Source organism: Bos grunniens, chromosome 16, assembly GCF_055505025.1.
Source record: "Bos grunniens cultivar Pamir isolate PY7600 chromosome 16, Bosgru_T2T1.0, whole genome shotgun sequence".
NCBI classification, from domain to species: domain Eukaryota; kingdom Metazoa; phylum Chordata; class Mammalia; order Artiodactyla; family Bovidae; genus Bos; species Bos grunniens.
The window spans coordinates 73793165-73903604 of NC_141180.1; the positions used below are offsets into that span (position 1 = coordinate 73793165).

General features: G+C 39.2%; 1 protein-coding gene and 1 long non-coding RNA gene across 44 annotated transcripts; one reads left to right on the forward strand and one right to left on the reverse strand.

The window, feature by feature from the left end:
• Positions 1-25102: 25102 nt before the first annotated feature.
• LOC147357004 (uncharacterized) lies at positions 25103-42091 on the reverse strand. 2 transcript variants are annotated; one of them, XR_015143709.1, is made up of 4 exons: positions 41882-42091; positions 39030-39122; positions 28399-28603; positions 25103-25352 (listed from the first exon to the last, which is right to left on the reverse strand). It is a non-coding gene; the product is annotated as an uncharacterized LOC147357004 (long non-coding RNA). The 2 variants fall into 2 exon arrangements; XR_015143710.1 differs by lacking the exon at positions 28399-28603.
• On the forward strand, positions 42089-84128 carry LOC147357005 (uncharacterized). 42 transcript variants are annotated; one of them, XM_086345409.1, is made up of 16 exons: positions 42089-42456; positions 62701-62826; positions 65362-65432; positions 65885-65909; positions 67548-67618; positions 68069-68144; positions 69953-70023; positions 70405-70452; positions 72376-72446; positions 72904-73052; positions 75469-75536; positions 76000-76024; positions 79592-79639; positions 81601-81633; positions 82136-82212; positions 83849-84128. In XM_086345409.1, exons 2-9 carry the CDS (start codon positions 62739-62741, stop codon positions 72397-72399), a joined length of 474 nt encoding a protein of 157 aa, XP_086201535.1. In that variant the 5' UTR covers positions 42089-42456; positions 62701-62738; the 3' UTR covers positions 72400-72446; positions 72904-73052; positions 75469-75536; positions 76000-76024; positions 79592-79639; positions 81601-81633; positions 82136-82212; positions 83849-84128. The 42 variants fall into 42 exon arrangements, with proteins under 42 accessions (XP_086201535.1, XP_086201537.1, XP_086201529.1 ...); XM_086345411.1 differs by having other exon boundaries at positions 73028-73052; XM_086345403.1 differs by having other exon boundaries at positions 70428-70452.
• The last annotated feature ends 26312 nt before the right edge of the window (positions 84129-110440 follow it).

Consider the following 110440-nt stretch of genomic DNA (forward strand, 5'->3'; position numbering starts at 1 on the left):
AGGGAGGCTGGGGGCACTGTGGGGCCACTGTGTGCAGTCCAGTAGCTGCTATTCCAGCGTGTTCTTTTTGAAGATCCCCACTGGGGGCTTCCTCATTTCCCTCTGCAGGACCCAGCTCTGCCCTCCAACCCCCCAAAGGCAGCAGGGGGAATGCCTAGGTCATCACCAGCTGCAGAGAGAGGTTCGGGTGGCCCCACCCTCCCCAGTCCTGGGCTCCCGGGAACAGAGTGAAAGAGACACGGGCGCCCAGAGCTCGTGCAGTCAGGGAGTCACCTGGCAGCTCTGCCTCCCTGTGTGTGCTCCCTGGCCCTGAGGGTCCCAGCCAGTCTGGGGGGTGTCTGAGTCTGGAGTCCCTCAGGATCTGGAACCCTGGGGTCCTGGGTCAGCTCAGGTACCTTTTCTCAACCTGAAGTTAGAGGTTGTGTAGATTCTTCTGCGTATGTGTCCAATTCCAACTTAAGAATCACCAGAAAGCAATTCAGTGCCGTGTGCACTTGGGATGGTGGTGCTGGTGGTAAAGAACCCACCTGCCAACGCAGGAGACACAGGAGACTCGGGTTCAACTTCTGGGTAGGGAAGATAGACTGGAGAAGGTAATGGCAACCCACTCCAGTATTATTGCCTGGAGAATCCCAGTGACTGGGGAGCCTGGTGGGCTATCATCCATAAGGTTGCACAGACTCGAACATGACTAACTGACTGAGCAGCATACTTGGATGAGTGGCAGGATTTAACTTACTCATGTTCGTTTTATTTTTTTTTTCCAATTCTGTCCTTAATAACATATCTTGTCTTATTACTGTTTAAAAAGCAGTATCTTCTCTCAAATTTTAATGTTGTAATATGCTAAACAAATAAAATATACATTTATATTATAACAACATAATAACAGTTGAAAATCATTAAACCTCAGAAGAGTTTGGCTGGGGTTTAGAAATGATTATTTAGGAAAATAGAGACCCTATGTAAATGTCCATTTCCAATGCTCAGGTCTCAGGAGCAGTTGTATTGAGTGTAGGATGGGTGAGCAGATTCTCCTACCCACTGTGTCATCTGATCCCTGCTCCTCCCAGGGCCTAGAGGGAAGGGGGGGGGGGGGCAAGCTTTTAGTCCTGAATCCCAGTCCCCTGTTCCTCCACCTGAGTCTCACTGTCCAGGGGACCCATCAGTTGAACATTGCTGGCCAGATGCTCAGGTGTACTTGCTCCTGTGGGGCATTTCTAAACGCTTCCCACTCACAGACAACACCCTTAACAAAGAGCAGAAAACAGACCCAGCGCCCTGAAGATCTGAGCCCCAAAGCCAAGTCTAGATCCTGGGAAGTCTTCTGGGTCCTGCTCACCCTCCCCAGGGAGCCTTCCTCCGTCTGACTCTGCACATCCCAGGGACTCCATCACCTGTGTTGTCATTGCAGGCTCTCATCTGAATCCCTGAAGACCTGGACCTGGACCCCATCCTGGACCCCAGAGGTGGTGGAGCCCACACAGCACGAGGAGCCTCATTTGGATCAGATTAGGGGAGGCCTCACTGCTTCTTTCCTGAGGGCCCTCATTTAGTACAGCTTCAGTTGTTTTGTTGTATAGATTTAGTATTAGTTTTATCTAGTTTTATCTACAAGTTCTGTATGTATCTGTATGTTCAATGTTTATAGATAAGGTTTTTCATTAAATTTTTAAAATCTATTTGCTATTTTTACAATAACTTGTTTGTAAAACACACATGTATAGAATAGCACCCTCAGCAGAGGTAGAACTTAATGAATTGTCGTGAGCCAGTCACCCTAGCCTCTGCTACCAGGGTAACTCCCCCTTTCACTCAACTCAGTCTTTGTTGAGAAAGGAACTGCAGATTTAGTCCTTACATCTGTTCAGGGTCACCAGCTTCCTCTGCTTCCTTTAAATAGTCCCCCTGGTTTGATTTACTGAAGTGTGTCTGGACTGCTCTTTTCGTTAATCTGAACAAACTGTCGACAAGATAGCTGTACAATTTCCTGGCAGAGGTCTGACTGTCTGGATTCTGAAAGCATCAGAATCTAATTCAGGATGCACACTTGGGGTCTCCGTACCAGTGAATCCATAAAAAGTGTGTTTTGAAACAGACAGAAGAGCCACAGCATCAGGCCCTGGCTGCAATTCAAAGACTACAGGCTAGTCATCTGCTCTGGGGCCTCAAGAGAACCCTGCTCCTCTGATGTTGCAAAGGAGGCTGCAGAGACCCACGCTGAGCAGAGCCTGGGGCAGACTCAGGGGTCCTACAGCATCAGTCAGGGGCCTTTCAGACTTGATGTTGATCCCATGCAGCTGCTCTCTACTGCTCTCTCTATCCTTTATTTTGTATTTTTAAAATTAATTTTATTGCAAAACACTTTATAGAGCTGTGTTAGTTTCTACTGTACAGAAAAATGAATCAGCCATATATGTATGTGTGGGTATATATATGTGTGTGTGTATATATATGTGTGTGTGTTAGCAAAGCTCCGTGAGTTTAGCTCATAGTGTGACTGGGAGAGTGAATCTCATTAATCTCCATTCCTCACTATTCAACCTAATGCCATGTATGTGTGTGTGTGTGTATAAATGTGTGTATATATGTGTGCGTATATATATCTGTGTGTGTATATACATCTGTGTGTGTGTATATATATGTACATACATGCATATATGTGTATATACACACACAGACACACTCACATAGCCCCTCTCTTTTGGATTTCCTTTCCATTCAGGTTGCCACAGAGCATTAAGGAGAGTTCCCTGTGCTATTCAGTAGGTTATAATTAGTTATTTATTTTCTATGTACTTCTGTATATATGTCAATCACAACTCCCAACTTACCCTATTCCCCCTTTCCCCTTCAGTGTCCAAATGTTTGTTCTCTATGTCTGTGTCTCTATTCCTGCCATGAAAGTGGGTTCATCTCTACCATTTTTCTAGATTCCATGTATATGCATTAATATACAAAATTTGTTTTTCTCTTCCTGACTTACTTCACTCTGTTTGACAGTCTCCAGGTCCCATCCTTTAAAAGACACTTATGAACCACCTCTCAGGCACTGCTTTTTGCTAGATTTGCTACTGAAGTTACCAAGTGACTCTGAGACTGGAGATGCGACAACTACATATTTGTAAGGAAATCGTTTAAATAGGGAAGGGACATATTTTTTTGAATTCACTAATTTAATGATAAAGGCAATTAACTGCACTTCTTTAGCAATAGACAACACCTACAGATGCCTAAACACAAACTCCAAGCTTTTGCTTACCTGAAACACACGCCAGGATGTCAAGGGCATGTTGGTTAGCAGTGGAGTGAGAACGCTTGATATTTCGCTAAAGACTGGGCAGGGGCCACTGAAGAGTGTGACTCCCTGGGCTGCAGACACTGGGGGATTGTCTCTGTCTTGTGGGCTTTTCCTCCATGAACATCAGCAGGCATCTGAGGGGAAGCTTGTCAGGGGGTGGGGTGTTCCTGGGAAAGGTTTACCTGTATGGCCACCCAGGGGATGCAAATGGTGGGCATTGCTGGAACTCTCCACGAATCCATCTCCTCCTTCTCCTCCATGGGAAGCTTTTGTCTACATGGAAAAGGACCACATATATTTCCCCCCGAAGTCACAGTAGAAATCTATAGCACCTGGGGTATGAGAACAGGGAAATTCTACTGCTGGCAGAGGAGCAGGAAGGCATCTTAGGATCAAAGTTACACCTGCAGGAGGGACAGAAAACTCTGTGACACCTTCGTCCCAAAGCCTAGGTTGACGGGGCTGCCTATAATCCACAGCTAATCAGAACGTCAGACAAGACCCGGTGTGACTCCACCACACACTGACAAGCACAGAATGAAAATGGGTACCCTGGGCAGAGCTGCCCTAGGCAGGTTTTCTTGAGGGACAGCACAATGGGAGGCCCAGAGACAGGCAGAGAAAAGATGTTCAAAGATAGAAACACCGGCAATTATCTCACCACAAACACGAGGTGTGGCTAGAGTAGACTGACATCCATACAGTGAGAGTTGCCACAGCACAGAAAAACTATGAGCTCAGTCCAAACCCTGAAGCGATGAACACAAATCCCCACACTGAAGGCCTGTCCGAAGGAAAGGAGGACTTCCTTCAAGCAAAAATGGTATTTACCTTAGTACCAGCTTCTTTGGGCTTGCCAGGGGGCTCAGTGGTACAGAATCAGACTGGCAATGCAGGAGACACAGGTTCAATCCCTTGGTAGGAAGATCCCCAGGAGGAGGGCATGGCGACCCACTCCAGTATTCTTGCCTGGGAAATCCAAAGGACAGAGGAGCCTAGCGGGCTACAGTCCACAGGGTTGCAAAGAGTCAGACACAACTGAGCACACACACATCAGCTGTCTTATTCGACAAGTCATTATATATATACACAAACACACACATGTGTTAGCCTTTTCTCTGCTACACTTTTTCATACTTAATGCCATGTTTCCTATGAAATAGATTGTTACTTTTCTCTTATCAAGACCTTAGATGCTAGAACATCTTAAAGCTTAAGGATAAAAGAATTTCTTTGACTTTTTTCCTAGAATATTTAAATAATAAATTCATAAGTGGAAATAGTTCTGACTTTAAATGAATTTCTATATATAATGTATGGTAAACAGGCTTTTTCTTTGTTCAAATGTAACGTTGCTTTTTAAAAGTATTAAATACTTTTCTTTAGTATTAAATTAGCCTTAAATTGTACAATAAGATCTTTCTCAATAATTTACATGATGATACATGTTAAATTTTAGATAACATAAAACCAGTTCTTAAAATTACACTAAAGTAAATTTTTAAAAGACAGTGTTGGATGAGTTTAATATGGTAGAATATTCATAGGAGGGGCTTCCCAGGTGGTGCTAGTGGTAAAGAATCTGCTTGCCAATCCAGGAGACTCCAGAGACTCCAGTTTCTATCCTTGGGTCAGGAAAGTCCTCTGGAGTAGGAAATGGCAACCCGTTCCAGCATTCTTGCCTGGAAAATTCCATAGACAGAGGAGACTGGAGGGCTACAGTCCATGGGGCCTCAGAGAGTTGGACCCAATGGAATGACTAAGCCCACGTGTGCGTGCGCGCACACACACACACACGTTCATAGGACGCTGTATTGAAATAAACCCAGCACTTAGTTTGCAATGGAAAATTATTTTAAATTTGGCCACAAGATGGTGATATCACAAAACAAGTTCAAAGAAATAAAATTCTATTCCAAAGTTCTGTGTTTCTTTCCAACTTAAATCTTTAAATGTAACTATACTTGTCAATCAGTGACTTCTCTTAAGTTATGTTGTATTTCTTGATCTGTTTCATGTCTGTATTTGGGGTGGGGGGTTGCCTCTCATATCTACTACCTCAGAGAAAAACAATTAAGTCTATTGCATTGAAACCCATATGCAATAATAGCAAAATAAGATTTCAAAAATAGGAAACAATATACTGCTATTTGTATTCATTATTGTTGTTGACTTGTTTCTTGTTATTTAATAGTGAAGAGATTTCCTGCTCCTGGGTCAGTGTCAAACAATGACAGAGCAAGCACTTGGGAAAATAATAAACTCAGTAAGAAGCTGAAAGGATATTTTTGTTCATTGGGTCAGGTCCGTCTCTTTCCTCACCATCTGGATCTCCACGTGTTGAAAGGTTTGCCTAACCAGCTGAGGCAACAAAGGATTAAGGAACTTCTCCAAGATACACAGAAATTGAGAGAAATTCATAACAAAGCATCAATCCCAGATGATTTGATATTCTTCACACTGCGTTTGATGGTCATGTGCTCAAAACGGTGTGGTTACTGGTTAGTACTCTTTCATGAGCTTCAAACAACTCAAGACCCTCATGCTGCAGCTTGTCTAGAAGCTGAGTGTAACATTTGAAGGTTCTCAAGACCCTCAGTGTGTTATATGGACAGAGTGATTTGAGGGTTTAGAAGCCGAGAATAAATGGTACTAGAAATTGCAGACGCTAATCCTTATGGCAGAAAGTGAAGAGGAACTAAAAAGCCTCTTGATGAAAGTGAAAGTGGAGAGTGACAAATTTGGCTTAAAGCTCAACATTCAGAAAACAAAGATCATGACATCTGGTCCCATCACTTCATGGGAAATAGATTGGGAAACATTGGAAACAGTGTCAGACTTTATTTTGGGGGGCTCCAAAATCACTGCAGATGGTGACTGCAGCCATAAAATTAAAAGACGCTTACTCCTTGGAAGGAAAGTTATGACCAACCTAGATAGCATATTCAAAAGCAGAGACATTACTTTGCCAACAAAGGTCTGTCTAGTCAAGGCTGTGGTTTTTCCAGTGGTCATGTATGGATGTGAGAGTTGGACTGTGAAGAAAGCTGAGCACCGAAGAATTGATGCTTGTGAACTGTGGTGTTGGAGAAGACTCTTGAGAGTCCCTTGGACTGCAAGGAGATCCAACCAGTCCATTCTGAAGGAGATTAGCCCTGGGATTTCTTTGGAAGGAATGATGCTAAAGCTGAAACTCTAGTACTTTGGCCACCTCATTCAAAGAGTTGACTCATTGGAAAAGACTCTGATGCTGGGAGGGATTGGGGGCAGGAGGAGAAGGGGACGACAGAGGATGAGATGGCTGGATGGCATCACTGACTCGATGGACGTGAGTTTGAGTGAACTCTGGGAGTTGGTGATGGACAGGGAGGCCTGGCCGTGCTGCGATTCATGGGGTCGCAAAAAGTCAGACACGATTGAGCGACTGAACTGAACTGAATGGTCCAAAGGTAAAAATAAACAAACAAAAAAAACCAAACAAGACACTGTGCATTGTGGGTACACATTTTAGGAACTGTCTTGCACCACCTCAGAGTTAGCACCCATGGGCACTCTGTGAATGTACATGTCAGGAAAATCCCCTGGAGAAAGGGCATGGCCACCCACTCCAGTGTTCTTGCCTGGAGAATCCCATGGACAGAGGAACCTGGCGGGCTACAGATCATGGGGTCGCACAGAGACAGACAGGATTGAGCAACTACCTGCTACTTTCAAATCATTTGTTATATGGATTTTCTAGGTGCAAGGCATTTTACTGCTATCCGGAGAAAACTGCTCTCAGAAATCTAAAAATTTTCTATGTGAAATTGGGATGGATACCCCCTCTAGATTTATAACCATACATGTTAGTCCCATCTTGGTTTATTTATTCATCATAAGATTGATTTTCTTGGTCCCATGTAACCAGAACACCTCTTTCATGGAGGACGCTATCCCCTTCCTTCTATACAGCAAATAGTTTTTCTCTAACCCTGCATCTCATTCTTCATTGTTCTCTGCTTTTGCATATTTACAAAAAACCTCATAAAGAAAAAAAGAAAGGTGAATGGTAGATTATCTGAGCCTTTCCGTATCTCAGAAATGACCTTCTCTACCCTCAAAGGACACTGATAGTTTTATTTGGTATAAAATCAAAGTGGAAAATGATTTCCTTTAAACTTTAAAAGCATAGCTCCATTCTAGACAAAGCGTGTCAAAGAGCAAACTGTGGCTGATCTGAACTTCATTTATTTCTAGATGACTTGTTTTAGTTGTGTGTCTGTCCGTTTTTCTTTGTTTCTCTGGGAGCTTTAGGTTATTGTTTTTATGATTCAAGGCCTAAATCCCAGGGCATGTCTAGGTGTATGTGGCAGCAGCCATTGGTTACGCTCATTAAGTATCTCCAGCTCTCTCTTCTGAGCCCTTGAGGCAGGTTATACCACATGACCAGCTATGCACAGTGAGGGTGGGTGAAGGTGTTCATCTCCACAGACACGGAGACAATCTAAAGAGAGAAGCCTGGCTTGCTGCAATCCATATGGTCACAAAGAGTCAGACACAACTGAGCAACTGAACTGAACTGATAATAGGGAGAAAATTTGTTTTTAATTTTCAGAACATTTTGCTGAAAGAAGAAACCTCATCCCTTAAGGAAATCGAAGGAACAAACACCCCCACAATGAATGCATCTACCAGAAGTCTGTTTCTTATGAAAAACAAGTTTAATGGCAATAGATGAACAGTAAAAACCAATGGGGAAAACATGTATTCATAACCATATGCATTTTTTAATCAATGAAATACACAAATGTAAAGACTAAACATTTTTGGTATTTTCTTCCTCTCTTCCCAACCATGTAAAAAGTCAGATGGAAACAGTATCAGAAAAGTCCAGGGAAATGAAACTGTGGTACAGGGCTATACATTGTTTCACATATTCATTCCAAGTATTGAGAGAAACTATTTCACTGAAGATGTAATGAAAGAAAGAAAGTAGAAAAGGTCATGATATTTTTCAACAGGACTTTGGGGATACACAAAAAGCTTGATCCATGAAGTTTTAACGGGTATAAAATGGGTTACTATTTATGACTTTGATAAAAAAACTCTTAGCAACAATTTCACCTTCAGAACTTTAGTTCAGTGGCTTTCTATGAGGTTTTTGTCTATATGAAATTCTGTTAAAAGATGGTACAAGCCAATGGATATTTATCTGGAAGTACAACACCCAGATTTTTTTTTCATGGAACTGGATATGTACTTTCAGGATCTTTGACCTGAAACATCTACACTGCATCTTTCAGCATACAAACATTTAGAAGATCTGCATGTAGGGCTAGGTCTTCAGAGTTTATGATTCTCAATAAAATTACCACCCAGAATATCATTCCTAAATTTACATAAACTGAAATTTTCTTTCTGTCTTTTTTAATATGCTTGTTACCCCCATTATGTTTTTTTTCTACTGAGATGATAATATTCTGGAACCTTTGTTCAAGCTGGTAAGGACTCTTGTTCTGAATATAGAAGAATTGAGTATATCACAAAATTTCTGAGCTCTCATGATTTTCTGTGTTCCCTCTATGAAATTCAAACTATACCATAATTATGAGATTCAAATTTGACTCCATCCTAATTTTAATATCAAAAGAAAACATGCAAATAAAGATTTAAAGATGATTTGAATATTTGAAGTTATTGATTCCCTACTGATATTTTTTAAGTGGGTATAGTTTTGAGAATTGCTTGCATGGACTTCATGAAAGTAAATTCATATCAAGAAGTATTAAATGATTACAGAAAGCATAAGAGTTACTCTGTGGGAATGCAATAGTGAAAAATAAATGACTTGTTATGGGTTTGCATATGAACAATTTTCTCCTACCAAACTGATTTCCCAATTCCATCATGCAGGTACCAAGGCCAGTAGTTTCCAGCCCTCAAAGCCTTGGACAAAGCATATCAGTTGGTAAGAAACAGTCACAGAAACAATTGCCATGTTACAAGATTGAGGAGCTGGTGCTGGATGACAAATCACCTTTGCACCCAGCCAAAATTTCCCACCACTTAGCTTCATCTGCATGCCAAGCACAAAGTAGCTGCTTCTGTAAGTGGGTGCAGTCATCCATACCAGAGCATAAGATGTGGCAATTTCAACACAGGCAAATCTACAGAAGTGATCAATATTGTCTACACAAAGCAAATTACTTACTTACCCTTGATCATCATCTGTATTCCAAAGTTTATTCTGCAATGATATTGGGAGAGTATCATCAAAGAAACAATTGATTTTGGACTCAGATGAATATTGTCTTTTACCCATGACACAAAAAGACATTAAATTACTTCACTAAGTTCCTTCAAAGTTACATGACTTTGGTAATTGTTTTGGTAGCTATTTTATATCAAAAGATAAGCAAAAGGAGGGTGTTGAGAAATACTGAAAAAATGTCAGGGAAGTTTGATTTTTTTAATATGGAAAAATGTCTCTTAAGTCCAAATAATTATGAAGCAGACAGATCCTGTCATATTGGATAGTTTCTATTTAATAAAAAGTTTACAAATATTACAGGGACAATTCTGAAATGCTAAGCTTTTGTTCTTGCAGATTCTTAATAATATACATTTAATAGCATATTTACAAGACATGGCTTTGTTGACCAAAAAGAAAAGGGAAAAGGAAACAAACTCAAAATTGCCAAATGATAACTTTATGACAACGACAACCTAGAGGGGTGAGATGGGGTGGGAGGGAGGACCAAGAGGGATGGAACATATGTATGCGCTGTGCTGTGCTGTGTCACTCAGTCCTGTCTGACTCTTTGTGACCCCATGGACTGTAGTCTGCCAGCCTCCTCTGTCCATGGGGATTCTCCAGGCAAGAATACTGGAGTGGATAACCAATCCCTTCTCCAGGGGATCTTCCTGACCCAGGAATCAAACCTGGGTCTCCTGCATTGCAGGGGGATTCCTTACCTGCTGAGCTACAAGGGAAATGCAGAATATAGGTATAACTATAGCTGATTCATGCTGATGCATGGCGGAAAACAACACAATATTATAAAGCAATCATCCTTCCATTAAAAATAAATAATCTTTTGAAAAGGATGAGTTTATTCAGGAATAGCAGAGGAATTGCAACTTGGGACATGAAATCAATAGCAAATAACAAGCAAGCCTGTTTAGGGCTTGAGGTTAACTGCATTTATGGGCAGAAACATAAAGAAGGGAGAGTTCAGTTAGAATTTTTTAAAATGAAAAACCAGTGGAGACCAGCCTTGCTATTTCCCTACTCAGACAAAACCAGCCTCACCAGACAAACAAATTCAGTTCAGCTTATTTGTTGAGGCTAACCTTACCTGGAGCATTTTTTGTTTCCATAAAGGAAATTTCCTGAGGTTGGTATAAGGCAACACATGACCCACTCTCCCTCATTTAAGAAATACCAATATTACTGCTGCTGCTGCTAAGTTGCTTCAGTCATGTCCGACCCTGTGCGACACCATAGACAGCAGCCCACCAGGATCCCCTGTCCCTGGGATTCTCCAGGCAACAACACTGGAGTGGGTTGCCATTTCCTTCTCCAATGCAGGAAAGTGAAAAGTGAAAGTGAAGTCGCTCAGTCGTGTCTGACTCTTTGCGACCCCATGGACTGCAGCCCACCAGGCTCCTCCGTCCATGGGGTTTTCCAGGCAAGAGTACTGCAGTGAGGTGCCAAGTGGCACTAGTGGTAAAGAAAACCCCTGCCAACGTAGGAGACTCAAGAGACACAGGTTTGGTCCCTGGATCAGAAATATCCGCTGGAGGAGGGCATGGCAACCCACACCAGTATCCTTGCCTGGAGAAGCCCATGGACAGAGGAGCCTGGTGGGCTACAGTCCACGTGGTCACAAAGAATCAGACATGTCTGAGACTCTGAGCACAAGTGAAAAATGAGGATTTCTCACAATAACTTGGAAGAGGCTGAGTACCTCAAAATAAAAGATTTTTCTCCTTTAGTTAGAGATAGTAAATCAAACACAGCTACTTAATTATTTTTAGCAACACGTTTTTCAGTGAAAATTTTAGTCATTTTATAGCCATGTCATAGTGTGCTTTTTCCCTAAAACATTAAAAGTCAATTAATTTCATTAAAAAGTTATCATAAAATAGTCTCTTTTCAAAATCAAATCATTTGTGTCTTAGTTGGCCCCCAAACCTCTAAAATTGAAGCACTTTTCAAGTAGTGTTTCTCTCAATATTTTTTGTTTACGTTTGAATTCTTAGCTAAAATAATAAATATTTCCATTATATTTATACACTTGAAATAATACAAATCAATAATCGTATTTACAAATCTCAACTTGAGTGCTTACCTTAGGCTTAGTAATAAGAGCATCTCATAGGCCTAATCTTTTGTTAAGTTGAGAATATTCCAAGACATACTCAAGTTTTCTTATTCTATATAAGTATTAATAACATACAAATCAGGGAATGGCAGTCTGTAAATTCAGGAACTTTTCCTTTTGGAATTGTATTTAATTTTAAAGTGCAAAACTATCTAGTCTGTTAGCACATGAAATTAAACATATTTGTATAAAGAGAAAAAGGAAAGATATGTCTCTGAGTACAACTCTGAATTTCTTTGAACTGTGACTAAATTACAGTGTAATTTCTTAGATTTCTGCTATTACTTAGGAGGACAGTTGTAACTCTATTGCAACATTTTTATTAATAGATATAAACAGTAGAATGAAATTTTATTGACTCTTGAGAGTCCCTTGGACTGCAAGGAGATCCAACCAGTCCATTCTAAAGGAGATCAGCCCAAAGTGTTCTTTGGAAGGAATGATGCTAAAGCTGAAACTCCAGTACTTTGGCTACCTCATGAGAGGTAGCTGACTCACTGGAAAACACTGATGCTGGGAGGGATTGTGGGCAGGAGGAAAAGGGGATGCCAGAGGATGAGATGGCTGGATGGCATCACCTACTTGATAGATGTGAGTTTGAGTGAACTCTGGGAGATGGTGATGGACAGGCAGGCCTGGCTGCTGCGATTCATGGGGTCGCAAAGAGTCGGACACGACTGAGCGACTGAACTGAACTGAAGATAGTACATAATCTTTAATTATAAGCCAAATAACATTTTTTTCAGAACCATTTGGTATAATCTTGTATTGCTCTGCCACAGTTAAATCTGACCTGTTCCTTTAAATAATATAGATTGGAGAACAACCCTATAAAATGATCAGAAATCAAAATGAAATAATAGTTGTCTAATGCTCCACAGAGTAAGTGTTGTCTGTCTTAAAAATTTCCCAGCAGGTACTATTTAATTTGCTAAATTTTCCCAAAATTTGTCCTCAAATTCCAGGCCTTGGAATTTGATATCACCATTATCTCATGTTTATTCAGATGGAAAACTATTGGCTTATGTATTATTGTCAGCCAGGATCTAATCTGAAGAACTACACAGTGATTTTGACAAAGAAAGTTACAGATAATCATTAACTGCATCAGAAACTTGGAGTAATGACAGATTGGTTAGTGCTAGGTAAAGAGGACTTGAAAATAACACAGCAATAACAGATATAAGGAGCATACGTTATCTTAAGAGCTGAGACTGAGCATACAGGACAAGACCCCAGGACTGAAACCAGGCTGTTGGTATCGCTACAGTTCACAGAATTGCAGAAACTTCTGTGATACTCCTCTGCTGAACATCTCAGGACAGTCTTCACAGAGGAGTGTACCACTGGAGGCACTTGATTACACAACCATCCTGGGGGTGCTGAAGGAAGCTCCTGGCCACTGGATGTTTTGACCACCATATATTTTAGGAGATGTTCTGTGAACAAGCCACTCACACTGCAGTGTCATCAGGAGTCTGGTGCTGTGACAGTTGCATATGCTGCAAAGTTGGTCCCGTAGAAAGAGCAGGCTTTTCTTGGTTTTGCTGTTCTCACTAACATTTCCCAGGCTTCCCAGATGGAACAGTGATAAAGAATCCACCTGCCAATGCAGGAGATTTAGGAGATGCAGATTCAGTCCCTGGATTGGGAAGATTCCCTGGAGGAGGAAATGGAAACCCACTCTAATAGTCTTGCCTTGGAAATCCCATGGGTATAGAAGCCTGGCGGGCTCTAGTCTGTGGGGTCACAAAGAGTTACACACGACTGAGCATGCATGCACATTGGTATTTCCAAATAACCAAAGCAATTGTAGGAGGCAAAAAGAAAACCCAGAGAACTCATCACCATGCTGCTCCTCAAGCCCTACTTCCCTAGTCCATCTTCCTTCTTCTCTTCAGCCTTCTTATACTGGATTGATAACTTCTTTCAAGTTATCAATTGATAACTTAATAGACTGATTACTTCTTTCCTTAAGTAATTTAACAATTGTTTATTTATCACTAACTTTCCCAGTGATATAGCCTTCATGTTTATATTGGTTTTGAAATATTAAAGTGACAGATAAAAATACAATTGTGGCAAATCAAAATATAATTTGCCTATGCAACTCAAGTTTTGCCAAAATAAATGTTTTCATCATCAGAAATAATTTTGTCATTCAACCCAACTTAGGTCTGCTTGCTTGAGGCACAGCAAAGCCATCTATGGACACCAGGCAGTGGTGAAGGAAAGTACAGTGTTTATTTCCAGGCACCAAGTAAGGAGAACAGTCAGCTAGTGTTCAAAAAACTCAAACTTCTCAGTGGCTTTCAAGGAAGGGTTTTTAAAGACAAGGAGAAGGAGAGGGTTGTATGCAACTGGCTCATGTACATCCTTCTGGTTGGTTGGGGCTCAGGTAACAGAATGGTTATCCAGGAATCTCAAGTATCAATTTTCTGGTTCCCACTAGTCTGGGATCTATGTTCTGGTGGTCAGCATGTAGTCAACTTCTTCCCTTGTGGGGGTTTCAGTATCTGTGAAACAACTCCAAGGTATGGCTCAGAATATGACTAAGAGCTCTTGAGGAATGAAGTGTCCTTGACTCTGTTTTTTTGGCTAAGTTAATACTATTTTGTCTTGCTTGACTGTTTTCCTAGGACATGCAGGATGGTGTGTCTGTCCCTGGGAAGGCCCAGAGGGTGCTGCTCAGTTTCATATCTAGGGTTTTCAGCTGCACTTAGAAGTAATGGGGAGAAAAGTTTCTACTCCACTTCCCTGACCAAAAGTCTAGCTTTGCATTTAAAACTGGTTTTCTCTAAGCACTGTTTTTCTGGCTTTTAAACTACCTTTTGAATCATTATCCTCTAGGTTTTAAAAGCAAGAAACAAACAAACAAAAAACGCTTTTTTCTCTTCTGGCACCTACATTGGTGTTTCTTTTTTATTTTTTTCCTTTCCTTTTTCTTGGCCTTCTTTTTTTCCTCTCTTCATCTTTTTCCCTTTCTACTTTTCCCTCCCTTCCATTTGTTCACTTCCTCCTCTGTCTCTCTGGCTTTCCTGTCCTTCTTTCCTTAAGTAATCTAACAACTGTTTATTCATCACTAACTTTCCCAGTGATATAACCTTCATGTTTATATTGGTTTTGAAATATTAAAGTGACAGATAAAAATACAATTGTGGCAAATCAAAATATAATTTGCCTACACAACTCAAGTTTTGCCAAAATAAATGTTTTCATCATCAGAAATAATTTTATTATTTATTTTAAAGCAATGTAACTGGTAGCAAAATGGCACATAGACAACAGACAGAACCAAATCCCATAGGGTTACAAGAACTAATACTGACTTCATATTTTACTTGCATGTGCAAGTGTAAGTAATTTAAAAAGGCAACCATTTGTTAAAAGGCTTTTATAAGTGTGTTTTTATTTTTTAAATAACAGAAAGACTAATAAACTATCATCATTATAGCAAGCTGATCTGAATTCTGTTGAATTTTAAATTTGGACTCATGTTCATAGTCAAAAATAATTATTTTAAAATTTATGAAACAAATTTTTTCTTTTCATAGAAAATGTAGTCAGGTCCTACCTAGCATAAAATCCTAGTCTTGGCAACTGTCATAATGCAAAAATACTCAATTTGAGATATTGGAGGAAATAGAAGATTTCATAAAACCTTACATTTATTCCTAAACACAATTGTAACAGGTAAAGACATGGCAACTCAAAGAAAGATCATATTTAAATTTCAATGTGCAAATATGAAACAAGTTCATTAAATTTATTATTGTTCTCCATTACATATATGAATTCAATTCTGCCTTCAGTTTGAATAATTTATATGTGAATATGTCTATCAAATGTATTTCACCTGTGTTCATAACATATACACATGTATAGGCATACCATCTTTGTTTTAAGCTATGTTTCTATTTCCTTGTTTAGTTAAAGAGAATTAAATATAGGGTCTTCCTATTTTAGGGGAAATTCTTGGTGTTCATGTTATTCTAAAATGAAAGTAATATAAAACACTAAACAAAAACAACAAAAAGGCATTTCATATACTCAAAGCCAAATTATAAAATAGCTATAATCTATAATTTCACATTTTATACTTTAAATTTTATATTCACAGAATTATGGGGGAGTATTAGATTTATTTATTTATTACCTTTAATCTTATTTTCTTTTCAATTTATCTGATTCTTTGTGTAAAGAAATGATACCACGTCTCTTTCTACTTTTAAATGTTCTACTTTCTGTTGAATTAAAATTCAAAGTAAAATTCAGAAAAAAAAATTTGGAACAAAAATATCTTTTAAAATTTGTCAATATCTATTTCATGGGAATAACAACACATTCCAACTACGTTGCAAACTAAGCTGTGTTTTTCAACCCGTTTCTGAAGGGGACTAATGCAATACAGGTAAGAGCACAGGAGTCACAAAGGGTCAACTTTTCTTTTAAAACTGTCAAATTCTTTATGGTCTGCATTAAATTTAAATGGCAGAAACTACCTTTTCTTTTTGGCCACACCACACAGCTTGCAGGATCTTAGTTCTCTGACCAGAAATAGAACTCAGGCCCTTGGCAGTGAAAGTACAGAGGCCTAATCACCACACCACCAGGGAATTCCCCCAAGTTACCTATTTTTATTGTGTATGTTTTCCACACAGTGTTAAAGTACAGTTAAATTAGATAAAATTTTGATATAGCATTTTTGGGAATACGATTATTTTAATGCTAAAGGCATAAATGAGGACTTCTAATGTTTTGAAATTCTTTGTATTCTATAAAAAGCATAATTATACTTCTATTAAAGTATCTTTCTAATGAAACATACTATATAGATATATAAAAAATGTTAAAGCTCAAAGTTTTAATGAAAATCATTACTTAACACTTCAGTTTCAATTCTTGGATTAAATTTAAGTAGACAAATGTGTTTCAAGTATTTTCCCTATGTTAGGTATACTCTTAGGAGAACAATATGTTAGGAGAACAATAAATATTTGCTTTTATACTTTTCTTGGCATATAATGTGTGTCAAACATAAAGACAGGGAAATTTTCATGTAGTTAATATTTATTTTAGTTGGTTTTGATTTCTTCAGAGTAATAAAACATGCTATCAACATGGCAAATACTAAAATGGATATCATATCATACGAAAAGGCAACAAAAAGGTTAAAATGACTGAAGAATTCATATTCTAAAGAAAACTATGATCCTTACAGAGAAGTCAGCCACATAAATTTGTTTATCTGTGTAAAGAAGACTAGACACAGTATGATGAGCTGTTCTTATACAACAGCAATGTAATAGGACACATTTAATTTTAAGAGGAGCAACCATCTTTTATGTCCATTGGGATGCACCAAACATAGATTTCTAGTTTACTTTCATAACGCCTTAATACTTTTTAAAAAATTGGTTTATACAGCTTGCATCATTGTCAAACAAGGAAACATCAGGTTTAAATTTTTGTGTTCTGATTTAGGTTTTCAAAACCATTCCATTGATGTCTTTCAAATATTAATAGGAGAAGTACCAACAAGCAGTACTTAAAATTTCAAAATACTCTATACTTCCAGGAGATATATATTTTTTAATATGAGAGAACTGGATATATTACAATCTAGTTTATTTCATGCCAGCAATGCTCTTTCTTTCCTAAGATCTAAAGTTGTTTCAAGCAACATCCTTGGAGGGCAAAAAAACAACAACAAAAAAGCTTATTATTATTATTTTTTTAAATCAAAGCTGAGTTTCCTCTCAACAGTCCTGAACCATGGTGTTGCAGATGCTGTTTTTTTGACTGGGTTCACTGTTGGGTAGGTAAGCCAGTGGATCTGGTTGGATTAAGGATCTAACAAAAGAAAGCAAATGACTGCAATAGCAACTAAAGGCAAAGCTCATCCACCCTGACACTTTAGACTGTTACTTAAAGTTTATTTGTTTAGTGTTTATGGTTATCAAAACTTGTCTCTATATAATGTTGGTGGAAGGACTTGCTGATTATTTGGTCTGTAAAGTTTTGCAGGGCTTGTATTATTTCTATACCTAAAAATGTTGTGAAGATGAATATGGATGAATGATGAATCATTATCATTCAATTACAATCCATCACCATGTTCACCTTATCAAGCATTTATGTTTTATTCTAGTATTTTGTTGATCTATTATTCTTTTTTTTTTCTTTTCAACTGTTTATTTTGTATTGTGGTATAGTCGATTAACAACATTGTGATAGTTTCAAGTGAACAACAAAGGGACTCAGTCATACATATACTATTCTCTCCAAAACCCAGCTGCCACCCAGGCTGCCACATAACACTGAGCATGGTTCCATATGCTATACACTAGGTCTTTGTTGGTTATTCATTTTAAATACATTGATTTATTATTCTTTATTTTGGCTATTTTTCTATCAAGGAGATCTAAATTCTAGCCACGAATATATCACTTGATTGTTCTTAGTTTTATCATTCATAACTATTAATAATTTGATCAAATTATTTCTATAGTCTTTTAAATATTCTATTATTCTAAAAAAATTAATGATTTCAGAAATGCTATGAAGAACACTGTGCATAGATAACAGTTTAAATTAATTAACCTAAAATTCAGGTTGTGCTATATTAAGCAATTAGACAAAAATATTATCCTTAATTCACTCTATCAATAAATAGGTAAATGTTCATCTGCCAAGCTCACACATTTCAATGTTAGAAAGTGTTTCAAGAAGGATGGTTTACTTCAGACTGCCTAATGATATGAGTGTCTGTTTCTTGAGCTTCTCTAGACTACAAGCTGGATCTGGGAATATGAGAAGCCACACTCTCTGACCCCTGCAGAGGATTTAATTTATGAAGCAGATAAAAGCATGAAAAAGAAATTCCAAACACCACAGAAAGATGAAAAGAAAAGCAGACAATGAGGGAATGTTTTATTGAGGGGGTTAGGTTGATGTCTCTCCAGGTAGAAGTGGAGTGGAAATGGGACTGAAAAAAAAAATTCCATCCCAAGGATGGCCTTGGCATGTTCAGAAAATGAGTTTGACTTCAGAGGACTGGTCAGACCAGGAAACAACAGGAGATAAATTCATAAAAGAACCTAGAAAGATGCTAATGAAGGACTTTCAGCTTCAGGATAAGTTTCTATTCCTGTTCTAGAGGCAGTGGGAAGCCATGAGCACTTGAAAGTGAGGTGGAAAGTGAATACATGTAACACAGCTCCTAAAATGTCTTGTTCAGGTGCAAATGCAATGAGTATTTCATCACTTTGTAATAATGTTAGGAGTCACACAAATAAATGGAGAAACTGGGAACTGTAATGAAGATTTTTTTCTTCTCTTAAAAACGAAAAGGAAGATATTCATAAATATGTCCGAATTAAAGGACATATTTATGAATATTGGATTATAGATGTTCTCTGCTTTATTGACAAAGGCCAAAGCCTTTGACTGAGTGGATCACAACAAACTATGAAAATTCTTAAAGAGATGGAAATACCAGACCACCTGACCTGTATTCTGAGAAATCTGCATGCAGATCAAGAAGCAACAGTTAGAACCGGGCGTGGAACAATGCACTGGTTCCAAATAGGAAAAGGAGTACGTCAAGGCTGCATATTGTCACTCTGCTTACTTCACTTATATGCAGAGAACATCATGTGAAATGCCAGACTGGATGAAGCATAAGCTGGAATCAAGATTGCCAGGAGAAATGTCAACAACCTCAGATATGCAGATGACACCACCCTCATGGCAGAAAGCAAAGATGAATTAAAAAATCTCTTGATGAAGGTGAAAGAGGAGAGTGAAAAAGCTGGCTTAAAATTCAACATTCAAAAAACTAAGATTATGGCGTCCAGTCCCATCATTTCATGGCAAATAGATGGGGAAACAATTGAAACAGTGAGTAACTTTATTTTCTTGGGCTCCAAAATCACTGCAGATGGTGACTGCAGCCATGAAATTAAAAGACGTTTCTTCCTTGGAAGAAAAGCTATGACCAACTTAGACAGCATATTAAAAAGTAAAGACATTACTTTGCCACCAAAGGTCTGTATAGTCAAAGCTGTGGTTTTTCCAGTAGTCATGTATGAATGTGAAAGTTGGACCATAAAGAAGGCTGTGCATTGAAGAATTGATGCTTTTGAACTGTGGTGTTGGAGAAGACTCTTGAAAGTCCCTTGGACTGGAAGGGGATCAAATCAGTCAATCCTAGAGGAAATCAATCCTGAATATTCACTAGAAGGACTGATGCTGAAGCTGAAGCTCTAATGTTTTGGCCACCTGTTACGAAGAACTGACTCATTGGAAAAGACCCTGAAACTGAGAAAGAAAAGATTGAAGGCAGGAGGAGAATGGGCTTACAGAGCATGAGATGGTTGGATGGCATCACCAACTTGATGGACATGAGCTTGAGCAAGCTCCAGGAGTTGGTGATGGACAGAAAAGCCTGGCATGTTGCAGTCCATGAGGTCATAGAGAGGTGGGCAAGACTAAGCAACTGAACTGAACTGATGTGCTTTCATGAAAATGAGAAGAGCAATTTAAAGCACTGTAGTCTATGTTCTTCCATCAAATGAAAGGTGAAATTGGTGTCCTTGGATCTATCGACTGGATTTTGTTATCCATGCACCTGCTTTATAATTACTGTGAATATTGATAGCATGGTAGATCAATGAAGAAAACTAATAGTGCCCATTAAACTTTTTATCATCATATCATCTAGTGATTTATTGTTCTTCGAATCAAATTAATATTGTGCCTTCAAATAAAATGAACTTTTGCATGCAATTCTTTAGAAAACCATTTGGATTTTCTATTTAGAAACCATTTAGAAAAAGTTTGGGTATAATCCATTATCCCCTAAATTCATTGATTTTGCTGCAAAAGTCCCCTTCCATATTATAATCACTACTAAACTTATGAGTCTAATAGAAAAATAATTCTTGAATGTCTTTTTGTACATCTTGTCATGGTAGCTTTTTTTTTTTTTTTTTGCTCCAGTTACAGTAAAATTTAATTATCTCAATGCCCAAAATAGAGAGCATAGCAAAGGAGTCTTTTTTGTTTTTTTCAAAATAGTAGTCAATTTGATGTTTTAATTTAAAACTAATACACGTAATAGTATCTAAAAGGCATAAAATCCCATGCCTATTTTTCCTATATATATTGTAACATCCATATTTTATTTTTATGTTTGAGTTTTAAAAAGTTTCAGGAATTATTTTGAGTTACAAAATCTATTTGATGGAAGGCTAGGTACATGTACTCAAAAGGTTAACATGATCTTACCATTTCATGAAAAATAATCCTGGAAAAGAATCATATTAGTCTCAAAAAAAAAAAAACATGATTTTTTACGAAATAAGGTACAATCAGTTTAAAACTATATATAATTGAAACTTTGAAAAAGAGGCATACAGAAGTTGGGACTACAAGGGCAGACTGGATACCTAATAGAAATGGCCTGATTTTATGGGTCAAAGGAGGAAAGATATGTGTAAATATAGACACAAGAAAAACAGAGCAGTTTTATCATATTTTAATTATATATGAAGTGCAGTCTCCAGAATGGGCAGTTGAAAGCCAGGTGTATCACAAATAAGATATTTTAATCTAACTTAAAGTGTTCCATTTCATCATCACCACTGGATATAAATTTTGTCAGCTGCCTTAAGAACATTAGCAGCTGGAATTATCATCATCTGATTCCTCAAAGTTCTAATAGTTTAACTATCTGCTACTGCTGCTGCTAAGTTGCTTCAGTCGTGTCTGACTCTGTGCGACCCCATAGACGGCAGCCCACCAGGCTCTCCCGTCCCTGGGATTCTCCAGGCAAGAACACTGGAGTGGGTTCCCATTTCCATCTCCAATGCATGAAAGGGAAAAGTGAAAATGAAGTCACTCAGTCGTGTCCGACTCTTAGTGACCCCATGGATTGCAGCCTACCAGGTTCCTCCATCCATGGGATTTTCCTGACAAAAGTACTGGAGTTGGGTGCCATTGCCGTCTCCAATTTTAACTATCAGATGGCACAAAAAAAAAAAAAAGAAAAGCATATTATACTTGCTAGTTGTATCTTTGATGCCTTATATAAAATCTTTTCACACTGATTTTGGGTCAGAGTTACTCCTGCTCATGTTATTTTTCTAAGGAGTTTTTGAAGAACATTCATCTTTTGGCCCTAAAACTGAGTACTACTACTCAATAGGAGAACATTCATTCTTCTACTTTTTCTTCTTTAAGTATCTTTTCTTTTAAAAAATAATTCTTTTAAGTTTCATTCATTTAGAAGATGAAAAAATAACTAACTTCTACGTAGAACTAGCTTCTTTCCAAAGCTCAGCACTATATCCCCATAAGCTTTCTAGACATTTCCATTAGCGCATTGAACAATGTACTGAAACCCTAGCTCCTCACCTCTCTTTCCTCCCCACCCAAAGACTGCTCTTTGCTTGGAAAAGTGCCTCACCTTCATGACTTTTTTCAATTAAAGAGGTTTTTTTCTTTTTTCTTTTTTTCCTTTTGCAACCACATAGATTTTAACTCTTAAAGCCATGTAAGAGCCATTATTTTCCAATTCCCAGAACAAAGAAAAAGTCTTACACTTTGCCTCCATAAATTTATTCCATAGGCTTTTGTCTTTACAACCCTCATCTAGATATTATGACAGAATCTTATTTCCATCCTGCCAATCAATTCAATTCCTTAATAGACAGCTCTTTCAAAAAACTGAACCCTTTCAATCCCAGCTGAAATCTCCCAGAAAACTGGCAATATCTACAAGTCGGCTTCTAATTGCTGGCATATTACTAATACCAACTTTAGTTCTAAACAACTTGCATAGATCCACTGTATGCTCTGCATCATAGAATGTCCTCACACTTCCGAGTCACTGGCCTTATTGCTTATTTTTCTGGTTATAGACACACACACATCCTGTGGACCTAACACCCACCAATTCTTGTTAATCTTTGGCATTAGTTTTATGTCACTAATACAATCTGGAGTTAACTACCTTGTGTAATCAGGCCTTCGTCTAGAAAAAACTTAGAACCATGGATCTCGGTGGAAGCGTCTTATCAGGGTCCTGCCCTGGTTGGATCCAGGGATTCCCTCAGGATGACGGTGTCGGCGATTAGAATTGTGATAGCTTAGTTAAGTATTAATTAGAGATATAAAGAGTGGTTAAATAGGGATAGCTCAGTGAGAAAATTCAGTGGAGAAAAGAGGCTGAATAACTTGGTTTACGTGGAAAACCAATAAAACTCCAAGACAAGGAGTTTGTGTCACCTACGTAGGCCGCAGGCATCCTCCCGTTCTCCCGAAGGAGAGGAGACATTAAGGCCTCCCCAGTCAGATCTTAGAAGTCCCGTCAAAATTAGTAGGCTTAACGAGCCTCCACGCTCCAGATGGGAATTCAGCCAGAAGGTGAGAGAAAGAACGACATGGGGAGACCAAGTTTCGGTGAGCAAGGCCCCTAGCTTTATTTTCAACAGGGGCTTTTATACCCTAAGTTGCACATAGAGGATAATAGGGGGTGTGAAATCATGCAAAGTCTTTGATCCTTATCAAAACCAGGGTTTCTTTTCTGCAAACTTATGGTATACAAATGGTTTAGGTGATTTACATCATCTTTTGGCCAGAAGGCCTGTTAACATTTTATGATTCTGACCAAGGTTTGTCAACCATAAGACTTATTTTCTCTAAGAGTAATAATTTTAAAGTTTGGCACTATCCTCCAAAGGTGTTAGATAAAGTTGCATTCCTATAGGACAAAGGTGCAATGGGTTTACAACAAAGGAAAGCATTTATTACCTTAAGGGTCTAAAGTTGTTAACACCAAGGCCACTATTTATTTTTTATACATACCAACTATATTAATTAATACACTTCCAAGGGTACAATACAGGGGATGTGGAAACATGGCAGCAAGCATTGGCTCAACAATGAAATCTTCTACTAGTTCTATTCTGACAATTTCTAACTCTCCGAGAGGCTCTATACTATTTGAATATCTTAAGCTTCCCGTGCCTCTCGCTGTTGGGAGACTGTAAACAATTGTAGCTGTAGGAGTCCCGGTAAACCTGTCAGGCAAGTCAGAGAGCCATCTGAGGGGTTTGTAAACTAAAACACTCTTGTCATGCCCAGGAACTTTATTAACTGGAGCTGTAACTTAACTCTTTTTCAGAGGGAGAGATGGTGGTGGGGTACGGCCCCCTGTAAAGTCAGAGGTGTAGGTGAGAGCACAAAGCAGTAAAGTAGGCAGACTCCGGTTTTGGGGTAGATGCTCAGGCAGGCCCAGAGGGGTACCCCTCGAGTTCTGGCTTGCCTTGCCCACCAGAACTCTCCCACATAACCTTGTTATGGGTGGGGACTCCCGTGCTGGCTCCCGGCAGCTTCTCATAAGGAATTTCTCTCCTAGACTTACATCAACACCTGTCAAAACGACTTTTCTAAATTTTTGCTACATTCTTGCTCATATATCCAAGTGCTCTTATTACCTAGAAGATTGAGCATAAATTCTTTATTTTCTAATCTAAGATCCTTCCAAAGTCAGGTTTAATATGTTTCCAACACTGCAAAGAACTAACTCATTTGAAAAGACCCTGATGCTGAGAAAGGTAGAAGGCAGGAGAAGAAGGGGATGACAGAGGATGAGATGGTTGAATGGCATCACCGACTCAATAGACATGAGTTTGAGTTGGCTCTAGGAGTTGGTGATGAACAGGGAAGCCTGGCGTGCTGCAGTCCATGGGGTCGCAAAGAGTTGGACACAACTGAGCAACTGAACTGAACTGAATATCATGTTTAACTAGTTATTTGCAATGCAAATGCTAACAATACAAAGCTTTTACTCTGGTCACACTAGGCTCTGTAGTATTGCCAGCTGGCACACATTATGCGATGCCTAGGTACTGCATTTTCTCAAGCCATCTCCATGTTCTGGAACGATCTCTCCTCTCCTCCTGCACAAATCCTATCTACCCTAAGAGTCTAGTTCAAGTCCTCCATCTTTATAATCAGAGTAACTCACAATGATGCCTTCTTTCCTGAGTTTAGAAAAACACTATCTCATTTAATCCATGCTTAACTCATGTGACAGTTATGCTATATAGACCACACTTTTAAAGCAGCACTTTAACACTTTTATGAACATGAATAATACCAATTACTACCATAGACCCTTTCCTAATAAAGATTTTGACCCATTTACCTTGGCTTTGAAAAGTCTAAGGGATTTAGAATTAGCTAGTGTGGGATATTTTAGGTTTTCCTTTGAACTTCTTTCTTCTTTTTATTCCACAGATTTTCTATCATTTGTCCAAATGTATATTTGCTCAATATACTGAAAACAAAATTCAAGTTGTCTTCTATACCTCTACCATCCTATGATGCTTTTGTATAGTATGACACACAGCAATACACAATGCAATACACAAAATGCATTTGTTTATTGAACACCAAAATTAGACTTCAATTTTATAAGTGTTTACATCACAAAAACAATATGGGGCTTTATGGGGAAATAAAAATATAAAAATAAATAAATGTGTGGTTTTCTGAAAATACAGGCCTTATGTGAGCTACATCACCTTACACCACATCATTCAGCTCCAGTGTGGTGTCTGGAGATGGGTTTATCACCATGTAGGACAGGGTATTTTGATGATCATTCATTTCATCTAGAAGATAAATAAATGCCAAGTTAGTTATACCACTTACAGAAAATTATGGGAATTATTGCAGAGCATCTTACCTTCAAATCACATAGCTGTCAATAAAAACTTGCTATAGTTTTGCGCACAGTATGACTGTTTATATAACTTTGACTATTTTTAAATTACTGCTATTGGAAATATCTGACAAGTAGTCATTTTTTGTTCCAACAGATGTTAAAAAATAAAGTATCTAATTCTGTTCAAAACAACCACAGTTATAAGCTACCTTGTAAGCTATTATGCTAACACTTTTTGTAAGTCTAAAAAAGTATTTCTATTACAGAAATGGCTGGACAGGATGTTTACTTGATTTGCTATGCTTTAATAATGGCTTCAGCAATACGTGAACCGTGAACTTCCAGATGTTTAAGTTGGTTTTAGAAAAGGCAGAGGAACCAGAGATCAAATTGCCAACATCTGCTGGATCATGGAAAAAGCAAGAGAGTTCCAGAAAAACATCTATTTCTGCTTTCTTGACTATGACAAAGCCTTTGACTGTGTGGATCACAATAAACTGAAAAATTCTGAAAAAGATGGGTATACCAGACCACCTGACCTGCCTCTTGAGAAATGTGTATGCAGGTCAGGAAGCAACAGTTAGAACTGGACATGGAACAACAGACTGGTTCCAAATAGGAAAAGGAGTACGTCAAGGCTGTATATTGTCACTCTGCTTATTTAACTTCTATGCAGAGCACATCATGAGAAACGCTGGGCTGGAAGAAGCACAAGCTGGAATCAAGATTGCCGGGAGAAATATCAGTAACCTCAGATATGCAGATGACACCACTCTTACGGCAAAAAGTGAAGAGGAACTAAAAAGCCTCTTAATGAAAGTGAAAGAGGAGAGTAAAAAAGTTGGCTTAAAGCTCAACATTCAGAAAACTAAGATCATGGCGTGCATCCCATCACTTCATGGGGAATAGATGGGGAAACAGTGGAAACAGTGTCAGACTTTATTATTATTAACTTTACAATACTGTATTGATTTTGCCATACATCAACATGCATATATTTTTGGGCTCCAAAATCACTGCAGATGGTGATTGCAGCCATGAAATTAAAAGATGCTCACTCCTTGGAAAGAAAGTTTTGACCAACCTAGACAGCATATTCAAAAGCAGAGACATTACTTTGCCAACAAAGTTTTGTCTAGTCAAGGCTAGGGTTTTTCCAGTAGTCATGTATGAATGTGAGAGTTGGACTGTGAAAAAAACTGAGCACTGAAGAATTGATGCTTTTGAACTGTGGTGTTGGAGATGACTCTTGAGAGTCCCTTGGACTGCAAGGAGGTCCCACCAGTCCATCCTAAAGACCAGTCTTGGGTGTTCATTGGAAGGACTGATGCTAAAGCTGAAACTCCAAAACTTTGGCCACCTCATGCGAAGAACTGACTCACTGGAAAAGACCCTGATGCTGGGAGAGATTGGAGGCAAGAGAAGAAGGGGACAACAGAAGATGAGATGGCTCGATGGCATCACTGACTCGATGGACATGCATCTGGGTAAACTCCGGGAGTTGGTGATGGACAGGGAGGCCTGGCGTGCTGCGTTTCATGGGGTCACAAAGAGTCGGACACAACTGAGTGACTGAACTGAACTGAATAATTATAAGAAATTGTGGTTATAGATGGTCATCCAGACATTCATATGGAAATACTGTGAAAAAAAATCATCTAATGGCATTGTGTTTTAAAAAACACAACAGATATGCATCTAAATAGCATGAAAACCCTAAGTACATTTGACTTCCTTACATAATACATCTGATATAAAACATGGTAGTATTCTGGAAGAATGCAGAGTCCTGTGGATCAGATCTACCTGTAAGTTTCAAGGGAAGTGTGCCACTGAATCATTTGTTTTTTTATCAAAAACATACATATTCTAAAAATAAACAGCTGTGCCCTTTAAGTTTTGTCAATTCACTGTGAGGACATCATCAGACTTCAAGTTTGGAGAGTTGACGTGGCATTGGAAAGGAAAAGAAAACAGCTTTAGAATTGAGTTTTTTAGTTTCCAAGGCTATGAGAAGGTGTAAATACAGAGGCTTGCGGACACACAGTCAATAAATATTAATCCTCCCAAGGGTAAAGTTTTTAAGCTGGAAGGGCACTGTTTCAAAACCTGCTCTGGAGACATAGTCCTCTCTAGCTATTTCAGTTAAGATTAACTTGACTCCTAAAGTGGTACTAAATTTTCCAGTTTGACCCAAAAATCTAAAACTATGTTTCATACCAATAGAGATACATCAACATGAAAATAACTTAATAAAATTAAATATAATTTTAGGCCAATACAGATGATTCTAATAATTTTCTACACTGGAAAATATATTATTTTTGTAAAATAGTATCTACCACAATGTGCTTCTAACTAGAAACCTGTCACTGGACTGTGAAAGATAGTACTTTCAGTTACGGTCTTTCAAGTTGATATGCAGATGTGACATTTTTAAGTCTATAAATAAAAATCATTATCTTACAAAGCAATTAAACTGCAGTATAATTGAAGCTTCCAGTAAGTTTTCCAGTAAAATTATTATAAGATTATCAAGTTAATATTCAAATAAAGGCATATACTCAGTTGCATAACCCCAGGGCAGACACAAGGAATTGTATCCTGCCATGGGGATAAGGTTGCCAGGCAAAATAGAGAATGCCCTGTGAAATCTGAAATTCAGACTAAAAATGAACAAGTTTAAGCATATTTATATACCATATATTGAATGTAACATGCTTGTACTAAAAATCATTTGTTGTTTATTTGAAATTCAAATTTAACTAGGCATCCTATAATTCTTTTTGCTAAATCTGCCAATAGTACTAGGGGTGTGTAATTATGACTAATTCAGAAAACTGGAGCTTGGAATTCCAATGAGTATATAAAAAGCTTACTCCAAATAAGGTGCGATTTCACCTCAAGGCATATTGTACTGGCAGGAGATCACCAGAATCCTATTTTTATACAGAAAGCAATTTTGACGTATGTAGAAGGAAATGGCAACCCACTCCAGTATTCTTGCGTGGAGAATCCTAGGGACAGAGGAGCCTGGTGGGTTGCCATCTATGGGGTCGCACAGAGTCGGACATGACTGAAGTGACTTAGCAGCAGCAGCATTGTTCTTGAAAAATTTCTCCTTTGTATGAATTTCCACATAGGCTAAACAAAATCACAGCAGTTGATACTGCATCCTGGAGACTGAAGCATGATGCCCTGAAACGTAACAGGTCATTAGAAAATCTCCATCTCATTTGGCTCTCAAATACCATCTAGTTGATAACATGAAAAAGTAAAATAAATACATTTCTGTACAAATTCCAAAAGATTTTGAAAAGACTTTATGTATTTTCATTTTAATAGTTGAATTTACTACTTTAAGAGCTTCCCAGGTGGTTCAGTGGTAAGGAACCCGTCTGTCCACGCAGGAGACAGTCGGGAAATCCCGTAGAGGAGGGAATGGCAACCCACTCCAGTAGTCTTGTTTGGGAAATCCCATGGACAGAGGAGCCTGGCGGACTACAGTCCAGTCCATGGGGTCACAAAGAGTCAGACATGACTTAGCAACTGAGAACGCATACTACTTTAAGCTTAAAGGTATTTCACCTGAAGTAATATCTGAGATTGAAGAAAAATGTATTGAAAATATTATCTGATTTAAAAATAAGTATGGTTTTCAATTTTGTTGCCATCTTTTAGTACCCCCAAATGACTTACAGGAGGCATTTTTATCATTAGTTGATAATCATAATTTATGACATGATTTTTGTTATTTTTTTCTCCAGTTTGGTCATTTAATAATGTTAACTAGGCATTACTGTGCTTCCCTGGTGGCTCAGATGGTAAAGAATCTGCCTGCAATGTGGGAAACTTGGGTTCAGTCCCTGGGTTGGGAAGAAGCCCTGGAGAAGGGAATAGCTACCCACTCCACTATTCTTGCCTGGAGAATTCCATGGACAGAGGAGGTTGGCGGGCAACAGTCCATGAGGTCGCAAAGAGACATGACTGAGAGACTTTCACTTTCAGGTATGATTAGTCACAAATAATCCTAAATCTGGAGACAACAATGAACAGGACAGGCCAAGTCTACAGATTCACCTATAACAAGTTAGCTGTAAACATTCTATATGATTTTAGCATGTTATTTATCTTAGAATATTCATTAATATTCTGTTGAAATTCACTAATTCCAAATGCACATGCAATCAGTTTTGACACTACATAACATAGTGCAACCTCTACCATAATTATGACATACAATATTTCTATAATGACAAAAAGTACCCTCCTGGCCTTTTGCAGTTTATTCCTTCCTCTCATGCCCCATCCTTAGAATCACTGATTTCTAGAACCATTCACTCAGCTAGGATCTTACAGTGTGTGTGTGATTTTTTTTAAAACTTTTTATTTTGAAATGATTGCATGTTAACATGTAGGAAATAATACAAAATGATGATGTGATGATGTGTTACTCCATTGGTAAAACTTGTAATAGTATGATATCAAAACCAAGCTATTGATATTGATAAAACCCACCAGTCTTACTCAAATTTCCCAAGTTTTACTTACATTCATTTTATGTGTGTTTTATATCTATAGTTCTTTACAGTTTATTTTATTTTTTAACTTTACAATATTGTATTGGTTTTGCCATATATAAACTTAAATCTGCCACAGGTATACACGTGTTCCCCATCCTGAACCCTCCTCCCTCCTCCCTCCGCATACCATCCCTCTGGGTCGTCTCAGTGCACCAGCCCCAAGCATCCAGTATCGTGCATTGAACCTGGACTGGCGACTCGTTTCATATATGATGTTATACATGATTCAATGCCATTTTCCCAAAGCATCCCACCCTCTCCCTCTCCCACAGAGTCCAAAAGACTGTTCTATACATCTGTGTCTCTTTTGCTGTCTCGTATACAGGGTTATTGTTACCATCTTTCTAAATTCCATATGTATGTGTTATTATACTGTATTGGTGTTTTTCTTTCTGGCTTACTTCACTCTATATAATAGGCTCCAGTTTCATCCACCTCATTAGAACTGATTCAAATGTATTCTTTTAAATGGCTGAGTAATACTCCATTGTGTATACGTACCACAGCTTTCTTATCCATTCATCTGCTGATGGACATCTAGGTTGCTTCCATGTCCTGGCTATTATAAATAGTGCTGAAATGAACATTTGGGTACTCCCATTGCTGGGCATACACACCGAGGAAACCAGAATTGAAAGAGATACATGTACCCCAATGTTCATTACAGTGTGTTTTTTTTAAGGCTTTTATCCCCTTCGTGAAATCTTTTTGTTGAGTATCCAAGTTGTTGCCTGGATCTACTTTAATATTAATACAGTCATTCAAGTTTTCTTTAGAATTGTAATTACATACAATTTAATTATATCCTTTTGCTTTTAATCTATTTCTTTCTTTACATTTTAAGTGTTACTTTTAGACAAAATAAAGCTGGGTATTGCTTCTTTTAATCCCATCTGATGACTTCTGCCTCTTAATTGAAATGTTTAATTCATTTATATGTAATATAAATATTAATATTGTTGCTGTTGTGTCCAATTCTCTGATACTCCGTGGACTGCAGCACGACAGGCTCCCCTGGTATCAAGTACCAATACTGCTACTGCTAAGTCACTTCAGTAGTGTCCGACTCTGTGCGACCCCATAGACTGCAGCCCACCAGGCTCCCCCGTCCCTGGGGTTCTCCAGGCAAGAACACTGGAGTGGGTTGCCATTTCCTTCTCCAATGCATTAAAATGAAAAGTGAAAGTGAAGTTGCTCAGTCGTGTCCGACCCTCAGCGACCCCATGGACTGCAGCCTTCCAGGCTCCTCCATCCATGGGATTTTCCAGGTAAGAATACTGGAGTGGGGTGCCATTGCCTTCTCCGCAAGTATCAATACAATAGGATTTAAATCTACCATCTTGCAGTTATATTTCACTTGTTCCAGATGTTCTCTGCACCTCTCTTTTTTCTCTGCCTTCTTTGGATTAATTGAGGATTTATACAGTTATTCTTATAATCATTCCATTTTATTTGCAATATTGGTTATTAGTTATATGTCTTTGATTTTCTTTTTTTTTTTTTTATAGCTTCTCTAGGTCATTGGTTGGCAATTGTTTTTTGAAGAACTAAACAGTTAATATTTCAGACTTTTCAGGCCATATGAGCTCTGCTGCTCCTGCTACTAAGTCGCTTCAGTCATGTCTTACTCTGTGAGACCCCACAGATGGCAGCCCACCAGGCTCCCCGTCCCTGGGATTCTCCAGGCAAGAACACTGGAGTGGGTTGCCATTTCCTTCTCCAATGCATGAAAGGGAAAAGTGAAAGTGAACTTGCTCAGTCGTGTCCGACTCTTAGCCACCCCATGGACTGCAGCCTACCAGGCTCCTCCGTCCATGGGATTTTCCAGGCAAGAATACTGGAGTGGGTTGCCATTGCCTTTTCCCATATGAACTCTGCTGTACTTACTAAACTTTTTCAACTGGAAAGTGGAAGCAGCCATAGAAAATGCAAAAATCACTAAGAATGATTGCTTTTATTTTATCCCAAAACTGGCATGCTACCATTTGCTGTCCCTTACTCTAGGGTTTAAAATATACAGCTTTCATTTTTCAGTGTCTACTCTTAAATAGCACATCACTTTGCATGTAATTTAACAAACTTTCGTGTGTGCTAAGTCACTTCAGTCATATTTTATTCTTTGAAACCCTATAAACTGTGCCTTCGGGCTCCTCTGTCCACGTGATTCTCCAAGCAAGTATACTGGAGTGAGTTGCATGTGCTCCTCCAGGGGATCTTCCCCAACCAGGGATTGAACTCACATCTCATGTCTCCTGCATTGGCACACAGGTTCTTTACCAATAGTACCACTGGGAAGCCCTTAACAAACTTACTATATTCTATTGAGATAGAATTATGTATTATATATTATTATTAATATATAATATTATCAACAATACATCAATATAAATATTATATTAATATATAATATTATATATTATTATTCTTCCTTAATTATGTATTACTGCCATACTTTTCTGCTTCTATATATTATAAACCTTACAATGTTTGTCATAAATGGCAAATTATTTTTGAACAAAATTTTTAAATAGAAATGTAACTTTTACATTTGCCCATATGCTTACTTATTTTGTTTAGACCTAAAGTTCCACCTGGCATTATTTTTCTTCTATCTTAAGAATTTCCTTTAACAATTTCTTTCATACTGCAGAGCTGTTGTTGACAAATTTTCTCAGCTTTTGTTTTTTAAACCTCGTGCTTATTTGCTTTTAGTTCAGAAAGATAGTTTTACTATGTATAGTGTATTAGGTAGACTATTTTATTTGTTATATTTATATTCCTTGAGCTTCACTGAGCTTCTGAGATTCTGAATAGAGTTCCCACCAAATTTGGACAAAAAAATGTTGATCATTATTTCTTCAAATATCCATTCTCTTCCTCCTGTTTCTCCATTTATGAAATTACTCAATATTATCCCACAAGTAGCTTGCACCAAATTTTCAAGGCTTTTACTTTTTCTTTTCTTCTTTATTCTGCATATTGGATAGTCTATTTCTGGGACTTTATGTTCATTGATGTTTTGATTCTGCAGCAGCTATTTTTATGTAAATCCCATGCAACATATATATTTTTTCCCCAAGTAAAATATGGAATAGTAAAGTATTACAAATTCTAACCTATATGAGCTTCATGTCTTCAAATTTTCTCCTTATCATTCTATTTTCTTCTACCATCTTGAACATATGGATCATATTGTATTATATAACTACTGTAATATTATTTTTTTTAATCTGTTTCTGTTGATTGAATTGTTTCTACTGGTACTGGTCATATTTTCTTGTTTGGGGTCCACTTACATGACTTCCAGCCTGTAAAAGGCCTAAATCACTTGTTAAACTTTTCTTGGGTAACAAAGTTATGTGCTGATTTTTTCCAACACCTGTACACGATTGGTTTATGTTTTTTCTAGTTATTTAAATTGAGACTATAGACAATCATCATAATTGGTAACTTCTTGTTGTTGTTTCAGTGCATTTGGAAAGCTCATTTTTGCTTTCATTGACTATTTAAACAAATTCATAATAAAATGTTGAACTCATAAAATGTTCATTCAACTAATGAAATTTTTTCTCAATGACAAAAATATTTTATTTTACTCAAATGTCCACATTTTTCTTAGACATATGCCAAAACACAGTATTTGATTTCCAGGTGTAAAGATAAAATACATAGATTATTAAGTGCAATTAAGTTAATGGTAGAGTTAAATTATGTAAAAATTTGACATAATGGAGAAATTAATGAAACAAAGCTTTATAGTTTTACTTTAGGGAGACACAGAAAATTCATTGCAGAAATAATTGCATTTACCATAAATCATTAGCAGCTCAGCAAATATCTCTCTTAAAAGCTTCATTACTTTATCTATTAAGGAAACTGATGAATTGTTTCTATTAACATTCCATATACAGAATGAGGTTAACATAAAATCCATGGATTTATCCTCCTGTGTCTGCCTCCTTGTGAGAATGGGTTAGTTCTGGAAATGCAGAATAACATAAAATCACCTATTTTCTGAAATTCTATACTGGCAGTATACTGATTGTACATATCAATACTATTTTACTCATACTGGGAAATGGAAAATGATACATTTCAAAAAACAGTAAAAATTCAGTATCAGTTTCTTTTGAAATACTAAATTATTATTGAAGTCATTACAGTGATCTCAGATACTTATATTATTCCTCCCATGTGCTAAATGTTGTAAAATATTTCCGAAAAATATCTAACTTTGGTGCCTTTCCCTCTTTGGTAATATGTTTCAGGACAAATTTATAACCTTTTACTAGAAAATGTACTTGACCTATTGATTAGAATTTGGGGGAATTTTAAATTAAAACTTACATGAAAATAATCAATGATTTATAAAAGAGTCTGAAAATAGAAGTTGATGATATTACTATTGCTATTACTGCTACCACCACCACAATATATATCATAAGTTTGGGTGGGAGTAACAATCCTTTCTTATTAATTTTGGTTGTTTCTATCCCATAAAAAAGAGAATGACTAAGAATTAAGTCGCCATGTTAACTATAAAACCAGGTCTTGGTTAATCTGTTGATTATTTCAGGCAAATTACAAACTTATTTAACAAAGAAACTAAGACTTCCTGATAGATGTAATGAAAGCCATGTCTAATTAGTAAGTAGTTACCTCTGTCACTTAAAAGGATGTCTTTTTTTCCCCCATTGATGTTCCCTTTCTTACTAACACTATGAAACAAAGGGATCCATGTCAAAATCAGAACTTGCAGCACTGGTCATACCAGGAACGCTTACTTGCCAATTTATAATGGCAAATATATTTATATAATATATAAAATATATAATTATACATATGTAATATATAATTATATATATATGATGTATAATATAAATATCAAATATTTAAAATGTGTGTCATACTAATAGTTAAGAATACATATGTCAATAGTTATTAAGAATAATTTTAGTGAGTATGAGAGCCAAATAAATTGTTGAAGAATGATGCCAGGTATTAACACAAACTAATGATTGTATATGTATATCTACAGTACAGCTTATAGATTGAAGAATCTTTTGTCCCTTGTGTTCTATTATTTTATATCCGATCTCTTTGGGAAAACCTGATTACCTCATTTGTTGGTTAAAAAACATGATGCTCAGGGAGACAGTGACTTATCCAAGGACACATGGCCAGTTAGTATATAATGCCATGAAGTTTGAGGTAAGTTTTTAAAATTATATTGAAGATATTTTCCAAAAAAATTAAATAAAAGACAAGCAGAATTTGTAGGTCATCACATTAGTTAATTTCTCAAGACATGCAGGTTCTCATTCTGTCTCCCAAACCCTTGAGGCCAGATGTGCTCCACTAGTAAATTTTTTAGATTTAGAAAGTAATATAAGGCACATAATGTATTTGATGTAATATTCTCAGTTGGGTCTGAAGCAGCAATGTTCATATTTCTGCAGCAAACATATGAATATTTACAATAAATTTGATCAAATATCCAAATAGTTTCAAGCAATTTGGATCAACTTCTGTGTTTAAACAAGTTTTGGTGTCAAACCTACTTAAAAACTCAGTCTCCAGAAATTTTGGATTTTAAAAGTACAAGTGAAAGATTATATACCTGTAATCTCACTAATGTCCCTTGAAGGATAGGTATATGTTTATCTTAGACAACAACATGCACAAGCATTTACATTATTTCAACCTAACATGTAGAAACAGGCTGTATCAGGAAATATTAAAAATTTATCCTCTGGTTTTAAAGAATTATCTTTCTTTTGGAATTGAATATGATTTAAAAAAAATAAGTGAGAGGTAACCTTTAGGGAGTTACTTGTCAAAAATTAACAATTTAGTGACCTTTTAGATGTTAAGCATTTCTCAGTGTTTATGATTTTTTATTATTTGAGATATAATTAAGTTTTTCTTTAAACAGTACAAAAATAACTTTTCTAATATATCATTTATAATGCAGCATTGTTCTGCAGGTTTCGTAATTTTTCAGAAAGAGAAAGAAGATCTGGGAAAGGATACTGCTGAAGACAGATGAAGGAAAGTAAGAATCCTTTCTATCTGGTAGTGTCTCAGCAAAGGGGTAGAGAAGAAGTGAACTGAGAGCAAACATGAGGTGATGATGCAAAGACATGGAATGTAATTAGTAGATAAAAGAAAACACAGGAGACAAATTGAGGAGTAAGGAGTGTGTGTGCACATATGTGGACTTGTGTTTGTTTTAGGATTAAGGGAAGAGGCCTGATTTCCTTAGAAGAGGAACTAAGAAAAAAAAGGGAGAAATATGACATATTAGGAGAGGGGGGTTAGAAAATAGAATTTGGATTTGAAAGAACTAGGCAGAAGGACTAAAAGTAGAAGGAAATAATCCTTTCATCTGAAACAAACAAGTTAATTATAAAATTAATTCAGAAGAAGAAATATCTAAATATAGTTAGGCAAATACTGACAAAGAAGAGTGAAATGTCCCTAGCCTTATCAGATATTAAAATATAGAATAAAGACTGCAATTAAAACAGTGGGTGATTTTTGTCAGAACAGGCAGACAAAAATCTGCCTGTTGTCTCTATTGTAACACAAGAGAAAGTCTAGAAATAGACACCAATAACATGTATGAATTTAAAATCTGCTAAAAGCAGGATCTAAAAATCGATGGAATGGGGTGTGCATTTTAGTAAATGGTATCACATAACTAAGGGCGTCTCTGGTGGCTCAGGTGGTAAAGAATTCGCCAGCAATTTGGGAGACCTGGGTTTGATCCCTGAGTCAAGAAGATCTGCTGGAGGCGGGCATGGCAACCCACTCCAGTATTCTTGCCTGGAGAATCCCCATGGACAGAGGAGCCTGGTGTGCTACAGCCCATGAGGTCACAAAGAGTCAGACACAACTGAGCTACTAAGCACAGCACAGCACATTATATAACTCAACGTAGAAAACTATCTTCAGTTCAGTTCAGTCGCTCAATCGTGTCCGACTCTTTGCGACCCCATGAATCGCGGCACGCCAGGCCTCCCTGTGCATCACCAACTCCCAGAGTTCACTCAGACTCACGTCCATCGAGTCAGTGATGCCATTCAGCCATCTCATCTTCTGTTGTCCCCTTCTCCTCCTGCCCCCAATCCCTTCCAGCATCAGAGTCTTTTCCAATGAGTCAACTCTTCGCATGAAAATTATCTTAGAAAATACAAAAATGTGTTCCCTTGCCTACCAAATATACCAGGGTAATTTCCAAATAAATCATATATTTGAATACAAAAGGTGAAACCAAATAAGTAATGAAAAATGTGGAAGAATTCCCCTCTAAACTGGAAGAAAGACAGCCAAAGCCACCATGATATCTCATCTGGATTACCATAATAGTCTCCTAATTCACTGATGTGTGTCTGCCCATGCTCTCTTATTCTTAAATTCTACAACTAGACTGATTCTTTTGAAGTCTAAATTAAACTATACAACTCCTCTCCTCAAAATCCTGTAATATGTCTGTATTCAACAAAAGGTAAAGTCAAAAGAGTTGGACATCTTAGTGACTAAACAACAAGAAAAGGAGAAAACATCTGTATGATGGTCTACAAAGCCTCATATAATCTGATCACCTTGTTACTTCCCTAATTCCATTTCCTCTTTCTCAGTCATTGTTCACAAGTTCACAACTCAACAAGTTCACAAGTTCAACAAGCTCACAACTTGTTACACTAGCCTCTTGCCTGATTTTGAAATACGCTAGGGCTTTAGCATTAGTTATAAAGCCAAATCCAGTCTCTGTACCCTGACACTAAATTAAATCTCAGAGACAGAGTTTGGACTTGGGTTCTGTTTTGGGTTCTGAGGGTGGGGTGTCTAGGACTTTGTGGGCTTACTCTTTATTGGTGACTTTAAAGCTTAAGGCTGGGTAAGGAACAGGGTAACCCTTAAAGGGACATTACCCTTAATGAGGGTAAGGAACAGGAAAAGCTGCTGGTTATCTAGATTATCCAGGACTTTTTTTTTTTTTTTTTAATTGAAATACAGTATAGTTGACTTGCAATTCTGATTTATATATACATATATAGCCACTCTTTTTTAGATTCTTTTTCATGTAGGTCATTACAGAATAACGAGTTCCCTGTGCTATACAGTTGGTTCTTATAAGTAATGTATTTTATATATAGTAGAGTGTATATGTCAGTCCCAATCTCCCAACGTATCTTTTCCCTCCTCCGCTTGCTTCCCCCTTGGTAACTGTAAGTTGGTTTTTCGCATCTGTGACTCTTTCTGTTTTGTTAATAAGTTCATTTGTACCATATTTTTTAGATTCCACATATAAGTGATATTATATGGCATTTGTCTTCCTTTGTCCGATTTACTTCACTCATCATGGTTATCTCTAGGTCCAGGGCATTTTTTATTTTTATTTTTATTTTTTATTTATTTATTTTTTTTTTTGTGCTCTTCGGTGGCCCTTGTGTAGCGGAGGCCGCCGGCTGAGCCTGGGAGGCAACCCTACCCTACTTCTTGCGCCTGCCCCAGGGCATTTTTTAAAGGGACTTTCTTGGGTGGCACAGCCTGGATCCTTATCTAAGGGTTCTGCCAGTAGCTATGTCATGCAGTTGGCTATATGATTATTCAAAATAGATGCCATGAAAATGGATGCCTTGGCAATCAAAAACTTAACTGCAAGTTACAATTAAATGGTTAATGCTAGGCACTTATACCACGTTGCCAATAACATGATTCAATTTTTAAACAAAAATTAGCACTTTGGAAAACTTGTATCAGCATTCTAGTTTTACTGAAAAAACTGATGAAACTGATTGTGACTTTTTATACTGTAGAATGAAATAGGTCAGTATCAGACATAATCACCACCTTCTTAATGGTCAATACATGAAGGTGCAAAATGATGCATATGTGAGAGACCAATTCAAAGTGAATGGATCACCAGTGGGCTTTAACATAAGAGAAAATAATGAATCCACTGACATAGTTACAGCTTCTACTTTGTAAGCAAACTTTACAAAATTAATAGTTATTTAGTTTTTGTGTCATACCTGAGAAACATATCCATCATCATCTGAAAAGATGGTTAAAACATTCTTTTCTTCCAACTGGACTACAGAATGAAGTGAGCAAATCTTCATTTTCTTCAAGGAAAATAATATATTTCAATAGACTGAATAAAGAACCTCATAAATAAAGTGGCATTGTTTCATATTTTTGAAAATCTATTTTTTGCATATCTCACTGATGTGGAAAGTACAGGTCTTTATATAAAAAATATGCTAACCCATAATAGGTTACTTATTTGCACTTTTAACCAAATACATTCATTCTATCATTTTTAGAATAAATAAATATTTATTCTGTAAGTCAGTGTCAGACTTTATTTTTTGGGGCTCCAAAATCACTGCAGATGATGACTGCAGCCATGAAATTAAAAGACATTTGTTTCTTGGAAGAAAAGGTATGACCAACATAGACATCATATTAAAGAGCAGAGGCATTACTTTGCCAACAAAGGTCCATCTAGTCAAGGCTATGGTTTTTCCAGTGGTCATGTATGGATGTGAGAGTTGGACCATAAAGAAAGCTGAGCACCGAAGAATTGATGCTTTTGAATTGTGGTGTTGGAGAAGACTCTTGAGAGTCCCTTGGACTGCAAGGAGATCCAACCAGTCCATCCTAAAGGAAATCAGTCCTGAATATTCATTGGAAGGACTGATGCTGAAGCTGAAACTCCAATACTTTGGGCACCTGATGCAAAGAACTCACTCATTTGAAAAGACCCTGATGCTGGGAAAGAGCGAAGGCAGGAGAAGGAGATGACAGAGGATGAGATGTTTGGATGACATTACTGACTCAACGGACATGAGGTTGAGTAAACTCTGGGAGTTAGTGATACACAGGGAGACCTGGCGTGCTTGCAGTCCAAGAGGTTGCAAAGAGTCAGACACTACTGAGCGACTGACCTGAATGAGTATTGACTTTTGTAGCTATTCTTTGTTCAGTTTCTGAACAAAAATAATATTCCCAAGATAAATTTTTATCTTGACCTCAAAAAAATTATGCTTAATACATCCATATGTGGGAGGAAACATTTTGTCAAATTCTGAAAAGCTGCTAATGTGAGGCAATAATCATTTTTCTTATTGAAAATAAATAAGTTTTCTGGTTTCATATGGAGTTTATGTCTGTAACAGCTGCCTCTGGACTCATGAATCATGAAAGGTAAAAACAAGAGAACATATGGTGGCTTTTGTATATTTTCTCCAGAGAGTTCATTTTGAAGTTTTTCAGAATTTGTCTTAAAATCTGACAGTATTATTAATCTAATTTCCATGGAGAAAGAAAAACATCCTCTTTTATACTTCTTTTTAGAAATTAGAGAGGAAAATTGCAAGTAAATTTTGGTGTTGTATATATGTATACATCAGTTCACTTCAGTTCAGTCGCTCAGTTGCGTCTGACTCTTAGCGACCCCATGGACCACAGCCTACCAGGCTCCTCCGTCCATGGGATCCTCCAGGCAAGAGTACTTGAGTGGGGTGCCATTGCCTTCTTCTAAGAGGAAAGCAAGCATGGAGTAAGTGTGTAAGGGGCTTCCCAAGTGGCTCAGTGGTAAAGAATCTGCCTGCCGATGCAGGAGATGTGGGTTCCATCCGTCTGGAAGACCACTGGGTGAAGGAAATTCCAACCACTCTAGTATTCTTTCCTGGGGAATCCCATGGACAGAGGGCTACAAGAAGATATGACTTAGAGACTAAAAGTCAGATATGACTTAGAGACTAAATGAAACTAAATGACATCACAAGTGGATAAGAACACTATTTTCTGTTGGGTAGCCTACAAAGGCCTTTCTGCTCAGGTATCTTCTTTCACCTATTTATGGACTTATCACATACTTGTCACACAGTATTTATGGTTAATATTTCTTTATACAACCTACAGAGTTCCAGCTCTTCCGTGGATTGCCTGTACCTGTTCACACACATCTGCAATGTTTCCTTCCATAGAGAGGAAACAGCACTGCTGGGTTCTCTTTATTCCAGCTTAGGATAATTATCCTGCTTAAGGCATATATTCAGCTTAGGATAATTATCCTGCTTAAGCTTAGCTCAGGGCTTCCTGGCTCAGCTATTAAAGAATCTTCCTGCAATGCAGGAGACCCCAGTTTGATTCCTGAGTTAGGAAGATTCCCTGGAGAATCCATAGTATACTCACTCAAGTATTCATGAGCTTCCCTGGTGGCCCAGATGGTAACAAATCCTTCTGCAATGAATGCAGGAGACCTCAGTTAGATCCCTGGATTGGGAAGATCCCCTGGAGGAGGGCGTGGCACCCATTCCAGTATTCTTGCCTGGAAAATCCCCACAGCCAGAGGAGTTTAGCAGGCTACATTCCATGGGATCACAAAGAGTCAGACAGGATTGTGCCACTAAGCATACCACAACACAAGCTTAGCTCTGTTCTTTCCTCCCCTCTTTTTCTTGGGAGCCAGCTTCCAAAGGAGCCGGGGAGGTAGAAAGGCTCTAAACTGTTACTGAGTGACTCGGTCCATATCTAGGATCTGTTACTGGGAAGACCATCAGCCCACATATAGAAGCCACAGAAACGTTGACTTCCTCATTAAAAATGCAATATTTTATTCCCATTTGCTTAACTCACTTCTTTTATTTATTTATTTGAAATCCAATGAGGAAAAGGGAGGTTATTTGAAGCACCATATTTAAGAATTATGAAGAAAGGATAGGGGAAAAAAATTATCTAGAAGAAGACACAGAGATGAATGAGGAAACCATCAAGGAATTTAAACAGCAGTAGCTCATTTGACAAAAGGAGAATCAACCATTGAATTAAACATCTCTGAAATACCGAGTAAAGTGAGGAGATTAAAACTACATACCTGTGGAGCGGCCAACACAGAGTTCCTTTGTAACAGTGGAAGAAATGGTTTTAGTGGATGTGAGAAGCACAAGTGGCTGGTACGAGATGAGGAGTGAAAGGCTGTGAAGCCTGTGCTGATGGCACGTGAGGACAACTGCCCCGTAACCACGCAAACACGGAAAGCGTCTGTGAAAAGAAAGTGTAAGGGCGCAGGCGCGAGGCTGTTATCGCGAGACCATTGGCGTTGGGGTTAAAGGTCGGGAGACTGTTAGCCTGGTATTTAACGGTCTTCCTGCTCTGCTGATGATCAGCCTAACGGTGGTCCTCTTGGCAGAGTGCAGCAAGACGTGGACCTAGGTCTTATTCTGTGGCCCTCCAGGCCCTTTGGCCTCAGGACCATCGGGTGAGCTGGAGACCCAGAACAGGCTGAGAGGACTGTCTCACAGAACTCTGGAGCCCCCATAAATGCCAGAGCCCCCCTCACCACCACCCACCACCCAGGTCCAGACCTGGAAGCAGCCGGGAACCTCACCCCCATCCCTGCTCTGGTTCTGGGAGTCCTCAGCAGCTGGAGGATATCACAGGACCATTAAGGTAAGAGCTTCAACCAACTTCTGTGTCTCCATCCAAGTTTCCAAACTTGGTCCAGCTTTCATCAGTTGGCCACCCCCAGGAGATAGCCAGAGGTCAAGGTTCAGGTGCAAGGACCTTGTACATCATTACTTCAGACCCACCTCTATGGTTGGGACCTCTCTCAAAGAAGGGTGAGTGTTGTGAGATGGAGATTAACCTGATTGCTATTTGCTGCAAATGATACTCTCCAGTTTAAATGAAAAGCCGAAGGACCAGCCAGCTATGAAGCTCCTCTCTGTCTAATATCTTAAAAAAATGTGTGTAAGACCCTTTGCTGAAAACAGGGAAACAAACCTAAAAGAGCAAACCAGAAAAACAGAGTAGAATCACTGGGTGTGGATCAGGACCTATTTGAATTTCCTGTTATTTCGCTGTAATACTCCTCATCTCTGTAGTTTTTGCCAAGGATTCTTCTTAACTCAATGACCTGTCTTCCTGGACTCACATCCTCCATGAATTATCCTCCGCTTCTCGCTAGTTTTACATTTTGCCCTTCATTGTTGTTGTTCAGTTGCTAAGTTGTGTCCAACTGTTTGCAACCCAATGGACTGCAGCATGCCAGGTTCCCCTGTCCTTCACTGTTTCCCCAAGTTTGCTCAAATTCACATCCATGGAGTCAGTGATGCTATCTAACCATCATCCTCTGTCACCCCCTTCTTCTCCTGCCCTCAGTCTTTCCCAGCATCAAGGTTTTTTTTTTTTTTTTTTTTTTTAAATAAGTCGGCTCTTGGCATCAGGTGGCTAAAGTATTGGAGCTTCAGCTTTAGCATAGTTCTTCCAATGAATATTCAGGGTTGATTTACTTTAGGATGGACTGGTTTGATCTCCTTGCTGTCTGAGGGACTCTCAAGATTCTTTTCCAGCACCACAATTTAGGAAGCATCAATTCTTTGGTGCTCAGCCTCCTTTTTAACTTCTCCTTTATCCAGCCCTTCCTTAGAGAAACAGCCTTACTACCAATGACACCATTTAATTAGCTACTATATGTGAAAATATTTAGCAGTGTTCCTGACAATCAATTGCTTAATTCTAGTTAAATATTGGGTTGTTTTTCTTTTTTCCTAGAGACAGTTGAGTATACAGTTCATATGAAGGACAGCATCCTTCATACTAATGAAGGACAAATTCTTCAGTAAGTGCTGTGATGTTTTTTAGATATTATACAGAGAGACAGCTGCTAATGATTTATATAGAAATCTATTTAGACTGACATCTGCCATATTCCCAATAAAAGCAAAGCACTTACCTAAACCTATGCAATGTTTTAGTAAATGCTTTCTTTGAAATTCTAGAGTACTAAATCAGAAGCCTTTTGCTAAATTAATAACAAGTTGTTGAATCAAAGTAGGACTAACTCAATAATAAATAAGAGAAGAATTTTATTGATTACCACTTAAAAAAGTAAAATTACACTCCAGTTGGCATAAATTTTGTAGCTGCTCAGTGAGCACATTTCTTCTCCTGCACATGGCCACGCATTCTGGAGACTGGATGTGATGGAAATGATCCATGCCACTTCTGCATTCCATTAGTAATTCCTGAATTGCTCCTTCATGATCATTCCCCCCTCAACAAGCTGGAGGAAGACAAGCAGGACTAGCCTGGAATTCACATGTTGAAAATAATGATTTTCAACATAATTTAAGTATGTTAAAACAATTAACTTATATTTGAACATTATCTGTTAATCTAGAATAAGAAGCAAGCTAAAAAGGAAAGAAGTTACTTGATTTGTACTTGTATGTGTTCAGATTTATTCACTGATTACTCTTTCCTTTGCACAACAAAGTGAGCAAAATACTGTTTGCAAACATGGCAAATCAAAGTATCCAAATGAAAACATTTACTCCAAAGGGAATGGTTTTGCCTTACAGACAAATTAAAAACCAGCTGTTCCAGCCTTCATGGAAAACATTATACAGCAACCAGTTTGTCCACAAATGAGTCATTTCAACGAATGTAATACATAATACTGCTGGTGGCATTATTTTGATGGGCTAGGTTTATTAAGGTCATTGAGTTAAAAAAAATAAAACATTATGTGTACAATAATTGCAAATTGCTCTACAAAGTATCTTTTAAGTTCAAAAGGAAGGGTTCTTCCTACACTAAGTTGAGTTTCTTGCATTTGCTATTGTAACACAGACATAACACATAGACAATACAGAATAGTGCATATTAATTTAGGTAAGAGTTTTATAGTTCAAAGCAGAAAATCCAACAGGAGTGCTATTGGCAACAAGCTACCATTATATAAGATAAATTAATGGAAATAAAGCCATGTACTCAACAGTTCTGAGTGAACTCCAGAAATGAATAAAGCAGTGTCCAGACTGCTAAAACTTCAGTACTAAATAATTCATTGCTTCATAGAGCTAACCATCTAATAAAGAAGAACAGGTACTAAACAACAAATTATGTTACTGACACTCAGTCCTAATTTTAATAATTTAATTCTGTATTTCCTAAGGTGACTTAAATTACTTCATTTTAATTTGATTCAATTTAAAAGTATGCATTTTTAATTGTGTCATACATGACTATAGTAGTTGGGAATGTAACAGTAAACTGAAAAAAAAGTAAATCTCTGCTCTAATAAAGTTTCAGTTTTCATGAGAGGCTGAGAATCCTAAAATTTCAGGTTACATAGACTATTACTAGGTGACTCTCCATGGTTCACAGCTTTGTCATGGTGAGGGGTTTTGCATAGCTGAATGAAGCTATGAGCCAGGCCATGCAGGGTCACTGGTGATTAGTGCTATGAAAGAAAAGAAACGAACTTAGGAGAATGAGAGTGTTACGATATTCAAGAGCAGAATTAGGTAATTATTTACTGATATGAGTCAAATATTGAAGGAGCTGCAGGATGTAGAAAATGGGAAGATACTTGGAATGTATTTCCAGACAGACGAAACAAGAAGTATTAAAGTTCATGAGGCAGAAGTGTGTTCAGTGAAAAGCAAGTTCAGTAGGGTGAAGAAAGGTATCAGGGGAAGATGAATAGAAGATAGGGAGATAAAGTGTTATGGACTGAATGTGTCCCCACAAATTGATATATTAAACTCCTAACTCCCAATATGATGATACTTAGATATGGGACTTTGAGGAAGTAATTAGGGTTCAGTTCAGTTCAGTTGCTCAGTTGTGTCCTGTAGTCTCTGTGACCCCAAGCACATACCAGACTTCCCTGCCAGTCACCATCTGACACTATATAAGTAAGATGAAGGAAGCAGATGTGATGTAAATTACTGTAGAAAACCCTAACGATGACAAACTCTAAAAAACATGATTTTAAAAACAGAATCTGAAGATAATAAATTGGGACGTGTTGCTAATGCAGTCAAGAACAAGACCAAGAAGATGAATGAGAGGATTTCAAGAGCAAAGAAATGTTTACTTCCTTTTTTAAACCCAAAGTTGGGAACAGAAAGTCTATTTGCAAAATGTACAATGCCCATACATTTCAAAAGAACGATTTTTGACCCATTTTCTATACCTAGAAAAGCATCATTATGTTTTTTTTTTTCTTTTTAAAGGACACTCTTAGAAAAACTGGAAAAATCAAGGTATGGTGTTTTGTATTAAATTCTGCTTAAAGTCAGTTTTAAGCAGTTTGCTATTATATAGTAATTTATTTAATTTCTTTCCATTCAGTTCAGTCACTCAGTAATGTCTGACTCTGCAACCCCATGGACTGTAGCACTCCAAGGCTTCCCTGTTCATCACCAACTCCTGGAGCTTGCTCAAACCCATGTCCATTGAGTCAGTGATGCCCTCCAAGCATCTCATCCTCTGTCATCCTCTGCTCTCCTGCCTTTAGTCTTTCAGAATCAGGGTCTTTTCTAATGAGTCACTTCTTCACATCAGGTAGCCACAGTATTGGAGGTTCAGCTTCAGCATCAGTCCTTCCAATGAATATTCAGGAATGATTTCCTTTAGGATTGACTGGGTTGATCTCCTTACTGTCCAAGGGACTCTCAAGGGTCTTCTCCAACACCGTAGTTCAATAGCATCAATTCTTTGGTGCTCAGCTTTAAAGTCCAACTCTCGCATCCATACATGCCTACTGGAAGGACCATAGCTTTGACTATACAGTCCCTTGTCAGCAAAGTAATGTCTCAGCTTTTTAATTTGCTGTCTAGGTCTGTCTGACTAATTAGAGTTAGATGATGTCATTAGTCACTCAGTTGTGTCCAACTCTTTGTGACCCTGTGGCCTGTAACCTCTGTCCATGGAAATCTCCAGGCAAGGATATTGGAGTGGGTAGCCTCTCCCTTCAGGGGGTATTCCTGACCCAGGGATCGAACCCGGGTCTTCCGCATTGTAGACAGACACTTTACTGTCTGAGCCACAAGGGAAGTCCTATATAAGATTGCAGTACTCACCAAATTTGTCTAAAGATTGAACACAGTCTCTATCAGAGGCCCAACTGGTTCCACTGCAGAAATTGACAAACACAGTCTAAAATTCATGTAGAGTGGCAGGGGACTTAAAAAGCCAAAACAGCCTTAAAAAATAAAAGTTGTTAGACTCATAGCTCCCAGTTTCAGATCTTATTACAAACCATAGTATTCAAAACAGTGTGGTACTTGCATAAAGATAGACACATAGACCAGTGGAATAGGACTGAGAGTCTGGAAATAAAACTTTATATCTGTAGTCAATTGGTTTTTAGCAAAGGAATCAACACTGTTCAACTGGGAAAGAATAGTCTTTTCAACAACTGATGCTGGGACAACTGGATAGCCACATGCAATATAATAAAATTGGACTCTTACCTCATGCTGTTACACAATCTATCTAGAAGTAGATGTAACATGTAAAAATAAAAACAAACTACAAAACTTTTAGAAGAAAACACAGGGATAAATTTCTGTGACCTCAGATTTCACAGATAATTCTTAGATATGATACCAAAAGTATAAGCAACAAAATAAAAATTTTTTATTAGATTTCATCAAAAATAAAAACACTTCTGCTTCATGAGAAACTATCAAGGGAAGTGAAAAGATAAAAAGAAATTATTTGAAAATTAAATTTATGATAAGGTACTTTCTTTCTAGGATATGCAGAAACATTACAGTTCAATTAGAAGAAGACAACCCAATTAAAGAATGAGTGAGGAACCTGAATAGATATTTCTATAAAGAAGTTATATGAATGACCAATAAGCACATGAAAAGATGCTCAGCATCATTAACTACCTGGGAAATCCAGACTGAAACCACAATGAGTTTTCTTTCACCTTATACTCACTAATATGGCTATAATCAAAAAGTCAGATTATAAGTGTTAGCAAGGATGTGAGAGTTGGACTGTGAAGAAAGCTGAACACCAAAGAATTGATGCTTTTGAACTGTGGTGTTGGAGAAGACTCTTGAGAGTCCCTTGGACTGCAAGGAGATCCAACCTGTCCATTCTAAAGGAAATCAGTCCTGGGTGTTCATTGGAAGGACTGATGCTAAAGCTGAAACTCCCAATACTTTGGCCACTTCATGCCAAAGTTGGAAAAGACTCTGATGTTGGGAGGGATTGGGGGCAGGAGGAGAAGGGAACGACAGAGGATGAGGTGGCTGGATGGCATCACTGGCTTGATGGACATGAGTTTGAGTGAACTGCAGGAGTTGGTGATGGACAGGGAGGCCTGGAGTGCTGCAATTCATGGGGTCGCAAAGAGTCGAACACGACTGTGCGACTGAACTGGACTGAACTGAAGGATGAGAAGTATCAAACTCCTTATAGACTGCTGGTGGGAATATAAAATGGTATAGCCATACTTGAAAACAATCTGGTGATTTGTGAAACTTTTCCATATGTTACCTTTTTACCCATAAATTCCACACCCTAGTAGATACCTCAGAGAAACTAAAATGCATGTCCACACAGAAATTAGTAGAAAAATATTTATACCAACCTTATTAATAATAGCCAAAAGATGGAAATAACCTGAATTCTATCAGCTTACAAATGGATAAATGAAATGTAGTATATCCACACACTGGAATATCATTTAGTCATAAAAAGTGATGGGTTAGTGATACATGCTACAATATTTATGAATTTTGAAACCATGATGTTAAGTGAAAGCAGCTAGTCACAGAATGCCACATAGTATGTGAATTGTCCAGAATGGGTAAATCTATAGAGACAAGAGGGGTTTCCCTGGTGGCTCAGTGGTAAAGAATTCACCTGTAATGCAGGAGACCCAGTTTCGATCCCTGAGTCAGGAAGATCCCCTGGAGAAGAGGACATTGCAACCCACTCCAATATTATTGCCTGGCAAATCCCATGGACAGAAGAGCCTGGCAGCTTTAGTCCATAAGGTCACAAAGAGTCAGGGAAGCCAAAATGACTAAGCAGAGACATATTCATAGAGACAGAAAGCAGGTTAAGGGTTACTTAGGTTTGAGTTGAGGGCTTAATGTGAATATAAGATGGTAATACCTAAAGAGTTCATGGTTTCTTTTTATGGAGACTATAAAATTGAGAATAATGATGGTTGTATATTTCTGCCTATATAGTAAAACAGTGAGTTATACCCACTCGGTAAACTGTATGTTATGAGAATTATATTTAAATAAAACCACTATAAAGAAAAATAAAACATTTGGTGAAGAATTGAAGATAGGAAAAAATTTTTTTGAGAAGTTCTATAATAAAAAGGAATTTAATGGGGCCAGAATTAGATGAAATAACATGGTCAGGGGAAGTTTTGGGTTTTTTTATTTATTTTTTAAATAAGGAAGCACAACGTGGAGAAAAAGGAGCAAGAAATTTATGGAGGATGTTTAGGTGCTGAAAAGAGCATGTGAGACAATTTAACAAAGACAATGGCTTTATGACAAATATTCTATTAGAAAACTTAGTTACTTCTAATTAAATAAACATTGATTTTGACCCTAAATAACTTGAGCTAATCAAGCCAAGTTTACTACCACTTATTTATGAAACTGGATTTTTTATCTTTTTAGTCCTAAAATCAGTTCCCATTCTATTCCATAATCTGAGATTTGGATAATGCTATTTAGATTATTTTTACAAATTCTGATCACTCTTCTGGGTCCCCAATTTCAAATATATATATATATATATATATATATATGTATATATATGTATATATATGTATATTTGGGAGAAGGCAATGGCACCCCACTCCAGTGCTCGTGCCTGGAAAATCCCATGGACAGAGGAGCCTGTTAGGCTGCAATCCTTGGGGTCGCTGGGAGTTGGACTCGACTGAGCGACTTCACTTTCACTTTTCACTTTCATGCATTGGAGAAGGAAATGGCAACCCACTCCGGTGTTCTTGCCTGGAGAATCCCAGAGACAGGGGAGCCTGGTGGGCTGCCGTCTGTGGGGTCGCACAGAGTCAGACACGACTGAAGTGACTTAGCATAGCATAGCATATATACATATTTATAAATATATAAATATATATATTTATATATATAGTGTTATATATAGATATATAAAACACTCTAGAGTGTTATAAACTCTATATATGTGTGTGTGTGTGTGTGCATATATGTATGTACATATATATTCTTTATATCATACAACTCTGTTGTGACTGTGTTTGTTGTTTTGGTTATAATTATTTCAGTTAGCTATAGCATAGGTTTAGGCTTTAAATAATAACTCCAGGTTTTCTGCTGCTATCATCTTATTTACTTCATTAATCTCAGTCTCATTTTTCATACCAATATTTAATTATAATCATACTAACCTGTATCTTATTGTCTGTAATGATATTAAAATGATACATAGAAAGAACCTCTGCCCTTTGCCCACTGTTCAATATGCTTTACAATTTTGATCACTTTTGTCACATTTTGTGCTTAATATCACATGAAAAATTTTTCTTAGCATGTGTCTACTCAGTAATTTCAGTCAAAATCAATAATTATCTGATAAAAATACACTAAGGTAGATATGGTAACCCTCATTTTAAATCAAAATATAGCTTTGAACTTATCAGTGGAGAAAAATAAAAGAACTCATTATCAGTTCCATAAGTCATTCAGTATCTTTACATATTACTTTTGGTTGAGAAAGAAAACTTTAAGTAGTTTGTCATTCCCTGAGAGGTGTAATTATTTAACTCATTAGCAGGAGTCAAACTGACTGCTAAATTTTGGTGAGTCATATCAAATAAGCAAAATCTGAATGTTTTTCTAGTCACTTCTTTCATAATGTCAACTTTGAAAACTAAGAAATAATACAAAACAATGTTTGTAACACTAATGAATGTTCTTCTTGATGCAAAAAGGGTAACCTAAAACACTTCTTATTAAAAAAAATTCAGTTCACCCCAGCAGGCTTGAAAACCTGGTGCAATCTGAGTTTTACAAAAACAGTAATATTAAAGTTGTTATTAATCTCTCATCTAGATGACAGAAATTCAGAAGTCCTTGAAATGTTTTCACCTTTAAAAGTGCTACTTTTAAAGCTACTCCTTTTTTTTTCTTCAAAATGTACTTCATGTTTCCAAAATCAAATGAAAACCTCAGTTCACTTTTTTCAAGTCTAAAGGCTAATTAAAGGTATGTCAAATATATATTAATACTCAATATTGAGTGCAATTTTGGACATAAAGAATCAGTTAATAATAAATACTTATGTTTGCACTTACAGGAATATGTAAGTTGTTAATATTTACTTTAACTCTTCCTTTTAGTTTCTGAGAATATACACTATACATACATACACATATACATTCATTTGTACACTGAATGTATTATATCATTTTGATTGACCATAAGACACATAATTTCCCACATTATCTCCTTTCTGATATTTTAATGCTTTAGTAGTAAAGAACCCACCTTGCAGGGAGCGAGCTCCGCCCCTGGCAAAGGTCATGAGGAAGGAGGCTTGGCATACGCAAAGGCGGGATCAAGCCTCAGGAGTCTCCCTGGAAATTCTCGAGCAATCTATCCCCAAAACCAGAGTCTGCCTACTTTCTGCTTTGTGCTTTCACCTACACCTCTGACTTTACGGGGGGCTGTCCCCCACTACCTCTCTCTGAAAAAAGAGTTAGCTTACAGCTCCAGTTAATAATTCCTGGGTGTGACAGTGTTTTAACCTACAAACTCCTTTGGAAGTCCTCTAGCCTGCCTGAATAGGTTTTTTCCGGCAACATGTGATTGTTCAGAGCCTCCCAACTGTGAGAGGCAGGAAATGTTCTAAACTGTCTAAACACAGATTCCTTTGAGTAGTTAAAAGATTGATTAGAAATTGTATTGGTGAAGGGTTTTTCACTTGTTGGGCCAATGTTTGCTGCTAAGTCTCCATATCCCTTACCTACTGTGTCCTTGGCCGTGTATTGATTGATATAATGGGTGTATAGAAATGTAAGCAGTTGCCTCAATGTTTGTAACCTTGGACCCTTGAGTTAATTCTTTTCTTGATTGAGCCCACCTCACCTTTGCCCTATAGGAATGCAACTTTCTCCAATGCTTTTTGGAGGCTGGCGCCTGACTTTAGAATAATCACCTTTAGAGAAAAATAAGTTTCTTAAAATGTTAACAGGCTTCCTGGCCAGAAGATGATGTAAATCACCTAAACTTTTGCATATGAGATGTTTGAAAGCCTGGCTTCGATAAGGATCAGGAACTGCTGTCTTTGCATGACTCTACCCCCTTCCCCCATTATCCTCTATGCACAACTTAAGGTATAAAACTACTTTGGAAAATAAAGTATGCCCTTTTGTTCACCGAAATTTGGTCTCCCCATGTCGTTCTTTCTTTCACCTTCTAGCTGAACTTTTCCTCTGAGGCAGGGAAGCTCGTCAAGCCTACTAATTTTGCCTGGGCTTCTAAGATCTGACCGGGGAGGCCTTAGTGTCTCCTCTCCTTCGGGAGAACGGGAGGATGCCTGCGACCTTCGTAGGTGACGTAAATTCCCTGCTTTGGAATTTTATTCAGCCTCTTTTCTTCACTGAATTTCTTCGCTGAGCTATCCTTATTTCACCACTCTTTATATCCTTAATAAACGTTTAATTAAGCAGTTGTTTCCTGATCCTCGCCGACGCCGTCCCCGCTTCGAATTCCCTGTATCAGCCGGGGCTGGTCCCCGGCACCACCTGCCAATGCAGGAGACATAGGTTCAATCCTTAGGCTGAGGAGATCCCCTGGAGGAGGGCATGGCAACCACTACAGTATTCTTGGCTGGAGAATCCCATGGACAGAGGAGCCTGGTGGGCTACGGTCCATGGGGTTGCAAAGAATCGGACACGACTAAAGTGACTTTGCATGCACACGTGCATCATTGATGGAGTCTTACATTGCTGGTGGATAGTTAGGCAGTAATAATAATGCACAATAGTTGTCATTGCTTGGCATTTGGCTTATATTTTCTTCTTTGTATACATACCACAGTGATATAAATATTTAATAATGCTGTGTTATAAAACAATATTGTATTATAGTTTCAAGGTATTTTTTTTTCTTTTTTGTTGATACATAAGATAATGGTGGAGAAGGCAATGGCACCCCACTCCAGTACTCTTGCCTGGAAAATCCCACAGATGGAGGAGCCTGGTAGGCTGTAGTCCATGGGATCGCTAAGAGTCAGTCATGACTGAGCGAGTTCACTTTCACTTTTCACTTTCCTGCATTGGAGAAGGAAATGGCAACCCACTCCAGTGTTCTTGCCTGGAGAATCCCAGGGATGGGGGAGCCTGGTGGGCTGCTGTCTATGGGGTCGCACAGAGTCGGACACGACTGAAGCGACTTAGCAGCAAGATAATGGTGACTTAGATTCAAACAGTGATACCTTAGGTTTGATAATATACACAATAAATACATGTACACATTGACTTGAATTCATTTCCAAGCATATCTCCCTTCAACCCAATATTGTTGAAAAGCAGTTTGTACTCATTCTATTTCCTCCCTGCCTGTCCACTGTTTAATTTATTGTTTGACTTTTGTTCTCATCACTGAATAACCCTTTCTGGAAAAACGTAATCGATGACTTCTGAATATTTAGTTATCACCCTTGGCATCCTTGCTGAAATTCACATCTTTGACTGATTTTTTTTTTCTTGAAATATTTTTCTCCCTTATCCCTTTGGGATTTTCCTTAATTTTATACAGTATTAGTTGCCATTATTTCTTAGTCTTATACATTGGGATTTCTTCCTTAAGACACTTAAGTCCTGCTATTTCCAACAGTTTTATGTTCAGTTTTCTTCTCACTCAAGAAATGGTATTAACTTCATTTTAATTTTATCTAAGAATATGGTTTCAAACATTGTGTTTGCCAATAATTCCCAAATCAATACAGTTTTCCCAGACATCTCTTTGAGAGTCAAAATGTATCCAACATTTTATTATGTTCCCTTGATGATTTCATACTCATATCAAACTCCAAATATCCAATAATGAATTATAACTATTTACATGTTATTTAAAATTTTTATCTAGGAAATATTCTTTGATCTTCGTATTCAAACTGTATCTCATCCTGGTTTCTATACGTTTATCTACACCATAATCTGCATTGTTTCTTGCATTAAGAATCAGGAACACAAGCAGGAACACAACACTTTATTTCTTTATATCTTCACATTAAATTAACAAAAATCCCTTCTACCAATCAGAATGGCCATCATCAAAAAGTCCTCAAGCAATGAATGCTGGAGAGGGTGTGGTGAGAAAGGACTCCTTCTACACTCTTGGTGGGAATGTAAATTGGTACAGCCACTATGCAGAAGAGTAAGGAGGTTCTTTTAAAAACTAAAAATAGAGTTACCACGTGATCCAGCAATCTCACTTCTTGGCATATATCCAGAGAAAAACATGGTCTGAAAGGATACATGCACCCCAGTATTCATTGGAGCACTATTTACAGTAGCCAAGACATGGAAGCAACCTAAATGTCCATAAACAGAGGCATGGATAAAGATGTGATACGTATATACAATGGAATATTACTCAGATATTAAAAAGAATGAAATAATGCCTTTTGCATCATGGATGGACCTAGAGATTGTCTTACTGACTGAAGTAAGTTAGAGAAGTAGAAATATCATATGATATCCCTTATATGTAGAATCTTAAATGATACAGATGAACTAATTTACAAAGCAGATACAGACTCACAGACTTACAGAAAGAATTTATGGTTGCCAGGGAGGGAAGGATGGGGGAAAGGTATAGTCAGGGAGTTTGGAATTGACACATGCACACTACTATATTTAAAATGAGTAAGCTGCAAGGACCTACTGTATAACACAATGAATTCTACCCAATGCTCTGTAATAACCTATAGAGGAAAACACTGACAAAGAATAAATGTATGTATAACTGAATCACTGCTGTACACCTGAAACTAACACAACATTGTTCATCAGCTATACTCCAAAGTAAAATAAAATTTTAAAAAGCTATGTTTAGGATCAGCAAATTCTGCCTTCTAAATACATCTCTGAACCTCTCGCCTTTCATTCCTTCTGCTACTTTATTAATTTAGGTCTCTTCCAAAATAGTTCACTATTAGAAAGACCCCTGTCGTAGTGTTCCTTCTGAAATTTATTCTTTAATCCTTCCTTAATATTGCTTCAAAAGTGATCATTTGGAGGAAAAATAAATCCTGATTATTTTTCTCTCTTAATGAAACCCCCTTAATAGCTCCCTCTTCCCTTCCAGAACAAGTCTAAACAACCTAGCATGTTTCTTGATAAGTTTGATGATTATAATACAATATTGTTGCCTCTATTCACCATACTATGCATGACATCTCTAGGACTTATTTACTACTCATTGCAAGTTTGTATCCTTAAACAACATTTGTCCTATCCCCCCCAACCCCATCCCCTAGTAACCATCATTTTACTCTCTTTTTATTTTCCACATATAAGTGGTATCATACATCATTTGTCTTTCTCTATCTGAGTAGGTCTTAATTATTCCAGCCACTAAAAACAAATGAAAATTTTATGACATGATAAAGAAGCTAATTATTGCTATGTTGTCAATCATAGTAAATACGTATCAAATCAATGTGTTTTACAGCTTGAATTTACATAATGTTATATGTCAAATACATTTCAGTTTTAAACAATAAATGAACATCCTAACATGCTATAACCTGGCCTTGATTACATCACCAGGGTTATCTCCAGCTATACCTTACATTCAGATTGAATTATTCAACAGTTCTAATCTTTTCTAACTGCCAGCTGCTCTCTCCTATCCTTTTCTAATGGTCATTACCTTTTATTTCCTTCCTAGAAAATTCCCATTTATCTTTAAAATGTAGGTCATAAATGACAAAAGATGTTCTCTGACGCTCTTACTGTTGTACTAAAGAAATTGTACTGTTTGTTTGTGTATCTGTCTTTGCAGCTAGCCTGTGGGTGTCTTGAGGGGGAAACAAATGTTTCCTCATTCATCTCTATGTCTGCATTTCTGTGCACAAGTCCCAGAACTTAATTGGAGCTTCATCCATGTTTACTAAATGACTAGTGAGAAAACAGTGAATAAATATACAAATAAACTAAAAACTGAATAGATAAACAGCTTTTCAAAATTAAAATTAAGAATAATTCTATTCCTTGTAAGCCTGACTTTGTTATGTAATGGATAAGATACATCCTAGGTGTTAGCGTCACTGATGTTTTCAGCCTGTAAAACGTACCTTTATCTGTCTCTTTCCTGTTCTGTGCTAAGTTGTACTGTTATTAGAGAAACATGATTGAAAGTATCAAAAAGAGGAGGACATTAGAAAGCAAGTTAAGGGTGCTCCCTGGCTGTCCAGTGATTAAGACTTTGCCTTCTAATACAAGGAGTGCAGGTTTGATCCCTGGTTGGGGAGCTAATATCCACATGCCTGGAGGCCAAAAAACCAAAACATAAAACAGAAGTAATGTTGTTACAAATTCAATAAAGACTTAAAAAAAAAAGTTAAATGTTCTGAAACAGAAGATTTTAAGGTAAAGTTTGTAGTTGCCTAGAAAGATTTATTAATGAATGAGATTTAGAGGGGTCTGTGGACTTTCTGAAATTGTACACAGAAGGTGAACTGCATGTGAAAGGAAAGAATCCAAAGACAAAATAAGGAATTGTTTGACAAATGATGCTTGCTTATAAGTATGGCTCTAGAAATTCTGCTACTAAAATGAATCAATACACTAAAACAGAAAACTTCACCAAAATCTGCTCTAATTATTTGATACTACAGAGGCAAACACTCCAAAACTTACTTTCATATAATTGATTTTCGCGTTGCTGTGTGAATTAATAGGACTCCCGTGGACATCTCTTGCCTTGAGGCCTTAATGCAGTTGCCATTCAACACTGGAAGGTTAGAATCGGTTGAATCCTCACCTGGTCTGCTCATCCAGTGAGAATTATTCCCGTTGCTAGGACACTGGAAGATCAGCTGTTGATCATTGCATCAAAGAGAGGAGGACATTACTGCATGATGACTGGGTTAAGAATATGATAAAAGCACCCCATGTGCAAATGTCTCAGGACAGGATACAGAAGTTGCCAATCCAGTCAAGGATACACCTGAAATAAGCAAAGCATCCTTCTCCACTCTATTCTATTTATCAAGGCAGTCACAGGACCCTCCTAATGGTTGTTGTTGTTGTTTTAAATAAGAAGACAGCTTCTTATCTCTTGATCGAGGAGGGGCAACATCACATTGCAGAGCTGTACATTATATAGTATATTCAATGTGTATACTATACATTCTCTAAGGTGGTCCTGTTTTATTGTTCTTACATAATTTATCCTGTTTAATTATTACAAATATTCACCAACTTTTATAAACAGTTGTTGAATCAACTATAGGAAAATTTTTTAAAAATCCAATATGTTGCTTGGTCAAAGGAATGCTAATGTACTTGGCAAATTGGAGCTATATTAAAACTCAGTTAATTCTTCACCATTAAAATCATTAATAGGGCATAGCAAATGTAATCAAAAATTCTTTTAATGTTCTTTAACATTAATTGAAAGTGTCCCTCTTTTCTCAGCAAACAACCACAAGTTCATTTGGTGAATAAACACATCGTAAATGATGTCTGTTAAAATGACTTAATCATTGATGTACCATCATCATCACTTCCAAAATGTTCTAAGGTTTTTGAGACATAAATTACCACATGTGCTTTAAAAAATACTGTGTTCCTTTTATGACTGTATCAGGATATTTCTACTCTATATCATTTCTGGGGGGAAATTTCTATCATCCTAAAAAAATAATTAGTCCATCTTGACATACATCTTTAGAAATATTCAGAATTGTTCAATAGAAAAGTTTGTCTTGAAACACCTGTAGTTGTTTTCCTATTAAAATATTTTAAAGGAATATTTAGCCCTTAATAAGAATATTAGTCATAATATCCTTCCCTCTTTTTCCTTCTCACAGCCAAAATAGCAAAAATATTTAAATCAGTGATGCTTTTAAAAATAAAATAAATGTCTTCATGATATAAGGAAAAGTAACTGTAATAAAAAGACAGTGATGGGACTTCCTTTGTGGCCCAGGGGTTCAAATCTGCCTACCAGTGCAGGGGCCATGGGTCTCATCCCTGGTCTGGGAAGATCCCACATGCTGGAGAGCAACTAGCCTGTGCACCACAGCTACTGACCCAAGCTCTAGAGCCTGCGAGTTACAGCTACTGAAGCCTGTGGGCCTAGAGCCTGTGCTCCACAACAAGAGAACAGTTCCCACTCAGGACAGCTAGAGAGAATCGAGCACAGCAATGAAGACCCAGCTCAGACAAAAATAAATAACAACAACAAAAAACTTAGTGACAAATTGAAAACATGCTTGCAGCACACGACAAAAACATTCATTTTTGTGAGCAGAATTTACAGGGCTCCAAATAAAAAGTAAAAGTGGATACATTAGGTATGAAACTTAATTTTGTTTATAAGATTAAATCTTAGGCTCTGTTTCTTCTAGGTAAGTCTGGGGACTCGCAAAGAGTAGAAATGGGTGGAGGAGACGGTACTAGGGGTGGGGTGGGTGCACAGTCAATATTGTAAGACCTTTAGCGGAACCCTTAGACTAGGGTTAGAGGTCATGCTCCACCAACAGGAAACCTGTCAGCAGTCCTCGCCAGAGTGTGGTGAGTCCGGGACAGAGGCCTTCTCCATGCGCTATCCAGGCCCTCAGGGCAGGTGCGTGAGATGGGGGCCCAGGACAGTTTGGGGACAGTGTCCAACAGAGCCACAGAGCCCTCGCCACGGCTGACAGGCCAGATCCAGGCCACAAAGCAGTAGAAGTGAAAGTGAAAGTCTCAGTCGTGTCCAACTCTTTGTGATCCCATGGACTGTACAGTCCATGGTGTTCTCCAGGCCAGAATGCTAGATTGGGTAGCCTTTCCCTTCTCCAGGGGATCTTTCCAACACAAAACCATGAACCTCTCCCCAGTCCCTGCCTCCATGACCTATAAGCTGCAGAGGACGATACGAGCATGGTCCCCGGAGCCCTGGGCATCTGGAGGATATGACCCTGGCTACTAAGGGAAGAGTTTCCCAGCTCCCGTCTCTCTGTTCATGTTTCCACACTTGGTCCAGCATTGATCGGTTGTCCACCCCGAGGAGGTGGCACGAGGTTAGGTTGGTGTGCAAGAATCTTAAAATGTCATTTCAGGCTCGCCTCTGTGGTTGGGACCTCTCTCAAAGAGCGTGATTATTGTGAACCAGGGATTAACCCGATTGGAAATTGCTACAAGTGTGTCTCTGCAGCTTAAATGAACAGCCTGAGGCCTGCCTGGGTCCTGGGCACCAGGCACCCAGAGAGAAGAAAGTTGGATGGGGTCTGGGACCCGGCTCTGAGGTGCTCCCAGCTGAGACCTGCACTGTCAGCCAGGGCAGGGCACTGGATGGAGGACCCCGTCTGGGTGCCAGATACCCTGCCCCGCCCAGGACCCCCTCCTCCTGGCCTGGGCCTGGACCCCAGAGGTAGAGGGTGGTGCCTGGGACCTGATGCTTTCTTGTCAGAACTGAGAGTAGCGTTTGTTTTGCGGGGAGATTTACAGCAACATTGGGGCTTCCCTCATAGCTCTACTGGTAAAGAACCTGTCTGCAGTGCAGGGGACCTGGGTTTGATCCTTGGCTTAGGCAGGTCCCCTGGAGAAGGAAATGGCAACCCACTCCAGTACTCTTGCCTGGAGAATCCCATGAACAGAGGATCCCGGCAGGCTACAGTCCATGGGGCCACAAAAGTCGGACTTGACTTAGTGACTAAACCACCACCACCACCACAAGAACATCATGACCTGACCATGACCTGACCTCAAGAACAAAGACTCTGACCCCAGAAGTAAGCAGGCCACTCCCTCAGCTTTCCTAGAAAAGTGCTTTGCTGAAAGTTTTCTGAGTGCTCAGCTTTGTTTGTTTGTTTGTCTTTTCTCCTTGTGTGGCCCTGCAGGAAGGCTTTCTCTGCTCCAGGCTCCTGATTCTTGGTGTTGTTTGGCCTCACTGTGTGTTAGGAGCACAGACTTGTGATCAGTACCAAGATGATATTCTAATCAAGAATAGAATCTCTTTTTATTCTCAATGTGTTAGATTTGTCCCTCCTCAGCCCGAAATGTTCACTCTCAACTATATTTGGGGACAGAACATTCTCACTCATATAAATTATTTTCTTAATCAGAGAGGAATGTGTGAGCCTGAGATTCAATCTTTGAAATAAAATGTTTACTCTGAAAAGCCAAATGTGTGCATAGAATCACAGTAGCAGTTGGACAGTTGCAGTTGGACTCATCCTGTGCAGAGTCCAGTTAATTCTGAAGGTTCTGTGATGTGTGGTCACCACAGTAATGTGGTGATACACATTACGAATTCTGAACCCAGTGCCAGTTGGTTCATGTATGGTGGCAAAGGAGAAATGGATAACTTGAACTGTTGTTTTGGAGGTAGGTTCCCACTGATCCTCTGAAGGCTGTTCCTTCAAATAGGCTGGTTAACTTTACTGATGAATTTTCCTCATCTTTAAAAAAAATTTTTTTTCCATCACTCTAATTTATCTACAGAGTTATAAATGTGTTTTATAGTCTTGTTTTATTCCTTAAATTATATTTGGATTCTCCTGTCAGCTGGCTGCCTTAAACATCTTCCTAAATTTCCAATTTCCCAATGCTAGTTTTGTATACATTCTTACCAGAGAACAGATGTAAAGAACTAACAGAGGAGAACCATGATGTCTCCCCAACATCGGACATTATAGCAAAAGGGAATTACATCTCAACTCTTGTCAAATGTTGCTGCCCAAATCTACAAACACTAGCAATGTAAATCCAGAGACTTAAAAAGGAAAGAAACTGGGATTTACTGGTGGGATTCTCAAGGGCTGATGTGGGCTGGATCATTGTTTGGCTGTTGCCAAGGAGTTTAGTGAGATGGCATAGCGCTGTCGGGTTAGTAGGATGAACATTTGGTCACTGAGGGAAGGAGTCTGTCTGTTGATCCTCAAGGAGAATCTAGGGTTACAGTCTCCAGGCTGTGAGGATGGAGATGATTTTCAAAAAGAATATGGGGCTCTGTTGTCTTCCACTACAGGGTCTAGAGCATGACAAGAAGTTGATAGAGTCAGAATTTTAGTGGGGGAAGATTGAACTCCTGCTCATTCTTAGCTAGCACTTGGTCCAGACTTCTCAAATAAGAGTTCAATTCAGCTGTGAGACTGAGCATCTGAGACTTAATTAAGCCACCAAAGCCCAGCTCAGATGTCCACCTCCCCAGTTAACTCACATTAACTGCTCATCCAGACTTGGTCAAGTTAAAGGGAAGCTAATTCTTGGTAGAGCCATCATGTGACCTTTGGTTTAGAAGGTTCTGGGCTCTGAGCCAACTTGTTGGCCAAACAGCCGACTGGTCACTTAGCAAGGTGAACTGGGCTTTGGGAAGGCTGCTCGTGAGATGGTTGAGTGTGTGAAGAAGCTTTGGAGGATGGACAGAGTTGGAATCCTGTGGTCTTTCTGAGGGGCTTTGCTCAGAGGAAACATATTTTGGATCAGGAACTGAAATATAGAGACGAGTGGTAGGAAGATTTGAGCTCTTTTTTAAGGCTGAGGCATTTTCTCCAGGGCATCAGCTCTCATCCACAGAAAACCAGGGGCAGGATAATTTGAGTTGGGGGTAGGGTTGAGGTCCTGATTAAGGGGGTTTAGCGCAGGTCTCAGGGGTGCAGGCATCTGTGTCTTCAGGTAACCATCTACAATCCTGTCCCAGATCCACTATATATCATTGTTTGACCCTTGGAAAGTCTCTTCACCCTCTAAATTTCAACACCTTCTAATGTAACATATGGATTACAGCCCCAACTTTGTCTGCCTTCCTCTTGAACAGGGCTGGATGTCAGAAGAGGTGATAATAGATACTCTCCATGAGCTATAAAACCTTGTTTGTGTGAAAAAGCTGAAGAATAAGCTTCCATCCCCCCTATTGGAGCCATCAAAATGCCCTCTCTGCTTTCAACTGCTACTGAAGGTCCACCTTATTCTTATTATCATTCAAGGTTGAACACTTACAGAGATATTAAGAAGCACCAGTCCTTTACTTCTCTATTTATTTATTTGTATATCTATCATTTATTTATTTGGCAGTATTGGGTCCTAGTTGTGGCACATGGGATCTTCATCACATCGTGCAGATCTTTTGTTGCAGGGTACTGACTCTCTAGTTGTGGTGCTTGAACTCAGTAGTTGCAACATGTGGGACTGGAGTTTGCCGAACAGAAATCAAATCCCATCCCCTTCTTTGCGAGACAGATTCTTACCCAATGGACTGCTGGGGAAGTCCCTCCTTTATTTTTCTAATATTTTACCTATATTTAATCATTCCTGGCTTCATAATACTAAAAATAGGCCATGTTAACATTTCTCTCACTCAGGACAGGGAACTGAGGCAAAGAGGGATCCATACATCTTTCCCCAGTACCTGCTTCTCCTAAACGGGATTTGAATCCAGTCCATCAGGCATGGTCACCATGCTCTGCTGAGTTTCTGGCTATCAGTTTAATAGAGATATTTGCACACACAGCCAGTCTGTTGGGTGTTTTCAGTGCACATCAAACTGCAGATCTTCCTAAGTCCACCTTGGATTCAGGAGGCCCTGCTAGGCATCTGGTAAGGAAGGGGACCAGAAGATTGAATTGTGGATCAATTATTATTAGTTCCTGGGTGATCCTGTGCCGGCAAGGTGTTGACACCTCTCACCATTATAATGCATTTCACAGGAGGTTTCATCCAGAAGGCGAGAAGAAACATCCCTCAGATGCAAAGAACATCAAGAACTAGCTGGATGAAGACACTTTGTTGTTGCCCAATTAATAGGGTGAATCCTATAACTGACTCAACTGAAGGTACTGTGGAAATTTTCCCATTAGGTTCACTCAGGAATAATTATTGTAGTATGTTCAGTGCCTCTTATTTAAGAAAAAAACAAATATTAAGCAATGTTCTTCTTTTATTTCATGTGTTCAAATTGCAACTATATCAGTTGGTACTGCTTTAACTATGAAAGGAAAGATGCATTCTAAATTCAACATTTGGTTCATGCTTAAAAGTGAAGATGGTCTCTAGCTATGGTTTGAAGATTAGCTAATTTTTTAACACTAGCTGTGATGTGTTCCCCCCTGAAGTCATGTTTCAGGATTTCTTTAAATTATTAGACTTTATTTAAAGCAGGGTTACGTTGCCATAAAAGTTGTACGGATTATACAGAAAATTCCTGTATCATATCACTTCAGTTTCAGCTATCAAATTCTACTCACAGATAACATATGTGTGGTACATTTTTTACAATTAGTAAGAAAATATATTTTTAGTAATTCAAAGTCTAACATTGTTAGTTCACCTAGTATTCACACTTTGTGTTGTTATATTCTGTGATATTTTAAATATGCACATTTAAATTATAGTACCATACAGAAATCTGCACACTAATGTTCACAGTGTATTATTAGTACTTAAATACTAGAAACAACCCAAAGACCATCATGTGATGAATGGATAAATGAAATGTGATATGTACTCAGAATGGAATACTATCCCACCATAAAATGAATTAAGGATTGAAATATGCTGTAAAATGGATGGACGATTAATACAAACATTTATTATAGTTAGTGAAATAAGGCAGGCACAGAAAGACAAATATGGTATGCTTCCACTGGTTTAAGGTACACTGACTAGGCTAACTCATGGAAGCTGGAAATAGAAATCACCAAAGCGAGGAGGCAACGGAGAAGGTGGATAATGACTTAATGGGTACAGAGGTTATATTGGATCTGATGAAAAAGATGTAGATGGTGTTGATAGATACACTAAATTGTGAATATAGAAAAATCAAGATTGCTGGGAGAAATATCAATAACCTCAGATATGCAGATGAGACCACCCTTATGGCAGAAACTGAAGAAGAACTAAAGAGCCTCTTGATGAAAGTGAAAGAGGAGAGTGAAAAATTTTGCTTAAGGCTCAACATTCAGAAAACTAAAATCATGGCATCCGGTCCTAGCACTTCATGGCAAATACATGGGGAAACAGTGGAAACAGTGGCTGACTTTATTTTTCTAAGCTCCAAAATCACTGCAGATGGTGATTGCAGCCATGAAATTAAAAGACGCTTACTCCTTGGAAGGAAAGTTATGACCAACCTAGACAGCATATTAAAAAGCAAAGGCATTACTTTGTCAACAAAGTTCCCTCTATTCGAGGCTATGGTTTTTCCAGTAGTCATGTATGGATGTGATCGTTGGACTATAAAGAAAGCTGAGCGCTGAAGAATTGATGCTTTTGAACTGTGGTGTTGGAGAAGACTCTGGAGAGTCTCTTGGACTGCACCACCAGTCCAACCTAAAGATCAGTCCTGGGTGGTCATTGGAAGGACTGATGTTGAAGCTGAAACTCTAATACTTTGGCCACCTGATGCGAAGAAATTACTCATGTGAAAAGACCCTGATGCTGGGAAAGATTGAGGGCAGGAGGAGAAGGGGATGACAGAAGATGAGATGGTTGGATGTCATCACCGACTCAGTGGACATGGGTTTGGGTGGAATCCAGGAGTTGGTGACGGACAGGGACGCCTAGCGGGCTGCAGTTCATGGGGTCAAAAAGAGTCGGACACGGTTGAGCGACTAAACTGAACTGATGGAACTTTTTAATTCTTAAAAATTATGAAAAGAATAAATACAATGTATTTTTGATCACAGTGCTCAATCGCCAAGTTATGTCTGTGAGCCCATGGACAGCAGCAGGCCAGGCTTCCCTGTCTTTCACTATCTTCTGGAATTTGCTCAAATTCATGTCCATTGAGTCGATAATGCTATCCAGACATCTCGTCCTCTGTTTCCCCTTCTTTTCTTCCTGCCCTCAGTCTTTTCCAGCATCAGGGACTTTTTGAGTGAGTCTGTTCTTTACATCAGGTGGCCAAAGTATTGAAGTTTCAGCATCAGTCCTTCGAATGAATATTCATGGTTGATTGCCTTTATGATTAACTAGTTTGATCTCCTTGCTGTCCAAGGAACTCTCAAGAGCTCTTCAGCACTGCTGTTCTAAAGCATTAATTCTTTGGCACTCAGCCTTCTTTATGGTCAACGTCTCGCAACTGTACATGACTACTGAAGCATAGTATGATTTTTAGTGCTTCCCTGTGTCAGACTGAGAGTTTCAAGTCTATCAGGTTCCCCTTAGCTAGAAAGCTAAGGCTCTCTGACTTATTTCTGAAACGTTCATCTCCTTTGCCTTCCTCCACCCATAAGAAAGGTTGTCCAACAGATTTCAGCCCACACTTATTAACCACCCACATCCACACACTCCCCCCCATGTGTCCACATTAACAAAGTCTTCCCGATCAGCATCACAGATGTCCTGACAATTCCTCTATGTCCTCCTAGAGCTCCCTGAGGACCAGCTTGAGGAGCTATCCATTTCAACATTGGAGGAAGAGGCTCTGCCCAAATCCATAGTAAGTGCCTCCTATTCATTTGAGATAAAAGTGTTGCTTCATGACTTTATTTTCTAGCTGAGTTCAGATAAAGGTTCAAAATATTCAATACAGTTCATATAAACAGTTTTTAATTTAATGGATGCATTTTTCCCAGCAGATAACTTATTCAAAAGGATATTTTCCAAAAATGACAACATAAATTAAAAACTGGAATCGGGAGCAGTTTCCTCAGCAGAAACTGTTCCTTCTTGAAATGAAAGTTTTAACTACTGGTGAAAATGAGCTGGAGAGATCTTCCAGGAGGAGCTCCAGCCTTTCCCACAGGTGTCCTCTATGTGTTCTTTTGGGGCTACAGACTCAACAACACATTCCCATTTGGTTTTCTGAAAAGAAAAAGAGAACAAAGGACCTGAATGCACAGTACTCTAGATGCTGACACCCTCACACTCTTTTCTTCTTTCTAATTGCAGGCATGTGAACAAGCCAGTGAACACGGTAAATATTCAGGGATCATCCCTCTGATGAAAATAATCTAGTTGATCAAGGTGACAATCTCTTGCCAGCTCTGTTTGGAGAGTCTCCCTGATGCTGGATTCCTAAAGGGGGTGAAGACAGGGGGTACGGATAAGAGACGGATCTCGCAGGAAAGAAAAATGTCCGTGCTCTATGGTACCTGGAAACAACTACATCATTTAGATGCATGGGTTTGGGTCCCATGTGTGAGCCCATGCAGTGTGATTCTAAAGCTGTCTGTGTGTGTTTCCTCAGGATATGTTTCCCTCTTATAAAGCACAAGTCAACTGTGAACTTTCTAAACACTTCTCATCACACTGTGCACTGGCTGTAAATTACCTAATTCTTTCCTCATCTCAGTCATTCCTCAAGTTCGGTTAATATTCATTTTGCTCGAATGGAGATGGTGCTGAGATAAATGGACCAAGCTATTGACCTCCTAAGTGGAAAAGAATAAACTGAGCACCTCGGGGTGGTCCCACTGTGTCTGCTCTGGACCCCTGACCTGCACTTATCACTCAACCATGGGATCCTCAGTCATGGAGCAAGGGGGGTCCCTGCATCTACATTTATGCCTGGAGGTACTAGAACTCCAGAGGTCCGAGCTGTGTCCCTCATTGTAAGATGGGCTCAGTGGTCATGGAACCCAGGACAAACATAGGTGGATTATTGCCAACTTTGGCACAGTCATTATTGTGAAAAGCACATTGGCATTCTCATCCTCCTGGTCAATTCACAGATCTGAAAGTTGCATTCCCTTGTTTAGACAGTACAGGCCATATCTGTTGGTGCTAGTGTCATTGCTTAAGCAAGGACAAAAGCAGATTGTCATCAGGGAGATATTTCATTGTACTGGGTGACATTACCATAAGCCTTACATTGGTTAAAGCCTTTAGCACACTCTCAAGGGAAGGTGTCAAATAGATCTCAAAGTGGAACTTGACACTCGGCTTGGGACCTTGACTCTTGTTGTAAACTTCCTGCACACCTGGATCCAAGAAGGTCAACGTTTACCCCATGCTTTCTCTCCATGCTGAACTGTCCCACGAAATGTATGGCTTCAATTAGTGTGAACAGACACTGACTCAGTGAACGTGCAAATATTGTTTGGAAAATGAAGACTAGGAAGAAACATCACATGCTTGATAAAAGCTATTTGGCAAGGTAGGGTTGAATTCAGTCCTCTAACAGAGATTGCTTTTAATCAAGAACAAAATCTCACAGAAAACTTAGTAAGTGCATCAGCTGAAACTGAATCCTGGGGAGGCAGTGATCAAGGAAGAAATCCTTCTGGATAGGGGTGGTTTTGCAGAAGATATAAACAGGCAGGAGTTTCATGAGTCTTTGTCATCGAAAGGTGGCATGCATTTCAGTGTTTCTTTTTTCCCGAACTGTTATGTTATCACTAGTTTAAATACAGAAGTTTAGTTTCATTATTTCCTGCTCCTCTGATTTGCTCTTATTTATACAACAAAGAGGATGATTCAATAGCAACTCAGTCCATAGTTACTAATGCCTTATGCATACACTCCACCCCATACTCCTCCAATAAAAAGGCTCCTCAGAGGTTAGTGAGCACCTCACCTGTGTCCCTGTGCTGTTTGTTCTGTGTCCCTCCAGCTCCCCAGGAGGACATGGTGGTGGATCTGCCCCAAGGCTGGGCTGCGGACGAGCCTCTCAGAACTGCGGACGTAAGTGCACCTTTAATCGGGGCAACGCTGCTGCTTCACTTCTTTATTTTCCTTTCAGTCGAATACAGTTGTAGTAATCTGACAATTTACGTTACCACTGAGGCATGCGAATCCTTGGCTTGGAAAGTAGAGAGGATAAATCTATTATCAACACAGTCCTGATTCAAAAGGACATCTAAATAAGACAGCATCATTTATGACTGTAGGTACTTTGCTCAGCTGAAAGTTTTATTTCTTGAAAAACAGTTTGTAAATGTTGGTCAAATTAAAACTGAGAGATCTTATGTGAAGGAGACCAGTCTTTCCAACAGGAGACTGTCTGTTTTATTTTGGAGCCACTGAAGTAAAGAGTGCTAGTTACCTGAGGACAAAAACCAAATAACAGAAGACTTAGTGCATAAAATTCAAGATGCTGACACACACTCTCTGTTTTCTTCTCTGCAATCACAGCAATCCGGGAAAGCCTATGAACACGGTAAATATTCAGGGATCATCATTCTGCTGAGGGACAATCCAACTGATAAAGGTGGGGTTCTCTGAATGGCTCTGGTTGGAGAGTGGCCCTGATGCTAGATTCCTACTTGGGGTGTGGGCTGTAGGTGAAGAGAAGAGACTGATCTCTCAGGAAAGAACAGTGTCTTTGTTCTATGGTACCTGGGAGCAACTACATCATTTAGATGTTGTGGGTTTGTGTGAATCATGGTTGGGGGCCTATGTGTGAGCCCAAGTGTTGTGATTCTGAAGCTCTGTGTCTGTGTGTGTTTCCTCTGGAGAAGTTTCCTTGTTACACAGCACTAGTCAACTGTGAACTTTCTAAACACTTCTCATCACCACTGCACATTGACTATACATTACCTGATTCTTTGCTCAACTCAGTCTTTCCTCAAAAATGAAAGTGAAAGTTATGCAGTTTATATTCAAATCTTTGCAGCCCCATGCGCTATAGTCCATGGAATTCTCCAGGCCAGAATACTAGAGTGGGTAGCCTTTCCCTTCTCCAGGGGATCTTCCAGAGCCAGAGATCGAACACAGGTCTCCAGCATTGCAGGTGGACTCTTTAAGAACTGAGCTATCAGGGAATCCATTCCCCCAAATAGCTTAGTATTAATTGCCCTAAGATGAAGATGGCAATTGGACAAATGGCCCAAAATCTTAACCTCCTAATGGAAAAGCCAAACTTAGTACCTAGGGTTGATCCCAATTTGGCTCCTCTGGATGAGTAACCTGCTCCTACCAGTCAGCCACGTGATCCTCAATTATGTGGAAAGGGGGTCCCTGCATCTATATCCATCCCTGGAGGTACTAGCAGGCCCAGGGGTCCAGATCCTGCCCATCATTATAAGGTGGGCATAGTGGTCAAAGAAACCAGGGTAACTATAGGTGGATTAACGCCAACTTTGGCACAGTCATTATTGGGAAAAGTATCTCAGGACTCACATCCTCCTGGTAAACTCACAGATTCTGAGTGTTGTGTAGCCTTTTGTAGAGTGTAAGTCATATGTGTTGGTGTTCCTGTCTTTGTTTACACCAGGACAAAAGCATGTTATCAAAAGAGATGTATTTCATTGTACTGGGTAACATTACCATAACCTCACATTGATTAAACCCTGTAGTACACACTCAAGGGAAATTGTCAAATAAAGCTCACAGTGGGACATGATAATCTAGTGACCATGACTCTTGTAAATCTCATGCATAGCTGGGTCAGCAACACTCACGTTCACTCCATGCTTCCTCTCCATAATGAACTGTCCCACTAAAAGCGTGACTTCTGTGAGTGTGAACCGCCACTGACTCAGTGGACGTGCAAACATTGTTTGGAAAATCAAGCCTGGGAAATAACACCACATGATTGATAATAGCTATTTGGAAAGGTAGTATTGAATTTAGTCCTCTAACAAGAGTTTACTTTTAATCGAGAATAAAGTCTCACAGACTTGGTAAGTACAATGGCTGAAACAGCACATCCTGAGGATGCAGTGATCCAGGAAGAAATCCAGAAGATAGGTGTGATTTACCAGAAGCTCTAAACAGGCAGGAGGGTCATGGGTCTCTGTCTTTGAAAACTGGCGTGCATTGTATTGTTTCACTTTTCCCCATTGGTTTGGTTATCACCAGTTAAATGCAGGCACTCTCTTTCATTGCCTTCCTGCTTGTCCCCTTTCTTGTACTTCATCCAGCAAAGAGGAGGATTCAAGAGCAGCTGAGTCCATAGTTACTAACCTCTCTCATGTACACATTCCACCCCATGTCCCATCAAACAAACAAACAAAAACCCTGAGATTTTTGTAAGCAGCCTCTCCTCTGTCCTGATGGCCTTCTGTTTCCCTCCAGCTCCCCAGGAGGACCTGGTGTTGGAACTGCCCCAGGCCAGGGCTGAGGAACCGCCTCTCCGACCCCTGGAGGTAAGCTCAACTGTCTGTGTCTCACATAGATGCTGTTTCGCTTCTTTCTGTTTCATTCAGTTATAGTAATCTGACAATGCATTTTAACACTTATGTATGCAATTCCTTGCTGGTGAAATATTGAGGTTAAATCTGTTATCAACACAGACCTGATTCAAAAGGAGACTAAAAAATACCATCAACTACTACTGTAGGACTTTCATCAACAGAACTTTTTCCTCCTGGAAACTGAAATATCTTAAGTGAAAGAGCCCAGCCTTTTCAACAGGAGTCCTCTCTGTTTTTTGGGAGATGGGGGAGCATTGACCAAAGAGTTTTAGTTATCTGAGGACCAAATTCAGATTACAAAGACTTACTGAAGAGAAGCTGACACCCTCACAGTGTTTTCTTCTCTCTAATTACAGGAATCCAGAGCAGCCTATGAACACGGTAAATATTCAGGGATCATCTCTCTGCCGAGAAACAGTCTAATTAATGAAGACGGGGCTATCTTGCTTGCTCTGGTTGGAGAGGCGCCCTGATGCTGGATTCCTTCCTACAGGGAGTGTGGGCTTGGCATGCAGAGAGGAGACTGATCTCCCAGGAAAGAACAATGTCTGTGTTCTATGGTCTCTGGAAACAGCTACATCATTTAGATGCTGTAGGTTTGTGTGAGGAGAAGGCAATGGCACCCCACTCCAGTACTCTTGCCTGGAAAATCCCATGGATGGAGGAGCCTGGTAGGCTGCAGTCCATTGGGTCGCTAGGAGTCGGACACGACTGAGTGACTTCACTTTCACTTTTCACTTTCATGCATTGGAGACGGAAATGGCAACCCACTCCAGTGTTCTTGCCTGGAGAATCCAAGGGACAGGGGAGCCTGGTGGGCTGCCGTCTATGGGGTCGCACAGAGTCGGACACGACTGAAGCGACTTAGCAGCAGCAGCAGCAGGTTTATGTGAATCAGGTTTGGGGGACCAGGTGTGGGCCCATGTGGTGTGATTCTGAGGCTCTGTGTGTTTCTGTGTGTCTGTGTGTTTCCTCAGATGTTTCCCTCTTACACAGCAGTTGACTATAAGCTTCCTAAACACTTCACATCACCACTGCACATTGATGATACACTACCTGATTCTTTCGTCAGCTCAGCCATTCCTTAAGTTTGCTTAATATTCATTTTCCTCAGATGGAGATGGTGCTGAGAAAAATGGCCCCAGCCCTTGACCTCCTAAGTGGACAAGCCAAACAGAGAACCTAGGGGTGGTCCCAGAGTGACTACTCTGGACCCCTGACCTGCACTTACCACTCAGCCTTGAAATCCTAGTCATGGAACAAGGAGGTCCCTGCATCTATGTTTATGCCTGGAGGTACTAGCTTCTAGAAGTCCAGACCATGCCAATCATTATAAGGTGGGCTCAGTGATCACAGAACCCAGTGCAAGCAAAGGTGGATTAGTAGACAACTTAATTAGCACAGTCATTAGTGTGAAAGGTACCTCAGGACTCACATCCTCCTGGTCAACTCACAGATTCTGAGAGTTGCATGGCCTTGTGTAAACACTGTAGGTCATATCTTTTAGTGAGTGTCATTGGTTAAAGATGGAAAAAATCGGATTATCATCAGGGTGAAATTTCATTGCACTGGGTGACATTACCATAAGCCTTACAGTAACTAAACCCTGTAGAACACACTCAAGGAAAGGTTTCAAATAGATCTCACAGTGGAACTTGATAGTTAGCCTACTCACTGTGACTCTTGTTGTAAATCTCCTGCAGAGCTGGGTCAGAGAGTGTCAGTGTTCACCCCATGCTTCCTCACCATAATGAAATGTCCCAGTAAATGTATGACTTCTGTGAGTGTGGACAGCCACTAACTGAGTTGATGTGCAAGCATTCTTTGGAAAATGAAGATTGGAAAAAATATCACATGATTGACAATAGATATTTGGAAACATAGGATTGAATTCAGTCCTAACAGCTTGCTTTTAATAAAAAACATAGTCTCATAGAACACTTGGTAAGTACAGTAGCTGCAACTGTGGATCCTGGGGAGGCTGTGATCTAGGAAGAAATTCAGAAGACAGGGGTGATTTACCAGAAGCTCTAAATAGGCAGGAGTGTCATGGGTCTCTGTCATTGAAAGCTAGCATGTACTTTAGTGTTTTTTCCCCCCATTGGTTAGGATATCACTAGTTAAATGCAGAATTCTCTCCTTCATCCAGCAAAGAGGATAATTCAACCACGTCTCAGTCCACAGCTACTAACTGCCCTCATGCATACACTCCACCCCATGTTCCTATCAAACAAAAAAATGAAACGCTGAGTGATTAGTGAGCAGCCTCACCTGTGTCCTGATGTCTCTTCTGTGTCCCTCTAGCTCTCCAGGAGGACCTGGTGGTGAAATCGCGTGAGGCCTGGGCTAAGAAGCAGCCTCGGAGGACCCTGAAGGTAAGCTCACCTGGCTTTATCTGGGATAAGATTATTGCTTCATTTCTTTATTTTTTATTCAGTTGAATATAGTTATAGTAATCTGACAACATTCATTACCACTGATGTATGCAAGTCTTTGGCTGGGGAAATATTGAGGATGATTCTATTATCAACACAGACTTGATTCAAAAGGACATTAAAAAAAGACAGCATCAGTTACTAGTCTAGGTACTTTCCTCATTCCAAAAATAAATTTGTAATTGCTGTTCAAATTAAACTGAGACATCTTATGTGAAATACTCCAGGCTTCTGGGTCATCCCAGTGCACCAGCCCCAAGCTTGGGCAAAACCAAAAAAATATTGTAAAGTAAAAGTAAATAAATAAAATAAAAATAAAAGAAGAGATTATAAGAAAAAAAGAATACTACAGGCTTTTCAACAGGGATCCTCTCTGTTCTTTTTTTTTTTTTTGCAGGGGGTTGGTGCATTGACTTAAAGAGTTTTAGTTATCTGAGGACCAGAGTCAGAAAACAAGAGACTTACTGCAGAGAAAACATGATGCTGACACCTTCACAGTGTTTTCTTCTCTCTAATCACAGGCATATGGAGCAGCCTATGAACACGGTAAATATTCAGGGATCATCCCTCTTCTGAGAAAAAACCTAGTTGATCAAGGTGGGGCTCTCTTGCTGGCTCTGGTTGGAGAGGTACCCTGATGCTGGATTCCTACAGGGAGTGTGGGCTTGGGGTGCAGAGAAGAGACTGATCTCCCAGGAAAGAACGATGTCTGTGTTCTATGGTACTTGGAAACAGCTACATCATTTAGATACTGTGGGTTTCTGTGAATCAGATTTGGGGGCCCATGTGTGGGCCCATGTGTTGTGATTCTGAAGCTCTATATGTGTGTGTTTCCTCAGGCTATGTTTCCCTCTTACACAGCGCAAGTCAACTGTGAACTGTCTCATCACTTCTCATCACCACTGGACATTGTCTATATATTACCTGACTCTTTCCTCAACTCAACCATTCCTCAAGTTTGGTTAATAATTATTTTCCTCAAATAGAGATGGTGCTGAGAAAAACAGCCCAAGCTCTTGACCTCCTAAGTGGACAAGCCAAACTGGGAACCTATGGGTGGTCCCAGTGTGTCTGCTCTGGACCCCTGACCTGCACTTATTGCTCAGCCATGGTCCTCAGTCATGGAGCAAGGGGGTTCCTGCATCTGTGTCCACGCCTAGAGGTACTAGCAGCTCCAGAGTTCTAGATTCATTTTAAGGTGGGCTCACTTGTGATGAAACCCACAGCAACCAAAGGTGGATTAACAGCCAACTTTGGCACAGTCATTAGGGTAAAAGGCACCATGTGGTCGTATCTTCCTGGTCAGCTCTCAGATCTTGAGAGTTGTGTGGCCTTGTGTAGACAATGTTGGTCGTATGTGTTGATGCTAGTGTCATTGCTTAAACAAGAACAAGAGCAGATTCTATCAGGGAAACATTTCATTGTACTGGGTGACATTACCATAAACCTTACATTAATTAGACCCTGTAGCACCCAGTCAATGGAAAGTGTCAAATAGATCTCACAGTGGAACTTGGTAGTTAGTCTAATGACCATTACTTTTGTTGTAATCTCCTGAACAGCTGGGTTAGACAAAGTCAGTGTTCAGCCTATGTTTCCTCTCTGTAATGAACTGTCCCATTAAGTGTATTACTTCTGTGAGTGTGAACAGCCACTGATTCAGTGGACATACAAACATTGTTCGGAAAATGAAGACTGGGAAAAAATATCACATGATTAATAGTAGCTATTTGGAAATGTAAGATTGAATTCAGTCCTCTAATGGAGTTTGCTTTTAATCAAGAACAAAATCTGACAGAAAGCATAATAAATTGAGTAGCTACAAATGTGGATCCTGGGGAGGCGATGATCTGAGAAAAAGTCCAGAAGACAGGGACCATTTAACAGATGCTCTAAACAGGCAGGAGGGTCATGAGTCTCTGTCATTGAACGTTGCCATGCATTTTAGTGTTACTTTTCCCCCCCATTATTTAGGTTATCCCTAGTCAAAATGCAAAAACTCTGTTTAATTTCCTTCCTTCTCCTCTCCTTTGCTCTCCTTCATCCAGCAAAAAGGATGATTCAACAGCAGCTTGGTCCATAGCTACTAACCTCCCTCATGCATACACTCGACCCTATGTCCCTGTCAAATATAAGGGAAAAAAAAAAAGAGAAGAAAGAAACACTGAGTGATTGATAAGCATCCTCACCCATGTCCTGACTGCAACTCTGTGTTCATCTAGCTCCCCAGGAAGACCTGGTGGAGGAACTGTGCTTTCTATAATCAACTTTCCCACTGGACATATTGCCCTTGTGAAGGTGGACAGGAACTGACTCAGTGGACATGCGCACTATAGAAAACAAATATGGATAGAAAAATATGATATCATTCATAGTGGCTCTTATTAAATGGCAGGAATTCAGTATTGCCAAATATTGTATATTTGATTTCATTTAGGAAAATTGATTTGTGAATTAAGAGAATAGCATATTTTGCCCAATATTGAATTCAGTTCTCTAACAGAGATCACTTTTAATCAAGTACAAATCTCATAAAAAACATGATGATTAGAATATTGGCAACTGTAGATCCTGGAGAAGAGTGATCTAGGAAAAATCAAGGGATGGTGGTAATTTAGCAGGAGCTCACAATAAGCAGGAGGAGTCATGGGTCTCTTTCATTGAACAATACACACATTTTAGAGTTTTCCTTTTTTTAGATTGAATATTTCATGTTGATTAGGTTCCTCTTGCTAGAAAGGCAAAGTTCTATTTTCATTTCCTTCTTCCTCTCCTTTACTTTCCTTCCTCTCCTTTACTTTCCTTCCTCCTCCAAAGAAGATAGATGAACACAAGTTCACTTCATGCTTATTAACCTCCCACATCCGTACACACCACCCCATGTCCACACAAAGAGAAAACCTCCTGCATGATTCCTGAACAGCCTCACCAGTGTTCTAAAAGCTACTCTGTGTCCCTCTAGACTTCACTGAGGACCTGCCAGTCAACCCACCATGTGACAACACAGAAGACATTGAGTATTTCTCCAAGGCAAGCTGTTTTTGTTTTTTTCTGGTCTGAGATAGAAATATTGTTCCATTTCTCTTTCAGTAGAATTAAGTTGTGAGTCTGAACATTTTTGTTTCAGATAGAGACAATTCCCTTGGTTGGGATAATGTAGACGAGAGTCTTATTACCAACTCATGATTCCTCAGTCCACAAGACACTAAAATTGTTAGCATCCATTACACTCTGTAGAATACAGATTTATCTCTCCTGCAGCAACATTTCTTCTAGGAAAAGAATTGTGCAATTTCCAGCCTAAATGGACTTGGAATTCCATCCTCCAGGCACAGGTCTTGCCTTTCATCCTGAGTATGTGTGGGCTGACCTTGCTGGGTTCCCTGGGCTCCACCACTGCTCCTCATCAGGTTTTCTACTGTCCCCAAATGAACCAAAGACTGTGCATCTATGTGATCTTATCCTCATTGCATCTTCTCTTCTGTACTTTCAGGTGGCCCTTTCAGGATGTGAAACTGGTATGTTTTCCAGAATCATTCCCTTTGGGAGAAAAAACTTTGTAGATGAGAAAGTTGGGGCTTTCTCGCTGGTTTTAGTGTAGAGGCCAAACTGATTCCAAATTCCTGCTGGGAATGAGTATAGGGGCCCTGGCAATAGAAAGTAATTTGCAAGAGACCTATGTGGATGATTACTGTACTTCCAGGAAGAAGCTGTATTATGGTTAATAGTGTAGGTTTGTGTTCATGGGACTGGGTGTGTTTTTATGTATAATGAATAGTGTGATTCTTTGTGTGTTTGAATTTTTGGGTTGTGTTTTCCTCAATGTCTGTCACCTGAACATCACTGTTAGTGGTGTCAGCCCCAAAATATTTCCCATCACAATGTACCATGAATGTTTATGTGTATAAAAAGAAAACACAGTATATACATTCACTGTATCCATTGATTTTATACCAAGTGAACATCCTTTTCCCAGAAAGACAAATCCCATCACTACCGAGGAAGATATTTACAGGATTCTTTTTAATTTTTATTAAAATTTTTATTGGCTGTTCTTGGCCTTCGTTGCTACCCAGGCTTCTTTCTACTTATGTAGAGCAAGGGCAACTCTCTAGTTGTGGTGTGTAGGCCTCTCACTCTAGTGGCTTGTTTGTTGCAGAGCATGGCTTCCAGGGCTCTTGGGCTTCCATAGTTTGGCACATGGGCTCAATAGTTGTGGTACATGGTTTAGTTGCTCCACAGCGTGTGGAATCTTTTTAGACCAGGGGTTGAACTCCTGTATCCTGCATTGTCAGGTAGATTCTTAACCACTGAGCCACCATGGAAGTCCTATAAGATTCTTAATGAGCAAAACTGTGTTTCAGAATACCCTTTACTGGGTCAACCACACCTTCATTTAATAGGAAATCTCATCACTTAGTAGGTCTTGTAGGATTTTCATTGCTCATGATTCACCACTCTGCCACTTCCCTCATCAAACTCTTTCTATTGGAGCCTGAGAATGAATCTCTCCCCCTCATCCAAGGCCCCCAGTACTGGGGAGGCTCCTTCTTTCTGCAGGGAGCCGCTGGTACCCAAAAGCAACACCCAGTTTCAGAGGAATCTGAGAAAGGAGGAGGCTCCAGGCATAAATGGAGGAAGTTCATTCCAGCTTTGCCTCTTACCCTTTGAAGTGTCCAGTCTGTCCTGTTAACTCAATGCACCATGTTGTTTAGCACGTCTCTAGAACTTTTCCATCCTGCCACTAAAATCCTGTAACCATTGATAGACACTCCCTGTGTCAACCTCTTCCCAGGTCTTGGATCCACCCTTTTATTCTCTGCTTCCCTGAACTTTCCTTTCGATACGGCAGGTAAATGGAATTGTTCAGTATTTGTCCTCCTGCGACTAGCTTATTTCAACCTTACCAATAGCTTCCCACTTTGCTTCAAATGACAGAATTGTCTTCATTTTTAAAGACTCAATCACATTCCAGTGTATGTATGCACCACATTTTCTTTCTTGATTTATCTGCCCTTGGACACTGAGCAGTTTTTCTATCTTGATTGTTGTGTACGATGCAACAATGGATATGAGATTATAGACATCTCCTGGAACATTCTAGTTTTATCTCCTTTGGACATAAACTCAAATAAATGATTGCTGGATCTTATGATAATCTTCTTAATAATTTTTTGAGGGACCTCCAGAGTGTTCCATAATGGCTATGCCATTTATCATTCCTACCAACAGGCATGGAAGTTCCACTTCTCTACATCCTTGCCAATATCTGTTGTTTTCTTCATATAATACACCTCCTGAAAGGTGATATCTCCTTTTGACTTGGTTTCCATTTCCACTAAGTACCCCATTTGCTACTTAGTGATGCTAAGCATATTTCCTATGTATATTGATCACTTCTATGTCTTCTATGAAGAAATGTCTATGAAAGCTTTTGAACATGTTTTAAAGTCAGTTATTTGCCTGCTTTTATTGTGAAGTTGTATTTTAGCAGTTGCTTTTATATTCTGGATATTGGCCCTTTATTCAGATACAAAGTTTGCAGATAACTTCTTTGATTCTATAGGTTGCCTGTCTATTGATTTTTGAGGAAACAATCCTTTCTTCACCTGATAATTTTAGAACCTTAGCAAATATCATTTGGCCACAGGGGTCAGTGTATTCAAGATTCCCTCCTTACGATTCATTGGTCTCTCTGCCTATTTAGCTGCAGGTAGAACACAGTTTTGACTGCTGTGGCATTCTTGCCTGTTTTGAATTCAGGAAGCCTGAAGGCCCCATTGTTGTTCTTTGCTCTCAAGAATGTTTTTGCTCTTTGGGTTTCTTCTGGGTTCCATAAGTTTTAGTTTGGGAGATTTTTTTTTTTCCATTTTATTAAAATGACGTGGGATTTTGTAAGTGGTTTCAATATATATGTACATCACTTTTAGGAGTATAGGAAGGTCAACAACACTAAATATTCCAGTGTAGGAATATGTTACGGTATTCCGATTACTTGTCTCTTCTTTTTTTCAACAGTATTCTATGGATTTCAGTGCACAAAACTTTCACTTCCTAATAAGCCTTTTCCACTGCCTTGCTTGGGTCCTCTAGAATTAGGGATGGGAAAGATGGGCTCAGGAAGAGAGTGAATATTCCTCCCTTCTCTCCATACCTACTTTCTGGTTACTTGTAGTACACGAGTGCTGGGCCATGCCCTTTACCTCTGCCCACAAATGAGCTCCCTCCTGAGAATTTTCTTTGAATCTGAGTGTTCACCTTACTAGGGCTTCACTGGTAGCTCATTTGTTGAAGAATCTGCCTGCAATGCAGGAGATCCTGGTTCGATTCCTGAGTCAGGGCTATCTGCTAGAGAAGGGATAGTCTACCCACTCCAGTATTCTCGAGCTTCACTTGTGGCTCAGCTGGTAAAGAATCCGCCTGAAATGTAGGAGACCTGAGTTCAATTCCTGGGCTGGGAAGATGCCCTGGAGAAGGGAACGGCTACCCACTCCAGCACTATTGGGATGTTCACAAGCACTCTCCCAGTGCCTGCACTGGGTTCAAGAGCCCCAGATTTACCTGCATATGAATGATCTTATCAGGCCATCATATCATCTGGAATAAATGAAAAACAGAACAGGCAATTAGTTGCCTTTTCCTTGTCTGTGGAGCCCTTAGAGCTGAACTTTCCAGTGTAGTAGCCATTAGCTAGAGCTGCCTATCAATAATTAACATATTTCAACAATACTTAACTTGTTATATTGAAACAATCACAAAAAGCACACATAGCTTGGTCACACTAGCCATATTTCAAAAGTGTCCATAAGCATTGGCATTTCAGCTTTGTAAGCTGGAATGTAAGAGCTGTATTGGGCCTGTAGAAGTGTAAGGTTAAAAGGTAATTTTCTCAGCCTCTTTCTCATGTGAATATGTTCAACTGTGATCACCGTCTTGTTGAAGGGCTCTGACTCCACAAAGCACAGGGGAGATCTGAGCCTAGAAGGAAGACCGGGGAGATGCTGTGTGAGCCAAGTGGAGGAGGAGAAATGGGTAGCTCAACTTGTGTAATAACTGTATTATTGCTCATGGTTATCTTTCTACAGACTGTTTTCTGGAAAGTCTTAGCATCAGTGATGCGGAAGACTATGCAGGTAGGGAACAACTCTCAGGTGGGATTTAGAGGGAGAGGGTTCCTGGACCATTTGAGTTACACCTGCTTCTTCAGAGATGAATATAAACTGAGGAAGAAGAAGGAAATATGTCTAGAGTTGTAGTTTGTTCTTTTCATATTTTAACAATATAATAGAGCTATGTGTCCATGTAGTTTATTCTGTTGTGCTTATAGTCATTTCTTCTTGCTTTTCCATTTAGAAATATCCTTTCTCACAAGACTCCTTGTTCCTTGCCCTTTCACCTGCCAAATATGAAAGCTTGGCTTCTGGTTATTACCTGCAGTGTAGTATACACGAAGGACTTTGGCTTCATGTTTAAATTCTCCTATGATGGCCATATCCTAGTGGCACAAAAGTCTCATAGTCACTTGACACTGGAGACCAAGTTCTGGCAGTGAGTGTCAGGTGGTGGGTGAGACATGAACTCTCTCCCTGTGCATTTTCAGGACGTGTGGCTTGCCCTGATGTTTGTCCTCACTGTTTATTCCTCATGTAAAGGGTGCTCTCAGGGTTGAATGAGTCAGAGCACACGTGCTCCTGAGTCCCTGCCTGGGCTGAGTCTGCTGGAGTTCCTCTCAGAACCACACCTCCCCAAGGATGCTGTGCTGAAGGTGCTTCCACGTGAGAGCAGCCCATGTGCCCCTAGAGACCAGCATGGCTGCAGATTCTAGAAACTGTGAAGGGGCCACTGGCTTTCTTTACACATATTCTCGGAGCTCTACTGACCTGGTCTTCTGAGACTGACCAGACCTAGGTCAGAGACTCAGAGCAGCAGAACTCGGGGTGATTGCTCATCTTAGAACCCAATACTCCCTCCAGACAGAAGCTCTTGGTGGTTTTGTTCATGATCTTTGCACACTCCTCAACTCGTTGATTTACCTTTCATTTTTTTAAATTGTTTTACATTTGAGTTGTGGTATTTTCTTATATACTTTGAGTATGATCTCCCTTTCTGATATATTATTTGTGATTTTTCTGTAGGTTATCTTTTCATCCTACTGATTGTTGAAGAGACTACGCTTTCACTCTTTTCTTGTCTTAGAAACTTGGTGAATTTCATTTGACCCTATATCCATGAGTTTACTTGGAGCTCTTTATTCTTGTCTTTAGGGCTATGCATGTGTTTCTATGTCACTATCATACAGCTTTGATCCCTATATGTTTGTAATGTATTTTGAAATCAGGAGGTGAGGAACTTTGAAATTAGTTCTCCAGATTATCGTGTCTATTTGGAGTCCTTAGGGGTTCCATATATATTTTTGGATTTCTTTTTTCCATTTCTGGCTAAATGAACATGAAAGTGTTTGCCTCTATCCTCTCTTAGGGTCTGGGAAACTTAAGGTGTTGCTGAGAGCATTAAGTATCTCCCAGGCCACTGAGGTCACGTCAGGCAACGGGATAGTCTCTGTTATGTGAACTTTCCTCCTTCCCTCCCCTAGGGCTCAGAAGATTATCATTTCCATGCCAGGCCCTTCCTGGGAGTGGTGGATTGTTTAATTAAATAATGGACTGATTAGAGACAGTGGCCATACACCCATCATCCTTCTAATATTTCCATGTTGGAGAACTCTAGGGTTGGTAGAGGCTCAAGGAGGAAGGAAAAGAACAGTGACTAGAGGAGAGAAATGATGAAGGAAGTAGAGGGGAAACAGTGGTAGAAGAAGGCAAGCAAGGTCGTGGGCAGAGATGCATGGAGACAGTGACCACCTGGAGGAGGAACACGTGGAAATGGTGTCATTCCTCGTCACTCGTAGACAAGCTGAGGGTGGCAACAGGATGTTGGATGTCAAAGACCCACTTTTTCATTGCAGAAGTAAAACACTGAGGCCCTGGGAGGTCCCTGGAGAAAAGGGCACCAGGGGTCCCAAGGCCAGGTTGTGAGGAGCACAGGGTCCCCTGGTCACATCCTGACTCTAAATCTCCCCTTTGCTTTCCCACAGCCACTCCAGTTGAGTGCTGCCCTCAGACACCAGGTAACTTCATGCCACATATTGAGGATTTGGAGGAGAGCAAGACTATAGAGTTCATTTATTTCTTCTTTCATATCTTTTAGAAATGTTCTCTCTTATCCTGATCAATAGACTCTTCTTTGCAACCCTTCCCTTTCTCCTCTTTCCCTCTTTTTCTGATTAGCCTTCTGCAGGACCTGGTCTCTTGTAGACCCTTGGGGACCTGGGAGCTTATGAAAAATCTACGAATCTATCTTCAGCCCTATTCCCGCATTTTCTTAGCCTTTCCCTACTCCTGACCTCACGTCTGTACCCTTGAACCTGGCTTTGTCACCATGAGTGGCCTGAGCAGGAGTTGAGGCTGGAGTCAGCAGGTCTGGACCCACACAGCTGAAGGGCCCCCATGAAGTCTGCACTGCCCTGCGCTACCCCATATGGTTACTTTCCTGCCCTGGGAGGGATTGGACCTGCTTGACTGATCTCTTCCTTCCAGATACCAAAAAGATCTCTGGTCATCTTTTTTAAGATTCGTTCTACAGAAGTCAGTGGTGATGATGAGGAAGACTGGAAGAGCAAGAGTGAACATGGGACCTGGGGTGAAAGGTGAGGCAGACGAGGGCCCACGTCTCCATCATGACACTCGCTTGTTGGTGCTTCAGAATCACCAGCAGAAACCATGGGGTCTGCTGCTGAGTGTCACCACAAACGTAGAGACAAGAGGGTGGTAACAATCTGTGCAGACGAGTGGAGAATGCCCTGAGCACGTCTCCCCAGGCAGAGAGTGCTGTCCACAGATGCCTCCGAGGTTGCTGGACTGGCTCCTCTGGCAGCTCTTACATATGCAGGGAGTCGGGGGGGGGGCACTGTGGGGCCACTGGATGCAGGAGTCCAGGAGCTGCTGTTCCAGAGTGCTCTCTTTAAAGATCTCCCCGTGGGGGTTTCCTCATCTCCCTCTGCAGGATCCAGCTCTGCCCTCCCATCCCTGCTAAAAGCTGCAGGGGGAATCCCTAGTCCATCATCAGCTGCAGAGAGAGGTTGGGGTGGCCCTGCCCTCCCCAGTCCTGGGCTCTGGGAACAGAGTGAAGGAGACACAGGTGCCCAGAGGTCATGCAGGCAGGGCATCACCTGGCAGCTCTGCATCCCTGTGGGTGCTCCCTGGTCCTGAGGGTCCCAGCCAGCCTGAGGGGTGCCTGAGTCTGGGGTCTCTCAGGATCTGGAACCCAGGGGTCCTAGGTCACCTCAGGGAAGCATATCTCAACCTGAATTTGGAGGTTCTGTAGATTCTTCTGTGTATGTGTCCAACTGAAGACACACCAGAAAGCAATTTAGTCCTTTGTGCACTTGGGATGGTGGTGCTAGTGGTAAAGAACCCTCCTGCCAATGCAGGAGACACAAGAAAAGGGTTTGATCCCTGGAGATTCACTGGAGAAGTAAATGGCAACCCACTCCAGTGTTCTTGCCTGAACAATCCCAGTGACTGAGGAACCTGGTGGGCTATCATCCACAGGGTTGCGCAGACTCAGACATGACTCAAGCGACTGAGCAGCCCACTTGGGATGAGTGGCAGGATTCAAGTTACTCATGTTCCTTTTATTTTGTTTCCAAGTTTGTCGTTAATAACATCTTGTTTAATTATAGTTTGAAAGAAATGTCTTCTCTCAAATTTTAATGTTGCAATATGCTAAACAGATAAAATGTACTTTTTTATAATATAAAAACAGTTTAAACTCATAAACTTCAGGAGAGTTTGGTTGGGGGTTAGAAATGATTATTCAGGAAAACAGACTCAGGTGTCTGTCCATTTCCAATGCTTAGGTCTTAGGAGCAGTTGTACTGAGTGTAGGATGGGTGGGCAGGTTCTCCTACCCTCTGTGTCATCTGACCTCCTGCTCCTCCCAGGGCCTAGAGGGAAGGGGGGACCCAAGCTTTCAATCCTGATTCCCAAGTCCCCTGTTCCTCTGCCTGAGTCTCACTGTCCAGGGGACCCATCAGTTGAGGTTTGCCAGCCAAACCTCACCCAGGTGTACTTGCTCCTGTGGGACATTTCTAGACACTCCTTACTAACAGACAACACCCTCAGCAAAGAGCAGCAAACAGACCCAGTGCCCTGCAGATCTGAGCCCCAAAGCCAAGTCTAGATCCTGGGACATCTTCTGGGTCCTGCACACCCTCCCCAGGGAGCCCTCCTCTGTCTGACGCTGCACCTCCCAGGACTCCATCACCTGTGTTGGTGTTGCAGGCTCTGCTCTGAATCCCTGAAGACCTGGACCTGGACATCATCCTGGACCCCAGAGGGGATGGAGCCCCCACAGCACTAGGAGCTTCATCTGGACCAGATCAGGGGAGGCCTCATTGCCTCTCTCCTGAGAGTCCGCATTTAGTACAGCTTCAGTTGTTTTGCTGCGTTGATGTAGTATTAGTTTTATCTACAGTTTTATCTTTATGTTCTGTATATATCTATATGTTCCATATTTATAAGTAAGTTTTTTCATTAAATGTTTTTATCTATTTCAAAATAACTTTTTGTAAGAACACATATGTATAAAGTAACCCCCTCAACAGAGGTAGAACTTAAGAAATTGTCATAAGCCAGTCACCTTAGTGTCCACCACCAGGATTATTTCCCCCTTCACGCAACTCGGTCTTTGTTGTTTAAGGAACTGCAAATTTAGTTCTAACATCTATCCTTCTGTCATTGTCTTTAAGAATTCTGTTTTCTCACATCTGCTCATTCCAGTGGTCATAGGAGGTCAATATTACCCTAGATCTTTCAAGACTTGCATGTCAGGATTTTTCAGAACTCAGTCTGCTTTCAGGGTAAAAAGTTCATGATCCATCATTGATCTCCATTTGTAGCTTAAGCATGTTTCTCTCTTTTCTTCTAACACAGAGGATTTCTCTCCAAAAAGGCTCTTTAAATTTTAGTTGTCATTCCTTATATTTCTCCTGCTCTTTTATTCCAGCTGCCCAAAGGATTATTCTCATTGACTATATTCTCATGGTGTACATTTTGTCTCCCAAACTCATTTATTTTATAAGGTATTTTTGTAAGTATTAATCTCTGTCATGCAGCTCTCTCATCACCATATCCCTCTCCTCTCTGGAAAAAACATCTTTGTTCTCTGTTTCGATGACTACATTACTGTTTGGTTATTTTGGTTCACTGGTTTTGATTTTCAGTTTCCACATTCAAGTGACATCATACTGTATTTGTCACTCTGTCTGACTTATTTTCCTTAGCATAAAACCCTCTAGGTCCATCCATTTTCTCACAAATGACAAGATTTCATTCTTCTTTTTGGCTGAGTAATAATCCATGCATACCACAGCTTATTCATTTATCTCTTGATACACACTTTGAAAAGATACCCATAAATGGAATTGCTCAATCATATGGTATTTCTGTTTTTTAATTTTTGGGAAAACTCCATAATTAGAGTATATACCTTAAGATATTACCGGAAAACTGACCCTAATATCTAAAGTGGGTATTTTCTAAATAACTGAATTATTTAGACTGACAATTCAGTTCAGTTCACTTCAGTTCAGTCACTCAGTCGTGTCCAGTTCTTTGGGACCCCATGGACTGCAGCACACCAGGCCTCCCTGTCCATCACCACTCCTGGAGTTTACTCAAACTCATGTCCATTGAGTGGGTGATGCCGTCCAACCAACTCATTCTCTGTCATCCCCTTGTCCTCCTGCCTTCAGTCTTGCCCAGCATCAGGGTCTTTTCAGTGAGTCAGTTCTTCCCATCAGGTGGCCAAAGTATTGGAGTTTCAGCTTCAGCATCACTTCTTCCAATGAATATTCAGGGCTGATTTCCTTTAGGATGGACTGGTTCGATCTCCATTCAGTCCAAGGGACCCCCAAGAGTCTTCTCCAACACCACAGTTCAAAAGCATCACTCAAGGGTGCTCAGCATTCTTTATGATCTGACTCTCGCATGCATACATAACTACTGGAAAAACCATAGCTTTGACTAGACACACTTTTGTTGGCAAAGTAACGTCTCTGCTTTTTAATATGCTGTCTATTTTGGTCATAATTTTTCTTCCAAGGAGTAAGTGTCTTAAATTTATGGCTACAGTCACCATCTACAGTGATTTTGAACCCAAATAAAGTCTGACCTGTTTCGTCTGTTTCCCCATCTATTTCACATGAAGTGATGGGACCAGATGCCATGATCTTAGTTTTCTGAATGTGGACCTTTAAGCCAACTTTTTTACTCTCCTCTTTGACTTTCCTCAAGAGGCTTTTTAGTTCCTCTTCACTTTCTGCCATCAGGGTGGTGTCATCTACATATCTGAGGTTTTTGATATTTCTCCCGGCAATCTTGAGTCCAGCTTGTGCTTCTTCCAGCCCAGCGTTTCTCATGATGTACTCTGCATATAAGTTAAATAAGCAGGGTGACAACATACAGCGTTGACGTACTCCTTTTCCTATTTGGAACCAGTCTGTTCCATGTCCAGTTCTAACTGTGGCTTCCTGACCTGCATATAGTTTTCTCAAGAGGCAGGTCAGGTGCTCTGGTATTCCCATCGCTTTCAGGATTTTCCAGTTTATTGTGATCCACACAGTAAAAGGTTTTGGCATAGTCAATAATGCAGAAATATATATTTTTCTGGAACTTTCTTGCCTTTTCCATGATCCAGCAGATGTTGGCAATTTGATCTCTGGTTCCTCTGCCTTTTCTAAAACCAGCTTGAACATCTGGAAGTTCACGGTTAACATTGCTGAAGCCTGGCTTGGAGAATTTTGAGCATTACTTTAGTAGCGTGTGAGATGAGTGCAATTGTGTAGTAGTTTGAGCATTCTTTGGCATTACCTTTCTTTAAGATTGGAATGAAAACTGACCTTTACCAGTCCTGTGGCCACTGCTGAGTTTTCCAAATTTGCTGGCGTATTGAGGACAGCAGTTTCACAGCGTCATCTTTCAGGATTTGAAATAGCTCATCACCTCCACTAGCTTTGTGTGCAGTGATGCTTTCTAAGGCCCCCTTGATTTCACATTCTAGGATGTCTGGCTCTAGGTCAGTGATCATCTTGGTCATGAAGATGTTTTTTGTATAGTTCTTATGTGTATTCTTGCCAACTCTTCTTAATATCTTCTGCTTCTGTTAGGTTCATACAATTTCTCTCCTTTATCGAACCCATCTTTGCATGAAATATTCCCTTGGTATCTCTAATTTTCTTGAAGAGATCTCTAGTCTTTCTCATTCTATTTTTTTCCTCTATTTCTTTGCATTGATCACTGAGGAAGGCTTTCTTATCTCTCCTGACTATTCTTTGGAACTCTGCATTCAGCTGCTTATATCTTTCCTTTTCTCTTTTGTTTTTTGCCTCTCTTCTTTTCAGAGCTATTTGTAAGGCCTCTTCAGACAGCCATTTTTACTTTTTTGCATTTCTTTTCCATGGGGATGGTCTTGATCCCTGTCTCCTATACAATGTCACAAACCCCCATCCATAGTTCATCAGGAACTCTATCTATCAGATCTAGACTCTTAAATCTATTTCTCACTTCCACTGTATAATCATAAGGGATTTGATTTAGGTCATACCTGAATGGTCTAGTGGTTTTCCCTATTTTCTTCAATTTAAGTCTGAATTTGGCAATAAGGAGTTCATGATCTGAGCCACAGTCAGTTCCTGGTCTTTTTTTTTTTTTTTTTTTTTTTGCTGACTGTATAGAACTTCTCCATCTTTGGCTGCAAAGAATATGATCAGTCTGATTTTGGTGTTGACCATCTGGTGATGTCCATGTATAGAGTCTTCTTTTGTGATGTTGGAAGAGGGTGTTTGCTATGACTGGTGTGTTCTCTTGGCAAAACTCTATTAGACTTTGCCCTGCTTCATTCCATATTCCAAGGCCAAATTTGCCTGTTACTCCACGTGTTTCTTGACTTCCTACTTTTGCATTCCAGTCCCCTATAAGGAAAAGGACATCTTCTTTGGGTGTTAGTTCTCAAAGGTTTTGTAGGTCTTCATAGAGCCATTCAATTTCAGCTTCTTCAGCATTACTGGTTGGGGCATAGACTTGGATTACTGTGATATTGAATGGTTTGCCTTGGAAACAAACAGAGATCATTCTGGTGTTTTTGAGATTGCATCCAAGTACTGCATTTTGGACTCTTTCGTTGCCTGTGATGGCTACTTTATTTCTTATAAGGGATTCCTCCCTGCAGTAATAGATATAATGGTCATCTAAGTTAAATCCACCCATTTCTGTCCATTTTAGTTCGCTGATTCCTAGAATGTCTACATTCACTCTTGCCATCTCCTGTTTGACCACTTCCAATTTGCCTTGTTTCATGAACCTAACATTCCAGGTTCCTATGCAATATTGCTCTTTATAGCATCGGACATTGCTTCTATCACCAGACACATCCACAAGTGGGTATTGTTTTTGCTTTGGCTCCATCCCTTCATTCTTTCTGGAGAGGAGATACCCCTCATCCAAGGTAAGGCGCAACAGCTGCACTTTGCTGGAGCTGCCGTGAAGAGATACCACACATCCAAGGTAAGAGAAACTCAAGTAAGATGGTAGGTGTTGCGAGAGCACATCAGAGGGCAGACACACTGAAACCATAATAACAGAAAACTTGTCCTTCTAATCACACGGTCCACAGCCTTGTCTAACTCAATAAAACTAAGCCACTCCATGAAACTCAATGATACTAAGCCATGCTGTGTGGGGCCACCCAAGACGGGCGGGTCATGTTGGAGAGGTCTGACAGAATGTGGTCCACTGGAGAAGGGAATGGCAAACCACTTCAGTATTCTTGCCTTGAGAACCCTATGAACAGTATGAAAAGGCAAACTGATAGGATACTGAAAGAGGAACTCCCCAGATCGTTAGGTGCCCAATATGCTACTGGAGATCTTTCCAAGCCAGGGATCAAATCTGCAATTCTTAGGTCTCCTGCATTGGCAGATGGGTTCTTTAAGATTAGATATTTAACATATTGAAGATGTCTTATTATTCAGTAGTTTGCATTAGGCTCATTTAGAGTATAACAAAGTCACTGAGTCATCAAATACACTGAACCCCTCGACCCAATGGGTAGACATTTCCAGAATCTCTAGTGACAGCATTTATTGAGAAGCTGTCCTGATGCAGCCTAGCACCTCCCTGACACATCACAATAGCCCTGCAACATAGACAGGATTTTCCCAGTTTTAGAGATGAAGATCTATGAATTAAAAGACATTAAGGAGTCTGCCTTTAGTAAGCAATCAACAAGTAACACTGTTGAAATTTTTATCCAGCTGCATATTTGAGTTTGCCAGAAGGTAAAGAATCTGCCTTTAATGTAGGAGACCCAGGTTCAATCCCTGGGTCAGGGAGATACCCTGGAAAAGGGAATGGCAACCCACTCCAGTATTCTTCCCTAGAGAATCCCATGGACAGAGGAGCCTGGCAGCCTCCAGTGCATGCGGTCGCAGAGTCAGACAGGACTGAGTGACTAGCACTTTCCTTTTTTGAGTTTGTCATTGTATCAGACTGATAGTTTGAAGTTGTTTTAAACTGATTGAATATTACTGAAAATAAGTTCTCAGCAGGAATAAGAATGTCATTGGCATATCAGCTGTCTTTCATCTGCATGCGATGGTATTTAAATGAACTCTTGCAAGAAAGTTCAATGAAAAGCACATGAAGGTATTTCCTTTCTCTTTTTCATACAACTTAAAATTTAAATATTTTTTTCTTGAAAGAAATGTGATAAAGTATTTTAGTAAATATGCCATTGATTTTATTGTAAACTCTATACTTCTTATATTCTCCATATATCCATTTAAATTCATGTTCTCGTATGCTTATGATCTGTTCTTATTTCATCCTTCAGACATAAGCCATGATTCTTAAAGTAATAATTGTTAAAAACTGGTCTCAAGTTATAATAAAATAAGAACTGCAAAACACTGTGCCCTTGATCTTTAGGAAAAGTTAAAAAGCTTTGAGAATAAATCTGAATGCCCGTATCATAGGGTTGCCATTTTGATAAAAAATTTATACCAGTGTGCTTAACCTACTATTAAGGTAGTCTTGATTCCTTCTTTAAATATAATGTTTCTAATTATCAGTAATTAAAACACATTTTGGGATATAATTCTTATTAAACAAGACAAATGCTGCATGAAAAGTAGTGTGACCTTTTTATTACTGCTTTGTCAGGACATTTCTCCAGAGACATTTATTCCTTTTCAAAGCTTTCTATGTCTTTAAAGAACTTAGTAAGGTATAGTTTGTTTCTGGTGTGACTCTCAGCTTGTACATTCAAAAAGAGGATTTATAATTTATTATGGACTACAAGATATTGCAGTGTGAGTTAAATAACAAAAAGGAGAATTTTTATTATAGAAAGATAAATCATACCCACTTGAGAAGACTAATATAAATGCAGGAAGAATTTTATGTGTGGTAATAATTTGGGATTTTATTTCATTAAATATGCTCAGAATGTTTATATATTGATATTTCAGAACTCATCTGATATAAAATGTCCTAGTAGAATATTCAAATTGGACAAGAATTGGACACTTAACACAGTATGGGATGGGGAAAGTATGTTTGAATTTCATCATTGCATTCCTAGGAATAATGTTTAATTTGGGGTTCCTGCTTAAACCTCAGACCAACAGAAGTAGCTAGTGTGTTCAGCAGCATATTCAGGCCTTTCTCCTACTTCTTTCCTTTAAGTCATTGTCACCTAATTAGTGACGATAATTTAATAAAAGAAAAACAATAATGAAAACAGAGTGAATTACCTTAATCAGAAATGGCATAAAGGATTATAAAAGAACATTTGTATAATACCCAGGATGGGCTTTCAACTCCAGAATCTTATAGAAATTATGTAATGATTGATGTTCTTGAATGGGATGAAATAGATCTGGGAAGAAGAATAAACTTTAGCATTCTGTGCTTATTTGTACATATTATTTCCTTGATATAGTTTGGCAAAACAGAAAATTAAACATAATTAGCAAAAACAAAAATAAGAATTCAGTACCTAGAACCTTGTAAAAGACTTTCAAATCGATGCACCATATATAGGAAGACAGCATTCACTGCATAAATTTGAAAAGGTGTGAGGCCCAACTTGTTTCCCTTGCCACTGATTTCAATCACAAGAATTTGTTTTTCCAGTGATGGAATGTGGTGGGCCAGCACACCTAGCCTCCAAGCCAGCCCTGAGCTCTGAATCTCCAACACACCTGAGAGATGTAATATTTCCTCCATATCATTAGGCAAGGATGTCACAGTCACCAGCAATTGTAGCCACAATAGATGGTGACCTGGTGAGCCCTAACAGCACTTAGGAAGGAGAAGAATGCCAGCTATCAGACTGTAGCCACTCCCTACAGTGAGCACCATGTCAGTTCAGGATGTGAAAAACAGGATTCTGGCCCCAGAATAGCTGAGATGCATATCAAAGAAATGATTTCAGTGACCCCAGTCTCTTACATCTACTCATACACAGAAAAAGTGCTAAATTCCTTAACTTGAGATATCTGGTTTTCTTTAGCAATAATCTTTTGATGTTAAGACTACCTACCCTTTGTTACAAAACTTCTGTATCACCTGGCTCTTTCCCTCACGTCCTGGAAGCATTTCTCTCAGGGTCGCTTGAGATGCCAGCTCTTGGTCTTGAGGCCCTAAAAATTTGTACCACATAAAATAGAGCTCTCAATTTTTAGGTTGTGAATATTTTTTAAGTCTGCACCCCTTTCCTACTAGCCTTGATTACTGCATTTTTAAATACCATAATATCCTAAAGTCAGTATCTTATAGTTTTACCTTTTCCTATGAAGTGAAACATTACATAAATAATGGTATTGCCATTAGAAAGGGAACATGATGATAATAGTATGCATAGCATGATGACAGTTGTGAAAATAAAAAGAATATGCATAATTACTATGGAAACACAAGAAAATGGCTAAAAGAGCATATACAAACAAGGGCATATCCTTGGGAAGGAAGTGAAACCTAATGGGATGAAATGGAATTTCAATTTTTTTGTCTTAAATATTTTCTAGCTAAAACATATAGAGTTTTAAATTAAAATATAAAGCAATGACTTCCCTGGTCGTCCAGTTAAGACTCTGTGCTTCCAATGCTAGGGACTCAGGTTGATCCCTGGTGGGGTAACTAAAATCCCACCGGCTGTAAGGTGTGGTCAAAAAGAAAAAAAAAATGTATATAAAACAAATGGTAAGCAAAATGGAGTGCCCTAAAAGTATGAGTAATAACAAAAATTTAATTATAAAATTAGGTGTAAACATCAGAAACATTGAAAGTACACCGTGTCATTTAAATATGCAGGTATGATTGCTACTTCAGTTTTTTTCTATAAATGAAATACAAGGACTTTCCATATAGTGTTTGAATTCTCTTATCTCTCAGGTATATGTGTAGGCATTATATCTAAATGAAACAAATTCAGTGCTTGTGAACTACATCTGTTCCAAATTTCACAAATTCTTTAATATTAAAACTCAAAAACAATATGAAAAGAGCTTTAAAAATCAACCAGAACACTGATTTTAAGGCTGCCCTACTAAAAAACTTAAAAATAATGACCTGAACCTTTTTTGTAAAGTCTAGCTTTCTAGGTCTTTTGCTGAAAGAATATCCCTCTTACCTTACTACTGAGAGCATTAAAATTCCCAGGAAAATGGGAGAGATGTTATTATAATATATAATAGAATAAAGGGATTTGTATTATCTTTAGAGAAATTCTTCTGACATTTTTTCTCTTGTCCAGTATGTATGTATGTATGTATGTATGTGTGTGTGTGTGTATATATATATATATATATATATATAATGTTAAGGGTATTTGCTTTGTTACTTGTCTGTTACTGAGTGCTATACTACTGAATGAGTCCCTGGTGTCACTTAGTTTTCTGTGTGATGAAGCTGTGCAAAAATTCTCTAAGGCCAAACTATTTATTTCTATGCACAGAAGATTCTCTGATCAACAATAGCAAGCTCTATTTTAAAATTAAATCAAATAAGGACCTTTAAAATATACAAATATATATATAGATAGATAGATAGATACATACATCTGTACATCTTATGATAGATCAGAATATTCATGTATATCTCACCATTTCTATATCTACATCTAAATCTGTGTTTATATCTCCTGAAGAGGAAAAGACCACTGAATGCAGGCATTAAAAGTTATTGTTCCCTTGACATACTATCAGCAAGTTAGTAAAGGCCTCCTGTCTCTCAAAGTACCTAATTTTATCTACTGGACAAAACCAAAATTTTTTCCTTGGGTCCAAATTCATCTAATGAAAGCATTGTTTAACTCAACACAGAGATACACACACGTACATACATGCACAAACAGCTTTTTTTTTTTTTTTTAAAGGCCAGTCTTTATCTCATACTCTTTAGTGTAAATGGTTTCACATTTTATTTAAAAGTTAAAGCAGAAAAATGAATCCAGTGTTCAGAGATATAAGAAATAGGATCATGAATATGTAAAAAGAAAAAAAGTTTGGAATATCAGAGGTCCCAAGGCACAGTTTGCATTTTTTGTAAATGTTTATTCTCTTACAAATTTTTAAGTTTGCTCTGAATATTTAAGATTTATATTTATGACTGAAGAGAAGTACAACATTGCTATAGCTTGATGATGATGGTCAATTTTGCAGTCTTTTACTCTACTGCTATGTTTTGCCTTTTCCCAGAAGACTAACTGGGAATTTTGCAAGAAGCATTTATATTTTAATTTAGAAATGACACACAGGTACAAAAACGAAAATACAGATCAATGGAACAAGATAGAGAGCCCAGAAATAAACACATGCACATTCAGTCAATTAATCTACAACAAAGGAGTTATGAATATACAATGAAGAAAAACAGTCTCCTCAATAAATGATGCTGGGAAGCTAGATAACTACATGTAAAAGAATGAAATTAAAACATTTTCTAATAACACACACATATACAAATAAACTCAAAAGGAATTAAAGGCCTAAATGTAAGACTGGATACTGTAAAACTAGAGGAAAACATATACAGAACCTCTTTGATATAAATCATAGCAATATCTTTATGAATTTGACTCCTAGAGTAATGGAAATAAAAATAAACAAATGGGACCTAGTTAAACTTTAAAAGTTCTGCTCAGCAAAGGAAACCAAAACCAAAGAAATGACAGCCTACAGAATGAGGGAAAATATTTGTGAATGATGTGATTAATCTCCAGGGATTAATCTCTAAAATATAAAAACAGCTTATGAAGCTTAATATAAAAAATAAAAATAAAAAAAACAACCCAATCCAAAAATGGGCAGAAGATCTAAATAGGCATTTCTCTGAAGCAGACATACAGATGGCCAACAGACACATGAAAAGATGCCCAACATTTCTAATTATTAGAGAAATGTAAATCAAAACTATAGTGAAATACCACCTCACACCAGTCCAAATGACCATTATCAAAAAATGTACAAATATTAAAGGCTGGAAAGGGTGTGGAGAAAAGAGAACCCTTCTAAACTGTTGGAGGGAATGTAAACTACTACAACCAGCATGGAGAACAGTAAGGAGGCTCTTAAAAAACTAAAAATAGAGCTACCATATGACCCAGCAATACCTCTCCTGGGCATATATCCAGAGGAAACCATAATTTACAAAGATACAGGCACCCTGATGTTCGGTGCAACACTTTTACAACAACTGAGACATGGAAGCAACCTAAATGTCCATCAAAAGAGGAATGGATAAAGAAGAGGTGGGACATGTATACAAGGGTATAGTATTCAGTCATTAAAAAGAATGAAATAATGCCACTTGCAGCAACATAGATGGACCTAGACGTTATCATACTAAGTGAAGTAAGACAGAGAAAGACAAACATCGTATGGTATTGTGTATATGTTGATTCTTAAAAATAAAAAGAGAGAGAGAGAGAGATACAAACAAACTTACATACAAAACAAAACAAACCTAAAGACATGGAAAACAAACTTATGGTTACCAAAGGGGAAAAGCAAGGGGGGTAAATTAGGAGTTTGGGATTAAAATGTACACAATACTATGCATAAAATATAAAACTGACAAAGACCTACAGTATAGCACCAGGAATTATACTCAGTATTTTGCAATATCCTCTAAGGGAAAAGAATCTGAAAAAAATAGAGATGTGTGTGTGTGTGTGTGTGTGTGTGTGTGTGTTTAGTTGCTAAATTGTGTCCAATTCTTTATAAACCCATGGACTGCAGCCCTCCAAGCTCCTCTGTCCATGGATTTCCCAGGCAAGAATATTAGATCAGGTTGCCATTTTCATCTCCAGGGCACTTTCCCCACCCAGGGCTTGAACCCTCACCTCCTGCATTGGCAGACAGATTCTTTACTGTGGAGCCAACCAGGGAAGCCCAGAGATACATATGGACTACTACTATATCTACTATAGATAGATCTCAATCACTTTGCTGTACGCCTGAAATTAACACAACATTGTAAATCAACTATACTTCAATAAAAATGAAATATTAATTCAAAAAACAAATTTTTAAATGGCCTACAGGTAGTTTGACTCCAAGAAAAGTAAACAATAATTTAAGTATCAGCATTTATATATCTCCATTACATAAGACTCTTCAAGTGACCCCTGCTCCCTTCCCACTGTATGTTCCTACCTCTATCTTTAGTCTCAGGCCTCAGTCTGACATCAAACACTACATGTGCACAACTTGCATTGTGGAGTCTGGGAGAAGGAAAATCCCAGTTTTATTGTTTAATAGCCATTGAAGTGTTATGAACTTAATTTTGTCCTCCTACATTTCTCTGTTGGAGTCTTAATTCTGTATACACAGAAAGAAAGCCATGAGAGAACCCAGTGAGAAGGCAGTCATCTCAAAGCCAAGGACGGACTTCTCAAGAAAAACCAACTTGATCTTAACTCCTAGCCTCCAGAATATGAGAGAATAACGTTCTGTCTGTGGTATTTTGTGATGGCAGCCCTAATAAACTAAGACAAGACCCTAAAACATCTTTGAATCTAAATTACTTTAGCTATTTATATACCTTATAATGACAACAGATTGTATTGACTAACATGTGAAATAATCTAGAAACAGTGATGTACATACCCATAAATCTTATTTTCTCTCAGTACGTTTTTCCTGGGACTTCCAGTTCCATTGAACTCATTCCCAGGGCTTCCCTGGTGACTCAGAGGTAAAGAAACAACATGCCAATTCAGGAGATGTGGGTTTTATCTCTGGGTCAGGAAGACCCCCTGAAGAAGGAAAAGGCAACCTGCTCCAGTATTCTTGCCTGGGAAATCCCACAGACAGAGGAGCCTGGAGGGCTCTAGTCCATGGGGATGCAAAGAGTCAGGTACAACTTAGCAACTAAACAACAACAAACTCAATCCCATCAGTGGTTCATGTTATAAATATAAGGGCAGAAAATGAGAAGAGAAAAAGTTAATAATCAAAGGCATCTAGAGAAAGTTCACTTGCATAACATTTACAAAATATTATTCAAAAAATATCATTTTATTTTTACTTTCTCTAGTTCTGGTAATACTATTCTTCATGAATATGTCTGTTAGAATATTACCTTTATCTTTAAATGAAAAATTTTGAAATGAATAACACCCTTAGAAATTCTTCCAGATTTACAAAGTAAGTAAATATAAAATGAAAATGACTTCATCTTGTTGTATAAGCAATTAATGTATTTTTGGTCTCATATTTAAATATCAATTTGTTGGGTCTCCCAAATATTCTGTCTGGAACTTGTGAGTTACATTCAAGTGTGCCAACAACTCAGGAAAAGAGATCTTTCTCTGCCCCAATATGCCTCACTTCATAATCCCATAGACTCCTTACAATTTTTTATTGACAAAAAGCTGATGATCATGATTAATCCCTCACTTTCTTTCCCTTCCCATTTCGCATCTGCTAGATCAACATTCAGAATTTGACCACCCTCTCCACCTCCATCTCCACCAGTTCTGATTCCAGTCTCCCCTGAATTATTTTAATTACATTAACTTAACTATTTTAATAGATACACGTCTGTTACTGCCCCTACCCTCTTTCTCACTCCTTCCTTACATTATGTTCTTTTCAGTCCTTGAACCAGGAACCCTGCAAAGGATCAGACCACATACCTCAACTCTCCTCCAGCAAGGGAGCTTTACCTCTCAGGGCAGTCCCACACATGCTCTTTTCTTCCATCAATTTTCCCAAAGCTGGCTGAACCCGTACTTGATCACCATTGTCTCTAATTAAAGGTAGGGAGACGAAAGGAACTGATATAAATATATCTGGCGATTCTAGACTAGTTAAGTTTTTACTTGTGTGTGTGCCCACGCACATGCGCACTCAGTCGTGTCTACCTCTTTGCGATCCCTTGGAGTGTAGCCCACAAGTGTCCTGTGTCCATGGATTTCTCCAGGCAAGAATACTGGAGTGGGCTTCTATTTCCTTCTCTAGGGGACCTTCCTAGGCCAGGGACTGAACCTGAGTCTCTTGCTTCTTCTACAATGAAAGGCAGATTCTTTACCTCTGCATCTCCTGGGAAGCCCATCTTTACGTACATGAAATTATTACATTCATTTAACAGACAATACCCACTCCAGTGTTCTTGCCTGGAGAATCCCAGGGATGGGGGGGCCTGGTGGGCTGCCATCTATGGGGTCGCATAGAGTCGGACATGACTGAAGCAACTTAGCAGCAGCAGCAGCAACAACAGACAATGAAACCAATGAACATCTGGAGTATTTGTATGCGACGGTGCACGGAACGTGGCAGAGAGGAGCTACCCCACGTCGGAGGTCAGGGACAGAAGCCGGGAGGACCCCAAGCCTGATGGGCGGCGGCTGAGAGGAGCTACCCCACGTCCGAGGTCAGGGGCGGCAGCTGAGAAGAGTTATCCCACATTCGAGGTCAGGGGCGGCAGCCAAGAGGTGCTATGACACGTCCGAGGTCAGGGGCGGCAGCAGAGAGTGCCAGGCTGTGAAAGCGCAGGAGCAGCCAAGAGGAGCTATCTCTACTGGAGGCCAGGGGCAGCGGCCGGGAGAAGCGACCCCACGTCCAAGCAGTGGTGGCTGCACGAGCGCCAGAGGGCCTCAGTTCAGTTGCTCAGTTGTGTCCGACGCTTTGCGACCCCATGAATCGCAGCACGCCAGGCCTCCCTGTCCATCACCAACTCCCGGAGTTCACTAAGACTCATGTCCATTGAGTCAGTGATGCCATCCAGCCATCTCATCCTCTGTTGTCCCCTTCTCCTCCTGCCCCCAATCCCTCCCAGCATCAGAGTCTTTTCCAATGAGTCAATTCTTCACATGAGGTGGCCAAAGTACTGGAGTTTCAGCTTCAGCATCATTCCTTCCAAAGAATTCCCAGGGCTGATCTCCTTCAGAATGGACTGGCTGGATATCCTTGCAGTCCACGGGACTCTCAAGAGTCTTCTCCAATACCACAGTTCAAAAGCATCAATTCTTTGGAGCTCAGCTTTCTTCACAGCCCAACTCTCACATCCATACATGACCACTGGAAAAACCATAGGCTTGGCTAGACAGACCTTTGTTGGCAAAGTAATGTCTCTGCTCTTCAATATGCTATCTAGGCTGGTCATAAATTTTCTTCCAAGGAGTAAGCATCTTTTAATTTCATGGCTGCAGTCACCATCTGCAGTGATTTTGGAGCCCCAAAAATAAAGTCTGACACTGTTTCCACTGTTTCCCCATCTGTTTCCCATGAAGTGATGGGACCAGATGCCATGATGTTCATTTTCTGAAAGTTGAGCTTTAAGCCAACTTTTTTACTCTCCTCTTTCACTTTCATCAAGAGGCCTTTTAGTTCCTCTTCACTTTCTGCCATAAGGGTGGTGTCATCTGCATATCTGAGCTTATTGATATTTCTCCCAGCAATCTTGATTCCAGCTTGTGCTTCTTCCAGCCCAGCGTTTCTCATGATGTACTCTGCATAGAAGTTAAATAAGCAGGGTGACAATATACAACCTTGACGTACTCTTTTTCCTATTTGGAACCAGTCTGTTGTTCCATGTCCAGTTCTAACTGTTGCTTAGAGGAGCTATTCCTCGTTCAAGTTCAGGAGGAGCTACCCCTCGTCCAAGGTAAGGAGCAGTGGCTGTGCTTTGCTGGAGCATGCCGTGAAGAGATACCCCATGTCCAAAGTAAGAGAAACCCAATAAGATGGTAGGTGTTGCAAGAGGGCATCAGAGGGCAGACACACTGAAACCATAATCACAGAAAACTAGTCAATCTAATCACACTAGGACCACACCCTTGTCTAACTCAATGAAACTAAACCACGCCATGTGGGGCCACCCAAGACCAACGGGCATGTTGGAGAGGTCTGACACAATGTGGTCCACTGGAGAAGGGAATGGCAAAGCACTTCAGTATTCTTGCCTTGAGAACCCCATGAACGGTATGAAAAGCAAAATGATAGGATACTGAAAGAGGAATGCCCTAGGTCAGTAGGTGCCCAATATGCTACTGGAGATCAGTGGAGAAATAACTCCAGAAAGAATGAAGGTATGGAGCAAAAGCAAAAACAATACCCACTTGTGGATGTGACTGGTGACAGAAGCAAGGTCCGATGCTGTAAAGAGCAATATTGCATAAGAACCTGTTATGTTAGGTCCATGAATCAAGGCAAATTGGAAGTGGCCAAACAGTGGATGGCAAGAGTGAACGTCAAAATTCTAGGAATCAGTGAACTAAAATGGACTGGAATGGGTGAATTTAACTTAGATGACCATTATATCTACTACTGTGGGAAGGAATCCCTCAGAAGAAATGGAGTAGCCATCATGGTCAACAAAAGAGTCCATAATGCAGTACTTGGATGCAATCTCAAAAACAACAGAATGATCTCTGTTAATTTCCAAGGCAAACCATTCAATATCACAGTAATCCAAGTCTATGCCCCAACCAGTAATGCTGAAGAAGCTGAAGTTGAACGGTTCTATGAAGACCTACAAGACCTTTGAGAACTAACACCCCAAAAGATATCCTTTTCATTATAGGGGACTGGAATGCAAAAGTAGGAAGTCAAGAAACACCTGCAGTAACAGGCAAATTTAGCCTTGGAATACAGAATGAAGCAAGGCAAAGACTAATAGAGTTTTGCCAAGAACATGCACTGGTCATAGCAAACACCCTCTTCCAACAACACAAGAGAAAACTCTACACATGGACATCACCAAAGGTGAACACCAAAATCAGATTGATTATATTCTTTGAAGCCAAAGATGGAGAAGCTCTATACAGTCAACAAAAACAAGACCAGGAGCTGACTGTGGCTCAGATCATGAACTCCTTATTGCCAAATTCAGACTGAAATTGAAGAAAGTAGGGAAAACCCCTGGACCATTCAGGTATGACCTAATCAAATCCCTTATGACTATACAGTGGAAGTGAGAAATAGATTTAAGGGCCTAGATCAGATAGAACCAGTGCCTGATGAACTATGGACGGAGGGTCGTGACATTGTACAGGAGACAGGGATCAAGACCATCCCCATGGAAAAGAAATGCAAAAAAGCAAAATGGCTGTCTGAGGAGACCTTACAAATAGCTGTGAAAAGAAGCAAAGCAAAAAGCAAAGGAGAAAAGGAAAGATATAAGCATCTGAATGCAGAGTTCCAAAGAATAGCAAGAAGAGATAACAAAACCTTCCTCAGCGATCAATGCAAAGAAATAGAGGAAAACAACAGAATGGGAAAGACTAGAGATCTCTTCAAGAAAATGGGAGATACCAAGGGAACATTTCATGCAAGGATGGGCTCAATAAAGGACAGATATGGTAGGGTCCTAACAGAAGCAGAAGATATTAATAAGAGGTGGCAAGAATACACAGAAGAACTGTACAAAAAAGAGCTTCACGACCCAGATAATTATGATGGTGTGATGACTCACCTAGAGCCAGACATCCTGGAATGTGAAGTCAAGTGGGCCTTAGAAAGCATCACTATGAACAAAGCTAGTGGAGGTGATGGAATTCCAGTTGAGCTATTTCAAATCCTGAAAGATGATGCTGTGAAAGTGCTGCACTCAATATGTCAGCAAATTTGGAAAACTCAGCAGTGGCCACAGGACTGGAAAAGGTCAGTTTTCATTCCAATCCCAAAGAAAGGCAATGCCAAAGAATGCTCAAACTACCGCACAATTGCACTCATCTCACACACTAGTAAAGTAATGCTCAAAGTTCTCCAAGCCAGGCTTCAGCAATACGTGAACCATGAACTTCCAGATGTTCAAGCTGGTTTTAGAAAAAGTAGAGGAACAAGTGATCAAATTGCCAACATCTGCTGGATCATCGAAAAAGCAAGAGAGTTCCAGAAAAACATCTATTTCTGCTTTATTGACTATGCTAATGCCTTTGACTGTGTGGATCACAATAAACTGTAGAAAACTCTGAGATGGGAATACCAGTCCACCTGACCTGCCTCTTGAGAAATTTGTATGCAGGTCAGGAAGCAGCAGTTAGAACTAGACATGGAACAACAGACTGGGTCCAAATAGGAAAAGGAGTACGGCAAGGCTGTATATTGTCACCCTGCTTATTTAACTTCTATGCAGAGTACATCATGAGAAACGCTGGGCTGGAAGAAGCACAAACTGAAATCAAGATTCACGGGAGAAATTTCAGTAACCTCAGATATGCAGATGACACCACCCTTATGGCAGAAAGTGAAGTGGAACTAAAAAGCCTCTTGATGATGGTGAGGAGGAGAGTAAAAAAGTTGGCTTAAAGCTCAACTTTCAGAAAATGAACATCATGGCATCCAGTCCCATCACTTCATGGGGAGTAGATGGGGAAACAGTGGAAACAGTGTCAGACTTTATTTTTTTGGGCTCCCAAATCACTGCAGATGGTGACTGCAGCCATGAAATTAAAATACGCTTACTCCGTGGAAGAAAATTTATGACCAGCCTAGATAGCATATTGAAAAGCAGAGACATTACTTTGCCAACAAAGGTCTGTCTAGCCAAGCCTATGGTTTTTCCAGTAGTCATGTATGGATGTGAGAGTTGGGCTGTGAAGAAAGCTGAGCTCCAAAGAATTGATGCTTTTGAACTGTGGTATTGGAGAAGACTCTTGAGAGTCCCGTGGACTGCAAGGATATCCAGCCAGTCCATTCTGAAGGAGATCAGCCCTGGGATTTCTTTGGAGGGAATGCTGCTGACTCTGAAGCTCCAATACTTTGGCCACCTCATGCAAAGTGTTGACTAATTGGAAAAGACTCTGATGCTGGGAGGGATTGGGGGCAGGAGGAGAAGGGGACGACAGAGGATGAGATGGCTGGATGGCATCACTGACTCGATGGACGTGAGTCTGAGTGAACTCTGGGAGTTGGTGATGGGAGGTCTGGCGTGCTGCAGTTCATGGGGTCGCAAAGAGTCGGACACGACTGAGAGACTGAATTGCACTAAATATAAGTTTCCATGTTATTCTCTTCATATATCTCCCCCTCCCTCTCCCCAACCATAAGTCTGTTTCTAAATCTGTTTCTCTATTGCTGCCCTGTAAATAAATCCTTTGGTATCATCGTTCTAGATCCCATATATATGTGTTCAGATCAGATCAGATCAGATATATGTGTTAGTATATGGTATTTAGCTTTCTCTTTCTGACTTCCTTCACTCTGTATAATAGGCTCTAGTATCATTCATCTCATTAGAAGTGACTCAAATGCATTCCTGGTTATGACTGAATAATATTCTATTGTTTATATGTACCACAACTTCTTTATCCATTCATCTGTTGATGGTCATCTAAGTTGCTTCCATGTTCTAGCTATTGTAAATAGTGATGCAATGAACATTTGGGTACATGTGTCTATTTCATTTTTGGATTCCTCAGGGTGTATGACTAGGACTGGGATTGCTGGGTCATATGGTAGTTTTATTCCACTTTTTCAAGGACTCTCCATACCATCTTCCACAGTGGCTATATTAATTTGCATTCCTACCAACAGTGCAAGAATATTCCCTTTTCTCCACACCCTCTCTGGACTTTTTGATGATGGCCTTTCTGACCAGTGTGAGGTGATATCTCATTGTAATTTTGCTTTGCATTTCTCTAATAATGAGCAATGTTGAGCATATTTTCATGTGTTTGTCAGCCATCTGTATGTCTTCTTTGGGGGTAATGTCTCTTTAGGTCTTTTCCCAATTTTTCATTGGTTGATTGTTTTTCTAGTATTGAGTTGTATGAGTTGCTTGTATATTTTGGAAATTAGTCCTTTGTCAGTTCTTTCATTTGCTGCTATTTTCTACCATTCTAAGGGGTGTCTTTTCATGTTGCTTATAGTGTCCTTTCCTGTGCAAAAGTTTTTAAGTTTAATCAGGTCCCACTTGTTTACTTTTGCTCTGTTTCCATAACTCTAGGAGATGGGTCACAGAAGATCTTCTTTTGATTTATGTCATCAAGTGTTCTGCCTATGTTTTCCTCTAAGAGTTTTATAGCTTCTGGTCTTGCATTTAGGCATTTAATCCATTTTGAGTTTTGCTTTGTGAATGGTGTTAGGAAAGGTTCTAATTTCATTCTTTTACATGTAGCATTCCAGTTTTCCCAACACTACTTATTGAAGATGCTGTCTTTGCCCCATTGTATATTCTTACCTACTTTGTCAAAAATAAGGTACCCATAGGCTCATGGGTTTATTTCTGGGTTTTCTATCTTGTTCCATTGGGCTATATTTCTGGTTTTGTGCCAGTACTATACTGTCTTGATGACTGTAGCTTTGTAGTATAATCTGAAGTCAGGAAGCTTGATTCCTCCAGCTCCATTCTTCTTTCTCAAGACTGCTTTGGCTATTTGGGGTCCTTTGAGTTTCCATATGTAATTGTGAAATATTTTGTTCTAGTTCTGTGAAAAATGTCATTGATAATTTGATAGGGATCACATTGATTCTGTAGGATAGTCATTTTCACAATATTGATTCTTCCTACCCAGGAATGTAAAATATCTCTTGATCCATTTATGTCATCTTTGATTTGTTTCATCAGTGTCTTATAATTTTCTGTATACAGCTATTTTGTCTCCTTAGGTAAGTTTATCCCTAGATACTTAATTATTTTTTTCAATGGTGAATGGGATTGATTTCTTAATTTATTTTTCTGATTTTTCATTGTTAGTATATAGAAATGCAAGTGATTTGTGTATTTATTTTGTATCCTGTGACTTTGCTAACACTGATTATCTCTAGTAATTTTCTGATAGTATTTATAGGGTTTTCTATGTGTAGTATCATGTCATCTGCAAACAGTGAGAGCTTTATTTCTTCTTCTTTTCTTTAATCTGGATTGTGTTTCTTACTTTTTCTTCTCTGATTGCTGTAGCTAGGACTTTCAAAACTATGTTGCGTAGTAGTGGTGAAAGTGGACACCCTCGTCTTGTTCCTGATCGTAGAGGCAATGCTTTCAGTTTTTCACCATTGAGAATAATGTTTGCTGTTATCATATATGGCCTTTGCTATGTTGAGGTCGGTTCCTTCTATGTCCATTTTTTGAAGAATTTTAATCATATGTGAGTGCTGACTTTTCTCAAAGGATTTTTGTGCATCTATTGAGATTGTCATATGGTTTTTTACCTTCAATTTGTTAACATAATATATGCAAATGATTGATTTGCATATATTGAGAATCCTTGCACCCATGGAATAAACCCAACTTGATCAAGGTGTATGAGCTTTTTAATATGCTGTTGAATTATTTTTACTAGAATTTTTTTGAGGATTTTTACATCTATGTTCACCACTGATATTGGTATATAGTTTTTTGTTTTGTTTTGTTTTGTCTGTCTGGTTTTGGTATCAGAGTGATAGTGGCCTTGTAGGATGAGTTTGGGAATGTTCCTTCCTCTGCAATTTCTGAAAGAGTTTTAGAAGAATAGGCATTAGTTCATCTCTGAACGTTTGATAGAATTCACCTGTGAAGCCATCTGGTCCTGGGCTTTTGGTTTTGGGGTAGATTTTTGATCACAGCTTTGATTGTAGTGCTCATAATGGAATTGTTCATAATTTCTATTTCTTCCTGGTTCAGTATGGGAAGATTGAGCTTTTCTAAAAATATGTCCCTTATTTCCAGGTTATCCATTTTGTTGCCATGTAAGTTGTTAATAATAGTATCATGCTGCTGCTACTGCTGCTAAGTCACTTCAGTCATGTCCGACTCTGTGCGACCCCATAGACGACAGCCCTCCAGGCTCCCCTGTCCCTGGGATTCTCCAGGCAAGAACACTGGAGTGGGTTGCCATTTCCTTCTCCAATGCATGAAAGTGAAAAGTGAAAGTGAAGTCCTAATCCTTTGTATTTCTGCATTGTCTGTTGTAAGCTGTTCTTTTTCATTTCTAATTTTGTTGATTTGACTATTCTCTCTTTTATGCTTGATGAGTCTGGCTAAGGGTTTGTCAATTTTGTTTATCTTCTCAAAGAACCAGGTTTTATTAATCTTTACCATTGTTTCTTTTATTTCTTTTTCACTTATTTCTGCTCTGATCTTTATGATTCCTTTCCTTCTACTAATTGTTTTTGTTCTTCTTTTTTTTAAGGTTCGTTTAGGTATAAATTTAAGTTGTCTATTTGATGTTTCTCTTATTTCTTGAGGTAGGATTGTATTTCCATAAACTTTCATTTTTGAACTGCTGCATCCCATAGGTTTTGAGTTGTTGTGTTTTCACTGTCATTTGTTTCTAGGAATTTTTGTGTTTCCCTTTTGATTTCTTCAGTAACCGGTTCATTATTTAGAAACATATTGTTTAATCTCCATGTGTTCGTGTTTTTTACAGTTTTTTTCCTCATAATTGATATCTAGTCTCATAGTGCTGTGGTTGGAAAATGTGCTTGATACAATTCCAATTTTCTTAAATTTACTGAGGTTTGATTTGTGACCCTGGATTTTCTATCCTGGAGAATGTTCCACAGCACTTGAGAAGAACATCTATTCTTCTTCATTTGGATGGAATATCCTGAAGATATCAATGAGATCCATCTAGTCTAATGAATCATTTAAGACTTGTGTTTCCTTATTAATTTTCTGTTTTGATGATCTGTCTATTGGTGTAAGTGGGGTGTTAAAGTCTCCTACTATTACTGTGTTTCTGTCAATTTCTCTTTTTATGTCTGTTAGTGTTTGTCTTGTGTATTGAGGTACTCCTATGTTGGGTGCATAGATATTTACAATTGTTATGTCTTCCTCTTGGATCTATCCCTTGATCATTATGTAGTGTCCTTCCTTATCTCTTGTAACATTCTTTAAGGTCTACTTTCTCTGATATGAGGATTGCTAATTGGGCTTTCTTTTGCTTTCCATTTGCATGAAATGTATTTTTCCATCCTCTCACTTTTAGTCTATATGTGTCTTTAGGTCTGAAGTGGGTTTCTTTTAGACAGCATATATATGCATCTTGTTTTTGTATCCATTCAGCCAGTCTGTGTATTTTGGTTGAAGCATTTAATCCATTTACATTTATTTTTTTAAATTTTATTTTATTTTTAAACTTTACAATATTGTATTAGTTTTGCCAAATATCGAAATGAATCCATCACAGGTATACCTGTGTTCCCCATCCTGAACCCTCCTCCTTCCTCCCTCCCCATTCCATTTACATCTAAAGTCCTTATTGATATACATATTTCTACTGCCATTTTCTTAATTCTTTGGGGTTTGCATTTGTAGATCTTTTTCTTTGCTTTTATTTCCCAACTATATAAGTTTCTTTAACATTTGTTGAAAGCTGGTTTGGTGGCACTGAATTCTCTTAACTTTGGCTTGTCTGAAAAGCATTTTAATTTCCATCAATTTTGAATGAGATTCTTGCTAGGTGGAGTAATTTTTGTTGTATATATATATATTTTCCCTTTCAGTATTTTAAATATATCCTGCCACTTCCTTTGGCCTGCAGAGCTTCTGCTGAAAGATCAGCTGTTAAACATATGGGGTTTCCCTTGTATGTTCCTTGTTGCTTTTCCCTTGCTGCTTTTAATAGTCTTTCTTTGTGTTTAATCTTTGTTAGTTTGATTAGTATGTGTCTTGGTGTGTTTCTCCTTGGGTTTATCCAGATGGGACTGTCTGCACTTTGTGGTCTTGATTGACTATTTCCTTTTCCATGTTGGGAAAATTTTCAACTATAATCTCTTCAGAAATTTTCTCATATCCTTTCTTTTCCTCTTCTCTTCTTGGACCCCTATAATATAATGTTGGTGCATTTAATATTGTCCCAGAGTTCTCTGAGACTAACCTCAGTTCTTTTCATTCTTTTTACTTTATTCTGCTCTTCAGCAGTTATTTCCACCATTTTATCTTCCAGTTCATTGTTGCATGCTTCTGCTTCAGATATTCTGCCATTGATTCCTTCTACAGTATTTTTAATTTCAGTAATCCTTTTGTCTCTGTATGTTTATTTTTTAATTCTTCTGGCTCTTTGTTAATTGATACTTGCATTTTCTCCATTCTGTTGGCAAGGTTTTTGATCATTTTTACTATCATTTTCTGAATTCTTTTTCAGGTACTTTGTCTATTTCCTCTGGATGGTGCTGTGTGTATATGAGGCTTCCCTATCTGTACAACCCTTATGGCATCACTTCAGACTAAGATAATTTTGACATGCTACTTTAATTATAATATTGTTTTCATCCTCCCTAAGGGGCTAAGAGACTTAAGCAGTTATTTTGAGAATTAAGTTTCTCCCAGTTATCTAAAGTTACCTCAGGCACAGAATACTTATTTGTTAGCTGAAGTGGATTGTGTATCTAGGCTGTTGTGGAAAGTGATGCAGTGAATTTAGGACTGCAGATATCTCTTTGTGATACTGATTTAATTTCCTTGGTATATATATCGAGAACCTTATTTGTGGAATCATATGATATTCTTTTTATACTTTTATAAGGAACCTTTTATTGTTTTCCACAACATAGCCACACAATTTACATTCCCACCAGCAGTGTGTAAAGGTTCCAGCTCCCCACATCATGGCCTAACCTGTTCTTTCCCTTTATAATATACAACCTAACAGGCATGAGGTGTTGATTTACTTTGCCCTGATGATGTCAGGTTGAAAACCTTTTCCTTTGTATGCTAGCCATTTGTTTTGTTGTTCCTGAAACATCAGTTTAATTCTTTGCACATTCCTCAACTCCCTTATTTACTTTTTTTAATATTTTGTTTTGCATTTGAGCTGTGGTATTTTGTGTATTTTGAGTATGAGCTCCTTATCTGATATATGGCTTCTAATTTTTCTGTAGGTTATCTTTTCATCCGATTGACTTATTGAAGATACTACCCTTTTCCGATTTCATTGTCTTAGAACCTTGACGAATTTCATTTGACCATGTATCCATGAGTTTTCTTGGGGCTCTTTATTCTGGTCTTTAGGGCTATGTATCTATTTCCATGTCAGTATCATACAGCTTTGATTCCTATATCTGTGTAATGTGTCCAGTCTATGAGCATGATCTGTCATTTCAGCTCCTTGTGCCTTAGTTCATTCTCTCAGTGGGGTGTGTAGTGTTCAGTGTGCTGATCATTCTCTCTGAAAGCCCTGTGTCCCTCCCTCCCTGATCTCAGAGTTAGTGGTGGAGGGATGGGTTCGTGAGGAGATGCAATGTCCCTCCCTCCCTCGTCACCTCGTCTCTGATGATGTTCAGCACAGGTGCCCTGGGCCCTGTGTCCATACCTGTCCCCTCAAGTGGAACACCTTCTGGGAAATCCTCTAAGATCTGGATGTTGGCATTGTTGTTTCAGTGTTTCAAGGGCTCATGAGTACCTGGAATGTATGCACGAGCCCAGGAAATACCTACAAATGAATCACCAAATCAGGTCAGCCAAATACACTACAGAAGTGTTGGGATACACTTTATAGGCCCGCAAGCCCTGTCCTTTGCCTGGACTTGAGACCAAAGAAAGATTCCAGAGTTGACAGAGATATCAAAGGTTTAATAGATGGGATGTCTTACATATCTGAAGTAAAAGGGTCCGGGTAATGAAAGGTTGTTGCTGAACCATGAACAGATGCCAGGATTCTTGGCTTCTAGAGGAGAAGACTTCAATCCAGGGCCAGAGATGAGGCTTGATTGCTCAGAGCTTTTGTGTAATCAAGTTTTATTAAAGTATAAAGGAGATAGAGAAAGCTTCTGACATAGGCATCAGAAGGGGGCAGAAAGAGTACCCCCCTGCTAGTCTTCAGCTGGATGTTATATAGTCTCTAGCAGTCTGTTAATGAAAGAAAGGAATGTCTTAAAACTCAGAATGGCACCAGGCCCCTCACCCATAAGATGTATTTTGGGATAATCCTGGCATCAGAGGAGTCAACCTGGGCCATAAGAGGACTGACTTGAATCTTGTAGAAAGGCAGATTACCATACAAATAGCATCGTTTACATAGATTAGGGGAACAATGTCTGAGTATAACATAATGGTTTGTCAAGTAGGTTCTGAGCCATTAGGCAGAACCAACTTGAAGACAGAGTTTGGGGTAAAGGCATAGTACATTAACATAGCTTAAGACAAACATTTCCATAAGAAGAATGCATTAGTTAACTCAAGGTTTGAGAATAGTTAACTTTAGGTGAAACCAGGGGTCATTATGGCAACACAGTATTTTAAGAGAAACCTCCCTTTACATTTGTATAGAGAAGGGAAAAAAAAAAAAAGAGAGAGAGAGAGAAAACATATTGCTAGTTTGTTTCCTCCTGCTGCTTAAGAGAGAGATAAAAATGTCTGACACTTGCAGCCTATTTCCTCCATTTGGAGACCCCTGGCCTTCCTGCCTGTTACCCTCTCAGAGAGATACCCACTGTGGATAGCAGGGGACAGGCAGAAGACAGGAGCTGCAGCATTCTTTACTCTGGGGGGGATAAGGAGTCTACCAGTTACAGCGGGAATGAACAGCAGATTGGCTCATTGGTTACCATGGAAACCAGAAAAGGGCCACATCCCTCTTGGCCCCTCAGGCTAAATACTCTCATGGGGCAGAGCCCTTTTCTTTGTTACTTGAAATGGCCAGAAAATGAAAAGATAATAAACAAGAGGGTTCTTAACATCCTATATATATATCCGTGCATACTCAATCACTTAGTTGTGTCCCGCTTTTTGTGACCCCATGGACTATATCCCAACAGGCTCCTCTGTCCATGGTATTTTCCAGGCAAGAATATTGAAGTGGATTGTCATTTCCTCCTCCAAAGTATCTTCCCAACCTAGGGACTGAACCCATGTCTCCTGCATTGGCAGGCAAATTCTTTACCACTGAGCCACCTGGGAATCCCTACCAAAGTTCCTGTTCTGCCATAATCTGTCAGAAATGGCAGAATAAGGGGTGCTGATTTTAAGATTCATTCAGTCTTCCCTGGTGGCTCAGACAATAAAGAATTCACCTGCAATCCAGAAGACCTGGGTTAGAACCCCGAGCCAGGAAGATCCCCTGAAGAAGGAAATGACTAACCACTCCAGTATTCTTGCCTGGAGAATTCCATGACAGAGGGCCCTGGCAGGCTAGTCCATGGGCTCACAAATTGCTGAAATCAACTGCATGAGTTATCTGCACACATATATAAACATATATAGTGGTTTTTGTGTATTATAGTTGGTAGCCACTAGCGAGATGTGACTGCTATAATTTGCTAAAAAACATGTTATACATGTGTCAAAACACTTGTGATTTCAGGTTGGTTAGCATGAAGGTGAGAGCACTAATGGGTCTCTAGAAATGAGAGGTTGAGAACTCTTTCAGCATCCCTATCTTTAGGTTTGCAACTGAGATCAGTGTCTTACTGAAGGGCTCTGACTGCACAGAGCACAGATGACTGC

What these genes read in the sequence shown, in the direction of transcription:
- LOC147357005 (XM_086345380.1), top strand. Translation starts at nt 62,739, where the DNA reads ATGCAAAGAACATCAAGAACTAGCTGGATGAAGACACTTTGTTGTTGC. An exon ending in AGCCTCGGAGGACCCTGAAG is followed by an intron (nt 72,447 to 73,004) that starts GTAAGCTCACCT and finishes ACACCTTCACAG; the next exon opens with TGTTTTCTTCTCTCTAATCA. An exon ending in CATGGGACCTGGGGTGAAAG is followed by an intron (nt 82,213 to 83,848) that starts GTGAGGCAGACG and finishes TTGGTGTTGCAG; the next exon opens with GCTCTGCTCTGAATCCCTGA.